Consider the following 144,179-nt stretch of genomic DNA (forward strand, 5'->3'; position numbering starts at 1 on the left):
TTAAGAACAGGTACTCCATAGAAAAATTAATGTACAGGAGAGTGACAGAAGGCTGATGGAGGACCTTGACACAAAGAATGAAAGCAATGGCTATGGGATAAATAGTAACCTGATCCAGCGGTGGTTGCACTTCCACCAGCATACCACTATTCCATCCTTTACAACATCTCTAGGTCTTACTGAACAAGGGAGTCACAATCGACAGCTGGGTGAAGTGGCTGGCTACAGAACCCCCCCCAGCAGAGAGTATTTATCAGCCAAGACACACAGCGCGCACCACTGCTTGTGACTGCATAAGGAGCTGCACCAAGGACACAGTCCATCATCCAATCCTTTACTGCCCTATCAAGAGTGTAAGGAGACTGAGACAGGTAACTCCATCCAGAAATTCAGGGTGATCAGTTGCTTGTCCACTAAGCAGTGGGATAGGTGACTCCATCCAGAAATTCAGGGTGAAGGTGATCAGCTGCTTGTCCACTGAGCAGCACTGTGTATGCAATTACATCCAACCACCCCTAAGACTTAGACCTGTAAAGGCAACATCTAGATGAAACACCTTAACCAACTACATTATCAGGCATCTATTTGCTGGTTATGAATGAAGTCGAAGCCCTCGCGAGTCTCTCGTCAAGTAGTGGCACTTTCTCACATATGAGTGGCCCAACTCAGCCTGACTGTAATGCTTTTGAGAAGCTCACATCTCAGGTAACCACAGGGCCGATCACTGCATGGTTTGCACCATATGACAGCCAAATTCATTAAGATTTGTTCTTGACAGGTTTCATCACACCCAGGTGGTGCATGTGGCATGTGACACGCACCAAGTGCAGCATGTTGAAAATCTTCAAATGAGGGTCACAGGCCAGACAATTTGTCATAAAGGCATGAAACTTGGTAGGTAGATAGCCATCAATATACTCTAGGCATCCTCGGGGAGTAAGGCAACATTTCAATGCAATCGGATTTAAATGGTCTTGCTCATACCTTGCCGACAAAGGCGTTTCACTGGTCACATGGTTAATTCTCAATCAAGTAGGTTGTTTCCTGGATTAAAGGAAATCATTTGATTTGTAATTCAGTGTAGAGTTGATGCAATAACATCAAAAAGTTTCTGGCCTCATGGTGAAAGAGACAGCCTCACAAGGGAATACAGCATTGTACTACATAAAAACTTGCAAACTGGAACTAAGTTACTAGGCTAAGAGTAACTCTATTACTAAGGGAAGGTGCACATGGAACAAAGGGTGCAGCAGCACCTGGTGTATCTGGAATGTGTAGGAAGCTAGCTGTGTGCACTGGAAGACTTCAAATTTTGGATGAAGAATCTAGTCAACTACAGCATAAGCCCTGTGAAGCTACTGGGAAACTGGGGTACCCTATGGAACAGCATCCATGTAGGTGTGAGTCACAGACATGCCAGTATGGCACATTACTTTGACTTCTGCAAATGCAACCAATGCAAGAGTTCAAGCTTCATAAGATAGTTTCTACAATTTTATAAAAGTATAGTGGAATTATACCATTTCTCTCCTCAATTGATGGCTGTGTTGAGATGTGCAGCAAGATGGTAGCACCTCCCCTTTAAGTGTTGAATGATCAATGAAGAGTGAAAATTGTATAAAAATGCGACACAGTTTGGAAATAAGCGAGTGAGGCAGCTTATTATACTGTACACGTAAATTTCATATTTACCATTACATATTTTGTAAAAAATATATACAGATAATACATAAATATAATATAGCAATTATGGCTAACAAGTGAAACTACTATGAGAAACTCTGTCAATATCTACAACAGTTCAGCAATACCACATTCAGTAATGCAATGCTGTTCTGTATTTGATGGAACACGTAATCTCATGACACAAATTCATATGAATCCCAGCAATGGTCACACACAAAGTAAACACAGCTAATGTACTGACTTCAGACTCAAGGAGCTGGGGTCCAATGTTATCCCACCTTAAAATAACAGAGAGCAATGAAAAAGAAAAAACAAATTTTATAATGACTACCATAAAACAATGAATGAAGTTACAGTATATCTGTATAAAAATAATGAGCTACCAGTACCATACTATGCTACATATAACACTGCTGTTACTATATTCCAGTTGAAATGCATAAGCATAACAACACTGTAAACATGGTTGTACTACTAATGGCCGGATGGCGGATTCTCCACTGATCTGCAACTGTTGATTGTCACTGTGGGTACTGGAGCAGCAGCAGCAGTGGTACCTCTAATACTCAAAGCAACCACTTCAGTATTTAGTCGGTCTAACAACATAAGACACTTTTATACATGCTACCTGACTTGGCAGTCTCAGCAACTAATCAGTCAGTAATTACTGACACTGACTTTTGGTATATAAAATGAAGTATAAAACATTAAAAAATTATGTGGTGTACACACACACACACACACACACATTTTATATATACCTGTATACACATATCTATCTATATCTATCAATCTATGTCTATCTATCTATCTACATCTATCTATCTATCTACATTGTGTGTGTGTGTGTGTGTGTGTGTGTGTACACATATACACACATTTTATAAATACCTGTCTATATATATATATATATATATATATATATATATATATATATATATATCTACATATATACAGTATACATAAACAAACACACACACACACACACACACACACACACATATATATATATATATATATATATATATATATATATATATATATATATATATACACACAGTATGTGTGTGTGTGTATGTTATATATGTACCTACTGTTAAGAGCTGACATAAATTTATTCACTAAAACTTACAGCAAATAAGAAAATTACATTTTATCCCAAGGATCATCTTGATCTGTGCTAAGAAAGACTTCCAACATAAACTGTGAAATACTCTGCATGGCATGGAGGACTATAGCCAGCACAATACTGAGTGATAACTGCATGTATTTGATTTCCACTAATTCCTGGGAGGGAGTTGCAGCTGGAGAAGGAGAGGATGAGGAGATGCTGTCCTCTCCAACTGTCTCCTCAGAACTAAGAGGGCAATCCTGCCCATCAAGACGTTTGGGGAGTTCAGTAGGTTCTTTGTCTGCGGGAATGTCTGTAAGTTTTCTGCCATTCATTATCTCATCAGGTCTTCTTGAGTGTGCTGGCACATCATCATCCAGATCAAAAGACAACATTTTACTTGACACATCTGTAGCTAGGCTACCTCCGGGCCAGCTCGCCTCGTTTGGCACCTCTAAACTTCCACTTGAGGTCTGTGGAAAGTCTTCACCAAGATGATTTAAAGGCTGGATGTTAAGAGATGATCTAATTAAATGTGCAAGTTCACTGCACATATTGCTATACTCAGAAGTATCACATGTCATATTCTGATGAGAGGAGGGTTCAGTTACTGTAGACACTTTGGACTGCAAATCATGAAAAGACTTACTTTTTTTATAATGGCTTCCACCTTTTGTGAAATCACAAGGACTAGATTGTTGGGCTACAATTTTTCGTGCTTGAAACAAATTCTGCACTTTAGAGCTGGGAGTCTCTTCATTTGCTGTAGAACTTGCAGTTGTTTCAGTTTCATAGCCAGTGTCTGTTGAAAATGTACTGGTCATCATGCTCGAGTCCATGTCCTCAAAGCCAGGAGTTATTGCAGTTTTCTCTGGAACAGTTTTACTTGATGGATCTCCCACTGCAATTGGTGAACACACTGGTGTTTCAGCAGTGGAATCTCTGCATGAAGAAAGATCTTGATTTTTACAAGGAATTTGAGAGACCTTTGATACAGGCAGAAAATCATCCACTGCCCACACATCTTGCTTTTCACTTTTACTTTTTTCATTTCTGGTATTTTTCCAATCAAGCTTTAAGGGCTGAACTGAAGCAGAATGGCAGTCCTTTGAGACTTCTGACTTTAGTTTTCTGGGGGATTTATATCTTCTTTTAGGAGACGCTTTTTTCTTCTTTGGTGACTGCAAACTCTGTGAATTTAAAATCTTAGGGCGAACAGATAGTAACACTGGGTTGTTTTCCTTATCGCTACTAGGTGACATAAGAGCACTATCACTGAATTTTATGAGACACTGGCTGCAGTCTGCATTGGAACACAGATGGTGTTGGGATTTATGGTGTTGCAGAACATTAACAGGAAGCCAAGACATTACTGGAAACTCATGTAATGAAGGAATATGACTTTGCAGAGCTGTATTTTTGCTCACTAACTCTGCCCTTGCATATTTGAGTGCACTTACATTTTCTTCATTGTCTTCATCATGCATTCTTTTTCCTTTGTCCTCAGTTCTACCACTTACTGATGTAGACAATGTAAAGGACTCACCATCTTCCTTTTCCACATCTTTGTTATTTACTCTTGTGAAAGGTTGTGTAAAACAGGTTGTGCTGGACAATTCATTCATTCTATCATTTTTTAACTTCGATACCTGTATGGCAGTAAGGTCCATTTCTTGTTGAATTATATCTGTTGCTGACTGCAAACAATTCGGGTCTGAATAACATATTGCCACACGTAAGGACTGGGGACGTCTTCGTGGCCATGATGCAGGCTGACTAGAGTAACATATGGGTGGATTTGATGAACTGATATTACTGGAGGTGCTGACAAGCGCATCAGTAGTTTCACTACTGTTGACACTTATCCCACCACTAACAACAGGTACAGAGCCTCTGTCAGGGAACAGATTTGGTCTGAAGGCTAGTGGAACTACCTGACATGCACTATCTAAGTCGTTACACAGGATCATTGTATCTTTTGCCTTTGCAGTCATCACTAAGGCACTACCTTCAATATTTTTCAAGTCTTTTTCACTATTAATCATCACTGAGTGGCACTTGGTATTGGAATTATACTCAACAACAGAATGTATAGCACCTGAGGATTCATGAGAACCCAGCATTTTGTCAAGTACTGGAAATGGTAAAATTTTATTATATATTTCTTTTTTTATAACATAAGCCACTTCATTTTTCTCAGTTTCAGAGTTTTCATCATCACCATCTGTTTGATGTCTGGAAATTAAAGGTGTAAGTTCCTCAGGCCAGTTAACAGAATATTCTGAACCAGCAGAAAACTTAACTGTTTCACAATTAACTTCAGTTGGAGAAGATGCTAATGAGTCATAATTTCTATGCAACTGCTTTTTCAGATCATAATATAAATTATCTTTCTCTGGATCAACACAAGCAGTACTTTGAATTACAAATGAGTCTGCTGGCCCAGCACATGACATCACTCCACTGTTGTTCTGGCTGTTACAGCTACCCGATTCAGATAATTGTGTATCCTGGACTCTACAACTTATTGGTACTACTTTCTCTTGTGGTTCATAATCATTTGTTGAATCTAAGCAGGGCACATTTTCATCATCCAGGAGTGCATTCCCTTCACATGAGAAAGACAGACAACCACTTAAGAAACACTTTAAATCTTGCCCAATATTACTGCCAATTATTCTCTCTTCTGAGCTACATGTGTACTCCAAGTTTGTATGCTCTCCTGCAACCTCTTCCTGTGTGAAGCAGCAGCTAGTGTGCCCTGTTCCAGCTGCCAGCAGGGGTGAGTCTCAGGTGATGTAAGACTGAGAGGACAGAATAGCCTGGATATCATCACTGGTCTGCTCACCTTCACCAATCCCACTGTACTGGGTAGGTGCCAGTGTGTCCACAGAGACATACACCTGAAATTAAAAAGTGCCACTAAAAACCTTGAAAGACACTTCACCTAAATTCAATCACATGGTTACACGAACCAAAAAGACCTTACAAAATGAATAAGGTAGTCAGGCTTAATACTACTAGGAAAACTTTTCTCACACACATAACTATAAGAACAGGAGAGTACTACAAACTGAGTCTGTGAAGTACAGTATTAATAAGTGGGAAGACACATTAACCCCTTCACAATGATGATGATGATACTTTTTTTTATTACATTATTCTTGCTATCTCATGATGTTATTAACCCATTCCATGCCGGAGCCTTTGTTAGCTTTTGTGCCTAAATTGCTGAAGCTCTGGCCGGCAAAGTTACCTAGAATGCCAGCCATTTTCAACCTTTTTTTTCCATGAATAGACATGAAAAGTAGTCAAAATAAGCCTAGTGGTAGTAAAATTGCTCACTTCAGCTGTTTTCTGCCCAAAACCAGGTGTTTTGGTCCAGTATGCCCAGACCTGCATCAGATGGCTACTTTCAGATACCGCCAGCAGCTGATGTGGAGGGGTAGTTCAATTTGGTGTGGAGTGCGTGGATGCATGTAGTACTTGTAGTATGAAAATGCAACCTGGTTTAGGTAATGCAGCCACAGTCGAAATTATGATGATGGGAAGTAGGGGTTCTGTGCTAATTTTGTCTTTTTTTTTTTTTAAATTATATTATATTGGTAAATGGCACTATAAACACTTGCATAAGACACAACAAACACTCATGCTACACACAGTCACATTAGTTATGGTAATCATACATTTCTTACATTATTCTCCTTACATTACATGATACGATTTACACTGGGCTCGCACGGTACACGTGATCACAGTGTGCAAATCGCATATTACTTGAATGACCAAAAATCATAACCATAAAACTTCGATTGTGCAAGTTTAGCCCACAATACGCGAGACAGAGGCAAGGAGTGGCCCAAAACAGTTATTTTCCCAGACTACGCGACCCCCCTCTCCACACAACGTGCCCATGGTGACTTAGAGGCTCATGGGGAAGGTGCTCAAGAGGAGTCTACAGTAAGATTTCACCAATAACAACAATAACATTTTCAGCAATAAGCTAGAAGAGATACCGAGTTCTATAATAATGTTTGGATTCACTTAAATAATGGTTATTTCACGAATACCAAGTTGTTATACTGCAAATATGTCAATAACAAGATGAGAAAAGAAACAGACAAACAAGAAGAGATGAAGGAAATTGCTGAAAATGTGAGCAGTGGCGAGATGGAGGATCCTCCCCTCACCATCTCCCTTGACTCTCCCGCTGCCATCCCCTCCACCTCCACAGCCCCATCTAACTCGCTTCGCCTGTTATATCTGCAACCCCCACCATAATGACTCTTGGTGCATTCTGGAAGAAATACAATATTCGACAGGCTGTAAATTTCTTTGTCAAAGCCTGGAATAATACAACACTGGCAACCGTGAAACACGCGTGGTGCAGCGGCTGGTGCAGTGGGGACACTCTAAATGTGTTGCCGCGCCTCGAAACTCCTGCTGTTAATGTCAGTCAGGCCTGTCATCTACTGTTTTTAAGGTGACTGACTATATTTTTGTTATTTTAGCTGAATCAGTAGTAAATGTCTTTAAAATTTTCCCTTTATTATATCTCTAAGGTTAAAAAAATATTAAGGTCTGATGGGGTCCCGCCCATATGTTATTTTTTTACCATGTGATTATGTATTCACAGCACGCGAAATCACAGTGCATGAGGTCATGGACCGCCCATCCACTAGCACACTGTGCAAGTAGCCCACTGTACTTCTATTTGCTTACATTTACTTATACGAAGTATTCCATCCATCCATCATCTAATCCTATGTTGCCCCATAAGCAGCATAGGAACCTAGGACTAGGCAAGTTGGTCCTGACATTTAAGATGACAGTGACCAGCATCATTCATCCCTGAGTGGCAATACGTGAGCAATAAACCCCAACCACCCCTTGGATATAAACCTACACAGGCTTAATCTGACTGGAGAATCTTAATTACCCACTAAACCAAGAGGCACCATAATTTGGTTATATGGTTACCACCCAGCAAAGCAAATGGTTTCCTGGTGTACAGGAAACCACTTGGCTTGTCATTCAGTATAGAGTTACCCATAGGCAGAAGGAAGAGGAAAGAATGAAAGAAAGGAAGACAGAAGAAGGAGTGTAAAGTCACCTGTATGCAGAATAAAAAGGAATGAACGAAGGAAAGAAAGACAGATGAGGAAGGATGGAAGAGAGGAAAGGGCAGACACCCAAAGCAGCACTACATTGAGCGAGTGGCTGGTGAATGCCCTCACCTACCACTACTTACTTTCATTATAATAACCGAGACAAAATGGAGAGGTGAGACTGTGAAAGAATGGGTGTACAGACGGGGTATATGTGCGAGAGTAGGTGAAAATAAGACGGCAAATGAAGGAGTGCGTACTGTTGTGTGCAAGAGATAGAAGGAGATTATAAGAGAGTATGGATCCGTCGGCTCAAGGACTGTGTGGGAAAGATTGAAAGTTGGACTTCAAATGAGGGCGATTGTGTGTATATACGCAAACACAAGATCGTGCAAGCAGAGTGAAAGAAGAGTTCTGGACAAATGTGGAAGCATGCATGGAAAAGTTTGAAAGGAATGAGTGTTTTTGATTGGAGATATGAAGAGAAAAGTATGGAATGTGAAGGTGGATGGAGTAGTTGGAGAAAGGCATGTGCCTGCAGAAGTGGATAAGAATGGCAGTGCTCGAGTGGACATTTATGCAGCGAAGGGGTTGGTGAGAGCCAATATCCTCTTTAGACACAAAATGATCTACAGGTATATGTGGCGAGTGATGAGAAGGGTTGGTGGTCAACTGAATGAGCGAAAAGCAAAGACTGATTATGTGTGTGTGGATGACAGAATGGAAAGGTGTGTAATGGATGCAAGAGCATACAGAGATTAGGGGAGTGGACTTTCTGACCGCTGCATTATGGTGGTGAAAGTCAAGGTTCAAATGAAATGGAGGAGGAGGAGGAGAAGCGAAGGACATGAGGAAGTAGTCCATATAAGGAGGGTAGAAAGGTTGCAAGAGGATGGAAAAAAGGCAGAATATAAGAATGGAGGAGTGAGTGGGTAAATATGGTTTGGAGCAGATGGGAGACATGGAAGGTGTGTGCAAGATATTCACAGAAGAAATCTATGCAGAATGTGAGGTGGTGTGTGGGGTGAAGAGAAAACTAAAGGGGGTGCAAGGAACAGCATGGTGGAATGAAGAGGTGAGGCAGGCTGTGGCACAAAAGAAGAAAGTGTATAGTAAGTGGATGAAAAATGGGTGTGGAGGAAGTTGAGAAACAGAAGAGTTACATGTGGAGAGGAAGAGAGAGGGGAAAAGATTAGTAAGAAAGAGTAAGAAGAGAATGGATGAAGAATTTGGAAGGAACTGACTGTAAATTGGAGGGGATGTAAGAAAATGTTCTGGAAAATGGTAGAGAGAGTCAGACAGGGTGATAAAGAGGTAAGTCAGGGAGTGAAAGATAAAAATGGCAGATTGCTTGTGGAGAAGGATGAAAAAGTGAGCGGATGAAGAGAACACGTCGAGGAATTGTTAACATAGAGAATGAGAGTAATGCGAGTATAAGTGCCTGGTGAATGGCTGGGAGAAGGAGGGAGGTGAGATGAGGGGAAGAAATCAGTAGGATAGAAGTAACGGAAGTAATGAAGAAAGTCAAAATAGGGAAAGCCCCAGGAACTGATGGAGTGAGTTGTAAAATGAAGAAACATGGGGGAGAGATAGTAGCACAATGGATATGGAAGATCTGCAGATTGGCCTGGGAGGAAGGTAGAGTCCCAGAGTACTGGAAGTCAGGTATAATTACTCCCCTGTACAAAGGAAAAGGGAAAAGGAGGTACAAAGGAAGGCAAACAGCAACAGACCTTATGGTCCTTCCGAGGCTGCTTGTTACACAGTAGACTATGACTACAAGATCAAATTCTACATGCTGAAGGATAAGTATAGTAAAGCAAGAAGGCTCCCCCCACCTCCAAATCCTCCAGTTAAAACTGGCAAGAAAAAGTGAGAAAAACCACCATGCAGCATGGAAAAACTGACATGGAAATTTTTTAGGAAAGACTGAAAGGAAACGTTACATTCTATAATACTTTATCTATAAGCTACCAGTTTGAATAACCTGAAAGGGAAAGTAGTGAAGTAAAATGAATAATCAAATACAGGTAATAAATAACTAAGGCATGGCATGTATGGGTACGTTGAGTTAACAGGGTGTCTGTAGACAGTGTGGAAATTGCACAGTGCACAGTATGGATGTTCAGGGGTGGTGTGGTAGCCTTGCCTGGCACTTTTAAGGTAGGAAGCAGTCAATCAGGCCCCAGCTCTGTTCACTCCACTGAGACAAGGAACTTTCCCATGCAGGACAAGTACACAAGTTTCCTTCTGAAGCAGTGACCGCTGGTACATTAAAAAATTCCTGATGATGGTCACTTCACTAACAGGGACCCTCAGTGATACAAAACCCATCACAGGTCGAAAGTAGGAGTTGTGACCGTTAATTCAGGGCTATCTGTGCATATCCTAGTCTGTGCTTATATGATATTTGCATTTAATAAATTGATCCGGGCTCTGAGGAAAAAAAAAAAAAAAAAGCTATATATATATATATATATATATATATATATATATATACACACACACACACACGAGTGTTTTATTCTGGAGTAAACATATTATCCTGGGGGTTAGACAACAGCTACTTATCCAAGTAACCTTTAAAGGTTAGTACTGTATCATAGTTTACTAAACTGGAGGGCAATTTGTTCCATATATTTACAACTCTGTTATAGAAGAAATGCATAGTTTCTTGCGACTAGAATTGTTTGCCAATTATCTTGTGATATTTACCTCTAGTATAATTTGAGTGATCAACTGTGAAGTATTTATCAACAGCCATGTTATCGTGCCCCCTGAATATTTTAAATACTTGAATTAAATCTCCTCGTAATCTGCATTTAGTTAGGATTAAGAGATTCAGGGCTTCTAAATGCTCCTCGTTTTGTTTGTTTCTCAAGCTAGGTAACATTTTGGTTACCCGATGTTGTACTCTTTCAGGTTTCTCTATATCTTTTTTGTAGTAAGGTGACCAGAACTGGACACAATACTCTAAATGTGGGCAAACTAGAATTTTATGTAAGGTGAGAATGATATTATTGGATTTATATTCGAACGCTCTACCAATGAATCTGATTAATTTGTTGGCTTTCTTAACAGCCTCTGTACACTGTTTGCTTGACTTAAGATTATTTGTTATAATAATTCTTAAGTCTTTTTCATGACTGACATTAGCTAATTGAATGTTATTCATGGTGCAACTGGCTTCTTCATTTCTATTTCCAATGTTTAACAATTGGCATTTACAATTATTAAAGTCCATCTGCCAGGTATGGGCCCAATTAAACTGTCAATCGAGGTCACTCTGTACTGCCTGCCTCTGTAAAGATATCGCTGCTCTGTTATCAATTTTAGTACAGTAAAACCTCGATATAAAGGGCTTCAATAGACTGGAATTCGTTTTTATCGGACTTGAGGAGATACTGGACTAAATTCCTACATATCGGAAAAAGTCCAATAAAGCCAGAAGCAGTCCGGACTGCCTGACCACTTCAGCTATGTTCGCCACAATAAGGTAAATAAAAGACATGTTCATCAGTGTACAGTACAGTATTATTATATATATTATACCCTTTGATTAATGTAGTGTAGTTATAACACAGTACAGTACCACAATAGTAGTCAAAACAGTTTAAAAACTGTTCATGCTATCTGAACTAATGTCTGATATATAGGAAAAAGTCCGGATTAGCAGGGGGAAGTCTGGATGTCGCTTTTATCGGTTTCAAATTTTTCGAAATGGTTTGGGCCCCAATTAGTCCGTTATAATGAGGTCTTACTGTATCAGCAAATTTGGTTGTTTAATAAATTAAATCCTCACCTATCGTGTACAATACTCGTCAGAAGTATTCAGCGTTGTCCGCCAGGCGCACAATACTTATGGCCCAAAAAGAATCACCCATTTTGGGGGGTAAGAATTGAGCCACAAGTTTGAGCTCCGAGCATGACGTCACGGTAGCCTGAGGCCTTCCGACGCGCTGGTTGGTTCCCGCCTCAGTCGCCCACGGGCTGCCTGAGAGAGAGGAACTCCACCGAGTGTCCCTCTCAAATTGCGCCATTTTTTACCGAGTGTCCCACAGTGTTTTGGCCTTCAAAACTTTGTTATGGCACCTACCCGTGAACTATCGAGTGAAATCATATCCCAGATCATTGCTCTAAAGGAGGCAGGCCACCAGACAAAGGAAATTAGTGAATTAGTTGGTGTGGTACGATCGACAGTGCATCGTTGGTGTGCGCGGTTTCGGGAGGAAAACAGTGGTGAAGTTCCCACAAAGAAACCGAGGTCTGGTAGGCCTAGGAAAACTTCCCCAAGGTCTGTTAATGTTTTAAAACGTGCAGTGGAGTTTAATCCTCGTGTGAGTGCAAGGAAAATTAAGGAGAGCAACTCGGAAGTGTTTGGTGAGGTGTCAGTGAGAACAGTGTCTCGTAGGGTGCATGAGCTTGGTTACACAAGTCACAGGCCTGTGAAAAAGCCTCTTCTCACCAAGAGCCAGAGAATTCGTAGGCTTGCCTTTGCTAATAAATATCTAACCTGGGGTGAGGAGCAATGGTTGTCAGTGTTGTGGTCTGATGAGGCAACGTTTACTGTTACCTGTAACAGAGGAGCACGTGTGTATCGACGCAAAGGTAGTGACCCACTTGACCCACGGTATGTAGAAAGCACAGTTAAACATCCTGATTCACTCATGGTATGGGGTTGTTTCTCAGGGAAGGGTTTGCGGAAGCTTGTTGTACTTCCCAAGAACCTCAGAGTGAATCAGGATGTTTACCTGGAGCTTCTGTGTGATCATTTACCAGACTCCTTCGAGCTAACAGGTGCACGAGTGTTTCAACAGGACGGTGCACCTGCTCACAAGGCCAAATCGGTCACCAATTGGCTTCGTGACTGCGAGGTATCATTCATGACAGACTGGCCAGGAAATAGCCCAGACCTCAACCCGATTGAAAACCTCTGGTACCTCGTAAAGGAGAGTCTCCAAGGGAAAGACGTGAGCTCTCTGCCTAAGTTGGAAGCCGCCATTCGTGACTCCTGGAACAAAGTACCCCTCCAGCACCTCAGGAGCCTCGCCCTTTCACTTCCAAGACGTCTCAGGTCCGTGAAGAAACGTAAAGGCTACCCTACGAAGCACTAAAGGTAAATAAAATGCATTATTTATATGTTTTTTCAATGCTGAAAGGTTTGTTTCTCAGGAGGGACGCAGGGCGCTCCATACTTCTGACGAGCACTGTATATTAAAAACAAAATAAGACCGAGTACTGAGCCATGTGGCACACTACTAGTAACATCTTTCCTGTCTGATTCTTTACCATTTATTACGACCCTCTGTTTACGTTCTGTAAGCTAATTATCGATCAACCCAAGCACATTCCCTCTGAACCCATGCACATTCAATTTCTGAAGTAATCTTTTATGGGGAACTATATCAAATGCTTTTTGAAAATTGAGATATACAATGTCAACAGATCTGGTTTCATCATGTATATGAACATATTATAGAAGAAAACCATGAGATTCATGAGGAAAGAGCGATTGTTTCGAAAACCATGTTGTGAATCTTTGATAAGCTTATTTATTTCTAAGTGCTTAACAAATATATCTCTGAGAATAGTTTCCAACAGCTTGCAAACCACTGAAGTTTAACTCATTGGTTGATAATTTCCTGGCTGCAATTTGTTGCTCTTTTTGAATATCAGAGTTTCATTTGCTAGTTTCCATTCACGAGGCACCTTACTGTTTCTTCTATCTATCTATAGCCCGACGCCCTAATCCCGCAAAGGGTGGCCGCAGACAAAATGCCTCCAAGTCGCTCTGTCACCCACCATTTGACTACCCTCCCCCCAACTCACCCCCCCCTCCCTCATAGACATCTCAACTCCATACCTCCACCTCATCCTCGGTCTACCCCTCCCTCTCCCTCCCTCCACCTCACCTACATACACCGTCTTAGTCAGTCTTTCATTCTCCATTTTCTTCACATGTCCAAACCATCTCAGTGTATTTCTCTTAATCTTCTCAACCACATCCACATCCACCCCACAACGTTCCTTCACTTCTTCATTCATCAACCTGTCCCTCCACTTCACTCCACATGCTCCTCTCAAGTAACTCATTTCCACTGCTCTCACTCTTGACTTGTTCCCCTCTTGCAAGGTCCACGCCTCGCTTTCATAAGTCAGGGTAGGGATCACAATACTATCATGCAGTGACTTCTTAACTTCCATACTGACCTCCCTATTTCTCATCACTGCTTTCAGTGTACCACCAACCTTCCTTCCCTGCTGTACCCTTTCACGCACTTCATCCCCCAAAGTTCCATCCTTACACATCACACTACCCAAGTACTTGAATACACTCACATTCTCCATATTCTCACCATCCAACCTCACTGCACACTCTGTGACTTCACTCCTCTCAAACACCAAAACTTTACTTTTGTTTACATTAACCTTCAGATTCCTCCTCCAACATACTGTCCCAAATTCATTCACCAAACCTTGCAACTCCCACTCATCTTCACTCAACAATACCGTATCATCAGCAAACAGCAACACCAGAAGCTTCCAAATCTCACCCTCATTCATTAGAGCCACCCCTACATCCACTGCCCTACCTTGCACCTCCTTTACAACCTCATCCATGTATATATTAAACAGCCATGGAGACATCACACAACCCTGTTTCAGTCCCACACTGAGATCAAAGAACTCACTCAGCTCACCATCCACTCGCACCGTAGCCCTAGCTCCCTCGTACATACTCTTCACAGCACTCAACAATTTCCCCTCCACTCCATATATTCTTAATACCTTCCACATACCTTGCCTATCTATTCTGTCATAAGCTTTCTCCAAGTCCATGAAGGCAGCATACACTTTCCTTCCCTTCTCTAGATACTTCTCCACTAAACATCTTAGAACAAATATCTGATCTACACACCCTTTCCCTTCATAAATCCCCCTTGTTCTTCTCCAACTAGCTCCTCTGTCATATGCCTAACCCTATCAATGAGTATTCTACCATATATTTTACCAGTCACACTAAGAAGGCAAATACCCCTATGGTTACTGTTTCTTAATGTGTGTTAATCATTGGGGTATTTGTCTTCTTAGTGTAACAGAAAAGTACTGTATATGCTAGGATACTTATTGACAGGGTTAGGGAAACACCAGAGGAATTAGTTGGAGAACAGGAAGGTTTTAGGAAGGAAAGAGGCTGTTTAGATCAGATATTCATTCGTAGGTCTTTAGTGGAAAAGTTTCTAGAGAAGGGAAAGAAGTTGTATGCGGCCTTCATGGATTTGGAGAAAGCATAAGACTGGGTGGATAGATAAGAAATGTGGAAAGTATTAAGAATATATGTAGTAAATGGGAAGAATATACGGAGTAAATTGGAAAATGTTGAATGCCGTGAAGATGTAATATGAGGGGGCTAAAGCTGCAGTGCGCGTGGATAGTGAAATGCATGAAAATTTCTATTTGAATGTTGGACTGAAACAGCGACATGTCATGTCCCCATGGCTGTTCAATCTGTATAAGGATGGGGATATAAAAGAGGTACAAGGTAGGGGAGTTTAAAATGGAGCAACCCTAATGAGAGAGGGCAGAATTTGGAAAACTCACTGTACTGTTGTCTCAGATGATACTGTGCTGTTAAGTGAAGATGAAGGGGAACTTCAAGGCTTGGTGAATGAGTTTGGGAGAGTGTGTATGAAATGGAATCTAAAGGTGAATGTAGGGAAGGGAATAGTTATGGCCTTCCTGAGAAATGAAACCACTGAATGTAGAGAGAGGCTGGATGGGGATGAAATCAAAAATATGAGTGCACATAAGTACACCCAAGCCCCATTATCTGGCACATCGATAACTAGTGCTTCGCTAGACTGAACACAAAAAACAGGGGAACATTCTCATAATCCGAACAATTAGAATGTCCATCGCCTTGCTAGTCTGACATCTCGCCACTCCCCAGGTTTGAAACGAGGCCCTCTTGGTTCTCCCTCGATTCCCTCTCTTCTCCCCCCCCTCCCCCCATCCCTCCTCATGGCCCAATACACTCAGAGAGAGAGAGAGAGAGAGAGAGAGAGAGAGAGTGCATGAGTAACAGAGACTGGGAGGAGGGGGGGGTAGCAGTGCAATTTGGTTTTGTTGTCTCCTTCCCTGTCCCCCCATCCCCACACCCCCATTTGTCTCCCTCTCCCATCCCTGCTTGTCTCCCTCCCAATCCCCCCACCCTCCCCCACCCCTGCTTGGTGCACTACCAGCTGCCTGCCTCACTGTTTAGTTGCCCTGAAGCATCTAAACACTACATGTCCCACAACCCTACCCTCCTGCATGTGGTTTGATGTGCCATACTTTAGCAATCGTATTGTTTATGAGGATTCAAACATTTCCTATGGTGTTTCTGTGTCAGTCTCTATTGATTAAGGTATGTGAGAGTATAGGTTTCAGTTTTGAATGCATCTCTGGCTTTTCTTCTGTATCTTATGGGGAAAACTGCTTTGATATCTGACATACTTGCTAACCAAACACTCCCACTGGTACACAACAGTGCCGGATATCAGGGTATGGGTGTACTTGGGTTGTGTGATGAGTAAGGAAGGAAATTTAGAGGATGAAGTACTTGAAAGGGTACAACAAAGAAGAATGGTTGCTGGTTCTTTGAAAGCAGTGATAAGGAACAGGGAAGGGAGCATGGAAGTAAAAAAGTTGCTGCATGACAGTAATGTGATACCATCCTTATTGTATGGAAGTGATGCTCGGACCTTGTTGAAATGACACACTTCAAGAGTGACAGCAGTGGAAATGAGTTATATGAAAGGAGCATGTGGAGGTATGTGGCAAGACACGCTGACAAATGAGGAAGTGAAGGAGCGTTGTGGTATGGATGTGGATGTGTCAAAAAGTTTTAGGAGAATACAATGAGGAGGTTTGGTCATGTGGAGAGGATGGAGAGACTAACAATGAGAGAGTATGCGAGTGATGTGGAGGGGGCGGGAGGGAGGAGGAGGCCAAGGATGAGATGGAGGGATGGAGAGGTATATGAGCTAGGAGGTGTGAGCTAGAAGCAGGGCTGTGAAATGGTGTTGTACAGGGTGACATGGAGATGATTTGTTTGTGGCCACCACTTATGGGAATGAGGCATCTGGCAATTGATAGATAAACAGACTTTCATTATACTGTATACACTATTTTATGCATCACTATCAGTTGGTTCTTCGCTTGGAAGTTCTCCAACTTCGAATGGAAGTCAGGAGTAAGCACAAAATTTTTGGCAGTGCTGTGACCCAGATTTGCATCAGATGGTTATTTTCAGATACTGTCTGTAGCTGATGTGGATAGATAGTCCATTTGGTGTGGAATGAGTGGATACATGGAATACCTGTTGCGTGGAAACGCAACCTGGTGTATGTAATGTGGCCGCAGTCAAAACTATGATGATGGGAAGTTGGGGTTTTGTGCTAATTTTACATATTTTCACATTCACTTTTTTTTTTTTTTACATTGGTATCAGACATGGGAGGGGAGGAAGGGTGTCTGTCATCCCATTTTTCTATCACACACTATGAGCAGACCCAAATACTTTCGCGCAAATGTGCAAAAACTGTGTCCGTATATATACAGACTCAGCATTTTGGGCCACTGTAAGCTACTCCGTATATATACGAGACTCAGCATTTTGGGCCACTAAAGGTCTGTCCATACAGTAGGCCCTCATTTATCCGGACATGCAGTATTCGGACGTTTCATATCTTGAGGCTGGACCTTGGCTCTATTAAACCATTATCCAAATTTACTTGCTATTATCCAGATGTAAAAGTCCATGAGAACTTCCGCCGGCCAGCCAACATGTTCAAACGCTCGTTATCGTGGCCGCTGGGCTCGAACCATGAGCGAGAAGTTGGCCGTAACCCACAACCAGAGCTAAAATATTCATCCGCCCCTGTACTGAATGGTCAAAGTCGTGCACTCATCTGATGACTTCCAACGAACCTCCAGCACCAAGTAATATGACTGTAACCCACACGCGGTGTCAAAACGTCTGTACGCATCCCCACCCAGTGTTCAAAGTTGCACAGCCACCGGGCTAAGTCTTTCCTAACTGTCCCTGGGACTGTAACACAGACTGCAAGCCATGAGTACATGCTCGGTGACAGCGGCCATCTGCCTCTCTACCAAATGTCGAAAGTCCCCCGGTCACCATGAGTTGTATTTTTGCATGGCCACTCAGAGTCTAACAGACAGCAAGCCATTAGTAAATGTACAGTAAAAGGGCCTGTCCACCTCGTGACAGGAGGAGGAGAATCCTGCCCACAGCCTCATTTCTTCCCCCCATTCCGTCCCTCCTCCATACCCTTCCGGCTCCCCCCTTAGTCCCACTGATTTCTTAGTGTTCAGAATTATATTGCCTACTGCAGTGTGTGTTTTGATGTCTAAAACCAACAAAAAGACCGAAGAACACTGCCAAAATTAGGAGGGGTACTGTACATATAGGTTGGGTATGGGTACAGTAGAGGATATTGCTCCGTATCCAGACACTGCCCGTATCCGGTCATGCCTTCGGCTCTATTATGATGGATAATCAAGGGATTACTGAGTATGGCAGGATACTTATTAACAGAGTTAGGGAAATAACACAGGAATCAGTTGAAGGAGAGGGAGGATTTAGGAAGGGAAGAGGTAGTGTAGACCAGATATTCATCCTTAGGTCTTTAGTGGAAAGTTTCTAGAGACAGGGAAGAAGTTGTATGCAGCCTTCATGGATTTGGAGAAAGCATATGAGAGTAGACAGACAAGCAATGTGGAAAACATTAAGAATATAGGGAGTACAGTATATGGGAAGATGTTGAATGCTGTGAGGAGTATGTATGAGGATGCAAAGGCTGCAGCGCGTGAGGATGGTGAACTGTGTAAAGTTTTCTCTCTGAATGTTGGATTGAGACAGGGATGTGTCATGTCTCCATGGCTATTTAATCTGTACATGGATGGGGTTATAAGTGATACTAGGTAGGGAAGTGGATGTTGGAGCTGTCCTAATGAAAGAGGGCAGTGTTTGGAAACTTCAAGTACTGTTGTTTGGAGATGGTACCGTACTGTTAAGCGAAGACGAAGGGGAACTCCATGGCTTCGTGAATGAGTTTGGAAGTGTGTTTAAGAAATGGAATCTAATGGTGAATGTAGGAAAGAGAAAAGTTATGGTCTTCGAGAGAAATGAAGTCACTGAACGTACAGTATGGATGGATGATGAGCATATGAAAAATATGAGTGCATCTAAGTATTTCAGTTGTGTGATGAGTATGGATGAAGTTTGGATGATGAAGTGCTTGAAAGGGTACAACAGGGAAGAAAAGTTGCTGGTTTTATGAAAGCAGTGATAAGAAATAGGGAAGTGAGCATGGAAGTAAAATATTTGCTGCATGACAGTATTGTGATACCACCTCAATCATATAGAAGCGAAGCTTGGACCTTGTCGGAAGAACACAAGTCACGAGTGAGAGCAGTGGAAATGAGTTATATGAGAGGAGTATATAGAGTTAGATGGAGAGACAGATTGACATATGAAGAAGTGAAGGAGCATTGTGGTATGGATGTGGATGTGACAGAAAGCGTTAGGAGAAATACACTGAGGTGGTTTGGTCATGTGGAGAGGATGGAATGTGAGAGACTAATGAGAAGTGTGTGTGCGAGTGAGGTGGAAGGGGGAGAGGGAGCAGAAGGCCAAGGATGAGATGGAGGAATGAAGTGGAGAGGTACAGTGGGCTCGCATAGTACGCGAGAGATTGGGCGGAGCACGCGCTCGCGCACTGGGAATTCGCGTACTAGGAATACATAATCTTATGGGAATAATTACATATGGGCGGTACCCCCTCATACCTGGACATTTTTTGGCCCTTAGAGACATAATAAAGGTCATATGTTTCAGACATTGTACTAAAGCTATAGCTACAATAACAAAAATATGGATAGTCACCTTAACAACAGTAGACAACAGGCCTGATGACCTTAAATAACAGGGGTTCCGAGGCGCGGCAACACTTACAGCGCCGCACTCCCCACCGCACCAACACTTCCCTCCACAGACTCCTCTTGATCACCTTCCCCAGGAGCATCCAAGTCACTCGCTTCGGCCATAAACCCTTCAAAGTCGAATGCTGACACTTCTGACATTGCATCCTCTTCATCCTCAACAGGATCAGGAGCAGACGATGTCGATGGTTCCGCTATTTCACCAACTTGAGCCCGCTGTTTGTAGCTTGTTATGAGCGTCTGTCTTCTCCTGTTTATTTCTTCCATGTGCCTGTCTGTGTAGAAACGGAAGAGTTTGTCGATACCAACCAGAAGTTCCTCCATTCTTAGGCTGCTCACTTCCTGTGCCTTCACCTCTTCCTTGAGCTTATCCACGGCAGCAAGGATCTTGCTAATGTTTGACATACACAGCTCAGTCCTCCCTTCCATCACACTAGGCTGCTCAACTTGACTCTGTCTGGCGTTGGGCTCGGTGTCAGCCTCGTCTATCTGTTGCAACACTTCCTCGGGAGGCTGTTCCTCAGTAGCAGTGTGCACTTCTTGTATGTCCGCCAATGTAACGTCCTCGAAACCTGGTACAGCTTGTGCTGCTGTCAATGTTGCTGCCTCAGCATCGGCCAGTGGTTGAATGGCCATCTCCTGGGTGATGCACAAGTGAGGCACGAGCATTCGCCATGCATGGTTCACCGTTGCAGGTGTAATCTGGTGCCAGGCTTGAAGGAGAAATTCAACTGCGTCCTTCACCGTAAAGTTACGCCAAAATGCCTCAACAGTCATGGCATCTGTGGTAGGTCGGGATAGAGGTGCTGGTGGAGATGGAATGGGAGCAGACGCCTCATCAAGGTCTTCGTCGTGATCTTCTTGTAGGGCATGAAGCTCCTCTTGTATGTCGGTCTTCCTGCGTAGGTAGTCGTACACTTCCTTATGGTAGAAATGCTTCACTGTGGTGATTCGTTCTTGATCGAGTGGCTGCAATAGTGACTTGTGCGGGGCGGCAGAAACACAACACGACAATCCTTGTGAAGATCTTCCACGTATGGAGGGTGACTTAGTGCGTTACCAAGCACAAGGAGCATCTTAAATGGAATGCCCAGTACCCGACACTTGGCTCTCGCATCAGGGACACACTGCCTCGTTAACCCCTTAACCGCGGGGTGTCACTTTCGTGACGCTAGGGAGCAAGGGATCATACCGCGGGGCGTCGCTTTTGTGATTCTGTGTTATTTTGAATTCACCCGGGCTTTCAAGTGGGGGCTTGTATCATCTATCAGTACTGACAATGTCGAACACTAGTCAGCACTCCTAATCTCATCTGTACTCCCATCCATTGTTGACAATTTAGCCATTTCTCCCCGTTCTTGACTCCCCTCCCTACCCCCCCTCCATTACCCTATGCTCTCGCCTGCCCGGCCATGCTACGCTAAGTAAATCTTCCCTGGAATTTTTCACTGATTTCATCCATTGAAATAAGCCCTATGTCGTATTCTTATACCAAATAATATATACAAGAAAGAAATCAGGTAAGTGAGAGTGCCATACACCTGGAATTGGCTAATTATCACCTGACAACACCTCACGTGCACTCGTTCGCTAATTTTCGCTGTTTTTTTCCCCTTGAAATATGCCGTATAATCTATTTTCATAATAAATATACATGTAAGGAGAGAAGGGAGAAGCCTAAGTGATATTTACATTCACCTGGAACTACCTAATTTATAATGTATTGTCTAGATTTCCTGCCAATCATATCAGTGCTACACAAAGCTGTTTCAAGATTTAACATTGGTAGCTCTGATTATATATCTCCTAAGTAGGCCTCTAATCTATTTTCGTAATAAATATACATGTAAGGAGGGAAGGGAGAATATTTACATTCACCTGGAACTACCAAATTTATAATATATTGTCTAGATTTCCTGCCAATCATATCAGTGCTAGACTTAGCTGTTTCAAGAAGTAATATTGGTAACTCTGAATAACCCCTAAAGCAGGCCTCTAGGCTGCCCCTGCGTTATCAGTGTACTCTCATCTTCCGAAGTGAGAGGACGTATGTTTCATCTTGCTGACTTCAAGGCCTTTTTTCACCCCCATGCAAATGGCTCTGTGACCTTTACCCCCTACTAAACCTCGTGTGGAAAGAGGTAAAGGGCTGACAATTGATAAAAGAGTGACTACGATCTTTCTATTGAGTAAAACAGTGCAAGTGGAATTGTAAATAATGTGTAAATAATGTGTAAACAGCAAGTGAAAGTAATGAATGTAAATATACGTGAACAATGGAAAATAGTTTTATAAGTTATTTCAAGTGACAGTGCACAACACAGTGTAAATAAAATAGAAATGTAAATAACGTAAATAAAATAGAGAACGTAAATAGAAATGTAAATGAGTAGTATTATAAGAATACGAGTATATACCCTAGGAGTAATGAAAGTGAAAGTTTCACTCTAGCATGTCTGAATGCTATGAGTTATGAGAGTGAAGATGAAAGTGACATTCACTCTCAATGCCAGTATACAGGACGAGAAAGTGAATGCTACGTATTTTACTGAAAGAAATTGAATCCCTACAGTGACAATAAACTAATACTACTGAAGGAAACTTATGGATAAAGACTGTAGATATATATAAGTGTTATATAGTAATGGAAATATAAAGTGTGAGGGGTTTTATGAATAATAAATGACAGACTACCATGAGCGAACTAGTGCCAGTGCGACGATCAGACGTGCTCGTAATTTCCATTGCTTTCACAGTGTTTTTTTTTTTAGTATGGATCCCAAACTACTTGAAAATTGTAGAATAGTGTTTATAGTGTTTGTATCTGGCTGTGGTAATCATATTACGGGTTGTTGGGAAGTGTAAAGTGGAGACTTCGTTACCCTACTTCAGAGGTCTCCACAAGTCCTACGGTAACCGACGAAGGCTCAACAATCATTCCAGGAGAAAGCTGAAGGTATGTGCCATAAGCATATTTAATTTTATTATTCTAGGACTAATAACTGATTTTTGGCAAATATTTTTTGAGAGTCTGTCGGAGCCCAAATAACCCCGCGGCACACGCAAGTTATTGGTAAACAAGCCCGCGGTGTAGGGGTTAACCAGTCTGCCATAATGTTCCCGGTCATCCAACCATTTACGGACTTATACCAATACACGCCACTTGCATCCATGTTCGTGAGGTTTTTGTAGCACCTTGGATGTGAAGCTGTGTGTACAACTACTGGCCTCATCTTGTGGCTCCCAGTCAGGTTTACAGCGAACATTACCGTCATCTTACACTTCTGGAGCTTGCGACCAGGGGCTTGTTTCTGTCTTTTAGCAATGTAAGTTGATTTTGGAATGGCCTTGTAATATAAGGACGTTTCATTGATGTTGTAGATCTGGTCTTTGGTGTACTGTCCCTCTTCAATAATCATTTTAAATATTGCAGGATAGTCTCTCGCGGCCAGCTCATCGGCAGAGGCACGTTCACCAGACAATTTCACCTAACGGAGTTCCTTGCGCTTGAGAAAACTGTCCAGCCATCCAACTGATGCCCTGAACGGTTTTTCCACTTTTAACCTTCGAGACGCAGCCTTGTAAAAGAGCTGGGCTTGGTTCCGAATAAATCTTCCATTGAGTGGAACACCTTCCTTTTCTTTCTGCATTATGAAGGTGGCAAGATAGCGCTTTATTAATATCATAACAAGATTTCCCACCCGCGAATGGCCGTCTAGGTCAGAGGCACCGTACGTCTTCACTACAGCTTTTATGGCTTCACGGTTCTTCCACACAGTTCTCACTGTATATTCAGCCAGTCCAAGGGTTCTCCCGATTGCCGTGTTTCCTTGACCCTCCTCCTTCATCTTAATTATCTTTAACTTGGCGGCGTGCTTCAGAAGTTTCTTTACTCTTGGGGTTGGAGCCATGGTGCAGCAAAGTACAGGCGGCACAAAAAACACCACACGTTGTACACGACAGGTTAGCTGTAGAGAGCAGATCCGTACAGTGCACGAGCCGGGACTGTTATGGCGCGCCCGCTCCCTTGTACCCCAAGCTGCATAGTAGAATGCCCGGGAATTTCTGAGTATCAACATGACAACACGTGACGCGCTCTGTGAGAGGTGGTTGCGCACTAATAGAAAATGGCATTTTTGAGCCACTCCTTGCCTCTGTCTTGCGTTCTGTGCGGTAAACTCGCGCATTAAAGGGTTTTTGGTTATGATTTTTGGTCACTCGTGCACAAGGCGAATCGCGCACTGCGGTGACGCGCACTGTGCGAGCCCACTGTATATGAGAGAAGGGGGTGTGAGCTGGGAGCACGGCAGTGAAATGGCATTGGACAGGGCAACATGGAGGCAATTTGTTTGTGGCCTCCCATTATCAGATTACGGTGTTTGGCATTAGAAAGATAGATAAATAGTTTGGCCATATGGAGAGGATGGAGAGCGAGACACTAACGAGGAGAGTGTATATGTGTGAGGTGGAGGAGGTGGAGGGAGAAGGAGACCAAGGATGAGAATGAAGGATGTAGTGGAGAGGTACAGTACATGAGACAGGTATGTGTGAGTTGAGGGGAGGGCAGCAAAATAGCAAGGGACAGGATGACATGGAGGCAATTTGTTTGTGGCCACCCATTACAGGATTAAGGTGTCTGGCAATAGTTAGAGATTGATAGATAGTACTTTGAAAATGCAGTTATTTATAAAGCAGGAAAACTTAAGCTCCAGAAAATATTACAACAGCAATATCAGTTTATCCAACGTAGTATGCAATTGCTACTCTCAAAATACTTAATGTTTGTACTTTGAATATACAGTTATTTATAAGACAGGAAATACTGAAACTCCAGAAATTATTACATAAGAAATACAAGTTTATCCATTGTAGCAAATAGCTCTCATGTGTAGGGAGGCTCCCCATGTACAGCTCTTCTTAGCACAGTGGAGTCGAAGGGTTTTTGTCTCATTAACTCTCCTCCTCTTACTGGCTCCCTTCAACCTCTCTGCCGCACTGTTGCACCTTTATCTCTTTTCTGTCACTACTTCAATGGCCACTGCCCCTCTGAACTGTCTGCTTGCAACCCTCCACCACTACAGCAGGCAAGAAGCATCCGTCAAGCGACAAACTCTCATCTTTTCTCTCCAGCTTTCTAATGCAAGAGTGAACAGCTACCCCAGATTCTTCATGAATGAAGAAGATCAACTCTGGAATTGTCTTACTGTGTGTGTATTTCCTACTGCCTATGGCCTCCAGTCCTTCAAATGCAGTGTGTCCAGTGTTCTGATGTGAACAGATCTTGAATTTGTCTCCCTGTTATTTTGTTTTTGTCTTTTTTTTGAAAGGAACACTCTGGCAGGCTTCTGGAACTTACTTCCTTCGTGCTTGCATTTGTGGGTAGGTGGGGCGCTCACCATCCACTCACTTGATATAATGCTGCTTTGGGTGTCTGCCCTTTCCTTTCGTACTTCCTTCCTCTTCTGTCTTTCCTTCATTCTTTTCATTTCCTTCTCCTTAACGCTGACTTTACACTCCCTCTCCTGTCTTTCTTTCCTTCATTCTTTTCACTTTCTTGTGCCAAGGTGTGACTTTACACTCCCTCTTCTGTCTTTCTTTCCTTCATTTTTTCCCCTTCCTTCTGCCTATGGGTGACTCTACACTATGTGACAGGCCAAATGGTTTCCTATACACCAGGAAACCATTTACTATGCTAAGTGGTAACCATATAACCGAATTATGGCGCCTGTTGGTTTAGTGCAGTGGTTCTTAACCTTTATTGAGTCATGGACCCCTTTGAGAATCTGGTGAATGCTATGGACCCCTTCCCTAGATGCACATTAGCACATAAAACATTTTGCATACAATGAATATACCTTGTATTATTGAAAACTACCTCACGTAGTGCATGACATAAAGTATAAAACAGTCTTTACAAAGAATTATGTTTCTCACTCTTTTCTGAGTAAAAACTAATGGCCACTCAATGAAAAGGTGAAATACATCCAACTTGTGCAAATTAAACAAAACAAAACTATAATTCCGCTCAAAAGTTCATTTCAATGAGAAGGTTGTTGTTGTTTGGTATGTATAAGAAGATGAAATTGTGGAACGGTCTTTGACAAGGTAACAGTAACACGCATGTCATCTATGACATCTAATTAATTTCGACTTTTTGTTTTGATAGAAACAAACGCTGAAAACCCTGACTCACAAAGGTATGTAGCAGAAAACGGAATCAGAGCACCCATAGTTCGCTCTGTCATGAGGACGAGGGTAGGCTTGTGTCAACAAACACCAGAATTCTTCAAGACTCTTCGATTTGGGGGGGGGGGGCAGCTAATGCTGCCAAATGGCATCACGCAATATCAATGAATTGTTCTCAATTGCTGTGACCTTCACGAACTCCGTGAAGCCCATCCATGGACCCCAGGTTAAGAACCCCTGGTTTAGTGGGTAATTGAGGTGCTCCAATTGGATTGAGCCTGTCTAGGTTTATATCCAAGGGGTGGTTGGGGTTTAATGCTCATGTAATGCCACTCAGGGATAAGTGAGGCTGGTCACTCTCATCTTAACTCGTTGAGAGTGATGGGCCTCATTTGGGACTTATCAATGTCGAAAGAAATTGGCCTCAAACGAGCACAATTTTCAAAGGCGTACCAAAACCACGCCACGAAGAGTAGGTGGCTGAAATTTGTATGGGAAACAGGGGCACGTGGCAACTCTCAATACCACCCATGCACTGTGCCATATACGCTCAGAATGTGCGCGCGCGCGAGGACACCATGGAGTGCACACTAATTTTCCACCCGTGATACTGCCAACCCCACACCAGGCGCCAGGGGGGCTATACACACACACCCACGTGAGAGAGAGAGAGAATAAATACAGGAATGGCAAAGGAGCATCCCTTCGAGTGAGGAGATAAGGCATAATCCTCGGTCCCTCTTCTCTCTCTTATTCTCCATTCCCTCCCTCCTCTCTCTCTTATTCTCCATTCCCTCCCTCCTCTCTCGGAGAGAGAGAGAGAGAGTTACGGGTGTAGGCCTAAACTGTATAATAACGTATGCTATGTCGGCAGTGCGTAAGGTAAAGGTAATTTATCGTAGTTTGAGAGAGAGTTGATGATACCGTAATCACGTGATCCTTGCCAAGGCCATGGTAAATAAAGGCTGTTTTTCCCGGATAATGCTCCCATCCTTACCTCAATCACTGCGGGTGGTGGGTGGATTGCTCGCGCCACAAGCTGTTCATATTCTGGTCATTTTATCACACCACCATGTGACTTTATGTGGTTGTATATATATATATATATATATATATATATATATATATATATATATATTGCCGGATGCGCGCGAACATGTCCAAGACGATGATGTGTGTTTCATTCAATTCTGTAAGACTTGAAATTTTAGCCAAACTGTCGCTTGGCACCCAGTACCTACAGAAGCATGGTCGCTCTCCACGGATTAAATTTCAGGACCAAATTGCCTAACCCCAGGCTCCTCTGTTCTTCATGGGGCAACATAGGATTGGATGATGGAGAAAAAAAAAAAATGCAGTAACTGTGTGGTTTAAATTCACTATTAATTATGCTAAAACTGTGCCTAATTACTGTGATTAATATTTTGTGTTGTTGAAGGTCACAGTTTAAATAAATAGACTGAAACTTGTGTAAAATATGAGGAATAAGTTTGGACCCTAAGGCTCCGGACCTGGCACAGGGTGGCATCATATCCTGTGTAAAATATGAGGAATAAGTTTGGACCCTAAGGCTCCGGACCTGGCACAGGGTGGCATCATATCCTGAGTGTTGGCAACTTCAGCAAGATAACATCAAAGTACTACGAGTATTACTGCTAATGACCTCCAAAGTGCCTTATATGATGTGGCACTCTGTAAAATGTGTATCTAAAAATTCAGGTGGGTTTCATTAGTAAAATATGATTGTGGATGATAATTAGTAGTGTCCAACCTCATAAGCAACTTACGTGTAAAAGTATTAATGTTGCTGTGCTATTGGTACCCTAAGGTAATGTATCAGACTGGGGTGGCATTGTTATAACCTGAGTGTATGATGAAAAAAAACATAGGTAGTATTTCACTGTAAATGGGTTTCATGATTAATGTGTTTTGGGTGTTGGTGGGAGTAGCAGCACTACAAGTACTGATGCTATGTTGCAAAGCCACATACTGTTTTTTGGTATATAGTGAGTAGCTGAGGTGCACCACTTGTTACTGAGTAGTGAAACGGTAACAACGCTACATTTCTGAATGAATGAACGAAAGAATGAATGAAAATGTGACATGGCGGCGCAACAGCAGAGGTCATATGCCGCCGAACACATATTAAAAGAAAGTCAATATATATTAAAAAAAACAATAAAAAGCAAAAAGAGAAAAAGATGCATAAAACAAACCAACAGCATAAAAGAAACAATCAAAACTAAAAACATGGTGGAAAGACAGTGGTTAAAACTAGAACATTATCATTATAACAAAAATATGGTAATGCCCTACAGCTTGTGGAGAAGGCTAGAACTCAACACAAAGGAGAAGGTGTCTCCCCTCATAGCACAAGCCTCTTCCTCAAGCAAAGAAGAGAGAAGGTATTATCCGTTGCCGGCTCGGCACCCAGAAAGGTACTGCCGACAAAAGTCCCCTAGCCTGGAGCATTTGACAAGGAGATGCCGCACAGTCAAAGGAACCAGACAGTCATCACAATAGGGAGGGGGTGCCCTCTCCATTAAAAAACCATGAGTCAACCTAGTGTGGCCAATCCAGAGATGGGCCAAAGCTGTTTCCCACTCTCTTGACAGTCCCACATACCCCCTATTGCCCAGGTTCCAACGAATGCTGTGGAGTTTGTTTACCCCTGCTGCATCCCACCTCCTCTGTCAGCAGAAACAGACAGAATCCACAGTGGCTGCACATAAATCCTCAGATGGGACACAGTAATGAGAAGGACGAGACGCAGCAGCTCTAGCCAAAGAGTCTGCATGCTCATTGACCACAACCCCCACATGTGCAGGGACCCAACACAGTTGTACAGAGTATCCTCACCTACATAATAAGAAAAGCCACTCCAAGACAGACAGGACTAGGGGATGTGACTGAAAGCCATGAGACAAAGCCTGTAGGGCACTGACTGAGTCACTAAAAATGGTAAAAGAAGCTGGGGGAAAATTAAAAATCAATTCAACCACAACTAAAATGGCGGTAAGTTCAGCGGTAAAAACAGATGCAGAAGGAGGAAGACTCCCACCACAGCTAAAATCACAAAAAATGACACCAAAGCCTGTCCCCACACGTGATTTAAAGCCACCAGTATATACAAGGATTGAGTCACTGTGTGCAGAGGCATGTTCTAAAAAATAAGATAAAGCTGTCTGTGAGGAAAGAGAGGCCTTCCTCTCAAGGAAGTAATCACATGGTTGTACCTCTGGGATAAGCCAGGGAGCCACTCAGGGGACACGCATAGGGCACACAGGGGAGGACTGGACATCCAACTCCCCCATGGCAGCCCTCGCTCTGTACCCAAATGGGTGTGGATAGCGAGGGTGGGTGTCATACAAGGGGAGAAGCGTGACCTCAGAGACAGCCTTACAAATCAGTGAGGCTGGAAGACTGTGAAGGCGGTGCCAACACTGCACCATTAAGGAATGCCGGAGGAGATCCAGTGGCGGTTCATTCACATCAACCAACAGACTTTCAATCGAGGAAGACGGGAATGCCCCAGCTGACAGACGAATCCCAGCATGATGGACAGAGTTTAGTGGCCGCAGCTGCGTCTCAGTAGCAGAAGAGTATACCACACACCCACAGTCCAATTTGCTTCTTACTAAGGTATGGTAAAGTCAGAGCAGTACAGTTCTGTCAGCTCCCCAAGACAAGTGAGATTGGGTCCACAGGCTTGGCAAGGCAAGGACGCATGATAGTCGTAATGAATGGATATGAGGTACCCACGTCAGTCTCCTGTCAAAAACAAGTCCAAGAAACCTTGTCTCATCCACATATTGTACCCTGTGGCCATATAACTGGAGGTCTGGGTCAGGGTGAACTCCTCTCAAGTGGCAGAAATGCAAGGCCACTGTCTTTGTTGGGGAGAAACGGAAGCCGTGCATGGTGGCCCACCGAGAGACCATGTCTAGAGTGAGCTGCATGTGACATTCAGCCACGGACATTCGAGATGCAGCATACCATAGAGCTAAATCATTGACATACAGTGAGACCGACACCCCTTCTGGAATAGAGGACACAGTACTGTCCAATGCTATAGCAAAAAGGGTCACACTGAGGACACTTCCTTGAGGCACCTCTTCCTCTTAAGGGTACTAAGGAGACAGGGTGACACCATCTCTAACCCTGAATTAATGGTCATGCAGAAAATTTAATATACATAGGGGTAGCTTGCCACGTAAACCAAAAGAATGGAGTTGCTGGAAAATACCAAACTGCCATGTAGTATCATATGCCTTTTCTAGGTCAAAGAAAATGCACACCAGATTTAACATAGTTAACCATGCTTTGGTTGCAAAACTGAGCAGTGATAATAAAAAGATTTTGTGGCCTGAACTGGTCATTCGCTAAACTGGAGTGTGTAATACTGAGTATATACTGTACTCTCCTATTTCTTGTAAACTCTGAGTCTTGTTGAATAAAGAACCAGTCAGTATAATTTTTCACTCTTGGTTGCTACTATAGTTTTTTTTTCCAGAACCAGTCAATTTGTCACACTTGGTTGCTGTTACTTTTTTTTTTTTTTTTTTTTTTTTGACTGCTAACTTTTGGAACTCAAAGCACTGATAAATAAAGGAATCAATAGTTATTTACCTCTTTTTATTATTCTTCCCTTTTTGTTTCTAGAATGATTTAAATGGATTAACATGTTTTGGAATTCCTCTTTTGTAGTCAATGTGGCATTACAGTAATATTCTGCTTAGACCCAATTTCTCTCCTTACTAAATGATGGTAGTAGGAAAATAGTAAAGAGAGATTCATTCAGATGAGGGATGTTTTTGTCACTTCCTTTTTTGTTTCATTTGCATGAACCTCACCTAACAGGTGGCTCATGTAGCTCTGAGGTGCTACCCCCAAAGAGATAAATAAATAAGCTGGTTTTAGAGTACAACCCTCTACCTCCTGGCTCTAATGGTGATGTGCCACATTACTGCACTTCCTGATCTTCAGTTTCCCTGTCCTCTTTTGCATTTCCTTCATACCCATGCTACTATTATGTGGATATATGTGATAGCTTTGTAAATAAACAATTAAGCAATGTACTGTGCCAGTGGTGTGCAACCATGCCAAGCCTTCATACACTTTCCCAAAGTAGTTACACACTGTTTTACTATCTTGTTTGGTTTATTTTGATAATACAATAGATTTTCTTTGCTCAATTAATCAAAGTACAAGTACTGGAAGCATATTCCAGGTTTTGAATGGTATACAGAGCTTCAAGACATCATTTTTCTTCTACGATGGATGCATGGATGGAATAAATGATGACAGCATGGGCACCCATCACTCACCATCCACTTCATTACTCATCAGGCATACTGATATCTTTTTTGCCTCCTTTATCAGTATTTTTCTATATACAGTACCTTCCCAACAACAATCTGCCAAATTATCCTAAAGTGCATAATTTAATGTAAAAATTATATGGAGAAACTAATGGAATTCTTTCAAAGTCAACAACATATAATATTACATCCAAATCTATGTGACAAAGAGATCACATCACCTGGGGAGGGTCCATGGAGATGCTCTTAAATTCCTCAACCAGCGTGAGCATGAAGAAATTAAAGGCAGTGGCACAGACCCATTCTGACACAGTGCTGGCTACGTGGAAGCCCCATCCGCCATCATCGGGGTACCACTTCCGAGGGTTGTCACCTGTACCAAACGTGTATTGATATGATTACTATTTACAGCATTATAAAGCATATGGTCAAGCACAGAGAGACTACTTATGAAATGAAGAAGATAAAGCTAAAGTAGATGAATCTGACAAAAAACTTGAGTACAGTACTGTACTAACTGGAAGGAAAGTGAGATGTTTTTGAAAGAGGTGTAAAAGGAAAGAAGTGGCAATGAACTTTTTAGGATTACATGGGAGAGGGAAAGATGCCATATTATTTAATCACTATGCTTGTGTTTAAACAGTCAGCAAAGTGTTCATCCATCCATCCATCATCCAATCCTGTGTTGCCCCATGGGGAGCTTAGGAGCCCGGGGATAAGCAAGTTGGTCCTGACATTTATGATGAAAGTGACCAGCCTCACTCATCCCTGAGTGGCATTTCATGAGAAATAAACTCCAACCACTGCTTTGATATCAACCTTCAATGGCTCAAACTAATTGGGGCGCTGTAATTATCCACTAAATCACCAGGTGCCACAATTTGGTTATATGGTTACCACCCAGCTTAGCAAATGGTTTCCTGGTGAACAGGAAACCATCTGACTTGTCACTCAGTGTAGTTACCCACAAGCAGAATGATGAGGAAGGAATGAAGGAAAGAATGACAGAAGAGGAAAGTAAAGTCACCCGTAGGCAGAAGGATGAGGAAAGAATGAAGGAATGAAAGACAGAAGAGGATGGAAGGAATGAAGGATGGAGGAAAGGACAGCCACCTGAGAGCAGCACTACATCAAGTGAGTGGATGGTCAGTGCCCCTGCCACCACAAAGCAAAGTGTTTAAAATGAAAATTGTATGGCAGACATGGTGGGAATGCTCAGAACTAAGTTAGTGGGGAGTAGGGTACATGCAGGAAAGGGAAGGTGTTCGTTTCATTTCATTTCATTTTTTAAGGCTCCACCATACTTGCATGTGTCTGCTTTGATCACCTAATGGCAGCTCTCCATGCTGCTCAATCTCTGGCAGCCTCCCTTTTCAGTTCCTTATCCCTGAGGTCACACACTATGACCTCGTCCCAGGTCATTTTCGGTATCTCACAAGCCTATCCCTAATGTTAATGCTTCTCACACATGCCCAAACCATCTCAATTTACCTCTCCTCACTACAACATCAATACACTCCGGTCCACCCTACCTCTTAATTCTTCCATCGTAAAACCTAGACCCCCCAGGCCTTCCACTCAAGGGCGCACTGCACATCCACCTAATTGTTGTCATTTCTGAATGTTTGTGAATATCATCTTCTTTTACTGCCCAGGTCTCATTACCATACAGGATTACACTCTAAACACATGCCTCATACAAAGAACTTTCAGCACAGAGGGAGAGCCCTCTCAGTGTCAGGAGAGGTGCAGGGTTGGCAAAAAAAAAAAAAAAAAAAACTATTTGAAAAAGCCCAACCCACCTTTATATATATAAAAAAAAAAAAAAAAAAAAAAAAAAAAAAAGCCAAGGTTGTTTTTTTCAAAGTGTACCATAAAACAAATAAAAATAATAATGTTTATACCTAACTATGGACAGCCCAATTAAAGGATGGATGCTTATGGAACACTGAACAAAGAATGATGCCCTCCCAAGTGGGTTTTGCCAATATTTCAAAAACATATTAAACTGTCCTCCTAGCTCAGCATCCATTGGGGATTTTTTTCAACTTTTGGCCATGTGTGGTCAAAACTGAGATATAGATTTGGTGTGGAAATGGCCACAAAGCTTGTGAAAATTTACAAGCATTTTCGCCTGACAATGAAAGACAATGATGATGAAAACGGTGATGAAATGTCAGATACAGGCCCAGAGATAACTACTAGTTAATCATAAGAAATGAATGCAATACACTTGTAGGTTCATTGCTTCAGGTTTGATCAATAATAAGCCTGACCTCTTCTTATATAAATTTTTGTAATGGTGGTGGGGAAAGCTATAACATGATGTTTTGAATTCAGGTAAGGAATAACATTCTTATTAAAATATATATATATATATATATATATATATATATATATATATATATATATATATATATATATGTTACACTAGTGAGGAAAGCTATTACACACACACACACACACACACACACACACACACACACAAAAAAAGGTTCTTATGATGGTGAAGAAAGCTATTACCTGGTATTTTTTAACCGAGATAAGGAATAACATTATTATTTGCCAAGAAATATTATATTTTCATGTTAGTAGGAAATTTAGAAAAGTAATGATAAGATTATTTTTTTACTTGAAGCAAAGAACTACAATCTTATCTGAAAAAGCTATTTTCTTATATGGGTTATGAAAACAATAACAAGTATCATGATTTGCTTTAACTGGGTCAAAGAATAATATTCTTATTTGAAGAAAGTTATTTTCTTATATTAGTTGGGAAAGTTATAACAGGTAACATGATTTGTTTTAACTGAGTCAAAGAATAACAGTCTTATTTGCAAAGACAGTGTTTTTCTTATGCTGGTGAGGAATACTACATGATTTTGTTTTTTAAACTGAGGTCAGGAATAACATTATTTTATGATCTAGTATTTTCAATAATACATACCAGTAGATATATATTTCATTGGAGATTGGACAGTCTGGAAACTTCAAAAGAAATGTAGATATTGTAACTCAATAGAAGTTAGTCAATTATAGTATTTACAGATATTCTTTTCTATTATGTACAGTCACTGACATTATCTGAGTTCCAATTCCACAGAATTTCAATTGCAGCCATTGCAGGTTTTTCAGAATACAGTACAGTATATATTACCATTTACATATTATTATTTAGCATAATAGAATAGCTCCTGATTCAACAGTTATCAAAGAATGTACCTTGAGGTATAAGTTTAAAAACTATTAACGAAAGCATTAAAGGAAGTATGATATTGCGCAATATTGTTCAAGCCTATATGAAAATCATTATTTTATTGTACCATACTATGTGAAATGTGGATATTACACCATGAAAGTAAGGATGTTAAGATTATGCTTGATAAATATCAAATAAATGCTTGGCAATGCTTAATGGTGTTTTTTTTAACCTTTAGCAGAAAGTGATAAGTATCTAAGATTACTGTTGACATTTTCTTATTTTTCTGCTGTAGCCAGGAGAAATAGGGTGGTACTCCCAAGGGGAATGGGAATGCTCATGATGGGGAGAGCTGGAGCTCCTGTTTCACTAGCTACCTAACCATCCACCTTTGCTGACCTTTTCAGTGTGACAGTAACATGGAAAGTAGACCAGCATACTCTTCCACACATTTCCTCTATCTTATGCACTACACCACGTGTACTTTACATATTGCACAACACACCCCACTACGTTACAGGGGCTGATGCTAGCAAGGGCATGCGGCCAGAAAACTTTGTCCCCGCTACCTAGTGGTGGACTTTTGGGGGAAGGGGTGATGGGGGTTCCATCAGCATAGATTGTGGGTTCGGGGCGAGATGGGGTTCAAACCTGTGCCAGAGGGTACAAGGCACTGCAGTTCCCAGGCTGCCACTTTCGCCCAATAAACAGGGGCCCGAACCTGGGTGTAATGCCCCAGAAGGCTGCTCTATCACTGGGTGCATAATGGCGGGGCAGTTACAATGCCAAGGTGCGCTTGGAGGATGTCCTTGCAGCTGTCCTGGCAAGGTGCCCCGAGGCCACTACCACAGCCACTGGTAAGGTTGATGGGTTAGGGGTCCAAGATATATTGCCTGGACCTGGGACGGTGCAGTGGGTGGGGCCTGTGGTATGTCTCTGCCCCTTTATTATTACCGACTATGGCCAAGCACAAGAATAAGCTTCAAAGCAAGCCTGAGGACATTAATTCACCCAGGAGGATGAGAGTGGATTCATGGAATATAGGAAGTTTAAGGGGCAGAGCGAGGGAAATGGTTGAGGCATTCAGTAGGAGGTGGATGAATGTGGCATGTTTGCAGGAAGTCCGGCACAGGGGTGGATCAGCCAAAAAGATTGTTGGGAAGGATTGCTACTATAAGTTGCTTTGGCAGGAGAGGACAGATGTATATGGGAATGTGGGTGTGTTGGTTGCTGAGAAATGGGAGGAATATATTATGAAAGTTATGAGAGTAAACGACAGGATATTAGTAGTGAAAATTTTGTTTGGTGGAATGATGTTTGCAATTATATCAGCATACGCTCCACGGGCAGGCTTGGATGAGGTTGAGTGGTATGGGGGATGATGAGATAGTGGTTTTGGGAGGGAACTTGAATGGTCATGTAGGTAAAGCAGCTCAAGGATATGAAGGAGTACATGGGGGATGTGCATAATGGTGCAAGAAATGCGAAAGGGGAAAGGATACTTGAGTTAGGGGAGGCAATGAACATGATTGTGTGCAACACACATTTTAGGAAAACAGAGAGTAGGCTGATTACATATGAGTCTGGGGGAAACAGCAGTCAGACAGATTATTTTCTCTTTAGGAGGGTTGATGGGAGGTTTGTGAGGGATGTTAAAGTTATAGGAAGTGAGGAGTGTGTGAGGCAGCACAAATTATTGATAAGAGTTGGTGCTTAAAGAACGAGTGATGAAAAAAAAAGACTTATGTACTTACGAGGAAAATATGGAAGCTGGAAAATCAAGCAGTAAGGGATGCCTTCTATGGCGAGATGAGGAAAGAGGTGGATGAACAGGGAGCCATTGACAGAGGCGTTAATGAACAGTACAGAGCCCTCAAGAACAATGTCTTAAGAAGTACTGATGCAGTACAGTAAAACCTCGATATAACGGACTTCAATAGACCAGAATTCGTTTTTATCGGACTCAAGGAGCCACCGGACTAAATTCCTATGTCGGAAAAAGTCCGCCGGACTGCCTGACCACTTCAGGTATGTTCACTACAATAAGGTAAATAGCTAAAAGACATGTTTATCAGTACAGTATTATTATATATACAGTATTACATACAAGCCAAATGGTTTCCTGTAAGCCAAAAAAAAAATTTACAACTCCGGGTGGCAACCATATAACCAAACCATACGTGCTCCCTACGTGTCAACAAGTGGGTTGGTGGAGGGTTAGTGCCCCTCCCCGTAAAACAAATAACTCAAAGTCAATTGGTTACCCCTTGTGGGATTATGGTGTCTGGCAATAGATAGATAGATAGACACCATTTGATTAATGTAGTGATGTTATAACACAGTACAGTAGTGAAGTTATAACAGTACAGTACCGCAATGGTAGTCAAAACAGTTTAAAAACCATTCATGCAATCTGAACTAATGTCTGATATATCAGACATATCCGGGTTAGCAGGGGGAAGTCCAGATGTCGCTATTATCGGAATTTTGCATTTTTCGGAATGGCTTGGGCCCCAATTAGTACGTAATAGTGAGGTCTTACTGTATGTGGTTGGACAAAAGGCCCACCAAGACATAAAGTAACTTGGTGGTGGAATGAGGGTGTAGAAGCTGCAGTTAAGGAGAAAAGAAGGCTTTTCCGGGAATGGAAGAAGGGTGGTAACAAAGAGGAATACTTGGCTGCCAAACGTAGAGTTAGAAGAGAGGTATACAGGGTGAAATTTGAGTCACTGAGACTTCTACTTGATAACCCAAATCATGTGGAAAGGAAGAATATGATATTTAGGGTGGCAAGTCAGGTAAAGAGAGATCATCAAAATATTACTGGTGAGCAGTGTGTGAAAAAGAATGACAGAAGTGTAGTGGTGAACAGAGGGGATAGTAAAGATGCATGGAGAGAGCTTTATAGCAAGTTGTTGAATGAGGAGTTTGATTGGGACATGCATGGTTTGGAGCCAGCAGATCCAATGTTGGGCTCTTGGCCTTTGATGGACGCAGCTACTGTGAGCGAGGCAATAGGCAGGATGCAGGTGGGGAAGGAAGCAGGTGTGTCTGGGTTGACTGCAGAAATGTTGAAGGCCTCAGGAGATATAGGAGTGAGGTTAGTCACTGACCTGATATATATGATTATATATGAGTGTGTTGTCCCAGATGACTGGCTGAAGCATGTAATTGTAAATGTGTACAAATGGAAGGGTGATGCCCTCGGAAGAGGAAATTATAGAGGTATAAAGCTTTCATATCAGATAAGGAAAGTAAAGGAGAGAGTTCTAGAAGCTATGATTAGAGAAAGAGTGAATATTAATGAGAAGCAGTTTGGGTTTATGCCAGGTAGGGGGACCACTGATGCCATATTCATTGTCTGACAGCTTCAGGAAAATATTTATAGTAAAGAAAAGGAGCTGTATTTTATTTCTGTTGATCTGGAGAAGGCCTTTGACAAAGTCCCTAGAGAGGTGGTGAAGTGGGCAATGAGAAAGCCTGGGATGGAGGAGTGGCTGGTTAGGGTGGTTTTGACCATGTGGGTGGGTGCTCGCACCCAGGTAAGAGTGAATGGAGATTTGAGTGATGAGTTTTCCCTGAATGTTGGTGTGCATCAGGGGTCAGTTTTTTGAGTCCCTTGTTGTTTATCATGGTACTTGATGCCCTCTCATGTGACTTCAGCAATGGATTCCTATGGAAGTTGTATGCTGATGATTTAATGTTGATTGCAGATAATGAAAGGGAGGCAGAGGAATGATTTAGGAAGTGGAGAGATGGTATGGGGCACAAAGGCTTAAGAGTAAATGCAGCTAAAACAAGTGATGATATCTAGGGTTGGTGGCAGTAGAGTCAAAGAAGAGGGAGATTGTCCATGTGCAATTTGCAACAAGGGCGTGGGAAGTAATTCCATCTTGTGCAGTGCTTGTGATAAGTGGATGCACTAGTGATGTAGCGGTATTTGAGGAAGAATGCGAGATAATGCTGATTTTATGTGTGCGACGTGTCGAGGAGAGCAGGTGGGGACTGTCAGGCGTGAATGGATTGAACTTGCTGGCGAGTCTCTTGAGTGTGTTGAAGAGTTTTTTTATTTGGGAAACATTTTTATGTTCTGGAGGCAGGGCTGGAGCTAGCTCTGTGGCTAGGGTGAGATGTGGTTGGAAGAAGTTCAGGGAACTGTTGCCTCTCCCGAAACGGAGGGGGCTTTCCCTACATGCTATGGGTTCTTTGTACGCAGCATGTGTTAGGATAGTAATTCTGTATGGTGGTGAGGCCTGGGCAGTTAGGGAAGAGGATATTCACAAGCTCAAGTGTACAGAAATGACATTGATTTGGTGGATGGGCTGTGCATCCCTGTGTGCACGGCCAGGGGGTGCTGGGTTTATGATGGAAGAGTTGAGAGGAAGGATAGGACTGGAGTGTATTGGTGTTGTGATGAGGAGAGGTAGATTGAGGTGGTTTGGACATGTGGAGAGAATGGGAGATGGTAACTGGGTACAGAAAGTGAAAAGTGTTAATACTGGGGGCTGGGTTGCAAGGAGTAGACCAAAAAAGATGTGGGACGAGGTCATTTAGTGGGGCCTCAGGGTTAACCCCTTCTTTACCGAAATGCATCTGAGCGTACATGTGTACTTCCGTTCTTAAAGCCATTGAGGTACCAGGAAAATTTAAGAAGTACACGTGTACTTCCAAACATCATGGTAATCTGGACAGCTTTGCAGCCTCGGTATGGCTCTTATAATCCTTCCACGTGGTTTCCAGCAGCAGAAAAAGCTAGACTATATGATAACACTCCTTTTTTCTCGACCAGTGGTAACATTATTATGTCATACATATGTCATGAAACCTCATTAATTTCGATCAATTGTTGACTGTGTATATGACGTAATTTCTCAAGCACCAATCAGATTATCAGCTTCCCCACCACCCACGCCTCCCCTGTGAGTCTGTGACTATTTTTCAAGTAAATTTGTGATTGATGACATAGTGTGCCTGCGGCCTTGGAGGGAATGTGTACTCTGCGCTAAACCCCGCCACAGACCCCATTATACGGAAACATGTCATCAAGTGATGAGGAAGAGGATTTTACCCCCTATTTAGACTGATCTGGATGAATCTGATAATGAGTGGTTGTCTGAGGAAAGTGGCGATGATCCATTGTAAGAGCCAGAAGAAAGTGAGGATGGGAACACAGACGACAGTGAAAGTTGTGTGTTGAGTGTGTCTGCCTCGAGTTCTGACTCCTTTTCAGCTCCTAACACATTTGGGTTACTGAGTGACCCTTTTTTAGACAAAAGACCAAATGATTTGCCGAATGTGGCGGAAGATTTTCCAAATGTACATCCGGAAGTAATTTATCAAAATGAAAATCACCTCTATGATGCATTTGATTGTTTCATGTTGTTTATGACAAAAGAGACAGTGCAAAACATTTGTTCTTGGACAAATGCATGTGCAGACAAATTTTTCATTGAGAACCCAACAAAATGCAAGAGGAATTTCATGGGTTGGAAATGGGTTGATGTAACTAAAAGTATGTTCTTTGTGTTTCTTTCCCAGCAACTTCTCATGGGAATAACGAAGTTGCCAAGATTCTCAGATTACTGGAGCAAGTCTGTGCTTTGCCATAGGCCCCCAGTGTTCAGTGCTGTTATGAGAAGGAACAGATTCATGCAGATATTAAGCTTTGTGAGGTATTCCCACCCTGATAATTTTATTCCCAGTGAACCCATTTCAAGACTACAAAGGTTCTTTGAGATGCTGCGTGAAAAGTGTATGTTGTACTTTTCTGCTGGTGAAAACTTTGCAGTGGATGAGTCACTAATTCTGTACAAAGGAAGACTGTTTTAGGGAGTATATAAATGCAAAAAGAAAGCATTTCGGGTTGAAACTTTTTGTCCTCTGCCCAAGTTCACCAGACGCAAGGGGATATACATGGAATTTCTGTTTGTATACCCCTAGACTTTAAGGAAGTCTCCTTCAAGACCCTGACCTTACAGCTCTTTCCAAGTCTGAGCATGTGCCAGTTCACCTGATGAAACCTTTACTGTATCAAGGATGACAGGTAGTGGTGGACAACTGGTACAACTCTCTGACACATGTTGAGTATTTGCTCCAGAAAAATACTCTGACCACTGGGACCATCAGACCCAACAGAGGTGTCCCTGTTAAGGTCAGGCTGTGTTTGCTAGAAAAGATGATATAGTGGTGGTGCAATTTTGTGACAGAAAATTAGTTCATGTGATAAGCTCGAAGTATGAGGCAGGATATGTTGAAAAATCACATTACCTGAAAGGTGGTGAACAGGAGATGGTGAAAAAACCATTACCCATCCTAAAGTACAATGAACATATGGAGTCAGTGGACAGTGTTGATCAGTTACTTGAGCCTGATGATCCCACTAGAAAATGTTACACATGGTTCAAAAAGTTGGCTCTGCATATGATAACAAGAATGATGCTAAATGCTCGTGTGATTTATCAAAATCTCCACCCATTTGAAAAAGCTATCGAGTATCGTGATTTTCTAAAAACAGTGATTCACGAAATGTTATCAGAGCACAGCCTAGGGTATGTGGCCATGCTTGCTGTGGAAGAAGAGTCATCATCCAGGAAGAGATGAACACAACAGGCAGCTGCAGTAGCTCATGGGCTAGTTACCATTCCAAGGACAGAGAAAAGTAGTCACCCACAACGCAGGTGTGCTCACTGTACTAAAAGAGAGAAACAAGTGGACATGAATGTGATGCCCTGCCTGCCTCAGACTGCCTGGATTATGTTTAGCTGAACATTACCAGGCCTGGCATGACCAGTAACCATTCCCCTCACTCATCTTTCTCTTACTATCCCTTCTTTTATCATCCTTTCATTTTTCTTTACTTTTATACTTCCTACACTCATATTCTTTTCCTTTTACATCAGTTTTTCCCATCTTCCTTCATTTTTTCACTTTTCATTCTTCTTTATCGCTTATGGCCTTGCCTTGCCTGACTGTGTCTGCCTCGGAGTGCGAATGTACTGTATATAGGTCGCATTCTCACCCACAAAAAACCTATTATTTACTGCAAGAAATCAACATAAATTACAAGGTTAGTATATACATGTATAAACCATGCATGTTCCTGTTTTCAAGCCTAAATATTTATTGGTTATTTATGTACGTATATTTTAACAAAACGTATAAGAAAAAACAAAAATATGCAATATTTTTTATCTATTTACTTTTTGGCATAATCTTTTTACCCCTGACACACCAAAAATGTTGCGTGACAACTTGGTGTGTGTGTGTGTGTGTGGGGGGGGGGGTAGTGCCTGCCGACGCAGGACATGGCGCTCGGTAAAGAAGGGGTTAAGGAACTGACAAGTGAGGCTGCCATGGATGAAGCAGCATGGAAAGCTGCCATTAGGTGACCAAGGCTGATGCATGCAAGCATGTTGGAGCCTTCAAAAACGAAACAAAACAATTTATGGAAAATTTATGCTCTGCTTGTATGTCTTATAAGTTTCTATGATACTGGCTCATATTACACTGAATTTATGTGATTAAATTCATTATTAAAAAAAAAACACACACACACACACACAGTAAAGTGAGTAAAACAGTTTTTTTCTGGTGGGTTTTACTGAAAAAAAACCCAGGTGGGCAAAACTGGATCACCCACTTTGGTGCCAACCCTGGAGAGACTGCAGCTCCATGAACTCCTCCAACTACTCCTCACTCTAGCCACAAAGCTAGCTCCAGCCCCACCTCCAGCGCATAACATGTCTCCCAAATAACAAACTCTTCCACACACTCAATACTCACATCATGATCAATTCTTTCACACCTGACAATTTCCACATGCTCTCCCTGACACACTGCACACACGAAATCAGCATTATCTCGCAGTCTATGTCTAATACCACTACATCTCTTATGCATCCACTTAACACAAACACTGCACAAGATTGAATTACTTCCCAAGCCCTTGTGGCAAACTGCACATGGCCACTCTACCTCTTCTTTGACAGTACTGCCACCAGTCCTAGATACCATCACCTTTGTTTTATCTGAATTTACTCTCAAGCCCTTGTGCCACATGGCCACTCTCCCTCTTCCTTGACGGTGCTGCCACCAGTCCTAGATACCGTCATCTTTGTTTTATCTGAATTTACTCTCAAGCCCTTGTGCCCCACACCATCTTCCTCCACCTCCCTTTCATTTTCTGCAAGCAACACCAAATCATTGACATACAACATCTCCCACGGAAGTCCATTTCTGAAGTCACATGAGCAGGCTTCAAGCACCATGATTAAAAACAAGTGGCTCAAAACTGAACCCTGATGCACACCAACATTCACCGAAAACTAATCACTCAAATCTCCATTCACTCTTACCTGGGAGTGAGCACCCACATACGCAGCCATAACCACTCCTCGATCCTATGCTTTCTCTTTGTCCACTTCACCACTTCCCTTGGGAATTTTTCAAAGGCCTTCCCCAAATCAACAAAAACAAAGTACAGATCCTTTTTCTTTCCTATATATTTTTCCTGAACCTGTCGAACAATGAATATGGCATCAGTGGTTCCTCTGGCTGGCATGAACCATCTCAACAGTGTTCAATCTTTCTCAAATCATACCTTCTAGAACTCTCTCCATTACCTTCATTATCTGGTCTAAAAGCTTTATGTCTCTATAATTTCCTTTCCAGGGCATCATCCTTCCCCATGTACACATTTACAATCACACTCTTCGGCCAATCATCTGGGACAACACACTCATATATGTAATCATATTTATCACGCCTGTAACTAATCCCACTCCTATATCTCCTGAGGTCTTCAGCTTTTCAGCCGTCAGCCCTGACACACCTGCTACCTTCCCCACCTGCATCCTACCTATTGCCCTGCTCACAGTAGCAGCATCAATTAATGGCCAAGGGCCAAACACTGCATCTGCTGGCTCCAAACCTTGCCTGTTCCAGTCAAACTCCTCATTCAGCAACCAGTTACACCCACCGCAAATTGACTTAGGACCTACACACAGAATTGCTATGGGAGAGTTGTCTGTCTTTGCTTTGTGTTTCCACCTCTACCAAGTGAGTTTTGGGGGCAAGAAGTAACTGGCAAGTCCTCTGGTGTTGGGAGGAGGTGGTGAAACACTCAGCATATCAGTGCTTGCCCAGAAGCAAGAGTGGGAGTATATGTTTCTGTCGCTCCAGGCTTGCACCTCGCTCTTTTTTCGTATGCATTACTGTTTGCCCTGTTATTTTTCTAGAGTCGAGTTGTCATGCCTGAAAAGTACTGCTCAAGGGACGAGATGGTCCGTATCTTTGCATGGAGGCAGGATAATGTCCCTATCAACATGATTTGTGAATGTACTGGATGCGCAGTCAACCGTCATCAGGATTCTTGCTGCAGCGCATGGCCTGCCACCTGATGTCGTACCAGAACACAAGCATGGTGGTGGAAAGAAGAGGACGACTTCCAAAGGTACAGATACGCTTCTGAAGAGGGAAGTATCAAGAATCCTCGACTGACAGCAGCAGAATTGAAGAGAATGGATCCACAGCTGTTACAATACGTCTCAATTTGAACTATCCAACACCGCTTGCAGCAGGAGCTGGGTTTGCCAAGCTGCACCGCAGCCAAGAAACCGCTTCTTACTGACCACATGAAGAAACAGGGCATTCAGTTTGCCAAGAAGTATGCACACTGGACATTGGATGAGTGGAGAAAAGTTATGTTTTTCGATGAAAGAACATTTCAAGTGTTCCAGGTGCGTTCTGTCAAGGTTCGTCGCCCTGTCTCCCGTAGGCAATATAACCCTACTTACACGGTGCCTACTGTCAAGCACCCACAATCAGTAATGGTAGGGGAGTGTGAAATGGGAAGGGGAGGCCTCTACTTTCTTCCTAAGAACTTAATGACGAATGGTGGCCAGAACATGCAAGTTCTGCAAGATCATTTGTTAAACTTTTTTGCTATTCATGGGTATGACTTTTTCATATACAATTCAGCTCCATGTCACAAGTCAAGAAAGGTGACAAAATGGCTTCAGGATAATTGCATTGAGGTCCATGACTGGCCTGGCAACAGTCTGGATCTAAGTCCGACAGAAAACTGCTGGACAAAGATGAAGAAAATCATGGCAGGGAAGAAGACACCCAATCTACACAGCCTCAAGTCTGAAGTGACAAATGTTTGGTACAAATGTCATCAGATTATGTTAGAGATCTAAGTGATTCCATGCCAAATGCATCCAACTGGTCCTGAAAAACAAGAGAAACATGATTTCATATCAATGAATGGCATTTCATAAACAAATATTGTGCTATACTATGATTTCTGTATTTTTTCATACCTTGTGAAGGGAGGTCCTAAGTCAATTTGTGGTAGCTGTATAATGTTCTCTCCACACATCGTTAATATCCCCACTGTTCATCACTACCTTTTCTTCACCATTCTTCACACTTTGCACACCTATGATATCCCTGTTTTCCCTCTTCATTTGATCTGCCACCTTCCATATCAAGTTATTTAGGTTACCCAGTAAATGTCTCTGAGACTCAGATTTTGTCCTGTAAACCTCTTTTCTAGCCCTATGCTAAGCAGCCAAGTATTCCTCTCTGTTACCACCCCTTTTCCATTCCAGGAAAAGCCTTCTTTCTCCTTAACCGTTTATTCCTCATCATCCAAAGGTCAAAAGTCCGCAAAGTACTAATCTTATGTGGGCTACGGAAGAGTAGGCGATGAGTGATTTTATGTCTACTTGTCGTAGACAGATAATACTAACGAAGAATCCTCCTAGGATTCTCAATCTAACTCATAGTCATCTTAAGTCCTTGTTTATTTCGGTAAATAGAGGTAGGATCCGGATTAGGCCATAACCTCCTAGTTTTAGTAAGACTCCAGCTAGGATCATTGATCCTGCTACGGGGGCTTCAACATGTGCTTTGGGTAGTCAAAGGTGAAATAAGTATATAGGTAGTTTTACGATGAAGGCTATAATAGAGGAGACGAATCAAATAAGGGATAGTATTCTTAGGTTGATTCTTTGGTAAATAGCTCCGATAGTGAGTGTCCCGTTTGTTCTGTAGATGTAAAGTAGGGAGGCTAGGAGTGGTAGGGATGCAAATAGGGTATAGAATAGTATGTAAACTCCTGCTTGGATTCGTTCTGGTTGATATCCTCAGCCTAAGATAAGGATTAGAGTTGGGATTAGGGAAGCTTCGAAGGTAATATAAAATAGTAGGTAGTTTATGGATCTAAAAGTTAGTACTAGGAAAGTTAATAAGGCTAAGTTGACTAGTAGAAATAGTCTAGGAAAGTTTGAGGTGAATGTGATTTTTACTCTGGATATAACAAAGAGCGCTATAATTCAAATGCTTAGTAGGATTAGAATGTAGCTTAGGTAGTCCGTACCTAGTCTAAATCCTAGGTTATATATGAAGAAGTCGTGATTGTATAAAATGGCGAATAAAAACGATACAGTTAGGATTCCTGTTTGAATTAGAGATCAGTCCTTTACGAATGTCATTAATATAAGAAGTATGAATAAGTATTTTAGCATTCTAAACTATTGAAGGTTCTGAAGTAGTCATTTCCATGGGAGCGAACGATGGAGACTAGTAGGGCTAGACCTAGGGCGCCTTCGCAGGCTGCTAAGACTAGGAAAAAGAGCGAGAAAAATAATTCGTTTCCGATTGAGGAAAGACAGTTGGATATTAAGAAGAAAATTCCAAGTATGATGAATTCTAATCTTAGGAGAGTATTTAATAAGTGTTTTCGGTTTGAAGCGAAAGCTCATAGCCCCCTGAAAATTATAGTGAATGCAATAAATAAGAACAAGTTATTTAAAGTTAACATTAGTTTTAATAGTTTAAATAAAAACTCTGGTCTTGTAAACCAGTAATGAAATTTTTTTCTTAAAACACCAAGAGATTGGAGTGATAATGTATGGTCTTCCTTTTATTATTTTGTTTTCTTTGATTTTTATGCGTTTAATTCATCCTTTGTCAACGGGTCTTGTGCTATTAATTCAAACGGTTTTGATTTCAATTACTACTGGACTGTTTGCTAAGAGTTACTGGTTTTCGTATATTTTGTTTTTGATTTTTTTGGGTGGAATGTTGGTATTGTTTATTTATGTTGCGTCTTTAGCAGCTAATGAGCAATTTAAGGTTAGAAGAGAATTCTTTTTTATCTTTTTTTTAGCACTGATTATGAGATTTTTTCTGATTTTTGTGGATCCTGTAATAGTGGCAAATAAAATTGGAGAATCAACTACGACTTTTTTATCTAAGTATTCTGATATTAGAAATTCTGCTATGAATGTGAGGACTATTTATAATGAACCTAGGGCTATGTTTACGATGTTTATTATTAGCTATTTGTTATTGACGCTGTTTGTAGTTGTTAAGGTAATAAGTTCGTCTTCTAGTCCTTTGCGGTTAATAACTTATGATAACACCATTGCGTAAGTTTCATCCATTGTTAAAAATTGCTATCTATCTATCTATCTATAGCCCGACGCCCTAATCCCGCAAAGGGTGGCCGCAGACAAAACGCCTCCAAGTCACTCTGTCACCCACCATTTGACTCCCCTCCCCCCATGGGGCATTAGTTGATATGCCTATTCCTAGAAATATCTCTATTTTTTGGAATTTTGGGTCATTGCTTGGTTTGTGTTTAGTTGTTCAAATTGTTACTGGTCTGTTTCTTGCTATGCATTATGTTGCGCATATTGATTTGGCGTTTTCTAGGGTAGCTCATATTCAACGAGATGTTAATTATGGGTGGTTATTACGGACTTTGCATGCTAATGGGGCGTCTTTTTTCTTTATTTGTTTATATCTTCATATTGGTCGGGGATGTATTTTGGTTCTTATATGATTTTTCACGCTTGAATAGTAGGTGTTGTGATTCTTTTTTTAGTGATGGCAACGGCTTTTTTAGGTTATGTTTTACCGTGAGGTCAAATGTCTTTTTGAGGTGCGACTGTGATTACTAATTTGTTTTCAGCAATTCCTTATATTGGTACTTCTTTGGTTCAGTGGATTTGAGGTGGATTTGCTGTGGAAAATGCTACTTTAACTCGTTTTTTCACTTTTCATTTTTTGTTTCCATTTGTTGTTGCTGCTGCGACTTTGGTTCATATCTTGTTTCTTCATCAGGCTGGGGCGAATAATCCTTTGGGTGTTTTAAGGCAAGTGGATAAAGTTCCTTTCCATCCTTATTTCACTTTCAAGGATATTGTTGGGTTTTTGGTTATGTTAATGGCCCTTGTGTTGCTTACTTTGCTTCATCCTTATCTTTTAGGGGATCCAGACAATTTTATTCCTGCAAATCCTTTGGTAACTCCGGCTCATATTCAGCCGGAGTGGTATTTTTTATTTGCTTATGCGATCTTGCGATCTATTCCTAATAAGTTGGGGGGTGTAATTGCTTTGGTGCTCTCAGTGGCAATTCTTATAATTCTTCCTTTTACTCATTTCTCGAAATTTCGAAGTCTTAGATTCTATCCGTTAAATCAAATTTTGTTTTGGTTTTTGGTTTCTACAGTTGTTTTATTAACTTGAATTGGGGCTCGTCCTGTTGAAGATCCTTACATTATTACGGGCCAGGTTTTAACGATTTCTTATTTTAGGTTTTATTTGGTTATACCTCTGGCAGCAATGTGGTGAGATAAAATGTTAGATTGGTTGCTTAGTTTAAAAGAAAACAAGTGTTTTGAAAGCATTAGATAAGATTGGTTCTTAGTAATCTTAGGGAGAAGGTGTTTACCTTGTCTTTAATTCCCAAAACTAAAATTTTTATTAAACTACTCCCTAGTTAGATTATTAAAGAAAAACAAAATAGTTTGACTCCTATAAAAAAGATTAGGTAGTTAAGGGAAACTGGAAGGAATCTTTTTCAGGCTAAGTATATCAGCTTGTCGTATCGTAAGCGTGGTAGAGTTCCTCGGACTCAAATGAAAACGAAAGCTATGAAAACTAATTTGAAATAGAATAGTAGGCTACATGGATCGGCTCCTAGGAAAATTAATACGAATAGTATTCTTATAAATAGAATTCTTGCGTATTCAGCTATGAAAATTAAAGCAAATCCTCCTCTTCTGTATTCGGTATTAAATCCCGAGACTAGTTCTGATTCACCTTCGGCAAAATCAAACGGGGTACGGTTTGTTTCTGCTAGACAGGAGGCTAGTCATATTAGGGATAGGGGGAGTGTGAATCAAATTATTCAAATGTCTTTTTGGAATCGAGTGAAAAGTTCTATATTGAATCCGCCAATTAAAAAGATAAAGGATAAGAGAATGAGGGCAAGTCTGACTTCGTATGAAATTGTTTGGGCTACGGCTCGGAGTCTTCCAAGCATTGAGTATTTACAGTTTGAAGCTCATCCGGCTCTTATAGTTGAATAGACTCCTAGACTCAGACAGCATAAAAAAAATAAAACTCCTGTGTTAAAATTTACTAGTCCGGTTTGATAAGGTAAAATAGCTCAGACTAGGAGAGAAATAAATAGCCTGAATACGGGAGATAGGTAATATGGTAAAAAGTTGGATATAGTTGGCATTGTTTGTTCTTTGGTGAATAATTTTACAGCGTCGGCAAATGGTTGGAGTAGCCCCAGGAATCCTACGATATTGGGTCCTTTACGAATTTGAATGCAACCTAGAATTTTTCGTTCTAAAAGTGTTACAAAAGCAACTCCAATTAAAACGCAGATAATTAAGACTAGGTAGTTTACAACGATAACTGCGAACACAAAATAGTTAGCTTGAACTATTTATAAACCTGTTTATGAGTTTCATAAAATTGAAGCACAAAATTGATTGTTTAGGCAAAAGTGATGTTCATATTTAGTAAAATTATTTTAACTACCTAATCCTTTCGTACTAAGGTAGTTTAATTTTTTTTAGAAGATAGAAACCGACCTGGCTCACGCCGGTCTGAACTCAAATCATGTAAAATTTTAAAAGTCGAACAGACTTTCTTTCATAACTGCTGCATTATGTAGAGATTTTAATTCAACATCGAGGTCGCAAACTTTTCTTTCGATGGGAACTCTCAAGAAAAATGACGCTGTTATCCCTAAAGTAACTTAATCTTTTAATCTTTAGAAAGGATCAAATTTATTATCAAAAATCTTTGTTTAAAAGTAAAAACAAGCTTCTACACCCAAATCCCACCACCAAGTTGCTTTAGGTCTTGGGGGGACCCCTTGTCCATCCACACATTGAATCAGCAACTTTCAGGAGATTGTTCTTGAGAACTCTGCACTGTTCATTCACACTTCTGTCAATGGCTCCCTGTTCAACCACCACTCTACTCATCTAGCTATAGATGGCACCCTTTACTGCTTTGTTTTTCAACTTCCATATTTTCTTCCTCGGTGCACAGGTCCTCTTTTTCATCACCCTTTCCTTAACCACCATGTCATCATATCAATAACTTGGGTTGCTGCAAATACTCCTTGCTTTCTATAACTTTAATATGCTTCACTAACCTCCTATCAGCCCTCCTGACCAGGAAATAGTCTATCTGGCTGCTACTGTCTCCAGACACACAAGTAATCAACCTACTCACTCTTTTCCTTAAATATGTGTTGCACATAATCACGTTCATTGCCTCCCCAAGCTTGAGTATCCTTTCCCTTTCCTCATTTCTAGTACCATATGTACTTCCCCCATATACTCCTTCATATCCCTGAGCTGCTTCACCTACATGACCATGTAAGTCCCCTCCCAAAACTACAATTTCGTCATCCACCATACCACTTACCACAAGTATTAAGTCATCCCAGAATTTATCTTTTTCTAAATCATCCAATCCAGCCTGTGCAGCATATGCCAATATAAATGAAAATGTGACCCCACTGAACAAAATGTTCACTATTATTATCCACTCACTCTCTCCCCTTACATTCAGGACACATTCCATCCATTTCTCCTTAACCAACACACCCACACCAACACAGCCATCTGCCCTACCCTGCCAAAATATTTAGTACTGACAATCCTCCTCGGCAATCATTTTGCTGATCCTCCCCTATATCCAATCTCCTACACACAGCCAACAATCACCCACCTCCTACTCATTGCCTCGATCACTTTTTTTTTTTTTTTTTTTTTTTAACAGAACAGAGGAAGGAAAAACAAATGAATAAAAAAAAAAAACAAATCCATGCACCAGATTACTGGTGTCCGCTGTTCATAAAATATCTGTAACAGTTAGACTTGAACAGCAGTAGGTTGAAGTCTGGAGGGAAACAACTCTGGGGAAGCGAGTTCCAGAGGGATGCAGTTCTGAAAATGAAAGAATTCTGATAGGCAGAAGTTCTGCATTATAGCTGAGTGACATTCCAGTCATGAGCGCTGCCAGATGCCCGTGTAGCACGAGAGAAGGCATGGAGAGGTGACACCATGGACACAACTTCATCTGAGCATTTGCCAAAAAAAATATCTGTAAAATAATGCAAGGGAGGCAATATTCCTTCTTACTTGTAGGGGAGGTAGTTTATTAGTAATAGCAGAGTTATTAATAATTCTAACAGCTATGTTCTGAATTTCGTCTACTTGTTTTAACCCTTTAACCGCGGGCATTGTTTTGCCCCGACTGGCCTCTCCCGCGGGGGTTTCAGCCAATATGTAAACAAACTTTAAACCTTTATAACTCTGCACAGAATAAATCTAGAGCGAAAAATAAGGTACCATTAGAAAGTACTAACCTTCGGCTTTGCAATGATGTAGGTTTCATGATTTCGTTGACTATCACTGGATGGGCAGTGCCGTTAGAAGTGAGTGATCTAAAATCACTATTTTTCGCTCACGCAGCATTACCTTCGCTCACGCAGCATTACCTTCGCTCACACACCATTACCAAATGCCAACCTCATTCTGATAATAATACTATAAACATATATGAACACTGCACATACGATAAACACCCACTCTGTGTTCACTGAGGCAGGTAAAAGGCACTGTAATTGCCCGCACTTCACTGCCACATCAGCGGTGTTGTAATCACTATTTTTCATTCACACACCATTACCAAATGCCAACCTCATTCTGATAATAATACTATAAACATATATGAACACTGCATGTACGATAAACACCCACTCTGTGTTCACTGAGGCAGGTAAAAGGCACTGTAATTGCCCGCACTTCACTGCCACATCAGCGATGTTGTCACTCACACAGCGGGACAGATACTGATGCGTGTTGGTCAGGGGGGGGTGGGGGGGGCCCGGGGGGGGGGGAGGTGGGAGGTGGGGGTCGGCTGGAGTGAAAGAACTTAATAGCTACTCTCCCTTGAAACAATTGGCGCACGGAAAAAACGCGGGGTATTCAAAATATTCACAAACATTCAAGAATGACACCCGCGGTTTGGTCCAGTTTTTGCAATGACATTCTGGGATGACACCCGCGGTTAAAGGGTTAATGCAACCTCTCCACATCCGCTCCACAGGGGTGAGCAGTATTCAAGCTGAGAGCGCACATGACTCTTATAAATTATAACTAGCTGCTCGTCAGTGAAGAAGTTATGGACTCTGTACAATAATTCAAGTTTCTTTGAGGCGGTTTTAGCAAGTGATCTGACATAAGAGGTCCAGCTGAGGGCATTGTTAAGTGAGATGCCGAGAATTTCAATACTTTTGGAAATGGGAATATTTGTAGCATTGAAGGTAATATACAATTCTGGCAACACCTGCCTATTAATAAATTGTATATACTTAGTTTTACTAGCATTAAATGAGACAAAGTTGTTTTGTCCCCATTCACTGATCATGGATAAGTCTTGATTTAAAGAGATGGCTGTACTGAGGTGAGTGTTAGAGATATCGGACTTTGCAAATGGATGTCTGAGTGTGAATGAACTATGAAGTGTTGGGCCATCTGCATATGAATGGATGGGATTGTGGGTGACAGATAAGAGATCATTAATATGAACAAGGAACAGGGTTGGTGCCAGAACTGATCCCTGCGGCACGCTGGCATTAACTGAGTGGAAAGTGGAATATACATTATCTACTTTTACTCTTACTTTTCTATTGCTGAGATATGAAGAAATCAAAGGAACAAAAGAGTTTAGTCCATAGCAAGGGAGTTTGGACAACAGGGAACGGTGCCACACTCTGTCGAAAGCTTTAGAAATATCCAGGGCTACTGCAAGAGTTTCACCATGTAGGTCAACTGATTGATGGATGGTATGAGTCAGGAGATTGAGTATGTCAATGGTGGATCTTTCTTGGCAAAAACCATATTGTCTATCACTAATTAAGTTGTTAAGTTGTTAACTTCCCCTGCTCTACCCCTCAAACTTCCCACATTCCTTGATGCCACTTTGATCCCCTTGGGCAATTTAGTTTCCAGAGGCTTGCATTGATTTTTATGCTTTATTTCTTTTCCATAATTGGTAAGAATAAAATAATGGGGAGAGACAGACCACAGGCCCTGCCCAACTGTATGGTCCAAAGTCCAGCCATGGGATCTGGGACCCATAGCCCACCAGCCGCGAACAGTGGCTGTGGCAATGGCCTCGAGGCACCCTGACAGGACAGCTACAATGAATCCTTCCAGGCGCGCCCTTAGCACTGTAACTGCCCTGCCATTATATGCCCACTGATAAGGCAGCCTCCTGGGGAGCTACTCCCCAGTTTGGGTCCTTCTCTATTGGGCGGAAGCATCAGCCTAGGAACCACAATGCCCTGTACCCTCTAGCACAGATCTGAGCCCAATCCCAACCAAACCCCCAAAACTACACTGGAGGAGCCAGCAGCACACCTCCCTTCCATAGGTCAGCCACCACATAGCAGGGGCAAAGTTTTCTAGCTGCATGTCCTTGCTGGAGTCAACCCCTGTGACACAGTGGGGTACGTTGTGTGATATGTAAAGCGTATATTGAGTAGTACATCAGATAGTTTGGAGGAGTATGCTAGTCTACTCTCCATGTTCGTGTCACATTGTAAAGGTCAGTAAAGGAGGATAGTCAGATATTCTGGTAGCAAGTGAAAGAGGAACTCCAGCTCCCCCTATTACCAACATTCCCATTCCCCTTGGGAGTACCACCCTGACTGACTGGTAAAAAATTATGTAAAGTTATGAAGAGAAGAAAGAACTGAGAGAAAGACCAGTGATGATTATATTCTTGCCAAGAGGAGTACAGATAGATTGAGGGTACTGCACAGTGCTGAAGTTACTCAGACGGGACACTAACTTTCAAATGCCTGACTTTGACACTGAAGATGTCAGTGGCTTACCGTGGAACTGGGAGTGGGCAATACTGGCACAAACACAGCCAATCACAAAGAAGAGTGATGCCACAACTGCCAGCACCAGTCGAACATGGGCCATCGCCAGACTGTTCACTAAAGGGTGTGTCTGGTACGAACACATTGCCTGCACAGTGAACACATATACAGTTTTCAGCAAAAATTATTAGTACAGTATGAGGGAGATCCTGTCATATGTGGGTGGGCCAAAAGTCAGGATACAACTGAATCTGTACACTAGACTAACTTTTTAAGCATCTGTTTTATCACAGTGCTGATATGATGCTAAACAGGAAATCTAAATTGCTGTTATATTATATAACATTATGCTCAGACAAATTTTTGAATTGCTTTGGATGGATATGCTCTTGTTATTAATACACTTACGGAGCTACACAGAAGATACAGCTAGCTATTCACTAACTGTATGGTATACAGATGGACTGACAAAGTCCTGTTAGCAGTCTCATGCAGTATGTGCTATCTTTTCTATTAATCTGGCTAAAAGAAGCTGCTGTTATTAATGTGCAGACCTCACTTAAAACCCATTCTTGTAAAAATCTAGAAGTATCATATACATTAGTGTATTTACAGTACTGCATAATCTCCATCTTTGTATGCCTTATTCCTTGATGAGCTGCTGACCTCATATGAGGCACAATAAAGGTCTGCATGGACCTAACTGCAAGCCTCATATGAGGGACAATTTACAGTGGTTATAAAACAAGGACTCAAGAAAGGTAAACTGCCTTACAAAGAATTAGCATGACATGGGGATCATTTAACGTCCTATCATCCTATGTCAAGCATTTTACAACCCTGTCATATACTCATCTTGGGTTCTCTAAAAGAAAGTACCTTACAGATTTCTTCTTTTTTTTTTTTCTTCAGCTATGCATTCACTTATACATTAAATATTCTTTCAATTATACATTCAATAATTTCCAAACAAAATGGTTGTAACTATATGTATAATTATTTCCACAAGTAATTACCAACATGTTTTTGGTAAGTAGCTCAGCAGATTACAAAGAACTCCAGTGAAATTTTTGTAATGACAGTCTATGATCTCTCTGATTTACTGACAACAATCTAGCTTGTACTTTACCACTGTAAATCTGTTTCCTTTGTGTACTGTACTCGTAACAGAAAGCAAGCATATGTTTTCAGATTATTTTATCCATCCCTGGTTCTCTTGTTCTCACAAATATTTTTCAATTTTCCTACTTTATTAAGTCTTCCTATACTCACTGTGTCTCTTTACTGTGCAATAAAAATATTCTCTTACCTGAAGCCAGAGATAAGCAGTTCCAAGTCCAAATGCCATTAGAGCCCCAGCAATGTGAACAAAGAACACATTGGTCTCCTGGAAGTTGGCAACAACGGATATTCCAAGGGCAGCGAGGCAACCTACACCAAAGCTGACACGGTTGAGGCGAATGATGCTGGATGAGGAGGAGTGATTGCGGTAGAGCTCTGCTATTTGTCGAAACCTTACATAGATCGTCACAAGAACTGAAAGAATTAAGGGCACTGCATCCTGGCCCCAGGAGCAATTTACATCCCTAGCACCACCACAGGAAATAAAGTAATGCACTGTATTCTTAATGTACATAAAAATGGATTAGTTGTTCACCATTATTGTTCTATGAGCTAAACCTCCATAATATGTTACAGTAGGACCCATGAATCCATGAGAGGACGGAGAGTGACAGACAACAAGGAGACTGGTATAATAAAAAGGTGTATTTTTTACTTACAGAATGTGGGGGAAAAAAAAGGGTATCATGAGCAAGCTCCCAAAGTTTTCCCTCCCTGACTTAACATCCACTCATCTGATACAAGTTTTAAACACTAACCAACCGATACAAAATGACCAATGATAATGGGAAATATAAATAAATGGAACACTGAGAAGAATTCTAAATATGTTCCTGGCAGTTGTTCCTCTAGCTATGTTAAAATTTAATTACTGTACAGATTCCTAATAATATTGTTCCTGACATTAATGCTAAAAGTTTATTTCCATAGACAAGAGGATTATGGTACAAGATCATCTCTTTGTATAGCAGAGTACTGGTTTAAGGATGCTGTGACCCACCATTTAGAACTTCTGCTGCAGGCAGCCCTTCTACCTACTTCCTACTGCACTGGAGAGGAAAAACGGCATCTACCACTCATGCTGTCCTCTGAGTAAATGCAGATTAAACAAAAGTGATGATATCTAGGGTTGGTGGTGGTATTATCAATGCAGAGGGAATGTGGCCATGTGCAGTTTGCCACAAAGGAGAGGGAAGTAAATCCATCTTGTACACTGTTTGTGATAATAGGAACCATATGAGATGTAATTTATTAGCGGTAGACTGAGAAGAAATCAATAAGATACAAGTTCTGGAAGCAATAAAGAAAGTCAAATTGGGGAAAGCCCCAGGAATTGATGGAGTGTGTGGAGAAATCCTGAAGCATGGGGGAGAGATAGTAGTAGAATGGATGTGGAAGATGTGCAGATTGGCCTGGGAGGAAGGCAGAGTCCCGGAGGATTGGAAGTCAGGTATAATTATTCCCTTGCACAAAGGAAAAGGGGAAAAAGAAGTGTGTGGTAATCATAGGGGCTTTTGTCTTCTCAGTGTAATGCGAAAAGTGTATGGTAGGATACTTATTGACAGAGTTAGGGAAAGAACAGAGGAATTAGTTGCAGATGAAAAGGGAGGCTTCAGGAAGGGGAGAGGTTGTGTAGATCAGATATTCATTCTTAGATCTTTAGTGGAAAAGTTTCTAGAGAAGGGAAAGAATTTGTATGCGGCTCTCATGGATTTGGAGAAAGCATATGACAGGGTGGATAGACAAGGATTATGGAAAGTATTAAGAATATTTGGAGTGGATGGGAAGTTGTTGAATGTTGTGAAGAGTAGGTATGACGGTGCTAAGGCTGCAGTGCATGTGGATGGTGAACTGAGTGAATTTGTATCTTTGAAGGTTGGGTTGAAACGGTTGTGTCATGTCTCCATGGTTGTTCAATCTGTACATGGATGGGGTAATAAAAGAGGTACAAGGTAGGGTAGTGGATGTTGGAGTGGCCCTGGTGAGAGAGGGTAGTGTTTGGAAACTCCCTGTACTGTTGTTTGCAGATGATACTGTGCTGTTGAGTGAAGACGAAGGGGAGCTGCAAGGCTTGGTGGATGAGTTTGGGAGAGTGTGTAAGAAATGGAATCTAAAGGTGAATGCAAGGAAGAATAAAGTGATGGTATTTGAGAGAGGTGAAGTCAGTGAATGTACAGTGAGAATGGACGGCGAGGAAATGGAAAATGTGAGTACGTTTAAGTACTTGGGTAGTGAAATGAGTAAGGATGGTAGTTTGGAGGGAGAAGTGCTTGAAAGGGTACAACAAGGAAGAAAGGTTGCTGGTTCCTTGAAAGCAGTGATAAGAAACAGGGAAGTGTGCATGGAGGTGAAAAAGTTACTACATGACAGTATTGTGATACCAACTCTAACGTATGGAAGTGAAGCTTGGACGTTGTTGGAAGGACACAAGTCAAGAGTGAGAGCAGTGGAAACGATTTATTTAAGAGGAGCCTTTGGAGTCACATGGAGAGACAGGCTGACAAATGAGGATAAAAAGGAGTGTTGTGGTGTGGATATGGATGTGATAGGAAGCGTTAGGAAGAACACACTGAGTTGGTTTGGCCATGTGGAGAGGATGGAGGGTGAAAGACTGACAAGGAGAGTGTACGTGAGTGAGGTGGAGGGAGGGAGAGGAAAGGGGAGGGGGAGGCTGAGGATGAGATGGAGGGATGGGGTGGAGAAGTATATGAGATAGGGGTGTGAGTTGGGAGCAGGGCAGTGAAATGGCGGGGGACAGGGATACGTGGAGGCAATTTGTTTGTGGCCACTCCGTATGGGATTGAGGCGTCTGGCAAGATATATATATATATATATATATATATATATATATATATATATGGCAAGATATATATATATATATATATATATATATATATATATATATATATATATACCGTATATACAATATATATACAGTAACCCCTCCAATATCCGACGTAATAGAGCCAAAGGCATGTCCGGATAGTGATCCTGTCCGGATATTGGGCCCCAGCCTCCTGGACTTGTACTTATGGACCCTAACTCAGAAAAACATCTATACAACTCCCTCTGGACATCCATTGAACCTATTTAAGACCCAAATCACACCAATAGGGGACATAAAAGACTGAAATAAATGCAAAAGAACCATAAAATGAGGTTTTAGAGGTGAGTTTATACAATATTAAACATTCTGGGTACTTACAAGTCCCTGGCTCCTGGACTGGTTTGAACCGCCAGTTTGCAGTCCACAATTAATCCTCTGCACTCCAAATTCTAATTTCTTAACACTGCACAACACTGTAAATTCCTGTGTATTCTAGTGGCGAGGTATTGCAGTTTATTCACTGTTTATTCACAAAAAACAAGCACCTGTGGCTTGCACTGCTAGGAGCATCTGGGAGGGGTAGGAAGGAAGGGGTGAAGGGACCATGGTGTAACAGCTGTTCGGCGCCAGGCGGCAATTTCAAATTACGGGAGGGAATAAGAAGTGAGTATGGAAAATATTCAGCAGTGTACAGGGTACATACAACACGTCCGTGGCTGTTCGTTACAAAGGTTAACCTGCCTTCTCTAAGGCTCTGGCAGTGATGAAAATACTCTTGAAGCACGTACAGTAATCCAGTGTTTTGTTGCACTTAATCCTTTGGACTATGAGTTATAATTGTTTAACACTTCACATTCTGTTCTTACTTGCTCCACACCAGTTTCAACCACCAGTTTGCATACTGTACTTAATCTTTGCACTCTGAATTCTAATTTCATAACACTGCACAACACTGTAAATTCCCATGTGGTCTAGAGGCAAGGTATTGCAGTTTATTCACTGTTTATTCACAGAAACAAGCACATGTGGCATCCATTGAATGACAGTCTAGTCAGGATGGTAGTTAGGAGGTAACTGGGGAGGGGGAAGCAAGGGGCAGGCATAAACACAGCTGTTCAGCGCTGCGTGCCAATTTTAAAGCACAGTTGAAAAAATGTCAGCTTTTTTTTTTTTACGTTTTTGGCCATTTTTGGTTTCCAAAGGCCCGGGCCCAAAATGTCCAGGTAGTGGGGAGTCTGGATAGTGGACATCCAGATAATAAAGGGATTACTGTATTTGTAAACTGGTGATATAATTCTAATGTTCAGTATAGTACTGTACAACATTTCTTTCTATATCACCAGTTTACAAATACAGTAATCCCTTTATTATCTGGATGCCCACTATCCAGACTCCCCACTACCTGGACATTTTGGGCCCGGGCCTTTGGAAACCAAAAATGGCCAAAAATGTTAAAAGAAAAAATCTGACATTTTTTTCAACTGTGCTTTAAAATTGGCACGCAGCGCTGAACAGCTGTGCTTACGCCTGCCCCTTGCTTCCCCCTCCCCAGTTACCACCTAACTACCATCTTGACTAGACCCTCATTCAATGGATGCCACACGTGCTTGTTTCTGTGAATAAACAGTGAATAAACTGCGATACCTTGCCTCTAGACCACATGGGAATTTACAGTGTTGTGCAGTGTTATGAAATTAGAATTCAGAGTGCAAAGAATAAGTACAGTATGCAAACTGGCAGTTGAAACTGGCGTGGAGCAAGTAAGAACAGAATGTGAAGTGTTAAACAATTATAACTCATAGTCCAAAGGATTAAGTGCAGCAAAACACTGGATTACTGTATGTGCTTCAAGAGTATTTTCATCACTGCCAGAGCCTTAGAGAAGGCAGGTTAACCTTTGTAACGAACAGCCACGGACGTGTTGTATGTACCCTGTACACTGCTGAATATTTTCCATACTCACTTCTAATTCCTCATTCTCTGGTTCCTTTTCATATATTTCATACTTTCTGTCCCTTATTTGTGTGAATAGGGTCTTAAACAGGTGCTGTGCATGTCATTATGTAGGTAGTTTTCTGAGTCAGGCTGGGTTAGGGTCCATAAGTACCAGTCCAGGAGACAGAGGCCTACTATCCGGATGGACCCACTTTCTGGACATGCCTTTGGCTCTATTACATCGGATATTGGAGGGATTACTGTAAATGGTTAAAATTTATTTATTACCCATCTCCACCACAGAGGGGCTTGGGGACAGGTATTGTTTTCACATAGTTTGTCTGTCTGTTTGTTTGTTTGTTTGTTTGTCTGTCTGTCCATCCGTTAACAACTTTATGTGAAACCTACTGGTGTGATTTTGCCTAAATTTACAAGGATGATGGGCTATGACCTTCTGATCACCTTATTTAATTTTGGGCCAAATTGGAAAAAGGCCTGGGCTGGGGAAAAAAAAAAAAAAAAAAAAAAAAAAAAAAAGGGACGAGTAAAAATCGTTTTTTCGCCATAACTCCTTTGAATTTTGTCATATTGATATGAAACTAAACCTCAAAGGTGCATCTTTCAAATTAGAATCCTATAACATGCCTCATTACATCAGATGTGTCACCCCCAGTTAGTGGTAGGGGGGGCAATGTCAGGTGGGTTAGGCCTAAAATTTTTTTCATTCATTCATTCATTGCCAGACACCATGTATCCCAGATGGGGTGGCCAAGGGCTTAGAGTTAACTGTTTTACAGGGAGGGGCACTAATCCTCCACCAACCCCACTTGACACGTAGGGATGCCAACAGCATCTGGTGTTCCCAGGCGGTCACCCATCCAAGTACTAACCAGACCCAACGCTAAAATTTTGAATGGGAATAAAATTGTCAATTTTCACCCTTTACTCCAAATATGACATGTGACATCTTTGACTAGATATCCTGTTGTGTTTGTATGTCAGCACTAAAATGACTGCCAGGGACAGGTTTGCTGTGTCTTGGCACCGCTTCTTTTTTAGTTTATTTTTCCATGTTCTTATGAGCAATATAATGAATAATATTTAATAAATGGGCTTAATGTACCTTGTGCATTTTGCACTACTGCAAGACACTGCAATCATGGGTGTTATGTCTATGGGGTGTGTTTAAGAGGAGCAAATGTTGCAAATGGAATCTATTAATGCTGGATATGGTGGTAACTACTGTGTAAAATACAATGATATTGCCTATATATACAAGTATATGTTGGAGATCTTGAAAAAATCAGTAACTGGAAAGGTAAATTCCCCAAACTTCCTGGTTAACTGAGCCTGTACTGTACTAAGAATTCATCACTCGGGCCACGATCTACTCTCCACGTGGGTAATTGTACTCTAATACATTGTCAAAACTAATATGACAATCCATCTTCCCCACTGCCCACCATATGACTTCTGTACATACCTAAATGAAAGTTTTCAGCAGGTCAACAAAAGCAAAGTACAACTCTCTTTTCTTCCCAAAACAACTTTTCTTTGAGTCACATGACAATAAGTATTGCATCAGTGGTTCCTCTAGTACACATCATACAAACTGCATCTCATTAAAGCTCACTCTTTCCCTGATCATGCATTCCAAAATCTCTACATGGATTTCAGTGCCTGATCTAACAGACTCCTATAGTTACCCACATCAAGAGAGTTCTAGAAGGTATGATTAGAGAAAGAGTGAAAACTGATGAGATGCAGTTTGCATTTATGCCAAGCAAGGGACCATTAAAGCCATATTCATTGTTCAACAGCTTCAGGAAAAATATATAGGAAAGAAAAGGGAACTGTACTTTGTTTTTGTTGATTTGGAAAAGGTCTTTGACAAAGTCCCTGGAGAGGTGAAGTGGGCAATGAGAAAGCTCGGGATCAAGTAGCTGGTTAGGGTCATTATGGCCACACGTACGGGTGAATGGAGATTTGAGTGAGGAGTTTTCTGTAAATGTTGGTGTGCATCAGTGGTCAGTCTTGAGCACCTTGTTTATTATGGTACCTGAAGCCCTTTCACATGACTTCAGAAATGGACTCCAGTGGGAGATGTTGAATGCTTATGATTTGATGTTGATTGCAGACAAGGACAGGGAGGCAGAGGAAAGAGTTAGGAAATGGAGAGATGGTATGAGGCACAAGGGCTTAAGAGTTAAAGCAGATAAAACAAATGTGATGGTCTCTCGGGTGGGGGACGGCACTGTCGGAGAAGAGGGGGAGTGGCCATGTGCAATATGCTACAAGGGCATGGGAAGTAATTCCATCTTATGAAGTGTTTGTGAAAAGTGGATGCATAAGAGATGTATTGGTATCAGAGGTAGACTGCAAGATAATGTTGACTGCATGTGTGTGGCGTGTCGGGGAGAGCATGTGGAGACTGCCAGGCATGAAAGGATTGAGCTTGCTGGTGAGTCTCCTGAGTGTGTGGAAGAGTTTTGTTAATTGGAAGACATGCTATGTGCTGGAGGTGGGGCTGGAGTTAGCTCTGTGGCTAGAGTCAATGGCTGGAAGAAGTTCACGGTGCTGTTGCCTCTCCTGACATTGAGAGGGCTCTCTCTCCATGCTAAAGGATCTCTGTATGCAGCATGTGTTAGGAGTGTAATGCTGTATGGTAGTGAGACCTGGGAAGTAAAGGAAATGGATATTCACAGGCTCAAACATATAGAAATGACAATGATCAGGTGAATGTGTAATGTGTCCCTGAGTGCAAGGTTGGAGGGGGCAAGGTTTACAATGGAAGAATTAAGAGTTAGGATGGGACTGGAGTGTGTTAGTGTTGTGATGAGGAGAGGCAGATTGGTTTGGGCATGTGGAGAGGATGGGGGATGATAACTGGGTGCAAGTGAGAAGTGTTAATGCTGGGGATAGGGTAGCGAGTGGCAGACTGAAAAAGATCTGGGACGAGGTCATTGAGTGTGACCTCAGAGATAAGGGACTAAACAGGGAGGCTGCCAGAGATCATGTAGCATGGAGTGCTGCCATTAGGTGACCAAGGCTGACACATGCAAGCATGTTGGAGCCTTAAAAAACAAAACAAAATGAAAACAAAATGATCAAGAACATCCTCTTCCCTTTTTAAACTTTCACAATCACACTCTTCAACAAACTATCTGGCACTGAATACTCATTAGGTCTGCACATTAAGGTGGAGACCAACTGTAATTGCTGTGTCTTTCTTTCTTTCTTTTTTCTTTTCCTTTCTTGCAGGTGGCAGGTGGGGATGCTCACCATCCACTCACTTGATGTAGTGCTGCTTTGGGTGTCTGCCCTTTCCTCTTTTCCTTCCTTCCTCTTCTGTCTTTCTTTTCTTTATTCTTTCCTCTTCCTTCTGCCTACAGGAAACTTTACACTCCCTCTTCTGTCTTTCTTTCCTTCAGTCTTTCTTCTTCCTTCTGCCTGTGGGTGACTCTACACAGAGTGACAAGCCAAATGGTTTCCTGTTCAACAGGAAACCATTTACTAGGGTGGTAACCATATGACCAAATTATAACGCCTGGTGGTTTAGTGGGTAATTAATGCACTCCAGTCGGACTGAGCTTGTGTAGGTTTATATCCAAGAGGTGGTTGGTGTTTATTGCTCATGTAATGCCACTCAGGGATGAATGAGGCTGGTCACTCTTATCTTAAATATCAGGACCAACATGCCTAGCCCTGGATTCTTACGCTCCTCATGAGGCAACAGAGGATTGAAGGAATTCACTCATGAATGAATGAATTGCTTTTCTTTTCTTGCAATCACATCTGAGTCTGGTGCCAGTCCTTCATTAATTCACCAATTCACTTCAGTTTGCTACAACTGTTCCTTAAGGCAATATCTACCAGACACCTTTTAAAATGTCTTTATACAAGCTTTTAAGGATTTTATGGGGTCAAAGATGAAAACATCCATCCATCCATCCATCATCCAAGCCTATGCTGCCCCATGAGAAGCATAGGAGCCTGGGGCTAGGCAGGTTGGTCCTGACATTTAAGATGAGAATGACCAGTCTCACTCATCCCTGATTGGCATTACCTGAGCAATAAACACCAAACAACACCTGGATATGAGCCTGCACCAGCTCAATCCGACTGAAGTGCCTTAATTACCCACTACACCACCAGGAGCCATAAGTTGGTTATATGGTTACTACTCAGCATAGTAAATGGTTTCCTGGTGTACAGGAAACCATTTGGCTCGTCACTCAATGTAGTCACTCATAGGCAGAAGGAAGAGGAATGAGTGAAGGAAAGAACGACTGAAGAGAGAGTGTAAAGTCACCCGTAGACAGAAGAAAGAGGAAAGAATTAAGGAATGAAAGACAGAAGAGGGAGGAAGGAAGAGAGGAAAGGCCAGACACCCAAAGCAGCACTAAAACAAATGGGTGGATGGTGAGTGCTGATCATAAGTTCATGTATGCACATTTATCATCCTGTCAATCTGCACAATGGTATGTCAATGCACAGCAGTTATGTAGTGACCATCCTGCATTCCCTTGGGATGTTGGCAATCTTTCATTCATAGCTGCACTTACCAAATCAGTTACTAATCTCACTTGTAAAACCCCAGCACTCTTGGCATTTTGACTACTAAACGTGACACAAGGGTAAACACTCTAATATCAGAATTAGTGTTAGAGATGCTATTCATGTAAAGAACTCGCTAAGGAACTTAAACAGGGAACTTCTGGACACACCACTTTCCTAATATGTATGGTAAGTTCAACTAGTACCATGCAGCAGGGAGTCATCCCATATGGTCAGTACAGTATACCTCATGATGTACCAAGAAGATTAGTCTGTTATCATCTGAATATTTATATGATATGAATACAGACTATGAAACACCAAAGGGCAGTGATATAATGCATCCTCGTGAAAGCAGGTTTACTTATGTGTTATGCAACCACTGGGCATTTTGCAAGACATCATCAATGGTGTCAGCTTGAACTGGACAAAATGTGAATTAATACTTATTGGAGCAGGTGTACAAGATACACTGAACAGTTCTTACTAGCAAAGGCTCCAATGTTGAGGGCTTGCCCAAAGATACAGCTCTCTGGAGAGTAGGTCCCTGTGTCACTGATGTATGGAAACTCTGGCTCCGTGTGGTTGAGGAGGACAGATATCACATAGCTGTGGGAAAGAATGAACATTCAGGATGTGACACACCAAACCCTACCATCATGATTAATATGTTCAACATCCACTCTGCATTAACTCTTCGTATTCCAGGTGAAAAAAAGTAACCCGGAACATCCCGTGAGGTCTTGAAAGACCCCAAATTAATTTTTGGATAGCTGTGAGAAAGAATGAACATTCAGGATGTGACACACCAACCTCTACCATCATGATTAATATGCTCAACATCCACTCTGCATTAACTCTTCATATGCCAGGTGAAAAAACGTAAACCGGAACGCCATGTGGGGTCTTGAAAGACCCCAACTTAATTTTTGGATTTCTGCAATATGCATAAAGTTACACATGTTAAATTTTGTATATATGTTGCCCAGGACATGAAGCATGTAAGCAATCTACCATGTGTCCCTTCTGTTTTATTTGTGTGTGTGTGTGTGTTTAGAAGTAAAGTTTTTATGATTTTCTTCAAACTTTTTCAAAGCTTGCACATGTAATGAATAACGTGGCAGGCATTTTTAGGTTACATCATTCTTATTCACTCAGCATGCTCTTAACATAATAAAATATATGTACTATCAGGTAACCTACCACAGAAAAAAAAAAATCATGAAAATAAAATGACGTGAAAAATTTGATTGAATCTATGTTCAGAACATAAACAGGATTGACATTTATATTCAGAAAACCCCCAAATGATTTAAAAATCAAGTATACATAAACATAAACAGGACTGACATATTCTTAATCAGTAAAACGCCTTTGTCAAAGAGGTACAAGCAGGGCATTTAAATCTGAATGCATTGACATGCTGCTTACACCCCGAGGATGCCTGGAGTATATTGATGGTTACCTGCTTACCAAGTTTCATGCCTTTACGACAAACTGTATGACATGTGGCCCTCTTTTGAAGATTTTCGACATGCTACACTTGGTGCATGTGGCATGTCATGTGCACCGCCTTGGTGTGATGAAACCTATTAAAAGCAACTCTTAAAGAATTCGGCTATCATAGCAACTCTTAAAGAATTCGGCTATCATATGGTGCAAACCATGCAGTGATTGGCCCTGTGGTTGCCAAGATATAAGCTTCTCAAATACATTATGGTTGAGCTGATCATATGAGAGAAAATGCCACTACTTGACAAGAAAATCGCCAGGGTTTTGTCCTCCCTCATAATCAGAAAATCCTTGAATGATCTTATCATCAGATAAACCACTGCAGGGTGTCATTATCAGCATCAGAAATGGGAAGATCATCTACGATTCTCCCCCACTGACTGTAGATCATCTCAACATTCAGTGACATGGTCAATAATATCTAGAACTGGGGGAAAAAGAAAAATTATAAGGAATGCCAGGTGCGGAACCGGATGACCCCCAATGAAGACTGCGCCCTCCTAACTCCTAAACTGTTAGAGTCTTCCTAATCAAATGCTGTGTGCTTATACACTGGCCAAAGAAAAACAAAGTCATGGTTTGTCAGATCCCTAAAGCAATAAGTGGCAGAATGGCATCATTTAAAAAATGTGTTGGGGTCAGTCTGATCAATCTGACCCCAAATGGCATACAAAGGGATTCAAATAATGTCATTACTATACAGTATGTAACAACTTCACTCAAATGGGAGCATACAAAGCCATTTTATTGTATACCAAAACAATAACATAACAAATACAACTATTTAACCCCTAACCGCTGGCTGGTGTGTATAGCAGTCACAATTTTGGGCGCAGAACAATGCTGGTTGACGTGTATAGCCACAGGCGTCTTCCCACAACCCTTTGACCTTTAACTTATCCTTACTCATCAACGGGACCACCTAGAGACGTGAGGATACTTTCATTTGAAAGAGGAAGAGTTGATCATTCTTATGTATCTTTAATTTTTTCTCTAGCTGTTATAATTTGGCAGATATTAGGGTTTAAAGTAAGGGTATTTTTTTCCATCACAGATAACCCCCGTAGGGAGGAGCGTGCACATCGGAAAACCCCCAGCGTGTAGGGGTTAAGGAGGCTATCAGCAAAATATATATATATATAGACAGATAGATAGACAGATAGATATAGATATATATACGTGGTCGATGGGGGAGCTCATCATCCACTCACTCGATGTAGTGCTGCACTCAGGTGTCTGCCTTTTCCTCTCCTCCCTCCTCCTTTCCTTCCTTCCTCTTCTGTCTTTCTTAACTTCATTCTTTCTTCATCCTTCTGACTACAGGTGACTTTACACTCCCTCTTCTGCCATTCTTTCCTTCATTCTTTCCTGTTTCTTCTGCCTATGGGTGACTCTACAATGAGTGAGAAGCCAAATGGTTTCCTGTACACCAAGAAACCATTTACTATGCTGGGTGGTAACCATATAACCAAATTATGGCATGCAGTGGTTTAGTGGGGAATTAAGGCGCTCCAATCGAATTGAGCCGGTGAGGGTTTATATCCAAGGGATGGTTGGGGTTTATTGCTAACATAATACCACTCAGGGATGAGTGAGGCTGGTCACTCTCATCATAAACATCAGGACCAAATTGCCTAGCCCCTGGCTCCTACGGTCCTCATGGGGCAACGCAGGATTGGATGATGGGTGGATGGATGGATATACTGTGTATATATATATATATATATATATATATATACCGGTATATATATTTATACTATATATAATGTAGGACTGGATGATGGATGGATGGATGGATATATACATTATCATGGCCATTGTTAGGCGGGGTATGGTGGTGTTTCTACCCCCATCGTTAAGCCGGGGTATCGCATCTAGGGATATTGTATATTGAGGTACTGTGTACAGTGGGGCACCAATTTTCGCGCCTAATTGGGTCCAAAAATAATGCGCGAAAGTGGAATTAGCGAAAGTTGGGGCATTGTCTTTATGGCAAAAAGGCTAATTGGTTCCTGGTTATCCTAAAGTAACATCAGATTTTCATTTTCACTTGCAATACAGTACATCAAATCACTATTGTACATTGCATTGTGAGATACAAACAATAAAAACTGTACAGTACACATTATATGAGGAGATACATACCACAGAGACCAGGTTGAGGTGTTTAATGGATGTTGGGGGTAAGTATCCGAGGCACGTTTCTTCACTCCAACACGATACTCTCTTTTAGCCTTGGCCTTTCCTCCCGACTTTGAATGTCCCGGCCACTTTTTATCACCACCACTGCCTCCCGGCCCTCCCCCCACACCACCAGGCTCTCCCCCCACACCACCAGGCTCTCCCCCCACACCACCAGGCTCTCCCCCCACACCACCAGGCCCTTTCCCCACACTACCAGGTATAGTAGAGGCCATTGAACCGTGAGAATCCAACACAATGGAGCTAGCACGCTCGTACACAATGGCGGGAATGGGTGGACAGAGTGTTGACATGACGTCATTCAAGATGGCGGTGGGTTGCGGGCGGGCGGTGCAGGAAATTCAAAGTTCAAAATATTGTCCCAAACCCAAAATTTGTGCGCGAAAATCAATTTTTTTCAAGCGAAAGTGGAAGTTAGGGAATATTTGGTGCATGCCGCGAAAGTGGATTCCGCGAATCCTGCTGTAGCGAAAGTTGGTGCACTACTGTATGTATATACAGTATATATATATATATATACAGTAATCACTCTAATATCCGGACGCCCAATAACCGAACATCCCCACTAACCGAACCTTATCGTCCTGGGATCAAACATTCCCAAAATGGTCCGAAAATCCAAAAAAATTGGAAAAAAAACCGATTTTTTGCCGTCCGTAATTTGAACTTGCCGCGCGCGCCGCGTGAGAGCATTGTTTTGGTTCGTCATTCCTCCGACGTCCGATAGAGCGCCGCTGCATCATCCCCACTTCCCGCCTGTCTCTCACCGCGACTGGACCTGCGCTGTTCGTCATGGCTGCCCACGTGCTCGCTTTTGTGGTGGTGCCGTACTTGCTGCAAGGCCTCCTGCTGCTCTCTGCCCTACTCTTAGTGTGTGTGATGATGGCCCCGCCTCCTGAGAAAAGGAAGAGAGTGGTGTTGACTCTGGAGAAGAAACGGGAGATATTGGAGAAGGTTGATGCGGGTTGGTCTTCCTCTCGCATTCTCCGCGAGTTCAACCTGGCCCGGTCGACTTTGTTTGATATCAAGCGTTCCCGAGACAAGCTCATGCAGTACACGGCTGACTTCTCGTCGAGAAGCAAACGCAACGTGGAGAGGAAGGTTATGTTTACTCCCAAGTATGCAGAGATCGACCGCTCCACGTTGATTTGGTATCGACAGCAACGTGCAGCTGGTGTGATGGTACGTGGAACGGAGCTGAAGGCTGCTGCTGAGAAGTTTGCAAGGCTTCACGACGCCCTAGACTTCAAGGCATCCGAGGGTTGGCTCTTCGCGTTCAAGTTGCGACATGGCCTTACTAACCGTAAAGCACATGGCGAAGCATTGGACGCTAACGAGGATGGAGTGGACGAGTTTCGGCACAAGGTGAAAGGCTTGATCGACAGGGAGGGCCTCACTCTCGGTCAAGTCTATAACGCTGACGAAACTGGCCTATTCTATCGCTCGGTGCCAACGAACACTCTCGCCGATGAGACGGAGAAGCGTGTACCTGGCCGCAAGCTTTCTAAGGAACGGATATCTGCTTTGTGTTGTGCCAATGCTAACGGCATGCACCGGCTTAAGCCCGTTATTGTTGGCCGTGCAAAGCAGCCTCGGTGCCTTCGTGGGGTGATGGATGTCCTTCCTGTCGTATGGTACCATTCTTTGAAAGCATGGTTCACAGCTGTGATTTTCAAAGACTGGTTTCACCATCACTTCGTCAAGGAGGTCATACATTACCAGACGAAGACACTGGGAATTCCTCGCGACCAGGTAAAGGCTCTCCTTCTCCTCGACAATGCACCTGCCCACCCGTGCGACAAGGACTTGGTTGCTGAGAATGGCCGTATTAGGTGCATGTTTCTGCCACCTAATACGACTGCTCTCATTCAACCAATGGACCAAGGAGTGATCGTGGCAACAAAGCGCCTGTACCGTCGGAAGTTCCTGGACGAGGTGATGGTGGTTCTCGAGGACGAGGACGAGCGCAGGGAAGGACGTGACACTCGAGGCAAGCGGACTTTGGAAAACCTTCGCCGCTACAACATCAAGTCTGCGCTGTACAACTGGGCTAGTGCATGGAAGGAAGTCCCTGTGAAAACTCTTGAAAATGGTTGGTCTCGTCTGCTTCTCGGAACAGATGTGGAGTACGATTTCCTAGGGTTTGACGTGGATGACTTCCATGCACGGCTACGTACGCACGGCGACGATGTTGATGTGGACGATGTTCGTGAGTGGTTGGACGACGACGAGGGCGATCCTGGGTATCAGACGTTGTCTGATATCGAGATCGCGTCTTCGGTTGCTGGTGTCAGTCCCGAACTTGAAGATTCCGACGACGGCGATGATGATGCAGACTCCGCCCAGCAGGACACTACTCCAGCCATCCCCAAGCTGAGCGCACTCCGGGAACATCTAGAGTTCGTCCTAGACTACCTGGAACACCCGGACTGCGACAGGGAGATGGGGCCCTTGGGACTCGTGGAGGAAGTGCGTGCTTTCCGGCAGCGCATCATCAATCGCCAGAATCGTCGGTCCTTGCGTCAGTCAACGATTGACAGTTTTTTCAGGCCCGTGACCCCCGCTGTGCCAAGCCCTGGTTCCACTCCGTTGCCTCCCCAAGACAGGCCCTCATGCTCCGAGCCACAGCCCAGCACATCAGCTACAGTGGAGTCACCGCTCGACGTGAGTTTGCGGCTGTCTTCAGAGTCTTCTGTAGTCGGTACGCCATCACCACTACCCACCGATGCACCCCTTGGACGCCTGCCAGTGATACTCTCGGGCTCTGACAGTGAATAAACAGCAAGAACTTCTCCACTAGACCACACGGGAATTTTGAGTGTTGTGCAGTGAAAAAACGGTGTGTTGTGTTAAGGTTTTCAAGTTGGGAGAAAAGACTAAGTAGAAAAGAAATTTAACGTAACTAACCTTCTTTGTTTTGGCTTTGGAAACTTAAAAAAACTTGGGAAAAGTTAATGTGCAACACTTAAATTTAATGGAACATTATTTGGACTAAAGTGAACACTGTGAAAAGAACGGACTTCTGTGTGTTAGTGACTAAGTTCAGTGCAAGACTTCAGGAAGAGTGTAGTGCAAGTGCTTCAGGAAATCGTTCTTACTGTCAGAGTCCGAGAGGAGGCGGTTATTCATCGAGGTGGCCAGGGACTTGCTGTAAGTAGCCAAAATGTTTCATGTTGTACTATTTTCCATACTATATTTACCAGAATGTTTCATATTGTATTTTTTCCCATACTATACTTACCAGAAAGTGTCATACTGTACTTCTTTCCATACTAAACTTACCTCATGCATGTGCAGTAGGAATGGGTTTTTCAGAGTTCGGTTAGGTTCGGTTAGGTTAGGTTCGGTTAGAGTCCATAAGTACCAGAATGTTTATTAATGTATGAACATACTTCTAAACCCACATTTTATGTGTCTATTGCATTTATTTCAGTCATTTATGTGCCTTATTGGTGTGATTTGGGTGTTAAATAGGTGCTATGCATGTCCGGAGGGAGTTGTATAGGTGTTTCTCTGTGTTAGGGTCCGTAAGTACAAGTCCATAAGCTGGGGCCCAATATCCGGACAAAACCAATATCCGAACCTACCGATGGCTCTATTGATCCGGATATTGGAGTGATTACTGTATATATATATATATATATATAGTGCTCGACAAAAGTATTGCGCGCCTATGTCAAGGCGCGCAATACTTTTGGCGAAAAAAGAATCACCCCTTTTTTGGGGAAAAAATTTAGCCAGAAGTTTTGGGCGCTAACATGACGTCACGGGAGCCTGAGGCCTTACTGCGCGCTGGTTGGCTGGCGCCTCAGTTGCCTGCGGGCTGCGTGAGAGAGGGGAACCCAGCCGCTCCTCCCTGTCTTGGGCTTTCACTACTGTAATATGGCCCCAACCCGCGAATTGTCAAGTGAAATAATATCACAGATCATTGCTCTAAAGGAGGCAGGCCACACCACGAAGGAAATTAGTGATTTGGCTGGTGTGGCTCGGTCGACAGTGCAGAGGTGGTGTGCCCATTACCAAGTGGAAAACAGTGGTGATGTTCCTACAAAGAAAGCACGGTCTGGTAGGCCCAGGAAAACTTCCCCGAGGTCTGTTAATGTGCTAAAACGTGCAGTGGAGTCTAATCCTCGTGTGACTGCAAGGAGAATTAGGGAGAGCAACCCGGAAGTGTTTGGCGAGGTTTCAGTGCGCACGGTTTCTCGAAGAGCCTATGGACTTGGTTACACGAGCCACAGGTCTGTGAGAAAGCCTCTTTTTACACGTAACCAGCGACTTCATAGGCTTGCCTTTGCTAACAAGTACCTTACCTAGGGTGAGGACCAATGGTTGCCAGTGTTGTGGTCCGTTGAGGCAACGTTTACCGTTACCTGTAATCGAGGAGCGCGAGTGTACCGGTGCAGAGGTAGTGACCCGCTTGACCCCCGTTACGTGGAGAGCACAGTTATACACCCTGATTCACTAATGGTATGGGGTTGTTTCTCTGGTAAGGGTTTGGGGAAGCTTGTTGTGCTTCCCAGGAACTGCAGAGTGAATCAGGATGTTTACCCGGAGCTGCTTTGTGATCATTTACCTGAGTCCTTCGAGCTCACAAGTCCACGAGTGTTTCAGCAGGACGGTGCACCTGCTCATAAAGCCAAATCGGTCACCAACTGGCTTCATGACTGCGAGGTCTCCTTCATGAAAGACTGACCAGGCAATAGCCCACACATCAACCTGATAGAAAACCTCTGGTACCTCGTAAAGAAGAATCTCCAAGGGAAGGACGTGAGCTCTCTGCCTAAGCTGCAAGTAGCCATTCGTGAGTCCTGGACAAGTATATCACTCCAGCACCTGAGGAACCTCGGCCTTTCACTTCCACGATGTCTCAGGTCCGTGAAGAAGTGCAAAGGAAACTCTACCAAGCATTAATGGTAATTATAATGCATTACAGCAATCCCTCCAATATCCGACGTAATAGAGCCATAGGCAGGTCTGGATAGTGGTCCTGTCCGGATATTGGGCCCCAGCCTCCTGGACTTGTACTTATGGACCCTAACTCAGAGAAACACCTATACAACTCCCTCTGGACATGCATTGCACCTATTTAAGACCCAAATCACACCAATAAGGGACATAAAAGCCTGAAATAAATGCAAAGGATCCATAAAATGAAGTTTTAGAGGTGGGTTTATACAATATTAAACATTCTGGGTACTTACAAGTCCCTGGTTCCTGGAGTGGTTTGAACTGCCAGTTTGCAGTCCACAGTTAATCCTCTGCACCTCTAAATTCTAATTTCTTAACACTGCACAACACTGTAAACTCCTGTGTATTCTAGTGGCGAGGTATTGCAGTTTATTCACTGTTTATTCACAAAAAACAAGCACCTGTGGCTTGCACTGCTATGAGCATCTGCTCTCGATCGGAGTTAGACTGTGACTGTTGATGATGGCAGGGTAACAGAGTTGCCAGATCGCAACGGCCACATTACCAATCTCCTCAACTTTCATTACCAAATTTAACTTTTCATTACCAAATTCGTAAAGCTAGCATTTACTCTTCACTAATTATATATACAAGTGGAAATACATGTAATCACTCTTCTTATAATTAACAACATATTGATTATTTTCACGCTATGTATGGTAACAGATTAATCAGAGAGAGCAAACAATCCACCATCTCCATCCTGTGTATCCTCATACATGTGAAAAATCCATTCGGAATTTGGAATTTGGAAGAAATTTGAGGGTAAAGTGGAGGGACTGTAAGAAAATGTTCTGGAGAGAGGTGAAAAGAGTAAGACAGGGTGGAAGTGAAGTTAGCAGGGGAGTGAAAGATAAAAATGGTAGATTACTAGTGGAGAAGGGAGAAAAAGTGAGCAGATGGAGAGAACACTTTAAGGAAATGTTGAACGTAGAGGATGGAAGTAATGCAAGTATAAGTGGCTGGGGAATGGCTGGGAGAAGGAGGGAGGTGAGAAGATAGGAAGAAATCAGTAGGATAGAAGTTGTGGAAGCAATGAAGAAAGTTAAATCAGGGAAAGCCCCAGGAATTGATGGAGTGTGTGGTGAAATGCTGAAGCATGGGGGAGAGATAGTAGTAGAATGGATGTGGAAGATGTGCAGATTGGCCTGGGAGGAAGGTAGAGTCCCGGAGGATTGGAAGTCAGGTATAATTATTCCCTTGTACAAAGGAAAAGGGGAAAAAGAAGTGTGTGGTAACCATAGGGGCATTTGTCTTCTTAGTATAATAGGAAAAGTGTATGGTAGGATACTTATTGACAGAGTTAGAGAAAGAACAGAGAAATTAGTTGGAGAAGAACAGGGAGGCTTTAGGAAGGGAAGAGGTTGTGTAGATCAGATATTCATTCTCAGATCTTTAGTGGAAAAGTTTCTAGAGAAGGGAAAGAAGTTGTATGCGGCTCTCATGGATTTGGAGAAAGCATATGACAGGGTGGATAGACAAGGATTGTGGAAAGTGTTAAGAATATAGGGAGTAGATGGAAAGTTGTTGAATGCTGTGAAGAGTATGTACGATGGTGCGAAGGCTGCAGCGTGTGTGGATGGTGAACTAAGTGAATTTTTCTCTTTGAAGGTTGGGTTGAAACAGGGATGTGTCATGTCTCCATGGTTGTTCAGTCTGTACATGGATGGGGTAATAAAAGAGGTACAAGGTAGGGTAGTGGATGTTGGAGTGGCCATGGTGAGAGAGGATAGTGTTTGGAAACTCCCTGTACTGTTGTTTGCAGATGATACTGTGTTGTTGAGTGAACACGAAGGGGAGCTGCAAGGCTTGGTGGATGAGTTTGAGAGTGTGTGTAAGAAACGGAATCTAAAGGTGAATGTAGGGAAGAGTAAAGTGATGGTCTTTGAGAGAGGTGAAGTCAGTGAATGTACAGCGAGGTTGGATGGTGAGGAAATGGAAAATGTGAGTACAGTAATCCCGCATTTTTTGCGGATTTTTTGTCTACGGTTTTGCCCTCTCGCGGATTTTCTTAGCATTAATAAGTTCAACAAAAATATCCTTGAATATACAGAAAACAAAAAATTTGAAATTCCCGCAGCTTCCAATTGTAGCGCGGTAAATTCACGCCACCCTCTGTCCCTTTCCCGTGGCCCCTCTGCCAGTGTTACCATATCTAGCATAATTTTATTCTTTTGGCATAATTTTGATCAAATATTCGAGTCTGTAATATTTTTTAGCATATTAGAAGTTTTAGAATCATTCTAGCATAATTTAGAATGGAATGGAATATTTTTGGAATAATTTTATAAAAGCTACAAATCAGAGAGAGAGAGAGAGAGAGAGAGAGAGAGATGAATAAGGTAAGAAGATGTTTGAATAGTTGGTTACTTTCAGTTTGGGCTTGGTTGGGTTGGGTTGGATTAGGTTAGGTTAGGTTAGGTTTTAGGTTTGGTTCGGTTAGGTTAGGATAAGTTTGAGCTTTGTACTTTACCCATGAAACCTAGGTTTTTCCGATGGATTTTGGTATGATTCATTCGATTTTCAGCTTCATTTCAGTCGGAAATGACCATTTTCTGTGTTTCCCCCCCTCCCTATAACCCCCGATTCCCCAAAGATCCCCCATTATTTCAGGGGGATGGGGGGGGTCATATCTCAAAATCTGGTTATTTCCGACGGAAATGATGCTCAAAATCGAATGAATCACATCAAAATCCATCAGAAAAACGTAAGTTTCGTGGGAAAAAGCAGTATGGGCAGATACCGATATTTATCCTCTTACTGTATGGAGGTTCATTTTAATATTTTCATAGTAAACAATACATAATTAATATGTTGCACGAATATGTATAGAATTTTATCATTTAGCTTCAAGTTAGCATAATTCATTTTTTACTTGGAACAAATTTGCTCAATCTAGCATAATTTTTTCATTGCCCTAGCATAATTTCGTTGTTTGGATATGGCAACACTGCTCTCTGTCCCGCATTCCTCAGTCCACGCCTGACTGTCTTAAGTGGCTGGTGTGCTTGTAACCACACTATGATATGAGCCTCTTGCCTCCCACTTGCTTTCCACATGGCCCCAGGACGTAAGCCAGCCTCACCAAAGGCTAATAATACAATTAGTAAGAACTCCAAAGTGACAAAACGATCAAGAAAAGTTATGACCTTAGCAGAGAAAACTGTGTTACTGGACAAGCTAAGAAACGACCGTGCGAGTGTTTGCTATCACCAGTTAATGCATCTTTTTATTTTGTACTGTTTTGTGAACAAATGTGTAGATAATTGTGTATTACAGTACGGTGTTTAAGTTTTTCCTTCATAATGGAGTATGTGCTTTCAATCTTGTAAGAAGGTATTTCGGGATGAGTATGGAGGTTTCGGGACAATTCGCAGTCACAACAAACACAAAACAATTCGCCTTCATTAATGAAGATAGCTATGGGAGATGCTAGAATATAATTCAAAGGCGACTACAGCAAGGAAGAAACAAGTTAATTATTGACTAAAGGTGCAACTAATAAGTAATATCCAGAACCTACGCTACTGAACATAGACTTTGCTGGATCCCCCTGAAATATAGTTATTAAAGTATTGATTAATTAATAATAAGTATATTGATGAAAGTATTGATTAGTATATTTATAGAATGGCGGGGAATCGTCCAGGGTGCGAATTGTTCTGAAGGGGAATCGTCCATGTTTTGACGGGGAATTGTCTGACGGCGAATTGTCTCGCAATCAGTATGGACGTGGACTGTCTGATGGGCAGCATGGTGGATACAAGTGTAAGATTCAATTGTTAACAGAGTATTCGCGGAATTGAATTTTCGCGGGGGTTACAAGAACGTAACTACCGCGAAATATGCGGGATTACTGTACGTTTAAGTACTTGGGTAGTGTGATGAGTAAGGATGGAGGTTTGGAGGGTGAAGTGCTTGAAAGGGTACAGCAGGGAAGAAAGGTTGCTGGTTCCTTGAAAGCAGTGATAAGAAACAGGGAAGTGAGCATGGAAGTGAAAAAATTACTACATGACAGTATTGTGATACCAACTCTAACGTACGGAAGTGAAGCTTGGACGTTGTTGGAAGGACACAAGTCAAGAGTGAGAGCAGTGGAAATGAGTTATTTAAGAGGAGCCTGTGGAGTCACATGGAGAGACAGGCTGACGAATGAGGATATAAAGGAGCGTTGTGGTGTTGATGTGGATGTGATAGGAAGCGTTATGAGAACACACTGAGGTGGTTTGGCCATGTGGAGAGGATGGAGGGTGAAAGACTGACGAAGAGAGTGTATGTGAGTGAGGTGGAAGGGGAAAGAGGGAGGGGGAAAGAGGGAGGGGGAGGCCGAGGATGAGATGGAGGGATGGGGTGGAGAGGTATATGAGAGAGGGGGGTGTGAGCTGGGAGCAGGGGAGTGAAATGGCGGGGGACAGGGCGACTTGGAGGCAATTTGTTTGTGGCCACCCCAAACGGGATTTAGGCATCTGGCAATAGATAGATAGATAGATTATTCTGATTCATTACCAAACGAATTTTTCATTACCAAATTGGCCCACACTTGGTAATGAAAAATACCAAATGGCAACCCTGACAGGGGCGGGGGGAGGGGGGAGGAAGGAAGGGGTGAAGGGACCATGGTGTAACAGCTGTTCGGCACCAGGCGGCAATTTCAAATTACGGGTGGGAAAAAAGGTCAGATTTTTTTTAATTTTTTGTGGTTTTTGGCCCATTTTGGGAATATTGGATCCCAGGACGATTATGTCCAGTTAGTGGGGATGTTCGGATATTGGGCGTTCGGATATTAGAGGAATTACTGTATTTACATGTTTTTTCCACAGCTGAAAGGTTTGTTTTGTAGGAGGGGCACCGGGCGCACAATACTTTTGTCGAGCACTGTACACTCAACCCCCTGCTATCACGCGTTCAGCTATCACGCTTATCTGCTATCACGCACACATCAAATGCACAACCATACATGCTATCATGCACCCCAAGACCACTATCATGCGTTGAGTTTGAAGACAGGCTAAGCGAAACTTATTCACACGGCACTTCATACGAAGTTTGCAGAGGATACGATGGTTAATCGGAACGGTAACGTGGTAAAATTCCTGATTATAGCACGGGCATTTGGAATGCATCTGAACGGATTCCTGCCGAGGACACGACGGGCAAAACAGTGACCAAAACCCATTCGGCTCGAAAGAATATATTGCACTACAGCATTGAAATTTAGCCTAACACTGAATACTTATTAATATTGTATTTTAGAATAAATATCAATTGTTTTGAAACCCTTATAAAGAGTTAATATTTCTTATGCCGAAAAAACTGTGATGTCGATAAAGTAATCACGTGTTTACAACTGAGACAGGGCTCTGACAACAGTGTGAGGAATGTGTGTGATAGCGTCCAAGTTTTGTTCCACTTAAATGTTCTTCAGCCATTCCTGAGCTTTTTGTGCAATTTCTTAAAAGGACGAGCAATGCCGATCATGCAACATCCACAAAAATCTGGCGGCAATTGGCTCCACCCCGGCTGTGATGTAGAGGGCTTCTAACCAATCACAACTAAGTGTTGGACACACCGGAGGGGGGCCCCAGGCCCGTACCCAGGTGGTGGGGGTGTACCCCCCATCTCCCTTTCACCACATACCTCTACCCCACTACCTTGTTACTACCGTACCTCCCACTGCTCTTACCACCATCACCAACACCCCTCCCACACCCTCCTCATGCATCCCCACCCTCCTATATGGATCCCCCCATGTCTCCCCCCCCCCCGAATCATCTGGGGGGAGGATATTTCCCCTCTACCCTCCCTCCATGTCCCTGTACTCCACTGAGACCCTTCCTTTGTGACTTGTGGTGGTCTCCTCCCATCCCTCCAACCCCATACACCCCCTCCTGGCCTTACCACCTCCCACCACCACCACCCCCACCCCAACCCCTAGCATGTAGTATCTTTACCTCCCCGGCCTCGAATATTTTGCGTACTTTTCACACTTTATGGAACGTGTTTTTGAATCATTACCTGTAATTTATTCGTGTCTTTGCATACAGATATGGACACCACAATTTTAGCCGTCTTTATTTGAAACCCACTCCAAAAAGAAATTTTATTTTCCCTAGCTAAATCTGACAGCTCAGAGGGGAGGGGAGGGGGGAGGAGAAAAGTGGGAGGGGGGAGGAGAAAAGTGGGAGGGGGGAGGAGAGGTTAGGTAAGGGGAGGGAAGGGGAGGAGAGAGAAGGGGAGGGAAGGGAAGGAGAGCGAGTGGACTGGAGGTAAGGGAGGGGAGAGGAGGGGAGGATAATTTTTACTATTTATTATATTTTCATTGGGGTGGTTCATGACCATTTTCCCTAACTAGAGGGGAGGGGGGAGGGGAAAGGGGGAGGTGAGGTGAGGGGAGGGGAGGGGAGGGGAGGGGAGGGGAGGGGAGGGGAAGGGAAGGGAAGGGAAGGGAAGGGGACGGACTGGAGGAATGGGGAGAGGAGAGGAGGGGAGGATAATTTTTACTATTTATCATATTTATTGGGGGGGGGGGTTTGTCCCCATTTTATTTTTTTCTATCCACATTACAATGATTTATAACATCTATACACACCAAAAAATATTGATTTTGGTGATTTTTGTAAGTATTTTTCTAAAGAAAACAGGTGCGAGCGATGTACTTTCTTTCTCACTGGGGCCGTGAAAGGTAACTATTATCAACTTTGATAGGCCATAGCTCGGTAACTATTGGGTCTAGGAGGGTGGGGTTTGCATTTCCAGGTGTGTAATTTCAAGCTCTATAAATCGGGCATAAAACTTTTAACCTTTGAGAATGTTGAAAAATAGGCCTATTTTTGCATCCAGGGATGTAGTCGAGGCTGGAGAACTGCATACTCTAGGAGTTAACGTGATGTTTTGCAATACCTCACTCATCATCAGACTTTTCATTCATTCATTCATTGCCAGACGCCATGTATCCCACACGGGGTGGCCAAGGGCTTAGAGTTAATTGTTTTTTACAGGGAGGGGCACTAATCCTCCACCAACCCCACATGACACGCAGGGATGCCAACAACATCTGGTGTTCCCAGGCGGTCACCCATCCAAGTACTAACCAGACCCAACGTTGCTTAAAGGTAATAATATATTTTAACTATGGTAAAAACATTTCAGTCTTTGATCAAACTTTGCATCAAAAATGTTAACTAACAATATACTAAGACGAATGGATATCCTTCCTAAGCTATGCACTTGTGGGGGGGGGGGGATGTTCGTATACTAAAAAGCTACATTGTATTGAGTTAAAGCAAAACAATTCAGATAACCTTTTAACATAAGAATATACTCAAACCTATAAAAACACAGAAGCTGAACAGAAGAACTTGTCACCAATAGCGGGTTTGTAAAGGTGTGTATAGAGTGCCTCCATGATGGGGAGGTCAGAGCTGTATTGGCTTCTAGCCACAGTACATTGCTCTCTTTGTTACAAAACTGCACTGTTTTCTGTAATGTATAAACACAAAACAATGTACCAAGATTTCTGAAAGGTTTATTACTGGTATACTTATGCTACAGATTTCCGTTCAGTAATCTGCAGAGTGTAGCAAGTACCCACGTGATAATGAAAGTGGCCGGGAAGAGGACGAAGACTGAGAGAGGAAGCAAGTATAAATATGATGTCTCCATCTTGGTGATGTCCCAGGAACAATCTTGAAGTCCCAGACTGTGCTCACAGCTTCTGCAGCAGAGAAATATAAAACAGAAAAGAATTATGTGTCTCGCAAATGGAGAACATTACTTTGCTAAGACATCTTGGCTCATTATACTACTTCTTGGTCAAAAACTCTGTCACACAGCTCTTTACAAAATATGGTAAGATGGTCGATAATCATGACAGCATGATTAAATTACATACTGTATGATGTACTGTAACTACCTACAGTCATCCTCTGACTTGCATGGATCTGACTGCCATGAATTTGACTTGCAAGGCAACCAAAATCATGACCTAAATCCAACCTGCATGAATTTTTACTGGACTTGCAAAGACTGAGTCTAGTAGAAAGCCCCCAACAGTGTTCCAACACTTCAAATACAGCACATGGGGATGTATGGTACACAAGCCTCAACCCACAGGGGAAAAAAAAAAAAAAAAAAGTTACATTATAGCAAGTAAAGCAACAATAATGACATGGAGTTTCTTGCCACCTCCATGCCTAGTGGTGATGCAGAGAAGATGGAGGGCAATCCCAACTCCAACTTCTCAGCTTCGGATCTCCCTCTTCAACTCCAAGCCAGCTGCCATCAAATGTCAAAGTGAGTGTCATATCATAACTTGTTGTCTTATGCCTTTCCTAATGTCAGTGTCTTGTTTCTTCTGACCTTGAATAAGAGGGAATATCTTTGGAAGGTATATCACTATGCATGAGTTGCCATTTAAGTGTCCTATGAGGGCAGTGGGGGGTCAGGCTGAAGACATGGGTAACATATTAGCTCCTTTAAAATGAGCTTCAACTGTCTGGCTTGTCCTGATCCACCTTCTGTGGAACCCTACATTAAAGCATTAACCTGTCTAGCTCAGAGGATGACTGCTCAATATAGCTATTTGAAAGTTGGTTTGTGGGGGATGCCCATCATCCACCTACTTCTTGTAGTGGTACTCATTTCAGGGTAGCTCTACACTGAGTGGCAAGCCAAATGATTTCCTGTAAACCAGGAAATCATTTACAATGCTGGGTGGTAACCTTATAAGCAACGAATATGGGTTCCCTACGTGGCAACAAGTGGGTTGGCGGTGGGTTAGTGCTCTTCCCTGGAAAACAACTAACTAAAATACAAACAAGAAGCCTCGAACCAGGACTGACCAAAGGTGATGACTACGGACTGAACAAAGTGCACGATACAGATTGTGACAAGGAACATAAAGGGTGCGAATGATGAGGTGAAAGAGACAGACATTGTCCAGGTGCTAGAGGATGCAAAAGTGGATGGATGTGGAATAACTGTGAAAAAATGAAGAGGTGAGACTGTGAGAGAAAGGGAATATGGATTGGGTATATGTGTGGTAGTAGGAGAGAATGAGATGGTAAAAGAAGGAATTTGTATTGTTGTGTGCAAGAGATGGAGGAGAATATGAGAGCATGATCCCTCGGCTCAAGGATTGTATGGGTAAGATTGAAAGTTGGACTACGAACGTCGGCAAGTGCGTGTGAGTATGTGCCAATGCAAGATCGTCCAAATAGAATGAAAGAAGAGTTCTGGACAAATGTGGAAGAGTGCATGGAAAAGTTTGAAAGGAATGAGAGAGTGTTTTTGATTGGAGATATGAATGGAAAAGTAGGGAATGTGAAGGTGGATGGAGTTGTTGGAGAGTGGGGTGTGCCTGCAGAAATGGATAAGAATGGTAGTGCTCTAGTGGACATTTGTGCAGGGAGAGGGTTGATGATTGCCAATAGCCTCTTTAGACACAAAATGATCCACAGGTATACATGGCAAGTGATAAGAAGGATGGGTGGTGAACTGAATGAATGGAAGGCAATGACTGATGTGAACTGAATGAATGGAAGGCAATGACTGATTATGTGTGTGTGGATGACAGAATGAGAAGTTGTGTAATGGATGCAGGAACATACAGAGGTTGGGGGAGTGGACTTTCTGACCACCACAAGGCGGTGGTGAAAATCAAGGTTCAAACAAGAAGCGGTGCCAAGGCACAGCAAACCTGTCCCCAGCAGTCATTTTAGTGCTGACGTATAAACACAACAGGATATCTAGTCAAAGATGTCACATTTCAAATGTGGGGTAAATCGGGTGAAAACTGACGATTTTATGGCCAACTCTGTGGTAGGTGGAGGCGCTAACCATCCACTCACTCGACGTAGTGCTGCTTTCGGGTATCTGCCCTTTCCTCTCCACCATCCTTCTTTCCTTCCATCCTCTTCTGTCTTCCTTTCCTTCATTCTTTCCTTGTCCTTCTGCCTACAGGTGACTTTATACTCCCTATTTTGTCTTTCTTTCCTTCAGTCCCTCCTCTTCCTTCTGCCTGTGGGTGACTCTATACTGAGTGACAAGCCAAATGGTTTCCTGTACACTAGGAAACCATTTACTACGCTGGGTGGTAACCATATAACAAAATTTTGGCGCCTGGTGGTTTAGTGAGTAATTACGGCACTCCAATCGGATTGAGCCAAGGGATGGTTGGGGTTTATTGCTCACGTAATGCCACTCAGGGATGAGCAAAGCTGGTCATTCTCATCTTAAATGACAGGACCAATTTGCCTTGCCCCGGGCTCCTACACTTCTCATGGGGCAATGTAGGATTGGATGATGAATGAATAATGAATTATGCCCAACTGAAATTTCAGGTTCGATCTACCTGACACTGACACCCGCTACTGCTAACTGGGGGGTGACCCCCCTGATGCAATGAGGTATGCTATAGGATGCAGATTTGAAAGATGAACCTTTAGGCTTTAGTTTCATGTCAATATGAAGAATTTGAAAGGAGTTATAGTGAAAAAACAACTTTACCTGCCCTATTTTTTTTTTTTTTTTTTTTTTTTTTTTTTTTTGGCCCTACACCCAGGGCCTTGGCCCAATTTGGCCCAAAGTTTAATCAGGTGATCAGACAGTCATAGCCCATCATCCATGTAATTTTAGTCAAAATCGCACCAGTAGTTTTCACGTAAAGTTGTTAACACACAGACAGACAGACAAGCAGACAAACAAACAAACCGAGTGAAAACAGCACCTGTCCCCAAGCTCCTCTGGGGTGAGGACAGGTAATGAAATAGAGGAGTAGAAGAAGGGAAGGACAGGAGGCAGTACCGTAGTTTATACAAGGAGGGTAGAAAGGTTGCAAGAGGATTGAAAAAAGGCAGAATATAAGGGAGAAGTGGAGGAGCAATTGGGTAAATATGATCTGGAGCAGATGGGGATGTGGAAGGTATGTGCAAGATATTCACAGAAGAAATCTGTGCGATATGTGAAGTGATGTGTAGGGTGATAAGATGATGAAAGGGGGTGCAAGGAACAGCATGGTAGGTCTAGAAAGATATCCCACTTCCTCTGTATCTCTCTTGTTTCTCTGAATTTTCTCCAATCCGCATTTTCAAAAAAGTTTCTCAATCCTGTAAAATTTGCTTTCCCAAAGTTGTATCTTCCCTGTCTATGACGCTCGTCTCTTGGCTCAATGTTCCCTATTAACATCTGGAACTCAAAGACCACATGATCACTTTTTCCTAAAGGACAGAGATATTGTGTGTGTGTGTGTGTGTGTGTGTGTGTGTGTGTGTGTGTGTGTGTGTGTGTGTGTGTGTGTGTGTGTGTGTGTGTGTGTGTGTGTCTGTGTGTGTGCGTGTGTCGTGCGTACATGCGTGCACGTGTGTGTGCTATAGTTTGGGTAATATTTATTTTTGTGGTTGTTAATAAAGTCTTTACTTTTTTTGTTTTCAGTAGGGGTCATTAACATTTAGCTGTAATACATTTAAGATGCATGTTTGAGATGAAACTTATCAGTGACATCATGTGACAAGTAGGAACTGTCTTCACTGAGGGGTAGCCACCTCACTAAAATCAGCAGTCGCTTGTTTTCTCCAGTGAAGAGCTGGAGGATTGCAACATTCCCCTCCTGAGTGAGATTTTCAACCTCATACCATAAAGTTTCCGCTGGAAACATCATTGTATCATTTATAAAGGTTCCAAAATGCTTCCAGGCATCGGCTTTGGTCACCTAATGGCAGCAGCCTCCCTAATCAGTTCCATATCCCTGATATTATACTCTATGACCTCGTCCCAGGTGTTTTTCGGTCTGCCTCTTATAACCTCACCCCCAAAGTTCATACTTTTCACCTTCCACACCCAACTGTCATCTACCCCTCCTCATCACAACACTAATACATTCCAGTCTCAACCCTCCTCTCAACTCTTCATTCATAATCCTCGCCTCCAGGCCTCGCAATCAAGACGCATTACACATCCATCTTATCACTGTCATTTCTGTAAGTTTGAGCCTCTGAATAGCCTTTTCCTTTACTGTCCAAGTCCCATTGCCATACATCATTACACTTTTAACACATGCCATATACAAAGATTTCTCAGCATGGAGGGAGAACCCTCTCAATGTAAAGGCAGGGAACAGCTCCCTGAACTTCCTTCAACCACTCCTTACCCTAACCAAAGAGCTAGCTCCAGCCCCACCTTCAGCACATAACATGTCCCCCAAATAAAATCCTTTCGCACACTCAAGAGACTCATCAGCAAGATCAATCCTTTTGCATGTGACATTCTCTACATGCTCTCCCCGACATACCACACATATGAAATTGACATTATCTTACAGTCTACCTCGAATACCACTACATGTCTGATGCAATCACTTACCATAAATACTGCACAAGATGGAGTTACTTCCCACACTCCTGTGGCAAACTGCACATGGACACACTTCCTCTGCTTTGACAGTAACCATATATACCAGCCGTAGATACCATCACTTTTGTTTTAACTTCATTTACTTTCAAACCCCTGAGCCCCAGTCCATCTCTCCATTTCCTAAGTCTATTCTCTGCCCCCCTTTCATTCTCTGCAGTAAACACCAAGTCATCCACATACAACCTCTCCCATGAGAGTCCATTTCTGAAGCCATGTGAGAGCTTCAAGCACCATGACAAACAATATGGGGCTCAAGACTGACTCCTGATGCATGCCAGCATTCACTGAAAACTCATCACTCAAATCTCCATTCACTCTCACCTGGGTGTAAGCATCTACTTATGTAGCCATAACAATTCTAATCAGCCACTCCATGATCCCAAGCTTTCTCACTGTCCACTTCACCACCTCCCAAGGGATTCCGTCAAAGGCCTTCTCCAAAGCGACAAAAACGAGGTACAGATCCCTCTTCCTTCCTATATAATTTTCCTGAAGGGGAGATGCAAGGCTTGGTGGATGAGTTTGGGAGAGTGTGTAAGAAACAGAATCTAAAGGTGAATGTAGGGAAGAGTAAAGTAATGGTCTTTGAGAGACGTGAAGTCAGTGAATGTACAGTGAGGTTGGATGGTGAGGAACTGGAAAATGTGAGTATGTTTAAGTACTTGGGTAGTGTGATGAGTAAGGATGGAGGTTTGGAGGGTGAAGTGCTTGAAAGGGTACAGCAGGGAAGAAAGGTTGCTGGTTCCTTGAAAGCAGTGATAAGAAACAGGGAAGTGAGCATGGATGTGAAAAAGTTACTACATGACAGTATTGTGATACTAACTCTAACGTATGGAAGTGAATCTTGGATGTTGTTGGAAGGGCACAAGTCAAGAGTGGGAGCAGTGGAAATGAGTTATTTAAGAGGAGCCTGTGGAGTCACATGGAGAGACAGGCTGACAAATGAGGATATAAAGGAGCGTTGTGGTGTGGATGTGATAGGAAGTGTTAGGAGGAATACACTGAGGTGGTTTGGCCATGTGGAGAGGATGGAGGGTGAAAGACTGACGAAGAGAGTGTATGTAAGTGAGGTGGAGGGGGGGAGAGGGAGGGGGAGGCCGAGGATGAGATGGAGGGATGGGGTGGAGAGGTATATGAGAGAGGGGTGTGTGAGTTGGGAGCAGGGCAGTGGAATGGCGGGGGACAAGGCAACGTGGAGGTGATTTGTTTGTGGCCACCCCGAATGGGACTGAGGCATCTGACAATAGATAGATAGATAGATAGGTCCCTCTGCCCGGCATGAACCCAAACAGTATCTTGTCAATGTCCATGCTTTCTCAAATCATACCTGCAACAACTCTCCATTACCTTCATTAACTGGTCCAAAAGTTTTATGCCTCTACAATTTCCTCTTTCCAGTGCATCACCATTCTCCTTGTACGCATTTACAATCACACTCTCCTGCCAATCATCTGGGACTACACAGTCATATATAATCATATTTATCAAATTAGTAACTAACCCCTCTCCTAAATCTCCTGAGGCCTTCAGCATTTCAGCAATAAACCCAAACACACCTGATGCCTTCCCCCATCTGCATCCTGCCTATTGCCCTGCTCACAGTAGTGGCATCAATCAATGGCCAAGGGCCAAACACCGGATCCACTGACTCCAAAGCTTGACTGTTCCAGTCAAACTCTTCGTTCAGCAACCAATTATAATGCTCTCTCCAGGCGTCTTTCATATTTAATAATTAATATGTTCACCACTACCTTTCCTCCATTATTCTTCACACACTGGTCACCTATGACATCGCTGTTTTCCCTCTTTATCTGATTTGCCACCTTAATATCATATTCTTCCCTTGAACACTATTTAGGTCATCCAGTAAAAGTCTCGGAGACTCAGATTTTGCCCACGTACCTCTTTTCTGGCCCTACGCTTGGCAGCCAAGCATTCCACTTTGTTACTACTCCTTTTCCATTCCTGGAAAAGCCTTCTTATCTCCTTAACTGCAGCTTCCACACCCTCATCCCACCACCATGTTACTTTATATCTTGGGGAACCCCTTGTCCATCCACACACTTAATCAGTAACTCTCAGGAGATTGTTCTTGAGAGCTCTGTTCTGTTTATTAACACTTTTGTCAATTGCTCCCTGTTCAACCAACACTACTCATCTCCTTACAAAAGGCATCACCTTACTGCTTGGTTTTTCAACTTCCATATTTTCCTCCTTGGTACACAGGTCCTCTTCTTCATCACCCGCTCCTTAAGCATCATGTCACATTTGAGTAATCTGCGTTACTGCACACACCCTATGCTCCCCATAGCTTTAACATCCCTCACTAACCTCCTATCAACCCTCCTGACCAGGAAATAGTCTAACTGGCTATTATTTCCCCCACACTTATAAGTAATCAATCTACTCTCTCATTTCCTAAAATAAGTGTTGCACACAATCATGTTCACTGTTTCCCCAAACTTGAATATCCTTTCCCCTTTTACATTCTTGTACCATATGTGCAACCCCCATGTACCCCTTCATATCCTTGAGCTGCTTCACCTACATGATCATTTAGGTCCTCCCAAAACTATAATCTCATCATTAAACCACTTACCACACATATTTAGTAATCCCAGAATCCATCTTTTTCTAAATTATCCAATCCAGCCTGTGCAGCATACTCCAATATAAGTGAAAATGTGACCCTAGCAAATAAAATTTTCACTACTATAATCCTTTCATTTACTCTCATTACATTTATGACATTCCACCCATTTTTCCTTAACCAGCACACCCACACGACCATATCCATCTGCCCTTTCCCGCCAAAATACAGTAGCTATCTTAAACTGAAAATCCTTCTCAGCAATCATTCCGGCTAACCTCCTGTACACAGCCAACATCCACCCACCTCCTATTCATTGCCTTGACCACTTCCCCCCCCCCTCTCTACCCTTCAAGCTACCCACATTCCATGATGCCACTCTGATCCCCTTTGGGTGACTTAGTGTCGTCAGGCTTCCACTTCTCATTTTTTGTCATGTCACTTAAAATAAATGAGAGGTGAGAGACCACAGGTTCCATCCACCTGCACAGTCCCAAGTCCAGGCATGAGACCTGGGACCCTTAGCCCACCAGCCATGACCAGTGGCTACGGCAGTGGCCTCAGGGAACCCTGCCAGGACAGCTACAGGGACACCCTCCAAGCACACCTTGGCACTGTAACTGTCCTGTCAGTAAACACTCTCTGATAGGGCAGCCTACTGGAGCGCTACTACCTGAGTTTGGGCCCCTCTCTATTGGGCAGAATACCCTGTACCCTCAAGCACGGATCTGAGCCCCATCCCATCCCGGTCCATAAACTACGCTGACGGAGCCTGCATCATGCCTCCCTTAACCCGCAGCGTCCTGTCGACGTTCTTTAACGTCCACACGTTTTGTCACTGCCAATCCTGTCGACGTACATAAACGCGAATCAATTGCAAGGTCCCTAATTTGCACAATTTTCAATTTTCGCGAGTGATTTTTGGTACGTATACACGTGACACCTTCCTCTACAAGATGCCAGGCAGGGACAATGCCTTACCCAGCATGACCTCCCCCCCCCCTGCATGCCACTGTCTCAGCAATTCACCTGTTATCAGTGACCTGGCCAGTAAAGCCATGTCATGCCACAGTATGAAATTCAGGGCCAGAGTGATTCCCCAATCAATGACAATGTGGAGGACAAACTTTACATAGCATTAGAGGAAGAAACAGTCAGAAATGATGATCAGGTAATGTGGCAAAAAAAGGTCAGGTATGGTGATGAGTTAATGAGTGAAACAATGCATATAATGCCTATATTCCTGCTTGAAAACCAATATACTCTCGTACTACATATAAATTCATACCAAGTAAATAAATAAATACCGTTTATGAGTGGTGTGAAATAGTCATCCTCCCACAGAACTCGTTTTCTTTGGTGCCAGCCAGTTAGAAAACCCAGTAAGGTAAGGAGGTACTCCTACCTGTATCGAGTATTTTAAACCTCAGGTGAGCGATTTCTCTATGAATTTTCGATGTTTCTCACCAAAAGCGGAGGTTTGAGCCCCAAAAAAAATTTTTCCAAAAATGGTCGGGATTGGGGGGAGTCGGTGGTGGAAAAGTGGTCGGGATGGGGCGGGTTAAATAGGATTGCCACTAGGTTGTGGAGGAAAAGTTTTCTGGCTGCATGCCCTTGCTGGCGTCAACGCCTGTGACGTAGTGGGGTACAATGCATGATATGTAAGGCACATGTGGGAGTTAGTGCATGAGATAGTTAGAGAAAAATGTTTGGGAGAGTATGCTGGTCTACTCTCCATGTTCATGTCACACTGATGGGGTCAGCAAAGGGGGATGGTCAGATACTCTAGTGCACTGTGAAACAGGAGCTCCGGCTCTCCCTATCACCAGCATTTCCATTCCCCTTGGGAGCACCAGCCTAACTGCATGGTGCTACAGCCTACTCCCTGAAATTATAAGTACTGTATACGGTATGTCAGAATGATAAATTAGTGTCAGCCATTCCCTTTACTGAAGTCTGGAGGTGAATGGTATCCTTAATGTGTGATATGTATGAGTACACTGCCTACTGCCTCATATCATTTGTGCTGCCCAACATCATTCATGCCCTCCCTCTGCTCCAAACTGATCCCCAACACTTGCAGGCCATTGCCACATTGCAGAGCAACCAGCACCTTGATTTTCTGCTCCAGTGTAAATGACTGACTTGATTTCTTCAAATCTGAAGTAGCTAATGAAGCAGTGGCTGGCCTCTTGGACACAGTGGCAATGGTTGATGCACTTGGTGGTGGTGGTGAAGAGCAAGCCACATAGCACTGCATGTCCACTCGCTAGAAAAACAGCATGTGAACTGAGAATGTTTTGTGGCAGCGTTGTCGTGAAATCTACGCTGGTTGCGACATCATTAGCTATTCCACATGTTTTCATTTAGTGACCAAGATGACAGTGGATGTGTTGTTCGTACAACTAACAAAAAATTTGGTAGAGTGTGAATACTCGAAGAAAGGGTATTACTAATGATGTCAGACCTATTATGATTAAGGTTAAGGATGTTGGCCTAAATGATTTTAGTTAGCTAAGAAGTCAGCAAATGCTGATCAATAACCAACCAAGAGACAAGTAAGTTTATCCACATTCAAGTTCTCTAGTAGAGCAACAGTACATGATTCACAACACTGTCTCAGTAGTTCTTTACTGTTACAAAGTAAGCGTGGACTCCTAAGGATTGGCATGCTCCTTGTAAATAATTGTGAAGTAATTTTTTCACCAGGTGGGTGTAGGCAGACTAGTGTTCCACAATGAATCCTTCTCTGTTTTATATGACAGTATTATAGGCAAATGCTACATATTCATTGGCTTGACTGTGAAGGGTCTGAATAACAACACATGTTAATGCCTCCCAACCATTATAAAATCCCCTACTCCTAAAACATATTATGAACGAGTAGTGTGGAAAAAAATTTCACACGTGTGGAATGACAACCACCTGTCCACATCCATGTCCGTTGTTCATTTGTTTTTTGACATTAGTAGATGAAGTTCTGAGAAACGGCAACACTGCTTTGTGGTGGGTGACCAAACTTAGGGCAAAGTGCAGGAAGAATGCCCAGAGATGCGTCTGGCGGGAACATTAGGTGCCAAAATTGTTCACATTACTGCGCCAAATTTAACTCATATAAAACTGGAGTGATTTGCTTTAAGTTGAATATAAGTTCGTCACTGTATGTGTTGCTTTATGTCAATAATTTAAAATCAATTCATGTTCAACTGATGTTCGTCAGTATTAAGTACACAGCCCTGAGGGGCACCTTCATACTAGGCAAAGGCACAGGAAAGGTGGCCTCCTAGACAGACATGAGAGCTTTGGAGGAAAAGAAAATTTTGAAGAAAACACCTCTGTTACCATGCTGACCAAAGGAATGAAGACAACAAAGAATATGATACCTCCATGCAGTACCATAGGCCTTTTCTAAATACGTACCTGCACTGTAAAAAAAAATAAAATAAAAAAATAAAAAATAAAAAATAAAATGGAGTGAAAAATCTACAGCTATAGCCAGACACCATAATCCTGTAAGGGATGGCCATTTGTCTTTGGGTTAGATGTGTTATGGGGAGGGGAACTACCGTAACCCTCCGCCAACCCACTTGTTGACACATAGGGAACATGTATGTGTTGGTGACATGGTTACCACCCAGCACTGTAAATGGTTTCTTAGCTTGCAGGAAACCATTAGACTTGTCACTTACTATAAAGCCACCTGAAATGGCTATTGTGAACAAAAGTGAAAAAGCAGGGCAGATAAAATATTCGAGCCCATGGAGAATAAGGTGCTGCGTACTTAGTGGTACCAAGCTGTAAGGAGGAAAGAAGATGACTGGATACAGGAAGCCATGTGAGTCGATTATTGATTATCTTTCAAGAAGTTTACATTAACAACTAGTCAGGACTGTGGAAGTGTAATCTAATGGTTGGTGGCCGGTATACCTGGTGTAAGAAACGAGAGGATGACCACTAGCTGTATGTTAGCTAGGAGGAGAGATGCCTGTCCAAAATTTATTATAGAGGGCCAAGAAAATGGATATGGTTTACAAAGAGAGACATTTTAACCTAGTACTGTATAATGAACACCATCAAGTCCTTCACTTGTATTTTTACAGGATTTAAGTGAAGATGACAATTCATGGAGAGATGGGAGCATTAAGGATTCCCTCAGCTGACAATGTAAAAGAGATTGGAAGAGAATCAGAATCAGATCTAATGTGATGGAACTCCGGGAAGATATGAGATCTACTACCACAGCTGAGGAGAGGGGATGGGGAGGGGAGGCAATTGGGGACAATCCCCAGGGCCCAGGCCCAAGAGGGGGGCCCCTGTGCCCTCCAAGATATTGTTGTTTTTAGTCAGTTCAACTGTTACAACACATCAGGTTATGTGTTTCTCAACTGCTGCTTTGCCAACAAATGACAGAAAGAAACAATAATACACTGTGTGTGATCTATTATTGTTGATTTTCTTGAGTTCAGTGAATTTACATAAATAACCCTGTAATATGTATCATGTATTAAATACAAAGGGTGTAATTTGCATGTATAAAGTACTGCACAAATACAAGACTAATGATAGTAAATTTTAGGTGCTCATTTGTTTCCTTCCATTACTAAATATTATTTCTAATTTTTCTTTACACAATATAACATAATTTCACTGTAGCTATTATCGTTCTTTTATAGTGAGGAAGAGGAAGGTGCTATGGTGCACCCGATTTCTTTTGGCACTACATCAACGGGCAGTGACACTGGTTAGGAAGCAGTCTAGCTGAGCTAGCCTCTGAGTATAATATGGTAAATTCAGAACAGTTTTCAGGGGGAGGGGGGGCCCCATCGTCAATAATCTTGCCCCAGGTCTGGTGATGGCTGTCAACAGCCCTGTCCACTACTAATAAGACTAAAATAACTACCTAATCCGTATGCAACTAAAGAATATCCAGCTATGGGCCAGCCACTGATATTAAAAACTGGAGTTCAGGGTGGGATATGTTTGCCTGATATCCAACAAGTCATGACCAAACTACTGTACTGCAACAGATGTATTTTCACAAATATAAGCAAATAATCCCTCCAACTACAACCTTTGGTCTAACAGAGGGTACGACAGAACGCAGCAGAAACTCAGCAAAATAAAATGAGACTACAGATTTGATAGGTGTGGACTGTTTACAGTGAAAACTCTTCCAGGTGGCACTTTCACAGAAAGAGTCCGCATACAAGTAGAAGTCCACCATGGAACACATTCGGCATGTATCATAGGGAATGGCAGTGAGAGTAACACTTAAAATCAGGACAAGGAAGAACAAGAAGGGGCACAGTAAAGAAAGAAAACAACTCCCAGTCGGCAACATGGAATTGCCAATGGGGGGGATGAGGAATAAAATACAAAGAGGTGACAGTGAGTTTGACGGGGGAGGAATCACTAAAAAGATTGTCTTCTCATATCAACCAATGGTAACTGCGAGAAATCAAAAGTGAACGAATAGAGAGATCCAAGAGGGGGAACAAGTACGGAGGTCAAAAGGAGTTCGGGTGCCAGAGTTAAGGATGAAGAGATCTTGAACAGAAAGAAATTGTTCTAATATGCATTCCCTAGTGGTGCTTAGAATCACTCAACAAGGAATGCCAACAACTGACATTGCCAAGAAGAAAAATTAGAGGAGGAAGGGAATGAAGGAGTGTGGTGAAGCTTGGAAAATCAAGAAAGACAGAAGGAAAAAAACAAAGTTAACAGTGATCCACTCCTGGAGAGAGATACAAGCAGAAGTATGAGGGATATGAGAAGAAACGGATAGAGGTTCAAAGGGAACATCACTGTGGATAAGGAGGACTGTGTCATACAAAAGAGGGGATCCAAGAAAATACAGCCAGGAATAGGAACTGGGGAAGTATGATGACAGGCTTCCTGATGGGAGGTGAGAAGAGGATTATGTGAAGCAATGAGGAAACAGGTCTGTACAACTGGTACAGAGGCTTCTGACATTCCACTGAAGGAGTTCCATAACAAAGGAACGAGAGAATTAAGTCTGGGAGGAGCGCAGTGATTGTTTATGGCACTAAGGGAGAGAGTAACCAAGAGGCATAGGTAAATCAAGAATGGATGTGACTGGGGAAGACAGGGAGGGTGTAGTGATCACTGAGGAGGAGGGTGGCTGGACAGAGGGAGAGAGGGACACAGAAGAGGAGAGAAGGGGGAGGTTCAGAAGGGGTAGGAGGAATGCAAGTATGAGGGTGAGAAAGGGGGAAATGTATTTCCAGAGTGAATAGTTAAGGATACTCCATTGGGATTCTGCCTCCATTGGAGAAGACAAAGGCTGGGTGGACACTGGCAACAGAGCCCTATAATGATGTTTGGATGAAAGGGAATGTTAGATAAACTGGGCAGCAGAGGGAGAGGGGGAGAGACCAGGAATATAAGATGAGGAAGACACAACGGGATGCTGACATCTGTTAGCACGGGGAGAAAAAGGTGAAGGAGAAGAAGAATGGGAGCACACTGAATTGGAAGGAGGCAGGGTAGAGGGAGCAGAAATAACAAGAAATGAAAGAGGGGGAAAAGGAATCAGGAAGGGAGACAAGAGCAGTGAAAAAATTGGAGATATGTAGGAAGTTGAGACACTTGAAGAGCTGGAAACCTACAACTGTGCATAGGAGATTGCCAGGATGGTGACCTAAGCAACAAGCTTCCCAAAAAGTAAGACCAGTTTTCCAATGAATACAAGACATTTCTGCTTCAAAGAAGTTGACAGCACTTTCTGTGGGAGCCTGCTTAGTGACCTCCACAGTTCAGATAAGAGAGGAAGCAGGAAGTACGGGCGGAGGAAGAACGTTCAGCTTGAACACAGTTGGGACAGACAGCCTGTAACAAGCAATACATGGGTAGGTGGCCAAAATGTCAGGAAGATGTGCACTAACAAGGGGGAGGAACATATTAAGCTGGAAATATGGGTGAAGGATGTGTTCAGCTTGAGCACAGTTAGGGAAGACAGCCTGCAACTGGTAGTAAGTGGCTGTGTGGCCAGAACACCAGCAGGAAATGCAATGACAAGGGAGAAGAACTTATTCTTTAGCAAGGAGGACACTGCCACCAATGATGATAGAAGAGGGAAGATCAGGAGAGTCAAATACCATTTTGGCAATGATAGCCCACTGCTGGTGAAGTTAATGGAAAGGGATAGTACAACAATGGACAGAGAAAGCTCGGCGAGGCTGTTCAGAAAGAACGTCGTGAATATTATCAGAACAGTCAGCAAAATTTCAGCTACCAAAGGACAAAAAAGATAGAGGATGGATAGTGCCTGTACAGGAAATTAATTTGGCAGGTGGAGAGAGTGAAGTGGAATTGGTGGATCAACAAAAGTATTAACCTTCCCGGTTTAAGTTGCCTTGAAGACAAGAGCCACTGGACCACACAGAGAATGTAACACCAGTGCATACTTGGCATAGCTAACAGAAGTGAAGTAAGAAGTCATCTGTAGGCACAGTAATGTTAAAATACCGGGACCATTTCTGAATCCCGAAAAGAAAGGTGGTCATTACAGGGTTAGAGAGTTGGGAAGAATTATGAGGACTGAACAAGCAAGCCGAAGAAACTGGAAGGGTAAACATAAGTGAGGAAGGTGGTAAATAACACTCAAAAGTCAGGCCTGTACCCGGAGGGGCGGGGGTTAAGAGCGTCAGGTGACCCCCCACCTGCCTAAAACTTCACCTTCTCACAGTCAGTTTTTTTAATATTGGTGCAAAAATTCCCTCTTCATTGTTCATAAGTTTTGCTCTGCTTCTCAACATCAGTTATGCATACACCCAGAACCCCACAGCAAGCATGCAGCAGACTTTTGACCAGACGGCTGCTATGCAAGACCAGATTCAGCAGGAAAAACCCCCTCCCCCTTTGAAAACTCTGGCTATGGGTCTGAAAGTTACTAGACTAGGCTACAGAAGATGATGAACAGGTGTAGTGTCATAGACATAAGGGACTTTGAGGTGGGAGTTGGTGCAGGTAAATAAAATGAAACAGCAGAGGTGAGCAGAGGCTGAGAATGAGCTGGGAGAGTAGGAAAACTACTGAACTATGAAGAGGAGCCAGGGTCATCACTGGGGTCAAAACACTGGCAGGAACAGGGGATGGGGAACTTGAGACAATTTCTGTAATCACAAGTGGAAAGGAAATGGTTCATTGAGACAACTGAAAAAGAATGGATGGTTTGGGTGAAAAACAGAGTCTAGAGGGGTGGCTAATGACCCAAGCTCTGAGCATGCACTCCCTAAACTTGCCAAAAAGGGACAGCTACACCACATGGGAGAGCAGAGTATCACAGCAGTGTCAGCACATCGGACAATGGCCAAGAGTGCCTTTGCAAATCAACAGCACCCCCAGATCTGCAGCAGTTCTGCCTCCACAAAGGTCACGCATTTGGTTGGTGCCAAACCAGTCCTGGTACTTTCGGCCATACCCTAAGTTATTTAGGCCGTAACTTCCAAACTGGCCAAAACTTCATCAATATGACATTCATGAAGTTATGTTACACGTCTTAATGGCCTACACGTCTTACGACCTACACGTCTGGTGGCCAAAACATACCAAACTCATGCTGAACTATCATGGTTCCTTTAACTGGCAAAACCACCAGCCCATTGGCACACTCTTGTTGTTGCAACATACTAAGGGCTTTCAGTGAGAAAAATTCCATGTTATTTAATGCCAAAGACTCAATATACAGGACTGGGGAGAGATCCCTTACACATCAAGTACAGTCGACGTTTCCCAAGCTTTCCCCTCCAACCTCCCCACGACGACAATGGGCATGATATTCAGGGTAGGTTCAGTTAGCCTATGCTACCAACAAGAGAATCACTGTGTACAGCTAGCTCCAAAACCCATTCATTAACATATCGATCACCCCCGAGTCCTATCTTTGACATGATTTCTACCATAACTTAATGCAGAAACAGAAATGTCAATCTGAGAGATTCGATCAAGCCCATGCTTGATTCTACACACGCCTCATCCTCCTGCCGCAAATAGAAGAGGTATTCATCAAGGGAAAGCTAAATGATACTTCATCATACAACCATAAGGGAAGCTGTATAAGGGCTAAAGTAAAAAATACCTGTTAAGGGAAGATCACCTAAATTCTAGCATCACATGAGAATGATGACTGTAAGTGGCAGCGTCATGTCCTACAATCAGCTGTTCAGGCTCAGTGACGTTCCTCACTGAAAGAAAACGGTTTTGTTCATTTTACCGCAAACTATCGTATCTCTCTGGTCCTGGGGTTGCCCCGCTTTTGTCCCCTTTAGACCCTCTGGCTTATTGCTTTCTGCTCTGTGTGCTTACTTCGTTATTGGGAGACATTCTTCTCATCTTTCGTAACTTCTTTTCATTCTAATGCCCTACCGCACGAACCATGATGAAATTAGCGAAGGTATCACCTTTTTATCGGTAGGCCTACCTCCATAAAAGAAAAAAAAATACCTTCCAGTTACTTCTTATATGTTTTGATTACCTCATCCTTTATTGTTCTGTTGTACTGCTATTCTTCTTGTAGGTTATGAGTTCTTTTAATTTCCTTTCTCTTTTTTTCCCAAAATTTATACAGTAGTTTTCTTTTCTTCCGTTCTACTTCTTTCAAATAAAAATTTTCCCACTATATCATTTTCATTTTCTTCATATGGCTGTTGCAGTTCTCTTGCTGTTGCTCTGATTTCTAAATACCTGGACATTCCAGGATGAAATGTCTCAGATCTTCATTTTCTGCTCGACATACAAGATGTGCTTTCACTTGTGCCTGACTTTTGAGTCTTATTTGCCACCTTCCTCTCTTATGTCTACCCTTCCTGTTTTTTCGGCTTTTTTGTTCTGTCCTCATAATTCTTCCCAACTCTCTAACCCTTGGCGTGTCTTTCTTCTTACCAGTGCGAAGAAATAACGGATCGGCAGCCATTTACCGAATAAGCACTTTTAACTGGAAAATATTATCATTTTTGCGACCTCATAGGCTCATACATACCTGATCATTGGAAATCCGGTCAAAATTTTGTTTCATTCAATTCTTAATTTAAATATCAAGATTTAGAGCATAACCTTGCTAAAGTTAGCTGAAGTGTTTCACCTTCAGCTCGCGAACTCGCTTTGACAGACTTCTATTTGGCATGTTGGTTTGAAATGAAAATTAATGTATTTGCGGGCATGTTTTAACACATTTATCAATATGTTGGTAATTGTCCGTACTTACTGTTCAATACAAAACTTTTAGCATTTCCGTGGGAAGGTTTGGATTACATTTAGAGCAGCAGTGCGATCTCTGGGCTATTTTTTGGTCTGGAATAAATTCCGGCATTTAAGTAGATGATGTTCTTTGAACTATTTAGAGTGTTTATGTTACTAAAAGTGGGCTTAGAGCAGGTAAATAGAGTACACTTAGTGGTCGTTGTGCGACTAGTAGAGGTGAAACTCAAAATCTGACCTTTGGAGTCTCACGACGCCTCTTTCTTTCTCTCTCTCTCTCTCTCTCTCTCTCTCTAGGGTAGCGCGGTAGCACAGTGGTAGCGCGCTGGACTCGTAATCGGGGGATTGCGAGTTCGAGCCTCGCCCGGGCTGCCGTGCTGGGAGTGGTAGCTCGCTCCTGTAACCCTAGCGGGGCTATATAGTCCAATACAGGTCTTAGCTCGGGGGAACTCCATTTCTCCCATTTTCTCTCTCTCTCTCTCTCTCTCTCTCTCTCTCTCTCTCTCTCTCTCTCTCTCTCTCTCTCTCTCAGAAAATAAACTACATGTTGATGCATACATCTATATACTGTGTACAGCATTTTATGTGACCCCAAGCAAATCACACTCCAGTCAATGCTGCACTATTTTTCCCGGTGGTTATCACTGTGGAAAGTTAAGGCATTTTCATTTCGACATTTAGAACTTGCTGTCAGACATCTCGAGCCAAATCTGACAAGCATAGGAGGCCAGCACGATGATATATATATATATATATATATATATATATATATATATATATATATATATATATATATATATATACTGCGCAATTGACCCTCGTGCGGTGTGGTGCAGTGAGGATCTGTCCCTACTCCCCTTGGGGCTAAGATGCAAATGAATGTTTGAGTTAGACGTTTTCCAGTGACGTCACAGAATCACGTGACTTTTATTTACGACTCCATATTGGACGGCTAACTCCTCGCAGTAATGGATGTCCAGACAGGGCTGTCCGAGATGGAGCTGTCGGAAATATGCAGAAGTCTTGATCAGCCCCATCAGGAACTGTACCAGAAGAATATAAAGTGTTTGGGGCTGGATCCGTACACCATATCCAGGGAGAAATTTACTAGTTTCAAGAATTGGTTAGATCTTATAGATACGGCGATCTTTACCATTAGCTATTTGGTAAACACTCCATCAGAGTTCACTGGGGCATCCCTTAAGGTGAATAGACATGTCATATTGCTTTAGTGTAATGTAGGTAGCTGGAAAAGACATACAGTACACGTTTCTTGATAAGTGGGACTAAGGGAGAGACCGGGAATCTAGCATGTGATGAATGTAATAGGCTATCCAGTGCTGTAGTTACTGTCCCCTCTTCATAAAGTTCCAAGAATAAGCTAAATAAGCATATAACAGGTAGGCTACAGGTTGCATATAAAAATTGTCATTCTTGTAGTCACACGTCTGTGAGCAGACTAGCTTGGGCTATTGTAGACAGGGTGGATTATTCACACCCTTGTTGGAGCTGTCAAGCATGGGCTCTTCTAGGCAGGGTAGATTAGTCGCACTCTTGTGGCAGCTGTCTTACATGGGTTTATTGGCCTGCAGTTATCCTCTCTTCTTAATCGCTAAGGTAGGTCCGAGGTTAGGCTGGTTGGTTTAGCTTGGTTTGGTAAAATAAAACTGATTTCTGACAAATAAATGAGATTCATATTAATAAGATTATAAAACAATGATAACAATTTCAGGTATATTTCCGGAATTGCATCCAACTCATTTGAAGCTTATAGTTGTCTGGTGAAAGGGGGTTCTCATTCTTCTGCCCTGCAAAATAAATATGAACATCGTTTTCAACAATACTGCCATAAAATTACAAACAGGAATGTGAAGTCAGACTTATATGAAGTGACTGTCACCTATCATACCTAGGTTACTTTAGTCTTAGCTTGGCCCACAATTTCATTTTGCAGCTTATTTCATTGAGAGAAAAAGTCGATACCAAGGCTCTGCATCCTTTCCATATCACTTCTTCATGACTACCATCATCTTCTAGTGTTAATCTAGTATGACAACTAAGAAGTCTGGATGGGGGGATGGCAATTTTGGCCAAGGTAGAGTAAAAGGAGTATAGACCTACTACCGTACCATCAATCAGACAGTAACATTAGGTTAGTTAGGAATAAAAAAAAAAAAAAAAATCCAACCGAAATGAATATCAACTGAAATTTGTCACACAAAACATGTGAGTTGGGTGTAATTCTGGAAATTTACTACCGTACTAAAAAAAACATTTACTTTGGAAATTTCAGTAAGTCAAGGCCTAGATACATACATACAGCCTCTATACTGTATGTGTGAAGCAGTTTAAAATGTTATGCCAAAATAGTATATGCCAAAACTCTTAATATTACTATTGAAGTTTACTTTTGTATTAGCTACAACTGAAACATAACGCTGACACCAAATAAAATGAAGGTATTTATTTCATGCTATTATAGTACTAAATTCTACAGTGGAGCGGGCAGTTGTCACAAATACAGTTATGCTGGACAATTATAATTCTAAAGCTTAGATATCGGGTGTTATCGCACAGGATACTACTCTGGACACGATCGGGTAAGGTGAATAGCACTTAGGGCAGAGAAGCTAAGCACTATTATTTTGGGAGGGTCTAAGTTCCGTATACTGGTGGAGTTTGTGGCACTATATTCACTGCTGGCAGGCTAACTAGTTTGTCGGTCGGGTCGTTAATTATTGTTCTTGCACTGGGACCTCCATATGATCTTGATGTGAGGCGGTGTCACTATCTGGTAGCGTGTTCACTGAGATAGACCCTTATTTCACTGCCTTACCGTGTTCACTGTTTCGCTGTCACCTTACTTATTCCACCTCTCATTTATATTATTACTGATGTTTCGCGCACTGACTTTCCATATTCTGACACTCACTCTTCTACCCTTACTTCACTATGGCACGGGCACTGTGCATTCCGTCACTCACTGTCGGGACTGGGCGTACTGGCGGTCAGGTACAAGGGCGGTGTAGACGACTCAGCCTCACTACTGACGGGCCTGAGTTCCGCCAGGGACCTCCGTATTCAGGGACCACGGGATCACGCGTAGGGGCGTCCTCTCTCGTCCGGGGCTGCTGGTGGTGAAGGGTCCCGCACTTTCAAGGCTTGGGGCGGGAGTCTGGCCCTCTGGGCTGGGGCCGAAAAGCTGCCTGAACACTCTCACTCAGGCGCATGACGGAGGATGAAGATCTCTGGTGTCGGGGCGAAGGAATGTCCCGCCTGGGGGTCTTGGGGGCGGTCTGGAGGTTCTGGAGGCTGCAGTCTCTGGCGGTTGGTGACGCCATAAGGAGTGGGCTGCGGTGTCGGCCTCCATCAGGGTCCGTCAGGTGGGTCCTCTCAGGAACCGGCTGCAGTGAGAAGAGCCCAGTGGCAGTTACAGGGCCTCTCCAATACTCCTCCAGGCTGGAGTCTCCCTCTGGGTTGTAGTTTCGTGGACAGGAGTCAGCACCTGACGGAGGAGCGGCTACCAGCCGTCTCCTGCCGTAGGGCCCGGCCACTGGCCATGGTCTTCTAGGGGCGTGGCTACCGGTCATCGCTAGGGCCCGGCTACTGGCCGTGGTCTTCTAGAGGCGTGGCTACCGGTCGTCGCTGGGGCTCGGCTACTGGCCGTGGCCTGGGGAAGGGAGCGGCTATAGCTGATTCAAGAGCATCTTCGGAGTGACTACCAGCCGTCTCCTGACAAAGGTGAGAGCAGCTACCAGCCGTCTCCTCGTTACCTCCGGAGCAGCTGCAGGCCGTCTCCTGTAGGAAGGTTGAGCAGCTACAGGCCATCTCTTGAGAGGCACCTTCAGAGCAACTACCGGCCGTCTCCTGATGAAGGTGGGAGCAACTACCAGCCATCTCCTTGTTACCTCCGGAGCAGCTGCAGGCCGTCTCCTGTAGGAGGGTTGAGCGGCTACAGGCCATCTCTTGAGGGGCACCTTCAGAGCAGCTACCAGCCGTCTCCTGACGAAGGTGGGAGCAGCTACTGGCCGTCTCCTCGTTACCTCTGGAGCAGCTGCAGGCCATCTCCTGTAGGAGGGTCGAGCGGCTACCGGTCATCTCGGTTAGGGCACCTCCAGAGCGGCTTCTGGCCATCTCCTGATGAAGGCAGGAGCGGCTACTGGCCGTCTCCTTGTTACCTCCAGAGTGGCTGCAGGCCATCTCCTGTAGGAGGGTTGAGCGGCTATCGGCCGTCTCAGGGGTGCTGACTGGAGCTAGAGTAATAGCTCCACCCCGTGGTTGTTGGTAGTCGGCTCGCTCGGAAGGTAGTCTTGTTTTCCTGCTATGGTGGCGGAGGGCGAGCTCCAGGTCATAGGGGCACGCTGCCCAGGCAGACTTACGTCCCTGTCATCCAGAGTCCAGTTGCGCTGTATTTACTTCTCTGTAGGCATCTTCTGGGTGTGTTGGGTTGCCCTTTGTAATACTGCACTACATTTTAATAATAGTAGTAATTATTTCATTTTAATCGAAACAGTTTAGCACAGGCTCATACTGGTGTAAAACAGTTTTATACTGTAGAATGGAACTGTGTTCTGTACTCATACTATTACAGTGATCCATTATAAAACAAATATCAGTTGGAAAGGAACTACACTGTAAAATTTTGAAAAATATAAAACTTTAGGCTATAACCTAACCTAACCAAACCTAATCCAATATAACCAAATCTTACTTTGAGTGTGACCTAACTTGCAATTTATTCAGTGTCACCTAAGTACCTAACATTCTTAATCATCACTGCTATGGAGAATTTATGTCTGAGTTCGTGTACATAAAACTGGAATAATACCTAAACAAGGCTCGTGACATGGACCCTCCCCTTCTATTCCCACGCACACACATGGCCATGTGAGTCTTGTACACTTTGACATAGTAATCTGGATATCCTAGGACATCTGCTACTGTTAAGAATGATAAATATGACCGTATCTACTCACAAATCATCGACTCACCTGATATGAAATGCTTGCTACAGATTCGGGTGTAGGCTGTAGGCTGCCAGTTATCACTCCTCACGGCAGCTATCCACTTCTGTCGCTTTTCCTCATTGAGTGGGAATTGGTAGAAGTGTACCCCACTTCCAGTAATCTGTCTTGTTTTACAGCCAAAGGCACAACAGTGGAATACCATTGTGGAATCTGCATTTCTCTCTCTCTAGACGTCCGACAATTTGCCGTCCAGTATGGCGTCGTAAACAAAAGTCACATGACACGTGGCGGCCCGTGGAAGGCTTTCTCATAGATAACACAGCGTAATTTATGTAGCCGCCGCCAGGGCGGCGCTGGTGTAGCGGCAGCCATGTTACACCACACCTGATGCCCACGGTTTTTGAACTGAGGTGTTTGTTGGGTTTTTGAAAGCAGCCGATGATTCCGTAACACTGTATATAGTACCATGATCAGCTGTGCAACTTCTGGATGCAAAAATGGGAACAGGAATTCGTCAAAGAGAGATGGCATTACATTTCACAAGTAAGAAAAATATCTTGTTGCTAATTGTATAACATTACTGTCCCCTGGGGTGGGGCGGGAAAATTCTTCCCCAATATCCCTTCATGAATGAGGCCACTAAAACGGGCCCATTTATCTCCAGTCTTTCTCTTCATGTCCTCTTCTTTTCTGTTCACACTCTCTTGTAGATATTTCCATGTTCCTTCCGGCCATTATCAATCTGGATATTGGCTTTCATGACATGGATAGTGCCATAAAGGGTAAGTTGTGCACTGCAGCAACCTATGGCGTTGTTTTATACTCATTGGCTAAATGTACCCAATATAATTCGTTGAACTAGGCAGGAAAAAAAAAAAAATCATAATCCATGAATGTTTTTGTATTATAAGCGACGAGTGTATCTATATTAATAACCACTGCTTAATGGAAATTAAGGTGTTTGAATTTGAATCTGAGTGCTGGCGTTTCAATATGTCGGCCAAACAGGGGCGTCATTTCAATTTTCCTTGGGGAGGGCATAGGCTGTTTCGGAGGCCCCCCTTCTCCCACCTCCCCACGTGAGCGGGATGGCGAGCGAGCATTGTCAAGCCACACGCAAAGCTATATTTAGGGAATTAAAGCAGCAAACAAATATATATATATATATATATATATATATATATATATATATATATATATATATATATATATATATATATATATATATATATATATATATATATATATATATATATATATAATTATTTATAACACGAATTACTTCCTGACACACAGGCTCATGGATATTCTAGCATTATAAAAGCAGTATTTCTGTGTGAAGTTGATTGAATATGAAATTTAAAGTGCACGGTAAAGTACATATCATTGCATATAATTATGGTAATGACCTTGGATAATAGACAAAACAGCAATTAAAATATTTGTATTGGTGAAAGCTTAAACTGACTTCATTCTTATAGCCTAATGAAAAGATTCATTCATTCATTCATTGCCAGACGCCATGTATCCCAAACGGGGTTGCCATGGGCTTAGAGTTAATTGTTTTACAGTGAGGGGCACTAATCCTCCACCAACCCCAATTGACACGTAGGGAGAACGAAAAGTGTAAACTTGTAATTGAATTAAAAATTGAAAGCTTTTAGTTTACTAGCCACAAAAATACATGAACCATATAAAGTAATGCGAAAAAGTAAGCTCTGCACTAAGAGGTCGGAGAAATAACATGATGGTTTTTAAATTTGGAGGAGGCTCAGGTAAGAAAAGTATATTAATTTCAGAATTCATTAGAGGGAATTGAAAACTAAACTACGTATATTTATTGCATTGAAAGATGAATAAACTACTGCAACAGTGGATATCTCCGTGATCTCTGCTTTGCAAAATTACCAACCAGGCTGTTAAAGTTAAGATTTTTAACAAGTTCATTTTCTGAGGCCATAAGTAGCAAGTCACTTAAGCGATCATTTCTCATTAAGCTTTTTAGATATGTTAAGCAATGAAAAAAGTCGTTCACTGCCTGCAGTAGTTACTGGAAGGGTGATAAGAATTTTGACAATTTTCACTATTTCTGAAAACGCACAATCTACTGGTTTGAGTTCATATAATTTAAACAGATTCTTTGGCTTGCCACCCTTACTTAGAAAATGTCTTTTTGCGACAGATATTTGGGAAACTAGAAGAATTTCATCTATGTATATATCCTTGTAAGACTGTACTATAATAGGAAGCTTCTCATGTTCTACAAAGTCTCTGGAATTGCAATCAAGTGCATTCATTGCTTCTATTAGGAGCATGTTTTGTGTGAAGCGAATATCAAACTCTGAGAGATATCTATCAAAATAGGTTCTTTTGATTTCAGTCTTTGGAGCAATACAAATATTCGCCTCATTTCTCCCTAGAGCTGAATCAGTTAAGAAGCTCTTTAGTCCTGATGATACCTTCTGAATTCTCTTAGGTCACCCCAACTGATCTGAATTGTCCAAGTTTTGTATCAGTCTCATATGTTGAAGCAAAGTCTTTAGTTCTGTCAAAAGCATCAGAGAAAGCCTCGTCCTTCCTCAAGACCTGCAATTCTTTAATAGTTGACTATGAGAGAGCAAGCTTCAGATAGTAAGGCTTCCATTGCATGAAGCTGAGCTGACAAACTATTGGTAACTCTAGGGACTTGTTCAATAATATGTAGATCCATTATGAACCTGACAGACGCTAACTTTTTGTTCAGGTCCATTTGCTTCTGCTGCAGCTTATGAATCAGAACCCTCTGAAACTGTATTAAGAACAGATAGCAAACTTCCATAGCGAAGCTTAACCTTTGGTACTGACCAATTATAGTAAGACCATCTACTTATAGCATGTATTTCTAGTGCCAAAACCTGAAGATCTGCTTTCTGTGCCTCTATGAAAAGTTGTTTCCCTGTGTTGCTGTTAGTAACAAATGTGTAAAGTGTGTTAATAACTGTGAAAAAAAAAAATGAAGAGAGGCCAGTGGTATTCTTTATGCAGTCACTCAGTACCAATTTCAGCCTATGTACATTGCAATGTATGGATACTGTTTGGGAAATTTTATCCCGTAGTCTTGCATGAACCCCGCTACAGCATCCACTTATTACACCAGCACCACCATAACACTGAGCAACACAGTTAGACCAAATTAAACCAGATTGTTCAATCTCCTTATACAGTATATCAAACCAGCTAAACTTGCAGCATCAACCTTTTCCATGTGATAGGTTCCAGTGACACGTTCCTTCAGAATAACCTCACTTTAGTACCGCACAAGAATAGCCATCTGTTCCTTTTTTGACAAGTCTTTCCTTTCATCAGCCATAACTGAAAAGTACTTGCCTTCTTGTACGTCAGCACAAATTGTGCCCTTGATATGTCTTCGAACAGCTGATGTCAACTCATTCTGGTATTGAGTAGTTGTATAATGGTCATAACGTCTATTTAACTTTGTTTTAGAGAGGGATTTGATTCAACAATTAGGTGAAGAATTTATACAAAATTTCCTGAATTTAATGTATCACCACCCTCATTATGTCCACGAAAAGACAGGCCTTGCCTTTCCAGTAACGCAGTGACTTTTAAAAATAACTTTACATGTTCCCAATTTCTTGTTGTTTAGCTGAAGACAGAGAAGATGCTACAGAATGAGTGGACCCTGACTGAATATCCTTGAAATTAGACCAAGCTATCATTTTATTAAAGTGTCTTTCACTTGCCTGATGTTGTTTGAGAAGGATGCTGATATCTTTCCATTTCCTTGTTCCAGCATCAATAAACGGTCCCCTACCTAGTTCTTCCTCCTTTCGAACGGATGCTCCAGCAAAGTGCCTACATGGAATGCAGTAATACGCATCTTGCGAGACCGAGTATTCTAACCATGAAAAGATATCAAAATAGGGACTTCTAAATTTCCGATTATTCTGATTGCTTGAGTAGTTTAGCAGTTTTGGTTGACTGGGTTTATCATAGGGGGACTTAGATATATCAACTGCTTGAGTCGGTGGAGTTTGTGATGTAGATAGACTGAGCTTCAAGTTCTTCAACAAGCAAAGCAACGCCCACTCTGGGAACCACTGATCTAAGTGAACTCTTAAGACTCCTACCTACATGTACGAAGTACCCTACTTCCTAAGACGAATAAAAGCTTTTAATGATAGCCAGAATACAATAAAAAGGACAGCTCGATCCTGAAGTTAATTGAACAGCGGGCTAGGAATATATTTACATTGAAATCTTTTAATATACCTAGTAAATTTTTGTGATTATTACACACACACACACACACACACACACACACACACACACACACACACACACACACACACACACACACACACAAGATGTATTTCACTCAAAACGTATTAAGACTAGACACAAAATATTTTTAATTTCACGATGTTAACCTTATTTTTTTTTCATTAATTGTAGTTGATTTGTAGGCCCCCTCAGAAAGCTTGGGGGGGGGGGTGAGCGCCCCTCGCTGTCCCACCTCAAATGATGCCCCTGCGGCCCAAATCGCACGGCCGCGGCGGAGACAACCTCTTCATACTATACAAGGTGTGTATAAAGAGAGGTGGGCGCAGACACCTCTCGTTGTACACACCTAGATACTGTAGAGCTCAGTGGTCAGTACTGTACAGTATCAGCGTACCATTTGTTTTGTCGGGCTTCAGAGTCGGAGTCACTAGTCAAAACACGATTTGTGACGTTGCTGTTGCCGCTGTGTAAAGCAACAGATAACCAAAGCCAAATACATTCTTTGCATTATATTCATACTGAGTCTGTGAAATTATATTCTTACCTGATCCTGGTATCTGAATTAAGTCACTGCCATCAACAGAATAACATATAGTGAAGTGCATGAAAAAGTACAATCTATATTAAATCATGAGAACAGTATATAAATATCTAAACAATAAACGCTCTGCTGTTTATCTGAACGTGGTGAACTTAACCTTGGCGGATGCTAAGACAGCGCAGTAACGTAGCGCACCCTGATACTGATGGGGTGGTTGAAGGTTATATCTAACCCAGGGGATTTCGGCCTGTGGTATGTGTACCATTGGAGGTAGAGTTACGGACATAAGCTCCTCTCCTATTTCACTGCGTCTGCTTCACATTTATTTAGGGTATATCCGTCACTTTCCTTCTTGAGGTATCATATAAGAGAAAATCATCTATGGGTCGAGAAACATACCAAACCCTTTTCAGCTGAGGAATAGCCTACTGGCGTATAGAAGAAAATAAATAGTACAAGAATATGAACTCTAAATATTCCAGGAAAACCGTGTCCATTTCTCAACTGATGGAAATGGAAAGATTTGATAAGTAGTTCACTTTGATGTAGGTGTCAAGCAAATTGAGTCCCTTTGGTGGCTACTATTGTGTATTCTCTGTCAGCTGGATATTTATAAGGTTCAAGAAAGTGTTAAGTTGACGGGGGAAGTGGTGATCAGGTGGTTAGACACGTGGTCTGCTGTTCGAAAGTATGCAAGTTTGAAGCCACGATAGGTTAAGGAAGAATTTTATTATCTGAATAACGTTAAAAGAGGCTTTACTGACCGTCCACTAGACCCACTGACATATGAAAAAAAAAAAAAATCATGCCAGCTAATACCATCACGTTAGTCGTGAATAAGATAATCCTAGCATGTATTCAGTATGGTCGGTGGGTATTAGTGGCGAAGTAGCGACTTCAGGCGTAATAGGACTGCTGAGCCTCAGAGAATCAAGCCTATGCCCAGAGTCGGACACACACACACACACACACACACACACACACACACACACACACACACACACACACACACACACACACACAAATAAATAAATAAATAACCGTAGATATACTAGAAATTAAACCCATGGAATCAGTTATCTTTATCGCACCTGCCAGTTTTCCCAGCACTTGAAAAAGAAAAAATTAGTTGATGGGTATAATCGTGAGAGGTTCTGCCTCCTTTACGGACAGTACCTCTATGCATATTGGTAGGCAGCTGTCTATGAAAATATAAGGTGTATAAGGTAGGGAGCCTCTAATCTAACCCCACCTTTTCAAACGTGGCCTAAACTAAATAAAATGGTCTACTGGTAGAAAGTATAAATCATAATGGCCTGTACGTCACACTGAAGAGGTTCAAAGCTGGTGAGGTCCTCGGCTGATCAAAGCAAATCACTGATAATCCTGACTCATGGCCTGCATTAGATATCAGCTTAACCTGATTGCCGCTTCTTTATCTGGCCACAGCTATTCATCACCCACACACAAACCACAGTCATGATGCGTAGAAACATTTTGGTGGACTGAGCCGTAGCCTATTCTCCTTCCCAAGAAAATTTCATCATACTTCTTTCTATACAATTAATTTTGCTTATTATTACACCTTCATATTGTCGTGGATTTTTTTTCATCATTTTACAGTAGAGACAAAGTTTGCATCTGTAACATTCAAGAACGGACTAAGAGGTATTAGACCGAATAAATCGCCGAGGGGGAAGTGTGTCGGTCTTCTCTGCCAACAAGACTACGGCTGTATGGAACAATAGATGGTAGTGGGCGCGGGACCAGTAGAAAGCACTGAAACGAGACGCCGGAGGTGAGTTAGGTCTTGGAACTAAGCAACACAAGAGATAAGTTACGCGCCCAGATTTTGTTATGTCATACAAGGAAAAATCTACGGTGTGTTTGTTTACTGGTGGTAAGAGTTGCGACTGTGGTGTTTGGTGATAGTCAAACATTTGTGCTTTAAGCTATGTGGTGTACCGGGACAAGGGGACATTGCAGACTTTATGAAAACATCTATCAATCTATCTATTGCCAGACGCCTTAATCCCTTAGACAGGGTGGCTACAAACAAATCGCCTCCACGTCACCCTGTCCCCCGCCGTTTCACTGCCCTGCTCCCAATTCACACTCCCCTCTCTCATATACCTCTCCACTCCATCCCTCCATCTCATCCTCGGCCTCCCCCTCCCTCTCTCCCCTTCCACCTCATTCACATACACTCTCCTCGTCAGTCTCACTCTCCATCCTCTCCACATGGCCAAACCACCTCGGTGTGTTTCTCCTAATGCTTCCTATCACATCCACATCCACACCACAACGCTCCTTCACATCCTCATTTGTCATTCTGTCTCTCCATGTGACTCCACAGGCTCCTCTCAAATCCACTGCTCTCACTCTTGACTTGTGTCCTTCCAGCAAGGTCCAAGCTTCACTTCCATACATTAGAGTTGGTATCACAATACTGTCATGTAATAACGTTTTCACTTCCATGCTCATTTCCCTGTTTCCTATCACTGCCTTCAAGAAACCAGCAACCTTTCTGACTTGTTGTACCCTTTCAAGCATTTCACCCTTCAAACTTCCATCCTTACTCATCACACTACCTAAGTAATTAAACGTACTCACATTTTCCATTTCCTAATCATCCAACCTCACTGTGCATTCACTGACTTCACCTCTCTTGAAGACCATAACTTTACTCTTCCCTACATTCACCTTTAAATTCCGTTTCTTACACACTCTCCCAAACTCATCTACCAAGCCTTGCATCTCCCCTACGTCTTCACCTAACAACACAGTATCATCTGCAAACAACAGTACAGGGAGTTTCCAAACACTGCCCTCTCTCATTAGGGCCACTCCAACATCCACTGCCCTACCTTGTAACTCTTTTATAACCCCATCCATATACGGATTGAACAACCATGGAGACATGACACATCCCTGTTTCAGCCCAACCTCCAAATAGAAAAACTCACACAGTTCACTATCCACACGCACTGCAGCCCTAGCACCCTCATACATAACTCTTCACAGCATTCTACAACTTCCCATCTACTCCATATATTCTTAATACTTTCCACAATCCTTGTCTATCCACCCTGTCATATGCTTTCTCCAAATCCATGAAGGCCGCATACAACTTCTTTCCCTTCTCTAGACGCCATTCCACTAAAGATCTAAGAATGAATATCTGATCTACACAACCTCTTCCATTCCTAAAGCCTCCCTGTTCTTCTCCAACTAATTCCTCTGTTATTTCCCTAACTCTGTCAATAAGTATTCTACCGTATACTTTTCCTATTACACCAAGAAGACAAATGCCCCTATGATTACCACACACTTCTTTTTCCCCTTTTCATTTGTACAAGGGAATAATTATACCTGATTTCCAATCATCTGGGACTCTGCCTTCCTCCCAGGCCAATCTGCACATCTTCCATATCCATTCCACTACTATCTCTCCCCCATGCTTCAGCATTTCACCACACACTCCATCATTTCCTGGGACTTTCCCCATTTTGACTTTCCTCAATGCTTCCACAACTTCCATCCTATTTATTTCCTCCTGTCTTCTCACCTCCCTCCTTCTCCCAGTCATTCCCCAGCCACTTATACTCGCATTACTTTCACTCTCTATATCCAACAATTCATTAAAGTGTTCCCTCCATCTGCTCACTTTTTCTCCTTTCTCAACTAGTAATCTACCATTTTTATCTTTCACTCCCCTACTAACTTCGTTGCCACCCTGTCTGACTCTCTTTACCTCTTTCCAGAACATTTTCATACATTCCCTCCATTGACACTCAAATTCCTTCCAAATTCCTCATCCACTCTTTTCTTACTCTCTCTTACTAATCTTTTCACCTCTCTCTTCCTCTCTACATGTAACTCTCTCTTCCGTCTCTCAGCTTCCTCCACGCCTCTGTTTCTCATTCACTCACAATATGCTTTCTTCTTTTGCGTCACAGCCTGTCTCACCTCTGCATTCCACCATGCTGTTCCTTGCACCCCCTTTCGTCTTCTCTTCACCCTACACACCACCTCACATGCTGCACATATTTCCTCTGTGAATATCTTGCACATGAAAACATACTAACAGAGATATAGCCCATCTCCACCACATTATGGTACATAACTCTATTGATAGGAAATACAGAATGCCACTCAGGCACAGTGTTCCCTGCTTGTTGTTTTAGGTGAATAATAATAATAATTAAAAAAAAAGGCGGGAGAGTACCCCTTCCAACCCCCCGCCCCCGTTTTTTCCCTTTCATTTCGAGAGAGAGAGAGAGAGAGAGAGAGAGAGAGAGAGAGAGAGAGAGAGACAGAGACAGAGACAGAGACAGAGACAGAGACAGAGAGACTGATAGTGGAAGGTGTGGTGTCAGTGCTGTCTCACACCAAGGACCCTATACACAAACATTTCCCCCTCGTAATTCATATATATATATATTTTTTTGATAATGAATGGAGGAAGAAAAAAAAAAAAGTCCATGTGCCTAAAGGCATCCTCCATTCATAAAATACTTATAACAATTGGATTTAAAATCGAGTGGATTAAATGTATGTGGGAAGCAACTCCCAGGAAGTGAATTCCAGAGAGTTGTAGTTCTGGGGATAAATGAATTTTGATAAGCAGTGGTTCTGCATTGCGGGAGAGAGAGTGTGAGTTCATGGACGCTCCCAGCTGCCCGAGTATTTCGGGAGAAAATGTGAAGGGGAGGTATAACTGAAGCCAGTTCGTCAGAGCACTTACAGTAAAAATATCGATAAAATAATGCTAAAGAAGCAACATCTCTACGTACTGATAATGGAGGAAGGTCCTGCGTTATGGCATGATTATTGATTAATCTAATGGCTTTATTCTGAATTTTGTCCAACTGCCTCAGTGCAACCGCTCCACATCCACTCCACAGTGGTGGACAGTATTCGATCTGAGAACGCACATGACTTTTGTATATTGTGGCCATCTGCTCGTCAGTGAAGAACTCACGATTTTTTTTTTTTTTTTTTTTTTTATGTGTTCGACTCTGGGCATAGGTTTCACAGCCTGCTTTCAAGGCCCAGTAGTCCTCCTACGTACCGTACACCTCTACATGTCACCACTTCGGCGCTAACACCCACCATCCATACTGAATACATGCTAGAGCTGTCTCATACAGGACTGGTGTATTGATATTAGCGGGGGTATTTTTACGACATGTCGGCGGATCTTCTGGTAGATCAGTAAAGTCTGATTTCTATGAAATTCAAATCCTTAAACTGTTCCCTGCCACACCGGGATTTGAACCAGGGTCCGTTAGGACTGAGGGCCACCTCTCTACCGATTGAGCCACCGCCTCACCAGTCCCAGTTTTTTAGAAGCATTTTTAGCAAGGGATTTAACATAAGCTGTCAAGCTTAGGTTGGGGTTTAGAGTAACACCTAGGATACCAATTGTAGTGGATATGGGAATATTGACATCATTTAAAATTATGTGAGAGTCTGAGGGATTCTTTCTGTTGGAGAAATTAATGTATTTAGTTTTCAGAGCATTAAATGGGACCAGATTTTTTTGTCCCCACTGATTAATTTTAGAAAGGTCCTGGTTCAAAGAAATTGCCGTGTTCATTTGAGAATTTATAATATCAAATTGTGTAAAGGAGGTACTAAATGTGAAAGAACTATGAAGGGTTGAGTCATCAGCATGAGTGTACTGGGCTGTACCTGACAGATAGGAGGTCATTAATACGAATGAGAAAGAGGGTTGGCGCCAAAACTGATCCCTGAGGTACGCCAGCATTTATGGAATGAAACTGAGAATAAATTCCATCCACCATGATCCGTATTTTTCTATTATGAAGGTAAGAAGAAATTAGTGGAACCAGTGATGCAAGGCCATAGTGTGACATCATAGACAATAAGGCCTGGTGCCATACTCTGTCAAATGCTTTTGATAATCAAGTGCTACTGTGTGTGTTTCACCATGTTGGTCTGTTGTTTTGTTAAGTTGATGGGTAAGAAGGCAAAGAATATCTACAGTTGAACGTTCCTGTCTAAAGCCATACTGCCTATCATTGATTAATTTATTGATTTCTAGATGCTTGACTATGTGTTTGTTAATTAGTGTCTCAAAAACTTTACCGAGAACGGAAGTTATTGCAATTGGTCTATAGTTTGATGGATCAGAAGTTGCCCCCTTTTTAGGAAGAGGATGGATATTTGCTTCTTTCCAAAAGGTTGGAAAAATTGAGGTACGGATGCATAAGCGGAAAAATTTTGCTAATACAGGAGCCAACACTGAGGAGCAGTTTTTCAGTACTAGTGAAGGAATTTTATCTGGACCAGTAGCTTTGTCTGTTGAAAGATTCTGTAATACAGCTTGTACGAATCTGGTGTGAATCATGAAAGGAGGTATTTGAGGGGAATCAAAATCAAGTACTGGAATATTGTGATTATCTGAATTTAGGGTTGAGTTTGTTGAAAAAATGTCAACAAGAAGGTTGGCTTTTCCACGTGGATCACTTACTAGATTTCCACTGGGGGACTGTAACGGTGTAATGGAAGAGGTGGTAGTGAAGTTAATTTTAAATTAAATAAGGGATGACCAGAATATTTTGTTATTATTTGGATTGTTTAGTAGTTTGTTAGCTTGTCTATGTAGAAAGTTTGATTTAGAAAGATTGATTATAGTTTTGCATGGTTTCTGATATTTTTATAATAGTTAAAGGCTTCTTTGGTTTTGGTCCTTGTATAAGTGTTATAGGCTATTGTTTTATGTTCTGTTACTCTAGCACAATTGTGGCCAAACCATTTAGGAGAATTACATCTTTTTCTGTAAGCATGATGGGGAATGAATGTTTCCATGCCGACTTTAATGAAATCCTGTATGTGGCCCAATGTCTTGGGAGAAAAAGGAGGTCCAAGGAACATCCATGAGAAAATTATGGAGTCCCTCCCAGTCTGCCCTGTCGTAGTGCCATTTAGTCATCACGACAGGTTCAGAGCAGGAGGGTGTGGTAGGTGTGAAACTGGTGGCTTGAATCAGACAATGATCCGAGGGTCCGAGGGGGGACCTCACTTCGACATTATAATTATCTGAATTGGTTGTTAGAAACAAGTCCAATAGGTGGGGATTTTGATCGGGGTTGTCTGGTACTCGGGTGGGTTGACTGACTAACTGGGTGAGATTAAATGAGTCTGCAAATAGCTCACATTCAAGACCAGAGTCATCAGTTCTGGCTGAATAAGTAAGCCATTCAACATTATGGACATTAAAATCACCCAGAATAGTAATTTCTGATGCAGTATTAATGTTGAGGACACTTAGTTGTGAAGACAGAGAGTCAAGTAAACTCGGCTCTGGAGGGGCATCAAGGGAACGATAAACACAACAGAAATACTTAATTTTACCAAAAGAATTTAATTTGTATATGGAATAGTCGAAATATAGACAATTAGATTTATTAATCTCCTCCAGCACAATTTCTGATTTAGCAAGGCAACATAAGCCTCCTTTGGGTCTGAAATTTTGAATCAAGATATAACCAGGAAAATTAAATCTACCTAAATCAGAGGTGGAGCTTACTTGTGTCTCTGTCAAAAATAGCAGATCAGGGGATTCAAACTGGAGGAAGTTTTGAATAGAGATGATGTTGGAGTGAAATCCCCTAATATTGCAAAAGAAAATTTTACTGCACTGACGAGCAGATTTAGGGTGCCGCAACACTGGAGGTGGCACAATCGCTTGATGACGACCGGGAGGGCCCTGTGCAGACGACCCAGCCCTGCCGGTGGTGGTCACCCGAGAAACCACCGCACTGATTCCCAGTATTGCAGCAGCCATGGTTCTTTTTATGGGGGGGAGAACAGGGATGTGTTGTGGAATGTGTATGATACGTAATGACAAGATCGGTGTTTTTTGGAGAGAGGATAGCTGGTTTAAGGTAATGTGATATAATGTGGATGTGTGTGTTGTGTAAAGAGGGCAGCCTGATGACCTCCGGTGTGTGAGGCAGAAAGATGTGTAATCAGCTACCAAGGCCTGGGAGAGAAAATGGAATCCAGGCTATTCCTTGAGTCTCCCGCTACCTTGGCGGTAGTACTTCCCTGGGCTGGGCTGCCTACCCCTACTACTAGGAGGAACAAGAAACTGGAGAATGCTGCGCTGTCTTACCCTTGCTCATCCTGAAAAAAGAAAGAAAAATGCAAAGACAAAGATAGGAAAAAAAATCAGTTACATGAGAACCTTCCTGAAAGCTTTGTGCAATGTAAGAGGGACTAGGAAAAGGGAACCCAGACACTTTCCATGTCTCTTGTTCTTCTTGCAGAAAAGCAAATGCGCGTTACAAGAAGGAGTCGGCCGTAAATTTGTGAATTTTGGTCCCGCAGCTCCACCATTCCGGCAAATAATAGCACAATGCCCATCAGTTTGTATATGTTATCGTTACTACAGGTAAGACGATCATGGATAGGATTAACAAACGCTTAACGATCAACTTCCTCTTGCATCTCTGGCTTTTTTTTTTTTTTTTTTTTCCCAGGAATGAATGCAAACTCCAGGTCTCTTGTCCTGCCAACACCATTCCCTAGTTAATGAAGGAAAATTGTTTCATGTAGTTTTGTTATAAAGGAGGGACACTGTAAAGGAGAATGCTAAATCTTTGCCTTTCCTTTGTTAATCCTGTATAAACAAATTTGAATTACGAGGAGATGATCGCAAGTTCGTCTGTGAACTTGGATTCATTTTCAATCCTGGAGTGACATCTGGCACCGAAGAAGTTAACCCCTTTAATCCGATGGCGTAGATTTAATTTTCTTCTTCCTGTCTTCGAATGATTTTATTCAGGTAACGGAGAGGAATTAGGCTGTGCAGAGGCTAATGGAAACTTTTCCTAGCCCGACCACAAGAGATGGTTTCTCCGTAGAGTTAACATCATCATCTGAAGTTAGCAAGAATAAAAACAAACATGGTAATAGAGTTGAGAGATATAAGATAACAAACAAACAGTTACAAGCATGTAAATTATACAACAAGAGGAGCCATAACTATTTTACATAAAAAGTAAACTTATATCAGATAGTTTTTAGCAGAGAAATATGAAAATTTTGCGCCGCGCACACCATCGGGTCGATAGGCCGAATATGACTGCGTCTTTGACCTTCGACAGGGTACTTACAAAATCGAATTACTTCATTCTTCCCTAACCCCTAACCCTTTCATTAGCTTGACTGTTTCCATTAACCATATTTTGTAACCTAGGCCTTCGACCTTTCCCTGTTATCTTGACCTTTTACTGATTGCTCGCAAAACTGAATTCTTATATCTTATATCCTCAGCCCCGCCATAAAGTTTGGTCTAAATCAGATCAAAACTTTCTTAGCTGACACTCTGTGACTACGTTTGACCGACTATTCACAAAATGAATAGGTATACTCCTTGACTGACCCTCAACATTTCCACCAAATCTAAACTGAGTTATTTTGTTAACCGCACACACCGGTAAAACTTTGGCCTTGCCCTGTGACCTTGACCTTTGACTGACTGTTCTCAAAACTGTCATTCAATCATGCCTTACGCTCAGACCTTCCGCCAAGTTTGTTCTCAGTTTTGACCTACTCCTGTGACCTTGACCTTTGGGCTATTGTTCTAAAAAATAAGTTTTTAATGGGCTGTATCTCCACCCTTCCACCAAGTTCGGTAAAACTCGGATGAAAACTGTGTGAATTATTTTGTTACACACACACACACACACACACACACACACACACACACACACACACACACACACACACACACACACACACACACACACTGCTGAAAACATCCTGCTCTCGCTCCGTGAGTGCGGATGTAAAAATAATCAGCTTCAAGGGATTAAGATTACAAACACGTTAATTATACAAGAAAAGCCTAAACTATATTAAAAGCAAACGTTAATATTATATATATATTTTTTAGCGGAAAAATATGAAATAATTTGCGAGAATGATGAAACGGAGGGAAACTATGAATAACACGAGGAAAAACATGTAGATGTGCTGGCAGATAACACAGGATATATATATATATATATATATATATATATATATATATATATAGAGAGAGAGAGAGAGAGAGAGAGAGAGAGAGAGAGAGTTGCTATCCCCACCGTACAGATAAGAGAAATACAGAGCAGGGGAGAGAGAGAGAGAGAGAGAGAGAGGACAGAACATAGGCACACCAGTCATCATAACGATATGCCAGAGAATATAGAAAATACTAGATGAAGCTATGGGTCGCCCCAGTCAAAACTAATCATATACCAGCCAAAATAAGACAGCATTAATGGAAAAATAAGGCTGGATTGGTTACTTGAAGGTATTATCAAGTAAATTAACTATGTAGCAGTTAATATGGATGAAAAAGATGCACCAATCTGTACAATATAGCACTCGCATCGCCAGTGTAAATAAGAAGAAAGCAAAATAAAAAACTGAAAAAGGAATTCATCCAAAGAAGTACGATTGATAGCAGTAAAAATCTGGACAGGATCACTAGCAGCACAAAGACATCACACCATTTTATCCCATTCAGCCTCAAAACGTCCCTTAATTTTACTTGTACTACATCCACACGATTTTATTCAGACGAGACTGTTCCCTACGATGACGCATTCTTAAAGCTGTGGTCAGATGCTGGTGTCTCGTCTGCCTGACACTTTTGCACCTGTTTGTTTTGGTCAGGCTGCAGTCAGACGATTTTGATCAGCTTTAGAGACACCTCGAGCTGGATATTGACACAACCCTCATTAGTCCTCTAAGTAACTGGGGTACACACACACACACACACACACACACACACACACACACACACACACACACACTATAAAATATGTCACAGGAGCCACAGGAATTAACCTCTTCACTCCATTAAAAACAGAATAAACGCGCGTGCTGATCCTGTGAAATAAAATAAAACAAAAAGACGCCATTGAAGTGAAACAGTCAAGATGATGCGAGTGTAGACCAAAGACGACAGAGTGATGCCATGAGCCTTAGTACACTTGACATGGCAGAAGTCGTAATGCCTCTTTGTTAGCGATTCATTTTCCGCATTGCACGGTGACAATGTCTTATATTGTGTAGTGGACATGGTGTACGTCACTGCAGAGGGAGAGAGAGGGAGAGAGAGAGAGAGGGGGGGGGTAGAGAGAGAAAATGGGGAGGCCGAACAAATGAAAAAGAAAATATGATATATATGGAGAGAGAGAGAGAAAGAGAGAGAGAGAGAGAATGCCACGAGCGTTGGAGTTACAGCTGTACAGGAATAATGCTGGGCACTGTGGGTATTAACTATGCTCTCTGGAGTCTTAAATAAACCAGTCTCAAAGTGCTGAATCTTAGGCCGCGTCCATAATATATGCTTGCTGGTGCAGCCTTGTGTTCTTTATCACTGTACCCTGTAGTTCTCGCCCGCATCCGCCCGCGTCCAGTGGTGCCACTAGTATGGGTTACAATGATGTAAAACTGCAGCTCGCACCAGCAAGCATTTGGACGGGACCTTGGACTCCTGTGACTCACTCTTAGGTGAATCAGATCTCCTGGCATCACCTTGAACATAATGCTACAATTGTGCCAACCAGGACAGGGTTATTAGTGATGCAGCAAAAACACTCACCCGCCCCTCTCTCAGTTCATTAAACTCGTCTGACGTTAGCTTGAGTTGTCCCGATCACGAGGGGGTTAATGGTATCAAGGTGAACACTCTATCCCCTTAGACTCAACCCCAGGTAAATACAATAATCTGGCGTTACTTGTAATACAAGACTAGAGCTGTCCCGGCGATGAGAGAAATGATAATACCAATATTTACACTCAGGCTCCTATCACTCACTCTCAGCTCAGTAAAGTCGATAGGCGTTAGGCATGAGAAGGTAACGAAATAAATCAATGTTCTAGATGACGAAATTATCTCCTCTACAAAACCATCTTGTATTTCTATTCCTGCTGCCTATAGACGATTTTTGGACAGGAGGGGATATGTAATATAATAATCAATAACCCTTTATGTTATTACAGAATCTTCTCAAGCTAAAAAAAATAAAAAATAAAAAGATCATCTGCTGGTAGCCTGAGTAAAATAACGTAATGAAGGGGTTTATTTATTTATTTATTTTTTAAATACTGTACTGTGCCCTTGAAACACAAACACTTCACATTTCCCTCATAATCTAGACGGCGTTCTCTTTAATCGCTTCACAATCCTGCTCGTAAAACTGAAGCCTCAGGAGTTTCTCGCGGTTCCCGGCAAATAAGGGAAGACGGTCCATTCAAGTCCGTCCTCCTCTTGCAGTTTATTTACATCTCTTGCTTAGTCTAATCTTGAGGAGCGTCTCGCTTTCACGGTCCTCGTTCTAGCCTTGTTCCACTGCTCCTAGTGTCAGGTTTCGCTGCTGAGGCAAAATGTATGATGTTGTTTTAGTTGCAACACCTGATTTTGAAAGATAAAGGAGTGTTCTGAGTATTATATATATATATATATATATATATATATATATATATATATATATATATATATATATATATATATATATATATATATATATATATATATATATACTGTATATCTATCCATCTATCTAAATATATATATAATTTTTTCCCTTCACAGCTCCCGGATTTTATTTTATTATAGTGTTTTTCACTGTGACCTTTCCACTGCCAAAATCAGCCTTGGGTATTTCGTTATCACCAACTGCAGACGATTTTCTTCATTAAGGAGAAGCCATACGTAGTGTGAGATACTAATTCCCTGTGACCCCTGCACAGCGTTGAGGTTACATTTTCTTACCATTTTGCGTCTGCTTATTAACTATCAGGTTTTCGGAGGTTTCTTAGTGTTATAATTATGTTTCCTTTAATGTCCACGACACTCATATTACATTTATTAGGAGGAGTTGTCTGACTGTTATCCTTTTCTAAAATACTGAACAGTATTTTCTTCATTACACTTCCCTTGTCAACACAAAATCTTTCCATTTCTGTCCAAACTGAGACGCGACGTTTGCTCAGCAATGCATTTTCCATTATTCTACATACAGGCTTGGAAAAATATAAGACAGTTAGAGCCAATATGACTGTGCTGTCCCACTGTTGCAAGTATTTATACCAACCGTCAGTGAAAGTGGTGCCGTAATGGATGACGTAATGTTTGTGGTGAAATCGGTGGGGTCGAACAGTAATATATCAGGCAGGAAGAAACTCTGCACTGGGAGCCAAGTGACAATAAACAATTCCCAGCAGGAGTGAATTATTAGAAGAAATCTGTTTGCTTGGTCGTATTTTTCCCCACGCCACAGAGAGCCGTGAACATGTAAGGCACGGCTCGTTTCCAGCAGGAGGATGTTTTTAATGAAAAGCTTGCCCAGTAATCGGGAAGAAAACGTTTTAGGCCTAATGATGCCATTGTTTACGGAAATGTTTTAGGTCTAGTTTTGATATTAACTGCGCTTGCTGTGAGCCTGTAGGATTCTTAGACTGCCCTGCTCTGGAGTAAGGCTGCATGGTTTGGGTGTACTTGTTCTGTGTTCACCTTAGTATTCATTACAGTAGTTTTGTTGGAAAGCCTTTGGAAGCTGTATTTGTGGAGACTAAAATATGACCGAACAACCTTATGCTGAACGTAATACCAGAAAGTTGATGATTAAGGAGTACAGTCACCGGATCCTGAGGTGAAGGAAACTAGTTTACATGAAATGTCTGAGGGCTTTCGTTGTCAGTCAAGTCTATTATATTTATGAATATCCCCTGCCAATAAAATACTGCTCCAGCATGTTTTTGTTAACGCCCAGTACTTGTTCATTTCCTAAAATTCACTTTTCCGTCACCTAATCCTTCTGCCCTTCTTCTTTCCGGTTTCGGAGCAAGTCTTAAAACATTTTGGTGCTTTCTATGGCTGTCCATCTATGTATTACTGGGAACAGATGTAGGATGATTATGCTTATGATAAAAAAAATATGCAAACTAAAGTATAGAGTACAAACGGTTCGGTGCTACTAGTGTGGTGTGAGAGCGATAGTGTAACTGGGGCCTGAGTGTGCTGAGACAGTGGCAGTCATTGGTGTTAGTTTCTCTTATCCTTTAGGCAGAAACAAGTCCTAATTACACCAGGGGATTGACTGATCGTAAGTTTGTTTGTGAATCTCATTACAGAAGCCATCCAGCAAATATATATTACCTTAAGCCTGTGAACTACAAGGATGGACTGTTGTATTCATATGTTTGATGGTACGATATGACTCCAGGTAGAATGTAATGTACTGTCATGGTAAATAACTTGTTTACAGGTCTGGGGAGTTTGCACACACACACACACACACACACACACACACACACACACACACACACACACACACACACACACACTTCTCTCTCTCTCTCTCTCTCTCTGTATGTGTGTCTGTCTGTCTGTCTCTGTCTCTGTCTGTCTGTCTGTCTGTCTGTCTCTCTCTCTATGTATATATATATATATGTGTGTGTGTGTGTGTGTGTGTGTGTGTGTGTGTGTGTGTGTGTGTGTGTGTGTGTGTGTGTGTGTGTGTGTGTGTGTGTGTGTATGTCAGCCATTGCAAATCCACTACTGAACTAAAGCTTCTCGCAATCTCTCCACGAATTCCTTGACTGTGCCAGTCTCTGTCAGGTTTTGTCTGCAAAATTCTCTGTCTCATTTCTGCACCTCCTGCACTTGCAATCTTTTGGAGTTCAGTCACTCAGCCTCTTGCTCCATCGGTTATTCTTTGTTCTTGCTACATGATCTGCTCACCGCTATTTCTCTCCCTTTATAACTTCTATAATATCTTTGAGTTTAGTCTCTTCACTCTCCCAATTTGACCTCTTCTTGTCTCTCAAACATATCCCCAACACCTTTCCTTTTCTCTTTGATAATGGGATTAGTATGTTTTGCACTGATCTCTGTCAGTTACCAGGACTCACAGCACTATGTCACAGCTGGGATTATACATTCGTTATATACTGTTCGTTTCATACATTCTGTACAAGTTACTTCTCATGATGTCTCAGTTTTTTCCGAAAGCTTTCCATCCAGTTGAAATGCGTATTTTTATTTAATTTTCATGATCCTTCGTTACTTTCACTATTTGCCCCAGTTAACTGAACTCGTCAATTTCTTCAAGAGTTACTTCATTTGTTTTGATGACGCTCATTGGTGTCTTAGTTTTTAACTTTACTTACTTCAGTTTAGTTGATCTTTGGTCTTACTTCGGAACTTTCTCTGTTTAGCCCACAGTAGGTCACCTACCACGTCTTGCTATGTCTCTATTGTTTCTGAGATTAAGACAATATCATCTGCGAATCTTAAATCATTTAAGTTTTATAAATAAATAAATAAATATATATATACATACATACATACATATATATATATATATATATATATATATATATATATATATATATATATATATATATATATATACATACATACATATATATACATACATACATACATACATATATATATATATATATATATATATATATATATATATATATATATATATATATATATATATATATATATATATATATGTATGTATGTATTAATGTATAGTACATATTATGGTACCAAAGGGGCTAATGGTGTGGAGGAAAGCTGCTGCAGTGGCGCCCCTGATGGCCAAAAGTAGACTAATCAGGTCAGCATGATGGAGCTGGGTGGCCAATTACCGTAGTTTTTTTACTTTCTCTTGCAATCCTATTATCATAACAATATCACAACTTAAAAAAAAAAAAATCAACATATTAACATGCTTTAGCTTGGTATCAAGGTGGGTTGGGTGTGGGAGGATGGGTCAGGTGGGCAGGGGAATGAGATAGGTGGGCCGGGTGGGTGGGTGTGGTGGGGTAGGGTGGGGCAGCATGGGTAGAGAGTATAGGTGGGTGGATGAGTGTGGGCCAGTGGGTAGGTATGGTGGGTGGGTGGGTGGATGAGTGTGGGCCAGTGGGTAGGTATGGTGGGTGGGTGGGTGGATGAGTGTGGGCCAGTGGGTAGGTATGGTGGGTGGGTGGGTGGGTGGATGAGTGTGGGCCAGTGGGTAGGTATGGTGGGTGGGTGGGTGGGTGGATGAGTGTGGGCCAGTGGGTAGGTATGGTGGGTGGGTGGGTGGGTGGATGAGTGTGGGCCAGTGGGTAGGTATGGTGGGTGGGTGGGTGGGTGGATGAGTGTTGGCCAGTGGGCAGGTATGGTGGGTGGGTGGGTGGGTGGATGAGTGTGGGCCAGTGGGTAGGTATGGTGGGTGGGTGGGTGGGTGGATGAGTGTGGGCCAGTGGGTAGGTATGGTGGGTGGGTGGGTGGGTGGATGAGTGTTGGCCAGTGGGTAGGTATGGTGGGTGGGTGGGTGGGTGGATGAGTGTTGGCCAGTGGGTAGGTATGGTGGGTGGGTGGGTGGGTGGGTAGTGAGAAAACAGGCTCATGGGGATTAGGTCCATGGAATGTCAGATACAGTACATGGTGGGAACAGGCCCATGGGGAATATATTCCTGGGGAAATGGGCCCAAAGGGGACCACAGGACCAGTGGGTAAAATGGGACTTTGGGAGTGGTCTGCCCCAAGTGTGGCCCCACAGGATTAAGGAAATGCCGGAATGCACGGTCATAATCTGTAACCCAGGCAACACCGGCAACCCTATTAGTATGTACTCTATATATATATATATATATATATATATATATATATATATATATATATATATATATATATATATATATATATATCTATCTATCTATCTATCTATCTATCTATCTATCTATATATATATATATATATATATATATATATATATATATATATATATATATATATATAATGCTGATTTTATGTGTACGGCGTGTCGGGGTGAGCAGGTGGAGATTGTCAGACGTGAAAGGACTGAACTTGCTGGTGAATCTCTTCAGTGTGTGGAAGAGTTTTGTTATTTGGGACACATGTTGTGTGCTGGAGGTGGGGCTGGAGCTAGCTCTGTGGCTAGGGTGAGAAGTGGTTGGAAGAAGTTCAGTGAGCTCTTGCCTCTCCTGACATTGAGAGGGCTCTCCCTACGTGCTAAGGGGTCTTTGTATGCAGCATGTGTTTGGAGTGTAATGCTGTATGGTAGTGAGACCTGGGCAGTGAAGGAGGAAGATATTCGCCGGCTCAGACGTACAGAAATGACAATGATTAGGTGGATGTGCAGTGCGTCCCTGTGTCCAAGGCCTGGAGGGGCTGGGTTTACGATGGAAGAGTTGAGAGGTAGGATGGGACTGGAGTGTATTGGTGTTGTGATGAGGAGAGGTAGATTGAGATGGTTTGGACATGTGGAGAGGATGGGGGATGATAATTGGGTGAGGAAGGTGAGAAGTGTTAATATTGGGGGTGGGGTTATGAGGGGTAGACCAAGAAAGACATGGGACGAGGTCATTAAGTGTGACCTCAGGGTTAAGCGACTGAACAGGGAGGCTGCAAAGGATCGTGCAGCGTGGAGAGCCGCCATTAGGTGACCGAGGCCGACACACGCAAGCATGTTGGAGCCTTTAAAAACGAACGAAAACGAACGAATATATATATATATATATATATATATATATATATATATATATATATATATATATATATATATATCCCATTTGCACCCAGTGTCATCTATATAGGACGGAACTGGGCATTTTCAAAATTTAATAAAGAAGGGAACCTCCGGGTAGGGACCTATGAGCTTCGCGACTATGAGCCGAAAGGCGGAGGACGGTACGCCTAGCACCCTTCCAATAAAATCCCTCGCACAGGAATTCCGGGACCCAGTGGGATATATATGATCTATTCTAGTTTTTCAATAAATTTCCGCAGCAGCTAATCATTTGTAGTATTGCATTTGGTTTATATTTTCTTAATTTCTGTGTTAACTCTGGTGTGGCTGTGAAGTAACTTGTACAAAACCTAAGCTCAAGTTAGTTTATGAGTAGGGCCGCAGCTGTGGCTCTGGTTACCCGCCGATTGTTGTGATTGTGCCGCTCAAAGACATCCAGACCTGCCTTACCCCTCTTGCCTCGCTATGTGCCTGCTTCTCACACAGTGTTTTTTCTTATTTCACAAAGTTTAAACAGCTGGGGAATCATCATAACATTGTAGGTAGTTGAGCCCTTCCATCATATGCCATATTTCATATTTCAGTCATGCTATGATCAAACAATTATATTTTATTTAGAAAGTCTCAAGCAATGTATGGGTTAATCAATGCTGTAACTAAACCATCCTCTTCGAAAAGTCTTTTAAAACATATAAAATAATCTGATCATGGTAAGATTAACATGAATATGATTTACTGGGTCTGAAGAGGTCAAGGTGATGGCTGGGGTGGTAGGGACAAGTGACATCCTCATGGGTGAAATGAAGAGACTTGCTTTGCATCTGAAGTTGTATTCGTGTATAGGCTACGTAGCACCTCATTCTTAGCGACTTCTTTTTTTTTTTTTTTTTTTTTGCCATATACCTCAGCAATCTTGTGGAAAAGGACGCCTTCACGCTATAGCACCAATATTAACTGGCGACTCCTCTGCCCGGTTTTACAGTACAAACAACCTTCCTTTCCGTATGGGCGATAGGAAGATGCAGGACCGTAAGAAAACGGAAACTTCAGCCTGCAGTCTAATGGGTTGGCACTTCAGATGAAGCTAGGGCCACCACAAGAACACAGCTTGCGTCGGTATTACACACGAGGATGACGAGGTGCAATGTGCAGCATAAATCGCTAGGGAAGAGGTGTCACGAAATCATGAACCCTGGTGTGAGGGCCGGCTCTTGTAAAACCATTTAGTACGATGACACATATTATGTTGGTATTTTTGGTGCCCTTCCGCGATTTTGTTTAGCTTGGAGGTATCCACTCATGGCGAAGGAGATGCTAGTATTAGTAGTGAACATAAGAACATAACATAGGAAGAGAGGATAACTGCAGTAGGCCGGCTGGCCCATGCTAGGCAGCTCCTACAAGGGTAACTGTACTACTAGAATGAGATAAGGACAGCAAAGAAGAAGGCTCTCCCCCGCCCTCTAAACCCTCCAGCCGAAGCCGGCAGGAAAAAGTCAGAAAGAACACCACGCAGTATAGAAAAACTGGCGTGGACATTTTATAGGAAAGTGTGAAAGGATAATAAAGACTATCGTTGTGTAACCTTAAAGGGAAAAAATATGAATTAGTATTGGTTATAAGATTTTTGGTTCTATATCCACCCCTTATTTGTCATATGCTTATCTAGCCTATGCTTGAAACTCTCAAAGGAAGAGGCAGCAACTACTTTACTAGGTAGCTTATTCCATTCGGCTACAACTCTGTTACCAAACCAATTTCTGCCTCTTTCCTTATTGAAACGTAATTTTTCTAGTTTAAAACCATTACTTCTAGTTCTATCCTGTATGCTCACTTTAAGTATCTTGCTAATATCTCCCTTATTTATACCCTTCATCCACTTAAAAACCTCAGTTAAGTCTCCCATTACTCTACGCCTCTCAGTCTTTTCAGTCTGTCTTCATACGACAGGTTCCGAACATCATGTATCATTTTTGTAATTCTTCTCTGTATATTTTCTAACAAGTTAATATCCATTCTATAGTAAGGACACCAAAACTGTGCTGCGTAGTCTAAATGTGGCCTTACTAATGCTAGATAAAGTTGCAGTATTACTTTTGATGACCTGTTTCTCACGCTTCTCGAAATAAATCCTAGGACCCTATTTGCTTTATTTCTCGCTTTAATACACTGTTGCCTTGGTTTGAGGTCGTTACTAACCATAACTCCTGGCTAATTTCTTTGTTATCTAAGCTGTATTTAGTATCTTCAATGGTCTTGCCTACGTTAAGTGCTTTACATTTTTCAACGTTAAATTTCATTTGCCAAGTTTTAGACCATTTGGACAATGTGTCGAGGTCCTTTTGTAAGTTATGACAATCGTCAGTCGAGTTAATGATACGCCCTATTGTTGTATCGTCGGCATACTTGCTGATGTTGCTAGTGACTCCTAAATCTAGATCATTTATATATATAATAAATAATAAGGGACCGAGTACTGAACCCTGGGGTACACCGCTAGTTACTAATCCCCAATCCGACTTAGTTCCATTTATTAATACTCTCTGCTTTCGTCCTTTCAGCCAGGATTCCATCCATTTAAAGATATCGCCGTCTATACCGTGTGCTCGAACCTTTCTAACTAACCTTTCGTGTGGGACCCTATCAAAAGCTTTACTAAAGTCCAGATAAATAATAACGTAAGCTTTATCGCTATCTACTGCCTCATAGACCTCCGAGTAAAATGACAAGTTTGTGAGGCAGGATCGTCCTTGACTGAATCCGCTCTGACTTTCGTTTTATAAGATTAAATCTTTCTAAGTGTTCTCTAATCTTATTTGCCAAAATTGACTCTAACATTTTTCCTACTATTGACGTTAGACTTATCGGACGATAATTCGACGCAGCTGATTTATCACCCTTTTTAAAGATGGGCACTACGTTTGCGGTCTTCCACGCCTCTGGAACTTCTCCTGTAATTAAAGAGTCATTAAATAACGTTAAAAGTGGCTGATATTATGCTTCTTTGGTTTCTTTTATAATTTTTGCATATATATCGTACGAACCTGACGATTTTTGACGTTTTAACTTATTAATTTCTTTCAATACTTCCTCCTTACTATTGGTTATTTTACTAAGAATATTTTCCGTATTATCATCGTAAATATTTGCTGCTTGAGGGACCAGGTCTAGATTTTCCATGGTGAATGCTGATATGAAATAATTGTTTAGGATGGAGCATATTTCTTTATCTTCACTGGTAATGTCACCTGGTTCTGTTCTGAGTGGTCCTATCCTATCTTTATTTTTCGTACGGTACATTTGATAAAAACCCATGGGATTTTCTTTCGATTCACTAGCTATCTTAATTTCATAACTTCTCTTTACTTTTCGTACTTCCCTCTTTACTTCTTTATTTAAAATAGTGTACCGGTTACGTAAGTGTTCCTCTCCACGTTTTATTTTTCTAAATATTCCTTTGCTTTGGTCTATGAGAGATTTTACTCTGTTGTTAAACCATCTTGGTTCTGAATTATTCGTTCTAAACGGTTTTGAAAGGATATATCTATCTTGGCCTCCATGTATTATATTCACTAACTCGTTATATTTCTCACTGGTCGAACTTCTGCTTGGAACTGGACCTGAGTTAATCCTCGTCACCTGGACTACACTCCCATCCACCACCTCATCTTCCACGGACACCTGGCGAACATTCCCACCTGTTTCCTGCCCCTCACCTATGACCTGGGGTTCCCCACTGACCTGGCACTCCCTAAAATAGCTATTCTCCCTGTGGAATACCGTTCTAAAATAAGCTCTTAAGTCATCGAAATCTCCTAGACGAAAATTAGGAATGGTGGAGGTATTATCAGTGGAACAGACATCCCAAATAAATTTGAACTTAATTTCTTCATGATCGCTATTACCAAGTCGTCCACCAACCTCTGTATCACTAATAATATTTTCTTTATTAGCTAAAACCAAATCTAGTATATTATTACCTCTGGTGGGCTCCCTGATATACTGATGAAGGAAATTATCCTGTACTACCTCTAGAAATTCCTCTGACTCTGCATCCCCTGTCTGATTTCTCCAATCTATCCTTGGCAGATTAAGGTTTCCTACAATTATTACTAAGCTGGACTGTGATGCTTACCTAATTTCCTCCCAAAGGTATTTACTATCTGCTCTACTTAATTTTGGAGATCTGTAAATTGTTCCTACGACTAATTTCTCCTTATTGTTACTAATTTCAACCCAGACACTTTCTGTGTCCCTGTTTACTTTAATGTCTGCTTTATTGTAACAGTTTAATGAATCATTTTCATAAATAGCTACCCCGCCCCTCTTTCTTCCCAGACGGTTTGACACAAAAATATTAAAGCCCTTTATCTGATATTCTGCTAAAAATTCTCGGGTGTCTGTATTCATCCAAGTTTCACTAATAATGGCAATGTCCATTTTCTCTGGACAAATTAAAGCCCTCAGTTCATCCATTTTATTACGTAAACTCCGGCTGTTTGTGTAGTACACTTTCAGGTTATTTCAAGTAGTTATGCCTCTACCTTGGGATTTACTATTTTTTATTTCAATCCCTCCATGTGGAGAGGATGGAGGGTGAAAGACTGACGAAGAGAGTGTATGTGAGTGAGGTGGAGGGGGGAAGAGGGAGGGGGAGGCCGAGGATGAGATGGAGGGATGGGGTGGAGAGGTATATGAGAGAGGGGGATGTGAGTTGGGAGCAGGACAGGGAAATGGCGGGGGACAGGGCGATGTGGAGGCGATTTGTTTGTGGCCACCCCAAACGGGATTGAAGCGTCTGGCAATAGATAGATAGATAGATAGACTAACTGGGAAACTCTTTACTTTACTAATCTAACAAAATTTTTGTACTATCACTTATCGCCCTTCTATCATCGCTGGTTCTGTCCTCTATCATCGCCTGCTCAGTTTGAGGTGCCTGAGTGGATGTGTCTACACTAATGGTTAAGATTTTGTTCTTACTTTTGCAAGTCTTGATGCATCTATTCAAACATGGTAATAATGATTTCAGAGTGCAGTTGCTGTAACATCCTGTACGTCTACTTCTCAACCTCGAAAAAAAAAACTCTAACTCCCTATCTATCATTCCAGCCAAAACAGTAACTCCCTGCCTGCTGAGTCCCATCCCAGCTATACAAGGCACTCCGTCCATAAAACCGGTCCCAGCTGTCTATGAAAGGTATTGCATTATCTTTGCAATACCTTTCAAGGCGGCAATTAAGACCTAATGCTCTGCTCAACCACTCCCTCCCAATCCGCCACCTTGTAGTAGTAGTAGTACGTAGCAAGTAGTAGTAGTAGTATTAGGTAGTATGTAGTAAGCAGTAGTAGTACTGTCATAGTAGTAGTGGTAGCAGTAGTAGTAGTAGTATGTAGTCAGCAGTAGTAGTACTGTAGTAGCGGTAGCAGTAGCAGCAGCAGCAGCAGTAGTAGTAGTAGCAGTAGTAGTAGTAGTAGTAGTAGTAGTAGTAGTAGAAGTTGTAGTATTTGCAGCAGCAGCAGCAGCAGCGGTAGTGATAGTAGTATATAGTGGTGGCAGCAGTAGCAGTAGTAGTAGTAGCAGTAGTAGTAGTAGTAATAGTAGTAGTAGCAGCAGCAGTAGCAGTAGTAGTAGTAGTAGTAGTAGCAGTACTAGTATTAGTAATGGTAGTAGTAGTAGTAGTAATAGTAGTAGTAGTCCCAAATTCATCTGAAAAGCGAACCAGGTGGACTGAAGGCTGAAATTGTGTTTCTCCAGCGGTCTTTCATCTTCGTTTCGGGGGACAGGGTGGGGGATGAGGGATGGTTGTATTTAACCAAACAAAGGAGCCGCTTGTTTATATCAGTGCCACCGCAAGAAGGCGTCCCCCTCCAGCACTGTTGAACGGATGAAAATATTGTACAGTCACCCCATCATTTCCTTAGGTCATTTATTTGTTTAAATCTCCTGTTTTTCTTGTCAGGCAATTTTGTTAATCCTCTGGCCACGATGGCATTCCTAAGCTGACCGAAATCATGTGGCGGCAGCGAGAATAAAGTAGTTGAGGTTTCTGTCGTCGTCTGGGGGTTAGTGGCGACTGTTTCAATTGTCAGACGACGAGAGGCCACTGCAAAGCTGAATCATTGGGTGGTTGCTGGAATGTACTAGTTTACCCTTCAGTAAAGTGATTTTTTTTTTTTTTTTTTTTTTTTAAATCTAGTGCTTGTTGTTACAGTGTATACTCAGCTTTGGAGTAACCTCGTAAAGTGACGGGTTAAATAATGCGTTAACTCATTAACTAAAGCAGGTTCATTCTAACTGATGGGGACAGAAGTATTTTGCAGTCACTTACTTATGACTACGATGTTTGTATCTGTTTAATAATTAACTTTTGCCAAGGTCAGGCGATTTTCTTAATCCTTAGACGACGGGGCGCCATAGCTGAACACAAACGTCTGATGGCAGCAAGAAGACGGGTGTAAAATTCTTATCGTCGTTGGATATGTAACTTGTGAGAGGCCCTGTACAGTGAAGGGGTTAACCTCTGCTGGCTGGGAGATCTCCTTATCTGAATGTAATTGCCACAGAAATTATTTTCATTCTCAAACCCACACTTATTTGCCACTCCTTCCCACCACACCCTCCTGATCTGCCACATCCACACCCTAGTGCACACACCCACACTCAAACTTCAACCCACCCAACCCTGCATACCCACACCCAGTACCACTGCACTCAAATTCCAGCTTGTACACACACACACACACACACACACACACACACACACACACCTCACAACCCTTACATCACACTTTTCCTCGTCCATCCACATTATACCCGACCACACGTCATCTCTCTCTCTCTCTCTCTCTCTCTCTCTCTCTTAGTCAAATCCTTCCTCCCCAGTGTTCGTAACTGAAACAGCCACAATTTGAGTCTCGTCCCGGTCAGACTGATGAACAAAATATGCTTCCATGTATAACTGGGGACTTGGATGTAGTTTTTTAGGGGAAGACTGGGACTCAGCAAATATTGGATTGCCTGTCTAAGTGATTCTCGTGCACTCGATAACCCTCCATCGTACCCACACCTTACCACTTCTCGCCCCCTAAGCCTCCTCTCCTCCAGCCCGCTTCCTTTTCTTCGAACAAAACCCACAAGTAAATCATTATCATCAGCAACATTACCCATCATCACCTTCACCATCACCATCACCATCGTCATCGTCATCTCAGTTACCGACATTTTCGAAGGAGTGAATCACATCATCTCTGTTTACTTATAACCTTCAGTATTTTAAAGGCCAAAGAAGTAAGGTATAGTCCTGGACAAAAGTAATGTTCCACCCACTTCAATGCTCTGTGCGTCTGGGATGCTTCTTTCTGTGTGGCATGTCACAGAGGGGTTGGAGGGGTGTGTCGTGTGAGGGGGTGAAGTATAAGGATATGGGATAGGGAAGCTGAATGGTTGGTAGGAAAGTCACGCAGGATATACTGAGGAGATGATGTGTAACGGTATTCACTGGATGCAAGGAATAGACGCTGAGAGAAAGCTTCTGACGTCACACTAGTCAGTCAAACCGACCGGAACAAGCATTCCAGTGATGGTTATGGTGGTGTCTGAGAATGTGAACTGGGTTCCGGACAGGTCTGCGGAACCTGTTCTGAAACATATCGGACAGTGCAGGAGACGTAAGCACGAACATATGGACAACAACGAAAGCTCAAATTACCTTGGCCACAAACTCCCAAAACTTGCTGATGCTCGCTTGATAACTCAATTGAAGTCGGCCACCTATTCCTGGCTCACTCAGTCGCATACTTTCTAAAATCCCTTCCATGATAATAATTAGTGAACAGTATATTAATTCTACAATAATGCAATCATTAGTTATTATATCAGTTTTCAAGACATGAATTACTAAGAAAAATACTGGAGAGCGGTTTCTAAAATACATAAAACGACAAATGGTGCGACTGCATTCATCACATAAAACTATAGCACAAGTCTCGCTGCATGTTTATTTTGAAACTCCTCCTATCATGTAGTTTTCAAAAAGATTAATGCTGCATCTGGCAAATGCTGAAGTGAATGTACCGAATGTTACCTGAGAAAAAAGCATACAGTAATAATAAAAACTAGAAACATGGGAAGACGAAATCGCCTACCGAAATCGCGAGCGCTGAATGAGCCTTCTCTCGCAGTGCGTGAGGTCCGTGCAGGCACTTAACTGATCTGTACTTATGTGTTCAACCGGCTTTATATTACATTTGTATATAGATATATGAATGTAATTTTTTCACGTATTGAAACAGTAAGGAAACAGCTAGAGCCAGAGTGACTAATTGGAGTTTTACCTAAGAAAATATTCGTCCCGAAAGTGGGACGGTATGCTAATGTGTCCAGCCAGCTACAGCAGACGACACTCTGGAAGCATACTGTATAAACAAATTAGCCTAGATGCCGCATTCCACCCTGACGGGTTTTATTGTGCCCGTGTCCATGCTGTTGAACGCAGATGGACGAATCTTATTAACTATCTAACGCATCACCCATTCTTTAGTACAGCGGCAATGTGTCTGCGCGGCCGCCATCTTGGAGCGGTCAAGCATGTAATAGTGACGCTTGTTTAAGAGTGAACTCAGACCATGAAAATGAATGTTGTTGTTGTAGTGGTGGTCGTGATGGTGGTTACTTTGGTGGTTGTGGTGGTAATTGTGATGAATGATGACTATTGTGGTGGTGATGGTGGTGATGGTGGTTATTGTGGTGGTGGTGGTGGTTGTTGTGGTGATCGTGGTGGTGGATGTTGTGATTGTTGTTGTTGTTTCTGTTGTTGTTGTTGTGGGGGAGGTGGTGGTGGTTGTTGTGGGGGTGGTGGTGGTGGTTATGGGGGTGGTTGTTGTGATGGTGATGATGGTTGTTGTGGGGGTGGTGGTGGTGGTTATGGGGGTGGTTGTTGTGATGATGATGATGGTTGTTGTGGTGGAGGTGGTTGTTGTGGTGTGGTTGTTGTTGTGGTGGTGGTGGTGGTGGTTGTGGTGGTGGTGGTTGTTGTTGTTGTGGTTGTTGCTGTTGTGGTGGTGATGGTGGTGGTTGTTGTTGTGGTGATGGTAGTAGTTGTTGTTGTGGTGGTGGTGATGGTTGCTGTGGTGGGGGTGGTTGTTTTGGCGATGATAGTTGTTGTGATGGTGGTGGTGGTTGTGCATGGTGCTGTTGCCGTTGTGGTGGTGGTGGTCGTGGTGTTGGTGTGGTGGTTGTGGTGGTGGTGGTACTGGTTGTTGTGGTTGTGGTGGTTGTGGTGGTGGTACTGGTTGTTGTGGTTGTGGTGGTGGTGGTGGTGGTGATTGTTTTTTTTTTTTTTGTTGTTTTTTTATGCATGGAAAAGGCCAGGAGCCCGTAAACCATTCCTTCCAAGAAAAAACAAAAACAAGATAACAGAGAGCCTGATTCAAGATCCGTTCATTTCGAGATGCCTGGACACACTGCATTTGAAAGACTGGAGATCATAGGAAGTAGGGAATACAGACAGAGGGAGACAGTTCCAGAGCTGACTTGTTGCATTAATGAAGGACTGGAAGGAACGGTTAACTCTTGCATTAGAGAATTGGACAGAAAAGGGATGAGAGTTTGTTGCTAGACTGGTGCTACGCGCCCGTAATAGAGGTGAAGGGATGCAAGTAGACAGTTCAGAGGAGCAGTGACAATTGAAGTATCGATAGAGAAGAGATAAAGATGCAACAGTGCGGCGAAAAGACGGAGGTTGAAGGGAGCCAGCAAGAGGAGGAGAGTTAATGAGACTAAAAGCCTTTGACTCCACCTTGCTGAGAAGAGCTGTATATGGGGAGCCTCTCCATACAAGAGAGCTGAACCCTACACAGGGGCGAATAAAACCCGTGTATAAAGTCAACAACTGTCCAGGGGTAAAGAAGGTATGGAGTCCCTTGTTGTGGTGGTGGTGGTGGTGATGGTGACGGTTGTTGTTGTTGTTGTTACGGTGGTGGTGGTGGTGGTGTACTAGTAGTGGTGGTTGTGGTTGTGGTGGTGGTTGTGGTTGTGGTGGTGGTTGTGGTTGTGGTGGTGGTTGTGGTTGTGGTGGTGGTTGTGGTTGTGGTGGTGGTTGTGGTTGTGGTGGTGGTGGTTGTGATGGTGCTTGTGGTTGTGATGGTGGTGGTTGTTACTGTTGTTGTTGTGGTAGTGGTGGTGGTGGTTGTAGTGGTGGTGGTTGTTATTGTGGTAGTTGTTGTTGTTGTGGTTGGCATTGTGGTGGTGGTTGTTTTGGTGGTGGTGGATGTGGTGATGGTGGTGGTTGTATTGGTGGTGGTTGTTGTTGTTGTTGTGGTGGTGGTGATGGTGTTGTAGTTCCTGGTTCCTCTGAAACGTGAACTCGGTGAACTGCAGGCTTTAGTTTCCCTTCTGCAACCACCATCCTCCTTTCGGGGGATAGGGAAATTGCTGAGGGACGCTTGCATAACCAGACAATAGAGCCGCTCGTGCTATCAGTGCCACCATACATGTATTCCAACGCTTTCTACACCAAAAGCAGCACAGTGTTGCGGCATTTCTAGGTAATTAGTGGTCAGTTTTGCCCATTGTCAGGAACACAACATCGTCTGCCTTGACCATTCCAAGATGGCGGCCGCGCAGACGCATCAAAAGTAGTGTCATGCGTCATCTAGGTCTGAAAGTCCTTCAATCGTGGAACGAACGAGTCATTGCATATGGTCTTCATCTGAGGTCTACTAACATCTTGTCATCAAATTTATTTACATTAGTTTCATATCTACTGTAGATAAATGGATATGAATTTTTCATTTCATTCAAACAATGAGAGCATGAACATCAGTGGCCTGAGCTAAGAGCAAGGTTGGTCACGGAAATGAGACGGTATGCTAACGTACCTTTTACTTGTCATAATGGATCGTCTTTTCCTTACTGTTGTGAGTAAACTAATATATTAATAATAGTTTACTTGTGACTACAGTGATACTCGAAGCACATAAAAGAAAGTAGTTTAGCTGACCGACTTTTAATGTATTCAATCAAGTTATCAGGTGAGAATTGGCAACTTTTGGGAGTTTGTTAGTCAGTGGTTCATGGGAACATTTCCATACAGATAATAATATTTCATTGTAATATTTGACATGAAGACGTATGTTGACCGAGTATTAATGGCATTGCTCCATATACTGATGGCTGCATTATCACACCACCTGCCATACACGTGCACTCCTTTATATTGTTGCGCTATCATCCTAAATTATATGGACAATTCTTTGTAGGATCTATCCTAAACAATTATCGTTCCATGATCCAATATCCTTATAACATGATTTCTCGAATGTCGTATGCATAACTATGTTTTAGGAAATTCACATTTCCTTGACTAATCTATGTGCTTCGGAGAAAAGTTTTGTGATCGAACCTCTAAGTGTGAGTGTGTGTGTTGCGCGCGCAAGAAAACCAAAACACGTGTGTGGCTTAAATTTGGTATAACGGTGTAGCGGGTGACTAGATCACGAAGGGGTTATTTTGTGGTACTTATCTGTTTTATGACTGCAAACCCAGTTCGCACTCGTCTTCTTCTTTGGCCCATGGCCCATCCTTCCACAAAATTTCATCAAATTCCGTTCACAACTTTTTGAGTAATCCTGCGAATAGACAGACAGAAAAACCAATGCCACGGCGAAGATAATGATATTTCCCTAAGAGGACTTGCATAGTGCACTGCAACTGAGAACTATGCAGAAGAAGGAGTATGGCTAGTTTTTTTTCTGCTGCTAGTAACATACCTTAAAATATAATTATGTAATCAATCATTGCAGGGTATGATTTTGATATAACTTAAAACTGGAAATGATATTTATAAGTACCAGTAGCCTGTTGATGCTTGATTTATACATGACCTATAAAACATCCAGTACATTTATCGATCTCACATGGTTATGTCAACATTCATGTGCTTGGACTTGCAGCGGCGCCACAAACCGGATCAGTACAGTTTGCTTTGTTGTATTTGCAAGTTTGTGAATGTATCTCATGTGAATATATGCTTTATATCTTTTTTAACTTTGATCTCTTGTGTGACTGTCGAAATTCCTTCAGTTATTGCCATTCAACTTCCCTCTCAGTGTACAGCATACTGTACTGTATATATAAAGTCTCCATCTTGTAAGTGTTCAGATGTTTACTGCACATTAAAAGCCACATTAATATCGTCATATGTTAAGGCATAACACATTACTTAGAAATGCCACCTGATACACCATGTTCTGATAAAGCAGTGAGAGCAGATCTGATGCCCTCTTTGAACTGCACACTCTTGCCTCTGCCTGAAGAATCTTTATCAATCATTCAACCCCCCTGCCCCATCACCCCTCGCCCTCTACCCTCTCAAACCCCTCCTACTTCGTGACGCACCACGCATAAAGTGGCACCCAGAAACACACAGTATAGTGGCGGGTGGAACAGTTCTCCTGGCTCAGCTTTACGGATTTCCTTTGTAAATATTTATTCTTTCAACATCTTGCTGTTTGTCACCTTTTCCTTCCTTCCTTCTCTCTCTCTCTCTCTCTCTCTCTCTCTCTCTCTCTCTCTCCTTTTTCTTTTAAAGTTTCGTCCACACGAGCTTGAAACAAGTTTGGAAACATGTTCGAAACATTGCTTCGGACGTGTTTGCATACACGTTCGAAGTATCTCGTTTGGACGATCATACCCGTAAACTTGTTTCGAGACATGTAATCATCACTGGTGTGGACGTTTCCTGCTGGGAACAGGTTTGGAGATAATCAGATGACAAGTCCGGCAAGTTTACGAACATGCGTGTGGCATGTTTGGAAGCATGTATCTGGCATGTTGCTGATATATTCCTAGCACTGTTTCGGGCAATGTTTTAGGCACCGTGTGGACGGGACTTTATCTGTTTTGTGAGTGTGATGTGGACTTTTTCTTTTCTTTCTTCTCTATTTGCCGGATGTAGTGCGGGCGTTGGTGACCTTGGCCCCTTCCTGCGCGCACGCACGCACGCACGCACGCACGCACGCACGCGCACACACACACACACACACACACACACACACACACACACACACACACACACACACACACACACACACAAATTCCAGGAATGCAAATGCAGTGAAGTGCCAGACAATTTTCAGTATATACTAAATAATGTTTGATGAATACTATTGTTTTACAAGCAGATGAAAAATAAGTTAATATAATTAAAAAATAATAGTTAATAATTAGTAGGGTTAGTGTGCATCAAGGCAAAAAGATCAGGTCTGATGTCTACCCTTGACTTCATATATATATATATATATATATATATATATATATATATATATATATATATATATATATATATATATATATATATATATATATATATATGAGCCTCTGTGGTGAAGTGTGTGTTTTCGTACACTGAAGAACGAGGGTTCGTTCCCCGCCAGGGTAATAAACTTTGGGAGCGTTCTTCAGGCCACGTACTGCTTGGCGGACACAAGGGGTTCTGTGGTTGAACCAGTGTCGCATACTATAAAGTATGCTTGCACCCAATCGGCTTGCGCGGGCCGATTACACTTGGTTCACAGACTACACACACATCCAAAGCCACGCCAGCACTAGAATTACACTTACAAGCTCTTCTCACCCTACATACAATCTCTACTAGACAGCCTAAGCCACTTGGTAGAGATACATTTGGCTGTATCGTCCCCACTTCGGTAGGGATAGGCCGGTCCTGCAGTGGACACTCAAACGGCTGATAAGATATCTATCTATCTATCTATATATATATATAACGAGATTATCACGATCACCTATCTTGATAATCTGGATCTGCTGGCGACGGCTCCAGGCTTGGCGTATGTCCCGAGCCACCTGCTTCATTCGTTGCACCATGAAGTTTGGTGCACATCAGGCGATATCTGCTTTCATCTGTACTGCAAAAGTCATAATAATGATAATCCTCTAACTGCATCTATGAAATTTTAACTGTCATCGTCATCATTATCAGCAACAGAGGCAGCAGCAGCAGCATGACTCTATATCCAATATCAAGATTCAGAAGCAGGAAAAAGGAAAATGCAAAGAAACATTAGCATCAGAATGGCCAACAATAATGGGACACAGTTCCACTCAGTTACCATCCCTGCCTTCCATTTATATCTATAATAACAACAAAACGACCTCCCCCCACCCCCGTATGTGTGCGTGTGTTTTACCATCCATAATTATAAAGGAGAACGGATGACAGATCAGAAACTTCCTACGCATACGAGTATTAGCTTTACTAAAACTAATTTCATTCGTACTAAATGCTCTCAACTCTCCAACTCGAATTCTTCCCGCTCCTTCTGGCACCTTGCCAAGAACCTTTCTAACAACTTTACTTCATCATCCTTCCCTCCTCTTTTCTATTCTGATGGCTCTGTAGCTATTTCTTCTACTGATGAAGCAGAACTCTTCGCTCAGACCTTCTCCTCAAAGTTCACCTTAGACGATTCCGTTGCTGTTCCTCCATCACTTCCTCCCCTCCCCCCTCTGACTTTCTAATGGCTGACATTAAGATTTCTTCAGCTGATGTATTTTTTGCCATCACTGGCCTCAGTACTAACAAGGCATATGGCCCAATGGGGTCCCTCCTGTTCTCCTCAAGAACTGTGCCTCTGTGCCTACACCCTACTTCGGTAAATTGTTTCGCCTTTGTCTATCAACTTGTACATTTCCTTCTTGCTGGAAGTTTGCTCTCATTCAGCCTGTTCCAAAGAAGGGTGACCATTCCCAACCCTCTATCGCCCAATTGCTTTAACATCCTGTATTTCAAACTTGTTTGAGTCTATTCTTAAAAAAAAAATAAATAAAATATCTTTCCTATCACAGCCTTCTCTCTGATCGTCAGTATGGGTTCCACCAAGGACACTCTGCTGGCGATCTTCTCACTTATCTTTCAGACTCCTGGTCATCTTCATTTCGGGACTTTGGCGAAAGCTTTGCCACTGCACTTGACATCTCAAAGGCTTTCGATTGAATCTAGCATAAATCTTTAATTTCCAAACTGCCCTCTTACGGTTTCTATCCTTCTGTCTGTACATTCATCTCTAGCTTCCTTACTGGTTTTCCTATAGCTACTGTTGTAGACGGCCACAGCTCTTCTCCTAGATCTATCAACAGTGGTGTTCCTCAGGGCTCTGTCCTATCACCATCTATCTTCCTTTTATTTATCAATGACCTTCGAAGCTATACATCAAACTCTATCCATTCATATGCTGATGACTCCACCCTTCACCTTTCCATTCATTTCCCGCAGCATCCTTCTCTGTAGTTACTTCAACAAACAAGGGATGAGGCTATGCACACCTAATGTCTGACTTGGCTCATATCTCTGATTGGAGTAAAAGTAATCTTGTTGTTTTTAATGCATCAAAAACTCAGTTTTTACATCTATCAAAGCGACAGCATCTTCCACAGGAGTACCCTTTAATTTTTAATAATATCCAGCTTAATCTTGCGTCATCTTTTTATTGGAAAGAACATAATTACCCCTCTTGTAAAAATCTGCTTCCAAGAGATCAGGTGTGCTAAAGTAGACTTCGTGCCTTCTTTACCCCTGCACAGTTGTTGAGTTTATACACGGGTTTTATTCGCCCCTGTGTAGAGTTCAGCGCTCTTGTGTGGAGAGGCTCCCCATATACAGCTCTTCTCAGCAAGGTGGAGTCAAAGGCTTTTAGTCTCATTAACTCTCCTCCTCTTGCTGGCTCCCTTCAACTTCTGTCTTTTCGCTGCACTGTTGCATCTTTATCTCATTTCTGTCGCTACTTCAGTGGTCACTGCTCCTCTGAACTGTCGGCATGCATCCCTCCACCTCAACGATGGGCACGTAGCACTCGTCCAGCAACAAACTCTCACCCCTTTTCTGTCCAGCTCTCTAATGCAAGAGTTAACCGTTACTCCCAGTCCTTCATATACGCAACAGATCAACTCTGGATTTGTCTTCCTCTGTCTGTATTTCCTGTTGCCTATGATCTCCAGTCTTTTAAACGCAGTGTGTCCAGGCATCTCGAAATGTACCGATCTTAAATTTGGCTCGGTTATCTTGTTTTTGTTTTTTCTTGGAAGGAACAATTTGCGGGCTCATGGCCTTTGGTTCCTTCTTTCTTGCATAAAAAAAAAAAAAAGATTACACCCGGTACGTAAAAATACCCACAACAGATCTAACCAGCGCACGACAACATTTGTAGCTGCAGGGCTACCCACACCACACTCCGGAAGCAGAGGGAATGGTTCCACTATTGCTCTTGTCGACTATTTATGTGTGGGGGAGCCCCACCCCCACGGTAACTCCAGCCTTTGCATCAACAGGCGCATACCTGGCGCCTGCTGCCTCTCGCTCAACATAGTACGTCACCAAGCAAAATATACACACTATTATAATTTAAATTGTATAATAGTGTGCATATAGCTCATTATATTAGCACATTATATTAAAGTTAGATCTGAGAATATAAAACTCATTTTCATGGTCAACCACACCACATAGGTTACAAGAGATTCAGCCTCACTTCTAATCCCTAAAGATGAACCACGTTTGAAGACAGCATCCTCGCACACCTAACATACCTATTTCGCACCCTCGAGGAGTGCAAACATCCACCGTTAAGAACTCCTGCTCTAATTAATTGTTTATAATTGCTTATTCAAGAGCTGCTGCCTGTAAAACAGTGGATTTCTTATTATATTAGACGTTGAACTTATGTACAGTACTTTAGTTTGGCATTAACAACACCATTTCGTTTTCTTTAAAAAGGTACCGGAAAAGTGTGCATGACAGACTGACTTGACTATGTGACTGACACAGATTACCACATTACAAAACTACATTATTCTAAGTAATATTAGCAGTAGAGATATTGTTACTACTACTACTGATGCTACTACTACTACTACTACACTGTGCTCATGGTGTTGCAAGTACTGATGGTGAAATCAGTAGTAATTGCAATGATAGCAGCAATAATAATAATAATATTAAAAATAACAATAATAATAATAATAATAATAATCCCGTCCGATCAGCGAAGTTAAGCAACGCTGGGTCTGGTTAGTACTTGGATGGGTGACCGCCTGGGAACACCAGATGCTGTTGGCATCCCTACGTGTCAAGTGGGGTTGGTGGAGGATTAGTGCCCCTCCCTGTAAAGCAATTAACTCTAAGCCGTTGGCCACCCCGTTTGGGATACATGGCGTCTGGCAATGAATGAATGAAAAAAATTATTATTATTAGTAGTAGTAGTGGTAGTAGTAGTAGTAGTAGCAGTAGTAGTACCATCATCATCGTCATCATCATCATCATCAGTAGTAGTAGTAGTAGTAAAATGCGATTTCACTTTCACCTCGAACGTATAGACGCGTAAGACAGGCTCTCTTTTGGAGCACTTATCCTTTGTTTACTCCTCCGTCAACAGGTTGGCGATCCCCAGCACTTCTGGCCTAAGTCCTCAGGCTATGGGGGCAACTTGGCGCCCTTCCCAGCCACTAACCTTCTCTAACTGGCTCAAGCTGGAAACATTTTGCCATGGTACTTCCTCCGAAAACAAACAGTGGACCGAAACAGACATGATTAACGGCAGCCGAGTAAACCCAATCTGTGAAACTGATACTGGGCGGGAGAGGAGGCGGAGGAGGGGTGGGGTAGGAGAGCTCGGCGTCATGAGAGAGTCGTTTTCTCTCTGGCTTAGGAGATTTCGTCACACCTCTTCTTCAGCGATTTATTTGGTACATTACTCTTGAATACCCTTTTGTGCATTATTGATGTAAACAACGTCGGGAAAAAAAGAAAGAAAACAAAGGCCCATCTCAGTGCACGAAGGTTAATTCACAAGCGCAAATGTCCTGCCAAATCCCTTTACCACTTCGGTCTTAGCCACTGGGAGTCAGCTAAATCACTTCTGTAAGATGCACAGTATCATTAGTACATGGATAGTAGCCCTTCTCTCCCGTAGGTTTCACCAGCAGGAAGACTCAGCAAGCTTAGAGAGAGAGAGAGAGAGAGAGAGAGAGAGAGAGAGAGAGAGAGAGAGAGAGAGAGAGTACAGAGGTGGTGATGTCATAACAATTTACCACATTCCTCAGATCTCACGGTGCCTGTGTGTGTGTGTGTGTGTGTGTGTGTGTGTGTGTGTGTAAAAACCCCTATTTTGTCCTTTTTCCCACTTCATACCTCCTGACGGTTTGACTCATCGTAGTAGAGATATTTACCAGTCAAAGGATTAAAAAAAAGAAAAAACTGGTGACCCATTTGGTTTCGTGACTTATTCTTGCTAACGCTCGACGACATCATCCATCTTAGGAGAGAGAGAGAGAGAGAGAGAGAGAGAGAGAGAGAGAGAGAGAGAGAGAGAGAGAGAGAGTTTTAAAGTACAGTACACAGAAGTACCGAATGGAAGCAAACAGTAGCAGGCATATCGGTCTTTTCGAGGCTGTTTGGTAGAGACAGTGACCAAGATATCTGGTTTATGAGAGAGAGAGAGAGAGAGAGAGAGAGAGAGAGAGAGAGGATATAATACGTTAATGGAGAACAATGGTGAGGAAGAAAGGAGGAATGAAACAAAAGCATTCGGGGGCCGTATGCTAACTGCCCA

The 144,179-nt window shown here is 42.3% G+C and overlaps 1 protein-coding gene and 1 pseudogene across 1 annotated transcript; both read right to left on the reverse strand.

Annotated features, from left to right (window-relative positions):
* Positions 1-5,586: 5,586 nt before the first annotated feature.
* Positions 5,587-80,621, reverse strand: LOC145392978 (DNA damage-regulated autophagy modulator protein 2). The gene is made up of 6 exons (XM_080267276.1): positions 80,551-80,621; positions 64,765-64,886; positions 55,146-55,372; positions 53,846-53,984; positions 31,640-31,791; positions 5,587-5,700 (listed from the first exon to the last, which is right to left on the reverse strand). The coding sequence occupies exons 1-6, from the start codon at positions 80,619-80,621 to the stop codon at positions 5,587-5,589; spliced, it is 825 nt and encodes a 274-aa protein (XP_080123402.1).
* Positions 48,409-50,616, reverse strand: LOC145392995 (NADH-ubiquinone oxidoreductase chain 1 pseudogene; annotated as a pseudogene).
* Positions 80,622-144,179: the final 63,558 nt, after the last annotated feature.

Source organism: Coenobita brevimanus, chromosome 23 (genome assembly GCF_032717465.1).
Source record: "Coenobita brevimanus isolate Jiangsu-jjx chromosome 23, ASM3271746v2, whole genome shotgun sequence".
Taxonomy (NCBI): domain Eukaryota; kingdom Metazoa; phylum Arthropoda; class Malacostraca; order Decapoda; family Coenobitidae; genus Coenobita; species Coenobita brevimanus.

Excerpts from the sequence above, each read along its gene's own strand:
- LOC145392978 (XM_080267276.1), bottom strand. The coding sequence starts at position 80,621 with ATGGAGACATCATATTTATACTTGCTTCCTCTCTCAGTCTTCGTCCTC. Across the intron at positions 53,985-55,145 it reads CTGCTTATCTCTGGCTTCAG|GCAATGTGTTCGTACCAGAC; the intron begins GTAAGAGAATAT and ends TTCACTGTGCAG. Across the intron at positions 5,701-31,639 it reads TCTCCATGGACCCTCCCCAG|GTGTATGTCTCTGTGGACAC; the intron begins GTGATGTGATCT and ends TTTTAATTTCAG.